At 39.5% G+C, this 144,179-nt stretch overlaps 2 protein-coding genes and 7 pseudogenes across 2 annotated transcripts; 5 read left to right on the plus strand and 4 right to left on the minus strand.

Annotated features, from left to right (window-relative positions):
* Positions 1–25,605: 25,605 nt before the first annotated feature.
* LOC110544359 (olfactory receptor 4A5-like) lies at positions 25,606–26,546 on the minus strand (annotated as a pseudogene).
* Positions 26,547–43,067: 16,521 nt separating this feature from the next.
* Positions 43,068–44,046, minus strand: LOC110544740 (olfactory receptor 4A5-like; annotated as a pseudogene).
* Positions 44,047–52,243: 8,197 nt separating this feature from the next.
* LOC110542762 (sorting nexin-18-like) lies at positions 52,244–54,080 on the plus strand (annotated as a pseudogene).
* Positions 54,081–54,742: 662 nt separating this feature from the next.
* Positions 54,743–78,621, plus strand: LOC132649078 (olfactory receptor 4A47-like; annotated as a pseudogene).
* Positions 78,622–85,284: 6,663 nt separating this feature from the next.
* Positions 85,285–86,880, plus strand: LOC110544760 (uncharacterized). Its single transcript, XM_021630609.2, has one exon. It carries the CDS (start codon positions 85,285–85,287, stop codon positions 86,878–86,880), a length of 1,596 nt encoding a protein of 531 aa, XP_021486284.2.
* Positions 86,881–86,926: 46 nt separating this feature from the next.
* LOC132649079 (uncharacterized) lies at positions 86,927–92,445 on the plus strand. Its single transcript, XM_060372149.1, is given in 5 exon segments — positions 86,927–86,936; positions 87,020–89,236; positions 89,330–89,695; positions 89,698–92,097; positions 92,100–92,445. Coding segments are annotated over 5 exon segments (5,313 nt in total). The 3' UTR covers positions 92,420–92,445.
* A 5,430-nt stretch (positions 92,446–97,875) lies between these two features.
* LOC110541999 (olfactory receptor 4A15-like) lies at positions 97,876–98,811 on the minus strand (annotated as a pseudogene).
* Positions 98,812–105,649: 6,838 nt separating this feature from the next.
* On the minus strand, positions 105,650–106,363 carry LOC110541997 (AP-5 complex subunit zeta-1-like; annotated as a pseudogene).
* A 35,493-nt stretch (positions 106,364–141,856) lies between these two features.
* Positions 141,857–142,790, plus strand: LOC110541998 (olfactory receptor 4C3D-like; annotated as a pseudogene).
* The last annotated feature ends 1,389 nt before the right edge of the window (positions 142,791–144,179 follow it).

Consider the following 144,179-nt stretch of genomic DNA (forward strand, 5'->3'; position numbering starts at 1 on the left):
CATTAACTATCTTTATTTTTAAAGGCAGTTATTTTGGTAGATTTCATGTAGAAATCACACTTACAATTTGAAAACCATATTCCGTGAAAACAATATTATAATTTCTTTTTTCTGAGTTATATTCCCATGGTATTATTAGTCTTCTGAGGCTGCAATATGAAAGCATCAAATACTGGCTTAAACAACAAGAAGTTATTCTCTCACAGTTTCAAAATATAGAAGTAGAAACCACAACGTAGGAAGGTTATGGTACGTTAGATGGCACTAAGTAAAAGTCCTCCCTTGAATTATGGTTTCTGTAAAGCCCCTGAAATTCTTGACTTGTGAATGTATCTCTATGTCTCTCCACTCCATGGCTCCATCTTTACTGCTTGTCCTTTCTGTTTCTGTGTGCTCTCCCTTTTGCCTTTAAGGGCTGTTCTAACACAGAATGACTGTTAATTAAAGACTTTTTGTTTTTTCTTTACAAGAAAAATCATCTTTAGTTCCTGGGTGGTGTGAATTGAAAAATTCAATGTTAAAATATTATACCTAGCACACAGAAACACAAATATTTTGATTAAACATCTGAGGTTTGAGGACTTCATTAAGCTCGTGTACTACATACCAGCATTGTCATGTTATCCAATTCTACACAAGCAAGTTTGTGCATACACCCATTAATTTTTTTCTATTGTGAACTCCAATTTTATTTTATTTTATTTTATTATTTATTATACTTTATTCAGTTTGTATCCTTCTCCCCTCCCAATCCCACCTCCCTCCCATTTCTTCACACATGCCCTTCCCCAAGTCCACTGATAGGGGAGGTCCTCTTCTCCTTCCTTCTGATCTTAGTCTATCAGATCCCATCAGGAGTGACTGCATTGTCATCTTCTGTGGCCTGGTAAGGCTGCTCTCCCCTCAAGGGGAGGTGATCAAAGAGCAGGCCAATCAGACTATGTCAGAGGCAGTCCCTGTTCCCATTACTATGTAACCCACTTGGACACTGAACTGTCATGTGCTACATCTGTGCAGGGGTTCTAGGTTATCTCCATGAATAGTCCTTGGGTGGAGTATGAGTCTCTGGGAAGTTCCCTGTGTTCAAGTTTTCTGGTTCTGTTGCTCTGCTTGTGTGGTTCCCATTCTCTCCAGCTCTTAGTATTTCCCACTTCTTACATAAGATTCCATGCACTCTGCCCAACAGTTGGGCATTAGTCTCAGCTTCTGATTTGATTGTCTGCAGGGCAGAGGCTTTCAGAGGCCCTCTGTGGCATGTTCCTAGGTTGTTTCCTGATTTCTTCATCTTCTGATGTCCAGCCTCTTTGCCTTTCATGATGGGGATTGAGCATTTTAGTCATGGTCCTCTCTCTTGATTAGTTTCTTTAGATGTACAGTTTTTAGTAGGTGTATACTATGTTATGTCTATATGAGTGAGTATATACCGTGTGTGTCTTTCTGCTTCTGGGACGGATCACTCATGATGCTCCTTTCTAGGTCCCACCATTTCCCTGCAAATTTCATGATTTCCTTATTTTTCATTGCTGAGTAATACTCCATTGTGTAGATGTACCCACAATTTCTGCATCTATTCTTCAGTAGAGGGGCATCTGGGCTGTTTCCAGCTTCTGGATATTACAAATAAGGCTGCTACAAACATGGTTGAGCAAATGTCCTTATTGTGTACTTGAGCCTCTTTTGGATATATGCCTAGGAGTGGTATGGCTGGATCTTGAGGAAGCGCTATTCCTAGTTGTCTGAGAAAGTGCCAGATTGATTTCCAGAGTGGTTGTACAAGTTTACATTCCCACCAGCAGTGGAGGGTTCCCCTTTCTCCACAACCTCTCCAGCATGTGTTGTCACCTGAGTTTTTCATCTTGGCCATTCTGATAGGTGTAAGGTGAAATCTCAAGGTTGTTTTGATTTGCATTTCCCTAATTGCTAATGAGGTTGAGCATTTCTTTAAGTGTTTCTCTGCCATTCGATATTCCTCTACAGAGAGTTCTCTGTTTAGCTCTGTTCCCCATTTTTTAATTGGATTACTTGGTTTGCTGTTTTTCAGCTTCTTTAGTTCTTTATATATACTGATATTAGTCCTCTATCAGATAAAGGGCTGGTGAAGATCCTTTCCCAATCTGTAGGCAGTCGTTTTGTTTTGATGACAGTGTCCTTTGATTTACAGAAGCTTTTCAGTTTCATGAGGTCCCATTTATTGATTGTTGCTCTTAGAATCTGTGCTGTTGGTGTTCTGTTCAGGAAGTTGTCTCCTGTGCCAATGAGTTCAAGGGTATTCCCCACTTTTTTTTATAACTGATTTAATGTGTCTGGTTTTATGTTGAGGTCTTTGATCCACTTGGACTTTAGTTTTCTGCAGAGTGATAAGTATGGATCTATTTGCATTTTTCTACATGTAGACATCCAGGTAGACCAGCACTATTTGTTAAAGATGCTATCTTTTCTCCATTGTATGGTTTTGGCATCTTTGTCAAAGATCAGGTGTCCATAGGTGTGTGCGTTTATTTCTGAGTCCTCTATTCAGTTCCATTGATCCACCATTCTGTTTCTATGCCAGTACCATGCAGTTTTTAAAACTGTTGCTCTATAGTACAGCTTAAGATCAGGGATGGAGATACCTTCAGAAGATCTTTTATTGTAGAGAACTGTTTTAGCAATTCTGGGTTTCTTGTTATTCCATATGAAGTTGAGAATTTTTTTTTCCAGGCCTGTAAAGAATTGTGTTGGTAATTTGATGGGAATTGCATTGAATCTGTAGATTGCTTTTGGTAAAATGGCCATTTTTACTATGTTAATCCTGCCAAGCCATGAGCATGCGAGATCTTTCCATCTTCTCATATCTTCTTCTAATTCTTTCTTCAGAGACTTGAAATTTTTTTTCATACAAGTCTTTGACTTGCTTGGTTAGGTTCACACCAAGGTACCTTATGTCATTTGTGGCTATTGTGAAGGGTGTTGTTTCCCCAATTTCTTTCTCAGTCCCTTTGTCTTTTGTATACAGGAGGGCTACTGATTTTTTTGAGTTAATTTTGTATCCAGTCACTTTGCTGAAGGTGTTTATCAGCTGTAGGAGTTCCCTGGTAGAGTTTTTGGCATCACTCAGGTATACTCTCATATCGTCTGCAAATAGTGATACTTTGACTTCTTTCTTTCCAATTTGAATCCCTTTGATCCCCTTCAATTGACTTATTGCTCTAGCAAGGACTTCCAGAACTATGGTGAAGAGATATGGAGAAAGTGGGTAGCCTTGTCTTTAAATTTCTTTATTATTATCATTTATTAAAATTTTATTTCTATCCTGGCTGTGGCCCCCTCCCTCTTCTTCTCCCAATCCCACCCTCCATCCCTCTTCTCTCCCTATTTCCCTCCCCTTGTACACCAATAATGGAGGTCTTTCTCTCCTATTTGACCCTAGCCTATCAGGTCTCATCAGGACTGGTTGCATTGTCTTCCTCTGTGGTCTGCTAAGGATGCACCCCCCCAGGAGGAGCTTATCAGAGAGACTGCCACTGAGTTCATTCCAGAGAATGTACCTGCTCCTCTTATTATAAACCCCACTTGGAGTCTGGGTCTATGAGCTACACCTGAGCAGGGTTTTAGGTCCTCTTCATACATTGCCCTTGGTTGAGGTATCATTCTCTTCAGGGGCCCCAGGGCTCAGGATGGTTTTTGGCTTGGTTGGTTTCCTTTTGGAGCTCCTGAGCCCTCCAGGTATTTCAATCTCCCCTTTCATAAGATTCCCTGCACTCTGCCCAAAGTCTGACTATGAGTGTCATCATATGCTTCAATACCTCAATCATTAGAGTCTTTCAGAGGCTCTCTGTGGTAAGCTCCTGTCCTGTTCACTGTTTTCTGCTTCTAATGTCTATTGGGTTTGTCCTTCTGAGTGAGCGTTGGGCATCTTCACTAGGGTCTTCCTTGTTGCTTAGCTTCTTTAGGAGTATAGATTTTAGTATGTTTATCCTATATTATAGGTCTAGTATCTACTTATGAGTGAGTATATAGCATGTGTGTCTTTCTGTTTCTGAAATACCTCACTCAAGATGATCTTTTCTAGTTCTCACCATTTGCCTACAAATTTCATAATTTCTTTGTTTTTAATAGCAAAGTTGTATTCCATTGTGTAAATGTACCACAATTTCTATATCTATTCCTCCATTGAGGCACATCTAGGTTGTTTCCAGCTTCTGGCTATTACAAACATAGTTGAGCAAATGACCTTGTTGTATACTTGAGCATATTTTGGATATAGGCCTATGAGTGGTATAGCTAGATCTTGAGGTAGCATTATTCCTAATTTTCTGAGATAGCACCAGATTGATTTCCAAAATGGTTGCACAAGTTTCCATTCCACCAACAATGGAGGAGAGTTCCCTTTTCTCCACATCCTCTCCAGCATGTGCTGTCACTTGAGTTTTTGATCTTAGCAATTCTGATGTGTGTAAGGTGAAATCTCAGGGTTGTTTCGATTTCCATTTCTCTGAAATAAAAATGCTGAACATTTTTTTCAGTGTTTCTCTGTCATTCAATATTCCTCTACCAAGATTTCTCTGTTATAGTCACCATTAGTAACCAAAGTCAAATTAAGAATTCTACAGGCTCTTAGAAATTATTTTTTTATTGTAAGTTTATTCTGAAGAATAAGTGATATAACTTAAGTATGGTTGATTACAACATTTCAAATATTTCAAAATGTTTCAAGTAGTTCTATAAGGATACACAGTATGCCTATAGTATCAAATCAAAGTATGAAAAAATACCAGATAATTTATTGGGTATAAATATTATTTACAAACATTTTGTACCTTAAATTTATCTTGGTCTGCTCTTTGATCACCTACCCCTGAGGGAGAAGCAGCCATACCAGGCCACAGAAGAAGACAATGCAGTCACTCCTGATGAGACCTGATAGACTAGGATCAGAGGGAAAGGGAAGAGGACTTCTCTTATCAGTAGAGTGGGAGAGGGACAGAGGTGGGGAAGGAGGGGTGGAATTGGGAGCAGAAGAGGGAGGGAGGTACAGGGGGGATACAAAGTGAATAAAATGTAATTAATAAAAATAATTATTGAAAAAATTCTCTCTTTATGTGCTGGGATTATTGTAGACATCATTTGAGTTTCACACAAGGAAAGTCATGTGAAACCTCTAAAACATTAATATATTTGATTTATTATACTCTGGTGAACTTACCATATGAAATTTAAAATTTTCCATATAAATATGCTTATAATAATATCATTTACTATTACTGGTCATGTAAAATATTCCACTCATAAAACAAACAACAAATCCAGTGAGTTTTATTGTCACCCATGTTATTTTCAATGTGAAAATTTAACAGTAATCAGATTATAAAATTAAACTAATAAAGATGATGGCACTTTCAGGAATCATTTCTATAATTCATTACTAAAGAAGTTTCTCTGACCTGGTAAAGTAATAAGAAGCTAGAAGAAAAATGGAACAATGCATTCCAAGTTGACCTAAATATTATAGCTAGCAAAAGTATCTGCTATGATTTAAGAACAAAAATTTTTCCTTGATAGGGTCAGACAGAAGGGGAAGAGGTCCTCCCCTGTCAGGGAACTAGGAAAAGGGCGTAGGGGGAGAAGAGGGAGGATGGGTGGGAATGGGAGGAGATGAGGAAGGGGGCTGCAGCAGGCATACAAAGTGAATAGATTGTAATATATATATATATGTATTTATAAATGTGGGTGTCCTAGTAAGGGGAACAGGGACTGTCTCTGACATGAACTCAGTGGCAGGCTCCCCCCACTGAGGGGGAGCAGCCTTGCCAGGCCACAGAGGAGGAAAATGTAGCCAATCCTGATGAGAACTGATAAGTGAGGGTCAAATGGAAGGGGAGGAGGACCTCCCCTATTAGTCGACTTTGAGAGGGGCATGAGAGAAGATGATGGAGGGAGGGAGAGATTGAAAGGGAATGAGGGAGGGGCTACATCTAGGATACAAAGTGAATAAACTGTAATTAATATAAAAATGAAAATTTAAAAAAGACTATCTGTAAAGGAAGAGATTTTGTCTAGAAACAACAACAAAAATAAAGATGATGCTGTTTGAATGGATTTCATAATGAAGGGGCATATAAAGTTTTCTTGAGAAGCCAGACCTGATGCTGCATTAGTGTCTATCATTTTCATTACAGCAAACATCTCATTCGGATCTAGATTTGTAGAAGCAAGAAGCAAAAAGCAGTTCTGCTGTAAAGTGACATAAGACTGTGTCCCATACTCACCCTTGCGTATCATTCTTCCTGTTAGGTTTTGAGCCTTTACTTTCATTAACTACCTGTGCTGAAATCCCCTGGGTCAAATCTCCTATCTCCAGTTTAATAATTACCACAATACAATCAAAACTTATTCCTTAAATTTTATAGTAAAATTTTTAAATGTTGGTGTTAAAAAACTGTAGAATAATATGCTTTTATTTTAAACATTCACCATTAAATTTTTTCTAAAAATAATTTAATACATTGTTAAGAACACTGTAGAACCTTAACAGAATAATATGAATCTAGGTGATAGTTTATGAGTGAAAATCTGACCACAAGTCTTGATGTGTGTATATACTAACACATTGTCTGGTATCATTTTAAGATGTTTGGTTTTTTAAATTTTTTTTAGTAATTACACTTTGTTTACTTTGTATCCCCCCACTAGTTCCCTATCTCCTCCCCTCCCAATCTCTTCCTTCCTCCTTCTTCTCCATGCATGCCCCTCCCCAAGTCCACTGGTAGGGGAGGTCTTCTTTTCCTTCCCTCTGATCTTAGTTTGTTAGGTTTCAGCAGGAGTGGCTGTACTGTCTTCCTCTGTGGCCTCTTAAGGCTGCTCCCTCCCTCAGAGGGAGGTGATCAAAGAGCAGGCCAATCAGTTCATGTCAGAGACAGTCCCTGTTCCCATTACTATGGAACCCACTAGAAGACTGCATTATCATGGGCTATATCTGTGCAGGGATTCTGGGTTATCTCCATGCATGCTACTTGGTTGGAGTATCAGTCTCAGGGAAGACCCCTGTGTCCAGATTTTTGGTTCTGTTGCTCTCCTTGTGGGGCTTCTGTCCTCTCCAGATCTTACTATTTCCCGCTTCTTTCATAAGCTTCCTTGCAATCTGTCCGAAGGTTGGCCATAAGTCTCAGCATCTGCTTTGATAGTCTGCAGGGCTGAGAGTTTTAGAGGCCCTCTGTGGCAGGCTCCTAACTTGTTCCCTGTTTTCTCCTTCTTTTGATGTCCATCCTCTCTTGTAAGTGGTAATTAATATTTACTAATAATTATCTTTTAGTAATGCTGCTGTCAGTCTTAAAAAGCTGTATACCCAAATCACCACACAGAGACTGGGTTTATTTAGTTAACCTAGAACACAATTCTGGGCAATAGTTACTCCATCCTAAACCTCCAAGCCCTCATAGTTTCCTAACATTTAGATTTCCCACATTATACTTGCTTTTTGTGAAATCTTAGGTCTGGTTCATGCTCCATGTCCTCCATGACCTCTCTTCCATCTCTGCCTCTAAACTCTCCTCTCACCCCTCCTCCTCCCACTCATTTTCTGCCCTTTAGCTCCTCCCCTCTTTCTTGTCCTTTGGCTCCTCCCAGCTCAACATTGTGCCTAGTTGCTTTATTTGGAAGTTTACACCAAGTTGAGACAGGATGCTTAGAATAAGTATCACAATGCAATATCCGGATTGAAACCGGGGGGGGGGGGATCAGCATTTGAATGAATAAGGGTAAGGTATTTCAAAAGAACATTATACCAACATTTCCCCCTTTCAGTCCAATAAAAGGCTCCTTTTTTTCAATACAATAATAATTATGAAAATTGTTAGGTAAAATCTACATGTGCAATGCCCTGTCCATGTGTATTTAGCAACTTAGGAGAAAGTATCTGATTATCCTATCTATCTTGACAAGTTAAAAGTTCTATACCTAAATCAACTTTTATCCTTATTGGTATTACCTATATGAAAAGATTTCTTCATTTCTAAACAACTTCAAGGTTAATTCTTTCACTATAACTATTTGGTCTTCAACCCATCAGAGACTTGAGAAGGAATAAAATTAGTTATTGGAGTAAATAGGAAGTGCATGTTAGCAGCTTCCAAAAATAAAAAAATTGACAAAGATAGTTTGCTGCCTGAACAGTCACCCATAACTCTCTATAATGTTGGAGCATCATCTTCAGCCTTCTGGCTCAGAATATTTCACAGACATATATGTGGAGCAGAAACTATTTAGTACTTGCTTACCCTGTCTTGGCAGAGTTCAGCAGTCGACTTGTCCTGCATTTAAGTTTGCCCATTTTTGGCAAAAGTTGTCTTTCATGAAGTGAGGGTATTTTCTTTACCTGAATGGCTTGTTTCCCACATTTGAAGCCATCTCCATATGGATGTTCTTTGATGCTCATTTTTTTCTTTCATGTAGGTGGCGTGCTGCCAGGAAGTGACTTGTCTCATTGTCAAAGAATCTTTAAAATAATAAAAACATTTTAAATGCCATATTCTGTAGATCTCTGAAGTGTTTGAAGACTACCTATCTTCATGTAATCAGTCTGTATACAAAATCGTATCTATCTGTTAAACCTAGGATGTATACTCCTGTGATAAATTAGACTAGTGTCTGACATGACTGTAAGTTCAATAACTAGCAAATAAATTGCATTACCTAATACCTTAACCTGTTTTTAATAGCTGTTTAAAAGTATTGGAATTAACCTTGATTTTCTATCAATATACTAAAGCTTATACCAATGTATTAAAAATGCTTATTTTTGCATCAATATGCAAAATCCTATGCCAGAGTTAAAATTAACCTTATTTGGCAATAACAAATAAAATCCTAAGTTGAGTAGATTCAATAATCTACCATTTTTTCTATTCCTATAAGATATCCCTGTATATTCCTTATTTCACTTTGAATAAGACCATTAATAATAAACATCTCCCAATGTCAATAAAATTTCGTAGCCATAGCAAACAACCAAAAATATACCCAACCCCCTTTAAGGAAAATTGGACGCCGTTCTCTTGGATTTCTTCTAGCTGACATTTTGGGACATGTAGAAATACTGTAGGGAGCCCAAATAAAAATGGTTAATTAAGCAAGCAATAACATTTGTGGTCCAGTCTTTGAGTGTTGAGAAATTTCAGGCTTAATAAAAGTCCTCTTTGAAACAGTCTAAAATCCTGGACCAATTAAGATTAGTAGCTTTCTTCAAAGTTCTTTTGGGAGCAGGCTTTGAAGAGAAAACAGCAATTGAAGCAGTAGAGGCAGGAACAAGCAGAATGCCAGAACATGCAAGATGCTGGAACAGATGTGTCAATGTCTCAGTATGCTGAAGAATGATTCTGTTAGATTTGATCCAGCATCTCTGTTGTCTAGTTCTTTTGTTCTGCAAACATATAACTTCTCACAAGCATTATACAGTTCTAAAATCATAAATGTATGAGATGTGCAGGATTGAGGAAACTGCTTATGAATTATCTCCAACGGTTGTTGTACAAAATATTGGCACAAAGTAGGACTGTTTAACATCCCCTGTGGTAAGACCCTCCAGTGATAGCTCTTTATTGGACAGCTTCTAGTCAAAGTGGGTACTGAGAAAGCAAACCTTTCCCTATCATGCTCATGTAAAGGAATTGTAAAAAAGCAATCCTTTAAATCAATCACTATAATAGGCCATTCTTTAGGTAACAAGGAAGGCAATGGGATTCTGGATTGTAACGATCCCATTGGCTGAATAATTTTGTTAATTGCTCTTAGATCTGTTAACATCCTCCATTTGTCAGATTTCTTTTTGATGATAAATACTGGAGAATTCCAAGGGCTGTTGGACTGCTCTGTATGTTGAGCCTCCAGCTGTTCCAGGACAAGCTGTTCTAGTGCCAGTAATTTTTCTTTACTCATAGACCATTGTTCAATCCAAATAGGTTGGTCAGCCAACCACCTTAGTGGTAAGACTGTGGGGATTTTATTAGCAGTGGCTTCCCAACATGAAGTTGAAAAGACGGACTCTGCTGTATTTTATTTATGGACAGCCTGGACAGTCTGAAACTGTTTTTGATGACATTTTAAAATAATTTTAGCTTCTTTATCAGGAGTATTACCTGTTTTTTGGCTTGTCTCGGAACTTGGGGGGATGTTAATGTGGGTCTTCCATTGATGTAACAGATCTCTTCCCCATAAATTTATGGCTATCGTAGCCACGGATGGCCTTAGTTTTCTAATTTGACCTTCTGGTCCTGTACATTTAAGCCATCTAACACTTTGTTTCACTTTAGATAAAGTTCCAACTCTTTGGAATTGAATATCCACCTCTTGAAGTGGCCAATTTGGGGGCCAGGATTTAGAAGTAATAATTGTGACATCAGCCTCAGTATCTACCATGCCTTCAATTTCAATAGTGTTTAAAATTATCTTTAACTTTGGTCTTTGATCATTTATAGAGGTTTGCGAATATATTTGTTTTTGTTCTCTTCCTGGTTTTTTGATTTATCTATAGAATCTGCTTTGGCCTTGCTGTCCAAGATTTTAATGTTTATTCCCAGAGCAGTGGTGTTTAGCCTTCTTGTGGAGGAGTGTCCCTCCTGTTTTGGGGCCTGCAAGAGGCCCCTTGGGCGTTTCTTGATAAAGGATTACCCCATCTATCTGTGACTGCTCTACATTCACTAATCCAATGTTGACCCTTACCACATCTTCCACAAATTCTAGGAAGCATATGTTCCCTTCTTATTTTGGTTTTCCTGGTAATTTCTTTTGTAGTAATCTCGCCCATCACAATTACATTTCCCAAGGTATTTTGAGATAGCTTCTCCTATCAAGGTCAAATTGGGTGAATGAGGTCTGATTTCAATTGTATTTCTAATCCATTCGTCTATTGAAGCAGATCTTGCTCTTAATGGCCTTATTGCCTCTTTGCATTCAGTATTAGCATTTTCAAAAGCTAAAGATTCTATTAGTGCTTTTCTAGCTAGTGGATCTGATATACTTTTATCCACAGCTGAAGTCTATCTTTGCAAAAAGTTAGTAAATGTTTCACTTGGACCTTGTATGACCTGGGCGAATGGCTCAAGCCTTTTCCCTGATTCCTCAACCTTGTCCCAAGCATTTAAGGCTGCTAGGAGACATAATGCTAAGGTTTCTTCATTATATACAGCTTGTATCTCTGTGTCAGCATACTGGCCATCACCAAGCAGCTGATCCTTAGAAACACCGACACCTCTGGCTCTATTTTTTTGTGCTATCTCTCTAGCTTCTTCTCTCCACCATGAAAGCCATTGTAAATATGGCCCAGGTTCTAATATTGCCTTTGCCATATCCTCCCAGTCCTTGGGGATTACTCTACTTTTGACTGACGAGGAAGTCAGCGTTTGTTTTACAAATGATGAATGCATTCCAAAATTAGTGACACTTTCCTTAAATTTCCTCAGATCTAGCACTTCTACAGGGCACCATTCAGGTTCATGATAATTCAGTGGATAATCATCATCTGCTGTATACTGACTGGATAAGCCAACGTTTGTTTTCTAACCACCCTTGGTTGGTTTCCTTTATTTTTGTCTTTTGCCTCTACCTGAGTATTTTCTTTACTTAGTATTCTAAACTCTTCTCTTAAGGTCTGCACCCATATTTCATACCTATCTCCTTGTTGTTTGTTTTGTTCAATAATCTCTTGAATCTCTTGTTTTATGCCTCTCTTCCAACTTTTAATTTTTTCTTTATATTGTTCTAGTTGTTCTTTGTGCTGTTCCAGTATCTTTTCTAAAACTCTGCCCTATCTTCCTGTTGTTTATTCTGTTCTGTAAGGTTTTGTATCTCTTGTTTTATGTCCTGTTTCCAACCTTCATTTTTTTCTTTTATAATTTTCTAGTATCTTTTCTAAAGCCTTTGCCTCGAAGAAGACATAAAAGGCTAATGCAATGATTAAAGGACTATGAATGTAAGCATAGTCACAATTTCTAGACCTTCCTTTATTTCAGTCTTAAAACCATAGAATAGATTATCAGCCAAGCTCCAAGAAGTCTGTTTTATTGTTTCTTCCATCAAGTTAGACTGTAGTGGCAGCCAGTTTTGTTATGTTAAATCTGAGGTCTGCCCACAGTAGGCTGCCTTTTGCTCCAGGGCCTGTTTAAGAGTCTCTCTTAAAGAGACAGTAATTGACCTGGGAGTTTTTAGATTTTAAGTTTGGGTTGTATCACTGAGAGCTTATTCCCCTCTCCAAATTATATTTAAGTATGATTTAAAGGGTGTGGCACCATTTGACTTAAGTGGTAATTAGTATTTACTAATAATTATCTTTTAGTAATGCAGCTGTTAGTCCTAAACAGCTGTATACCCAAATCACCACACAGAGACTGGGTTTATTTAGTTAACCTAGAACACAATGCTGGGCAATAGTTACTCCATCCTAAACCTCCAAGCCCTCATAGTTTCCTAACATTTAGATTCCCCACATTATACTTACTTTTTGTGAAATATTAGGTCAGGTTCATGCCCCATGTCCTCCATGACCTCTCCTCCAGCTCTGCCTCTAAACTCTCCTCTCACCCCTTCTCCTCCCACTCATTTCCTGCCCTCTAGCTCCTCCCACTCATTTCTTGCCCTCTAGCTCCTCCCCTCTTTCCAGTCCTTTGTCTCCTCCCAGCTCAACATTGTGCCTAGTTGCTTTATTTGGAAGTTTACACCAAGTTGAGACAAGATGCTTAGAACGAGTATCACAATATAATATCCGGATTGAAACCAGAGAGTGGGAGGCAGAAATCAGCATTTGAATAAACAAGGGTAAGGTATATACATTTCAAAAAAACATTATACAAACAATCCTCTTTGCTTTTCAGGATGGGGATTGAGCATTTTAGCCAGAGTCCTCCCTCTTGATTAGCTTCTTTTTTTTAATAATAATTTTTATTTTTATATTAATCACAGGTTATTTACTTTGTATCCCAGATGTAGCCCCTTCCCTCATTGCTTCCCAATTCCACCCTCCCTCCCTCATCTCCTCCCTGCCTCTTTCCAAGTCCACTGATAAGGGACGACCTCCTCCCCTTCCATTTGACCCTAGCTTATCAGGTCTCTTCAGGACTGGCTGCAATGTCTTCTTCTGTGGCCTAGCAAGGCTGTTCCTCCCTTGGGGAAGGGTATTCTAAACTCTTCCTTGTAGTCAGAGGGAGGGGGTCAAAGACCTAGCCATTGAGTTCATGTCAGAAATAGTCCCTTTTCCCCTTACTAGAGAACCCACTTGGATACTGAGCTATCATGGGCTATATCTAAGCAAGGGTTCTAGGTTATATACATAATGGTCCTTAGTTGGAGAAACAGTTTCATGAAAGACCCCTGTGCCCTGATATATTTGGTCCTTGTGGCGCTCCTGTCCTCTCCAGGTCTTACTAACTCCTCTTTCTTTCATATAATTCCCTGCATTCTGCCAAAGGTTTGGTTATGAGTCTTAATATATGCTTTGATACACTGCTATGTAGAGTCTTTCAGAGGCCCTCTGTGGTAGGCTCCTATCCAAATAGAAGACCCAGAAATAAACCCACACATCTATGGAAACTTGATTTTTGATAAAGAAGCCAAAACCATTCAATGGAAAAAAGACAGTATCTTCAACAAATGGTGCTAGTGTTAGGCCCAGCAAAAGCCTAAATATAAGAAGGTATGAAGAGAACTCAGGAAACTAATCATCCATCGATGCAAAAACGCAAGAGACTCTTTTTAACCATTGTACAATGGGGTCACCCCTGCTGGTCGGCTAGTGGCACCAGGAGACAAAGAGCTTAGGTTTTTAAAAGACTCAAGGCGGGAATCTCCTGGGGTTTACTTCTTGGCAAGCTAGGATTGGATGAAGTGTCTGACTTTTAAAATAATTGGTTGGTTCTGGGCACCCTTAGGTCTGGTCAGCCCTGTCGTAAATATCTGATCTTCAAGTCAGTTTGGAATTTCCTGCCATCCACAGTTAAATGTGGGGGGTGATTAACTCATCCCATGTCTGTTCTGACGAGTGGGGGTTACAGGCTTTGGATCAAAGGTCAGGAGAAGGATTTGGGCCATTTGGCCCAGTTTCCAAACAAAGCCCATCTCACCGGTGCTAGCCGGTGATTTTTTTCTCCATTTAGTAGAGATCTCTGCTTGTTCTCTTCCTTATCTCTGCCCTCACAGATGGCTAATGTCAGGAACTTTTACATTCCTCGGTTCTCTGGCGAAGCACTAAGAGGCTTTAATTAACATGGGCCTAAAACTTGCAAATATAAGTTATAAGGCAATTAAAAGAAACATAGGTTACAAAGTTAGTCTGATTCTTTCACTAGTCCAACTGGATGTCTATATGCAGAAAGATGAAAATAGATCCATATTTATCACCCTGCACAAAACTAAAGTCCAAGTGCATCAAAGACAACAACATAAAACCTGACAAACTAAATCAGTTAGAAGAAAAAGTGGGGAAGACCCTAGAACTCATTGGCACAGGAGACAACTTTCTGAACAGAACACCAACAGCACAGGCTCTAAGAGCAACAATCAATAAATGGGACCTCATGAAACTGAAAATCTTCTGTAAAGCAAAGGACACTGTCATCAAAACAAAATGACTGCCTACAAATTGGGGAAGAATCTTCACCAACCCTATATCTGACAGAGGGATAATATCCAGTATATATAAAAAACTGAAGAAGTTAAAAAGCAACAAATCAAGTAATCCAATTAAAAAATGGGGTACAGAGTTAAACACAGAACTTTCTGTTGATTAGTTTCTTTAGGTGTACAGATTTTAGTAGGTTTATCCTATAATATATGTCTATGTGAGTGAGTATATACCATGTGTGTCTTTCTGCTTCTGGGATACCTCACTCAGGATGATCTTTTCCAGATCCTACCATTTACCTGAAAATTTCATGGTTTCCTTTTTTTTTTATTGCTGAGTAATATTCCATTGTATAGATGTACCACAATTTCTGTATCCATTCTTGAGTAGCATCTGGGTTGTTTCCAGCATCCAGCTAATACAAATAAAGCTGCTACAAACATGGTTGAGCAAATACTTAAAAAAAAAATAAATATGGATAAATCTCTCCTGGATAGATTTTTTCCAGATAATAAAGGCTCAGATATTGCAAAGAAAGAAAGTACTTAAATGCCAAGAGACATGAAAAGCTAATAATGTGAAAGAAAAAAAACTGGATTATGATATACTTAGGTAATGCAAGTAAGTGTAAATCACTCTAAAGAAGAAACCTAATCCACTCTCCTTCCCATGCTGCAACTTTCAGAGGATGGTCTTACTCTGACAGTGAAAGAGACTCTATGCAAGAAGCACTGAGGCTCTGAGGAAGAGAAATTTGAATTTCAGTAGCTGTTATAGCTGTCATCATAATTTTTGAAAAGATAGCCAATCACAGGTCTGTAATTTAGAAGTAGAGTTGTTTAAATTCTGAATCTCTATGAGATGAAGCCATTATGATTTTATTTCATTCATAAATTCTTTCATTTAAAGCCATTATTAATCAAATAACTATTTCTATATGAAATAAATTGTTACTTTTCAAGCGAGAACAACTTCTAGGTTTATAGTGTTATCCTTGTGGCTGCACTTTTCATCAGATCCAGTGAACAAATCTCATCACATGTTTATTTACAAAGCAGATCTTCTGGGTCACTAGGGCCTAAAATTGTCCATTTTCAACTTAGCTTGCAATTGGATAAATGCAGCCTCCTTTAATATAACATATATCTCTAATTGCTACTTTCTTATTAGTAAGTATAAAAAGACATAGAGATGTGTATATTTATTGTGAACTAACATCTGATGTGATATTTCTGAGGGTCCATTTATCACTGAAAGGTGAAGAATGATTCATTTTTTTGAACCATTCTCTTTATCTTTCCATCCTATTCAGGGAGCTTTTGGTCTTAACCTATGATAATGAAGTTACAGACATCAGAATATGTTACAGAACTCAAAATCTGTATTTGCTCCAATAAAAAAAATACATCCAGATGGTTTCTCAGAACTTTTGAATTTTTTTTACCCAGGCATTTTTTATCTATTCCCTTTGATTACCCACCATGAAATCTTCACTTACCTTAGGTTACCAGGAGACCCAGAGTTCTGCTAGCTGCCTTCTGAGATTCTCCATTCAATTTATACAACCTTCTAACTCAGGACCAGGCTATGCTAGCAGAATAAACTTATTCCAAGCTCTTAAAATGAGCTGTTGAACATACCAAGACTAGAACTGACAAACAGAAGACCTGGGATAAAGGCTGTCATCCAAAATACCATACAAATTGAAATTGGAGTCCCAACCTTGCTATTACTTACACTATTTTTGAACATTGTAAAAACCTCCTATAATAAAACAGTGTTTTTAGAACATTAAAAGGAAGAATGGGGGGACGGCATGCTAAAAAAAGACACTAGAACACCTGCCATACCAACCTGAAGCAGCCAAAAGAAAGACACCCAACCACCTGCCACTGGTCACTACAATGAACAATGTGTCATGGAGAGATGGGAAATATGAAGTACACAGTTGAGAGATGGAAGAGAAAGCAAAGGTGAGGGGTTTGTACACTGTGGAGAAAGGTAGAACTGGAGATTCAAGAGAGGTGAGGAACAGGCAGATATGAGGAAGGCATGGTGAGTTCCTAGCCTGGGCTACCACCAGGAGCCATGTCTGGGTCCATGATCCTGCTGCAGCTGAGATCTGTGTCTATGTCTGTGGCCTGAGTTACCACCAAAGGCTAAGCAGATGATTAAATGGTTCAAAGAAGGAAGAAACTAATAGTTGAATGAAATAAGGCAGTCAATCTAAGAGATGAAATCTGAGTTCAAACTGTTGAATTAAATGTAAAATAAAACGATGCTAGAAATAAAATTAGAAACTCAGTAAGCCAACTTAACATGTCAATGGAAAACCTCAATAACAGAATAGATCATGTTGAAAAGTAGGGGATGAAAGAGAAAAATGTATTATTCAATGAAGGTCAATAGGAAAATATAAAAACTATGAACAGAGTATATAAGAGTTTGGAGACACCTTCTAAAGACCTAATCTCTGAACTGTTGCTATAGAAGGAAAAGAGCATAATGAAGTTGTATAAAGAACATCTCCAGCAAAATCATAGAAGAAAAGTACTGAAACCTAAAAAAAGGATGCCAATTAAAGTGCACTAAAAAGGTAAAGGCAGAAAATAAATTCTCCACAGCATATTTTTCAAGTATTTATTTATGTACTTATTTATTTATTTAATCTATTTATTCACTTTATATCCTAATTGTAGACCCCTCCCTCCTTTTCCATCCTCCCTTTTACCCTATTTTCCTACCCTATTCCTCAGATAAAAGAAGCCCCCTACCACTAACCCACCCCAACATATCAAGTCACATCAAGACTGAGCTCATCCTCTTTCCCTGTGAGGCAGCCCTGCTTGGAAGAAATGATAAAAAAGCAGGCGAAAGAGTCCATGTCAGAGACAGACCCTTATCCTATTTCTAGGTGATCTACTTTTGACTAGATATGCATAGTGGGCCTTGGTCCAGTCTATGCATAGTCTTTGGTTGGTGCTTCAGTATCCACAAGACCCTCTGGGCCCTGGTTATTTGGTTCTGTAGGTCTTCTTGTGGAGCTTCTGTCCCGTCCATGTCCTTCTATCTTTCTACTCATATTTCCACAAGACTCCGTACACTTCACCCAATGTTTGGCTGTGAGTCTCTGTTTTGATCCACTGTTGGTTGGAGCCCCTCAAAAGACAGCTATGTAGGCTCCCATCTACAACATATTATTAAACATTACAAACATGGAGAAATGCATTGAGAATATCTGTAGAGAAATTTTAATCCAGCAACATGGCTGCTCTAACAAAGGATCACATTCTTCTAGGTCTGTTTGTCTTGGCTGGAATACAGACATGCCCTTTAGTACACACTTTTAATCCCAAACAATAAAGGTCAGGTTAGTTTCTAGAAGGCAACATCCATGTTTGAAATTGATATCTAAGTGAGAGACAAACAAGATGCTTGGAGAGAAAGACTTTTTACCAAGGTTTGATTACCAGGACAGTTTTACAGAGACAAATTACAGGGAGAATAAGCTAGACACAGGTGAAGAAAAAATGAGCCAGAAGATTAAAACATATGGCCAGAATTAGTTTGAGACCAGAAAGAGCAATTCAGTCAGAAACCAAGCAAATCAAAATAACATTTACAAATATCAACGGATCTATATTTTCAGAAACTTCCTATGTGCTTGATAATTCCATAACGTATTTCTCAATTACTAATAAAGAAAATATTTTTGGTTTAATGGTGTTGAAAAAAGAGGGGATTTGTGTTGTTGTCTTCTGGGACTAGGGAAGGGCATAGCAGGAGAAAAGGGAAGGTGGAAGGGGCTGAGAAGAGACAAAGGAGGGGACTGCAGCTCGGATACAAAATAATATATGTATTATATATATAATATATTATATTATATAATTAATAAATAAAATTAAATTTAAAAAATAAAAATATTTTAATTTTATTTTTTATATTAAATACAGTTTATTCACTTTGCATCCCAGCTGTAGCCCCCTCTCTCATTCGTTCCCAATCCCATCCTACCTCCCTCATCTCCTCCTATGCCCCTCTCCAAGTCCTCTGATAGGGGAGTTCCTCCTCCCCTTCTGTCTGACCTTAGCTTATCAGGTCTCATCAAGACTGGCTGCATTGTCTTCCTCCATGGCCTGGTAAGGCTGCTCCCTGATTAGGGGTTGGTGATCAAAGAGGCAGCCACATGTCAGAGATAGTCCCTGTTCCCCTTGCTAGGGAACCCACTTGGACACTGAGCTTCCATGAGCTACATCTGTACAGGGGTTCTTGGTTATCTCCATGCATGGTCCTTGGTTTCATTCTTTTATATATAGATATAAGTTTTCCCCTGAACTACTTATTGAAAGTACTATCTTTCAGTAATATATTTGTGTGTTGCTTTGTTATTAGTGAGTTGTTTAAGGGGAAACTGATCTCTGGGTTCCTGTTCTGGTCCACTAGCCTGTACACATATTTTGATGCCAGTGCTAATCTATTTTGGTTTCTATAGCTTTATACTATCTTTTTAAAGTTAGAAATTGTAATGCCTCTTGCTTTGTTCTATTTGCTCAAAATTGCATTAGCTATTTGGTATTTTTTTTTCTGTTTTCTATGACTCTTCTGATTAGTTTTATTATGTGCAAAATTTAATTGCTCTTTCATTAGGGACTGTACCCAATATCTGTTGCTTAGGATTTATGAGCACTTCAATATAATTAATAAGAGATCTTTCTAATAGTGAACAAGGTAATTTTTCACTTGTCCATTCTCTTCAAAAGCTTTACCAGTGTTTTCTTGTTTGCACTGCAGAAATAATGTATTACTTTTATAACGTTTATTATTCAGTAGTTTTCTGTTGCTATTGTTGTTGTTTGTAGTTCTTATGAAATAGTTTCCTTGTCAGATAATTCGGCATTGTTGCACAGCAATGGCACTGATTTTTATATATTAATATTATGTTCTTCATTATCATTTTAAAAAGTTTTTTGTTATAATCCTTAAGGTTTACTGCACATAACATCATGTCTTATGCTGACGAGGATAGTTTGACTCCTTTCATGAGAAATTATGTGTCCTTTATCTCTTCCTGTTGCCTTATTGTTCTTTGTTGGATCTCACAGTGGTACAGTGAATGAGACTGATGAGAGTTGGAAACCTTGTGTTGCTCTACGTCTTAGAGTTTAACTCTTTCAGGTTTTTCTCATTAAGCAGGTTAGCTGTGATTTCTCATGTTTTCTTTTTTCTTTTCTTTTCTTTTATTATTATTTTATTTATTTTTTATCAGTTACATTTTATTAACTCTGTATCCCAGCCGTGTCCCGATACCTCATTCCCTCCCAGTCCCTCCCTCCCTCCCTCATCTCCACCGTGCCCCTTTCCAAGTCCACTGATGGGGGCGGACCTCCTCCCCATTCATCTGATCCTGTTTTATGAGGTATCTTCAGGACTGGCTGCAAAGCCCTCCTCTGTGGCCTAACAGGACTGCTCCTCCCTTCAGGGGTGGGGAGACCAAAGAGCCAGTCATTGAGTTCCTGTTAGAAATAGTCCTTGTTCCCCTCACTTTGGGAAACCAATTGGTTACTGAGCTACCACAGGCTACATCTGAGTGGAGGTTCTAGGTTATATCCATACATGGTCCTTGGTTGAATGTCAGTCTCAGAAAAGACCCTGTGCCCAGATATATTTGGTCCTTGTGGAGCTCCTATCCTTTCCCCATCAGACTAACTCCCCTTCTTTCTTATGATTCCCTGTACTCTGCCAAAGGTTTGGTCATGAGTCTTTGCTTTGAAAACACTGCTAGTTAGAGTCTTTCAGATGTGCTCAGTAGACTCCTGTCATACGTTCAATGCACATCCCATCTGTCTTTCTAAATGAGGATTGATCATCTTACCCCATGTCCGCTCAATTGATTATCTTTTTTAGGTGTATAGATTTCATTATGTTTATCATATCTTATAGGTCTATATAAGTGAGTATATCCCATGTTTGTCTTTCTCCTTCTGGGATATTTCACTCAGAATGATCTTTTCTAGATCCCACCATTTGCCTGCAAATTTCATGATTTCCTCCTTTTTGATTGCTGAGTAGTATTCCATTGTGTAAAAATACCACAATTTCTGTACCCATTCCTCCATTGATGGACATCTTGGTTGTTTCCAGGTTCTGGCTATTACAAATAAAGCTGCTATAAACATGGTTGAGCAAGTCTCCCTTTTGTGTACTTGAATGAACTTTGGGTATATACCTAGCAGTGGTATAGCTGAGTCTTGAGGAAGCACTATTCCTAATTGTCTTAGAAAGCGCCAGACAGCTTTCCAGAGTGGTTGTACCAGTTTACATTCCCACCAGCAGTGGAGGAGGGTTCCCCTTTCTCCACAACCTCTCCAGCATGTGTTGTCGCTTGAGTTTTTCATCTTGGCCATTCTGATGGGTGTAAGGTGATATCTCAGGGTCGTTTTCATTTGCATTTCCCTGATGGCTAATGAGAATGAGCATTTCTTTAATTGTTTTTCTGCCATTCGATATTCCTCTGTCGAGAATTCTCTGTTTAGCTCTGTTCCCCACTTTTTAATTGGATTACTTGGTTTGCTGCTTTTCAGCTTCTTTAGTTCTTTGTATATACTGGATATTAGTCCTCTGTCAGATAAAGGGTTAGTGAAGATTCTTTCCCAATCTGTAGGCAGTCATTTTGTTTTGATGACGGTGTCCTTTGCTTTACAGAAGATTTTCAGTTTCATGAGGTCCCATTTATTGATTGTTGCTCTTAGAGCCTGTGCTGTTGGTGTTCTGTTCAGGAAGTTGTCTCCTGTGCCAATGAGTTCTAGGCTGTTCCCCACTTTTTTTTCCAGTTGATTTAGGGTATCTGGTTTTATGTTGAGGTCCTTGATCCACTTTGACTTTAGTTTTGTGCAGGGTGATAAATATGGATCTATTTTCATGTTTTCTTAGTTATGTTGAGGTCATTTGAATTTTCACCCAATTTTTTAAAGATTTTAGTTAGCATGAATGGATTGTCAAATTTGTTAAATACTTTGGCTATATCTGTTGAGAGCATAGTTATTTCCTCCTTTTTTCAATTGACTGATGTGTTGTATTTATTGATTTGTAATTTCTCTTTATTTTGTATCCTGCTACATTAATAAAATTCTTGTTCAGATCTAAGTGTTTTATGATGGAGTCTTGAGAATTGTTAAAATACAGAATCATTCCAGCTATGGGTAAATATAATTTACTCCTTAACTTAAAAAGAGATTTAAAAATATAAATTTTCCTTACTATAGCTTATTTCACATGCAATTTCTCTCAACATCATCAATTTATTAAACCTTTCTAGGTGCACTAATGTATGATATATCATAAAACATTATTAGCAGGAAACTGTGGTTGATATGACTAAAATATAGATCGTGCTTTGATTATAATTATAACTGCTTTTAGGAAGGCAAATAGATTTATGGGACTCTTAATTGAAAAGACATGTGTCCAATAGTCTGACCCTAGCCTATCAGGTCTTATCAAGACTGGCTATCTTAAGTCTCTTCTTATAGAGACTGGCTCACTTTTGTGCTCTGAGGTTTTTTTAATAGTGTGTTTTTATAACCTTTCTATTCACTGATATCTTCATAGTGTAGATTAAAGCTTTCAACACAGGGTTTATGGCTGTAGAAAACACACTCAATGACTTGTTAATGGGAAAAGTTGTATATAGTTTTTAATTGCTCTTTAGAAAATGTGTATACTGTTGTCACATCACTGGCATACAGGTTGTCATGATTTTTAATAAATACTTTCTTATAGAGAAATACTATGAATATTGTTAAGGAAATTCTTTTAGTCTTGGTTTCTAACTTTAATTAGTACACTAATGTGATAACATAATTTATGTCTAAATATTATGAAGAAATTATTTGTTTAAAAGATTTATTTCAGATAATATTATTTACAATGATTCAAAAGTTAATGAAAATCTAACAGGTTGAATAAGTGACATCAGTAACATATCTAAAGTCATGTTTTACTTTCCTCAAAGACTAGACACAAGCATTTGGAAAATATAATGTGAATGACTTTAATTTAATTAATACCCTTTTGATTAAAAGATATTAAATATAGAAAATAGAAAACTTGATATGATGAAAAGAAAAGAAGAAAAAGAATTACTGAAGAATCAAAAGATAAACCCAAAGGATTTTTTATATTGTATCAAAATAGTGACTTAATGTTCTTAATATCTAAATTTCAATGTGGCATATACATTCAATGTAATTACAGTCAAAAAACCATTATGCATGTTAATAAAACTGATACCTTATTGTCACCTTCTGAAACTATTTCAATATTAGAAAATATTGTGTAAATAAAAATTAGAATGAAAAACTTTTATTATTCCATTTCAAAAACTAATTTGATGGCAAATAATAATAAATGATTTAATTAAACATCATCATTTAACCTAATTGAAATAGCGTAGATAGCAATATATAAGTACTTAGACATAAAATACAATAAAGATGTGATATCATCAAACTAGGAGAATAGCTACATTTTTTAAGTTTTAGTGTTTATTATTAAACATTATTTTGGCAACCAAAGAATTAAATAAACTTTACTATTCAATAAAACTTATAAACTTCAAAATAACACATGGCTTTTAATAGCTGAGTAAAAATGTATCACAATTTCTGTATCCATTCCTCCATTGAGGGACATCTAGCTTGTTTCCAGATTCTGGCTATTATGAATAGAGCTGCTACAAACATGGCTGAGCAAATGTCCTTGTTGTATAGTTGAGCATACTTTGGATATATACCTAGGGGTGGTATAGCTGGATCTTGAGGAAGCATTATTCCTATTTTCTGTGAAAGTGCCAGCTTGATTTCCAAAGTGGTTGTTTAGTTTAAAAGTTTAGTTTACTTTCCCATCAGCAATGGAGGAGGGTTCCCCTTTCTCCACATCCTCTCCAGCATGTGTTGTCACTTGAGTTTTTGACAAAGAAATCATGAAATTTGCAGGCAAGTGGTGGGAACTAGAAAAGACCATCTTGAATGAGGTAACCCAGAAGCAGGAAGATACATGGTATATACTCACTAATAAATTAATATTAACCATATAATGTAGGATAAAAATAGCAAAATCTATAGTCCTAAGGAAGGTAAACAACAAAGAAGACCCTAGGGAAGATGCTCAATCCTCTTTCAGAAGGAAAAATGCAGCAGACTTTGGAAGCAGAAGAAGTCAGAGAACAGGGCAGGCACCAACCATAGAGAGCCTCTGAAAGACTCCACTGGTCAAGGTATCAAAGCAGAGGCTAAGCCTCATAGCCAAACTTTGGGCAGAGGGCATGGACTTTTATGAAATAAGAGGGATATAGAAAGACCTGGAGGGGATAGGAACTCCAAAAGGAGACCAACAAAGCCAAAAGAAAAAAGAAAAATAAAAACTATGCCCTGGGAGCCCTGCAGAGACTGATACCCCAAATAAAGGACAATGCATGGAGAGGACCTAAAACCCCTGGCTCAAAGGTAGCCCATAGACTCAGTATCTTAGTGGGTTCTCTAGTAAGGGGTACAGGGTCTTTCTCTGTCATGAACTCAGTGACAAGCTCTCTGATCACCTCTACCTGGGAGATGCAGCCTTAAGCTACAGAGGAAGACGAAGGAACCAGTCCTGATGAGACCTGATAGGGTAGGGTCAAATAGAAGGAGAGGAAAACCTCAATCATCCATGGACTAGGGGAGGAGCATGGGAGGAGACGAGGGAAGGAGGGTGGGATTGGAAGGAGATTAGGGAGGGTGCCATAGCCAGGATACAAAATTTTATAAATTGTAATAAATGATAATAATAAAAAAATAACACATGGTTATGTCAAAACCATATGATTTTCTTGATAAATTTGTAAAGATATTTAATAAAAATTTGTTTATAAAAATAAGTTAGAAGATTAATTAATAACAAATGGGATGTGCATTGTACATATGACAGGATTCTACCACAGAAGACATCTGAAAGACTCTACCTAGCAGTGTTTCAAAACAGATACTAAGACTCATAACCAAACCTTCAGCAGAAAGGGATTTAGTATGATGTGGAAAGGCTAAGAGCCCCACGAGGACCAAATATATCTGGGCACAGGGGTCTTTTCTGAGACTGACACTCCACCAAGGACCATGTATGGATAAAACCTAGAATCTCTGCTCGGATGAAGCCCTTGGTAGCTCAGTAACCAATTGTTTACCCATAGTAAGGGGAACAGGGACTATTTCTGACAGAAACTCAGTGGCAGGCTCTTTGACCTCCCCACCCTCCAAGGGAGGAGCAGTCCTGCTAGGCCACAGAGGATGACTTTGCAGCCAGTCCTGAAGATACCTGATAAAACAGGGTTAGATAAAAGGGGAGGAGGTCCTCCCCAATCAGTGGACTTGGAAAGGGGCAGGGAGGAGATGAAGGAGAAAGGGTGGGATTGAGAGGGAATAAGGGAGCAGGATACAGCTGGGATACAGAGTTAATAAAATGTAACTAATAATAAAAAATAAAATTTAATTAAAAAATAACACATGATTATGTCAAAACCATATGATTTTCTTGACAAATTTGTAAAGATATTTAATGAAAATTTGTTTAAAATAAATACGTTTGAAAATTTATTAATATTTATCAAAATTAATGATAATAGCATAATAAAACACAACTAGAAAATACTGTGGTACACATGAACATAAATAACTAGTAATTGGACTAATAAAAAACTCCACAAATCTGATTATATTGGAAAATAATATATTGGAAAAATGAAAAAAAAACATGAATATGTTGTTCATAGAAAATGGTAAAGTGTGATGCCAACTTTGCACATATGACAATATGCTCAACTTCAGCGCCACAAGGAGAAAAAGAAAAACAGTTAATATCAGTATTTTACCATTATCTTTACAACAGTATAAAGCATCTCACAATTTCAAGTGTTTTACCAATTTAGAACTTGGAACACACACTAAAAATTTATATTTATTATTGTTTCTTTCTGATTAGTAATACAATCAGCAAGAAAAACAACTTACTCTATCTATATTTAACATTTTACACCAGATATTTTCCATAGAATTTTTAATCTCTGAATTTCTCAATGTATATATTAAAGGATTCAACATGGGAGTGATAGCTGTATAAAAAACAGAAATAGATTTATCAATAGGGAAGTTAGAAACAGGCCTAACATACATGAAAATGCAGGGAACAAAGAAGAGGACAACCACCATGATATGAGAGCTGCAAGTAGACAGGGCTTTTCGCCGCCCTTCCTGACTGTGAGTCTTAAGTGAGCTTAAGATAATTCCATAGGAGAGTAGAAGAAGAACAAAGCCTACCATACACATGACTCCATTTTTGGCAACTACAGTGAGACCAATAAAGTAAGTGTCAGTGCATGCAAGTGCCAATAAAGGGTATATGTCACAGCCAAAGTGGTCATTGACATTAGGTCCACAGAAAGGAAGTTTATATAGAGAATTTGAACCAGAGCATGTACAAATGCTCCAGCCCAAGCTACCACCAAAAGTGAGACACAAATCTGTTGATTCATGATGGTTAAATAGTGCAGTGGTTTACAGATGGCCACATAGCAATCATAGGCCATCACCACCAGAAGGAAGACTTCAGCACCACCAAATAAGTGTTCTACAAAGAGCTGAAGAAGACAAGCTGTGAAAGAGATGGTCTTTTTATCACAAACTAAGTCTTTAAGCAATTTGGGCAAGATGGCAGTGGAATAAACAGCATCCATGAGTGACAGAAAGGCAAGAAAGAAGTACATCGGGGAACCCAAGGAAGGGCTGGCAATAACTGTAACCACAATGAGTAGGTTGCCCATGATTGTCACAATGTACATGAGCAAAAACATGACAAACAATGCTTTTTGCCCAGTAGGATCCTGCGTGAGCCCCAGAAGGACAAATTCTGTGACATTGTTACTCTGTCCCATTTATTAATCTGTCTGTCTTGTTAAAAACACTTCAGCACAGAACCTGCTATTAATCCTGAAGAGGGCCATGAATCCATTCAGTCAGGAAGCACATTTTCAATATTACTGTACCCAATGATGAACCTGCCAAAAGCATGGAACAAGCATCTTCTTGCAAAGAGCTCCATAATTTCGGTTACTAAATCTCTAAGTGTAAATTTCTATCTTTATATGTATATATTATACCTTTCCCTGGCAAGGCTATGGGATATTTTCAGAAGAGTGGATGGAAAGATTGTAAGAATCAGAGAGATGGCTAACTTCAAGGGAACAGTATTTTCCAGACAAAACTGGAATTGCATGTAGGAACTCACAGCAATTGTGACAATATGCACAAGGCCTGCTCAAGATCAGTCCAGACAAAATCCAGCATGAAGAAGAGAAGGTGACCAAGAAATCCTACCACTTGTTGAGAAGCTACTGGCATTTGATATCTTCCAGAAGAGAATCAGTGTTCTTTGATTCTATGACCCCTAGTAGGTCTGCTACACAATAGCACAGGCCCCACTCCAAAAGTATCTGAGTAACACAAATTATAATCAATGGGTTAACAAAACATTTTGAGAGAAAATGAAATACAATGTTAAGTGGGTAGGGAGGTGAAAAGGGGTTGGAGAAAGATATTGTTAAATCATGGTGTATAAAATTTTCAAAAAAATAATAAAATGTTACGTTTTAATCTGCAAAAAAGTGGTAGCACTACAGCTAATTGTGACAACTTACTTAGAGCCAATTTTGAGCTGGTGTTATGAGAAGATATTTTACAATATATTCTGTGTATTTCCTAACATCCCTGTGTAACTTGTGTAGTATTGTGATAGTGCACTATTAGAAATAGGTACATTGGAAGCAGGAGAAGACAGAGAACAGGACAGGAGCCTACTACAGAGGACCTCTGAAAGAATCTACCCAGCAGGATATCGAAGCAGATGCTGAGACTCATAGCCAAACTTTAGGAAGAGTGCAGGGAATCTTATGGAGGAAGGGGGAGATAGAAAGACCAGGAGGGGACAAGAGCTCTACAAGGAGACCAATAGAGCCAAAAATACCTGGGCCTAGGGTGGCCTGCAGAGACTGATACTCCAATCAAGGACCATGCATGGAGAGGACCTGTACACCCTGCTCAGATGTAGTTCATAGACAGGTCAATCTCCAAGTGGGTTCCCTAGTAAAGAGAGCAAGGATTGTCTCTGACATGGACTCACTGGCCAGTTCTTTGACCACTTCTCCCTGGGAGGCACCTTGCCAGGCCACAGAGGAGGACAATGCAGCCAGTTCTGATAGACTAGGGGAGGATAGAAGGGAGAAGGACCTTCCCTATCAGTGGAATAGGGGAGAGGCATAGGGGGAGAAGAAGGAGGGAGAGTGAGATTGGGAGGAGATAAGGAAGGGGGCCACAACTTGGATACAAAGTAAATAAATTATAAATAGTAATAATAATAACAAATAATACATAATAATAGAAATAGGCTCTACTAATCTCAAAACACTTTTACTCTTTAAATATATCCTATTTATCTCAAGAAAGAATTTAAACTGTATCAAGTATCCCCAATGTTATGTAACACATTGCTGCCTATAACAATTTTCTCAGTCTATCTGTTTTCCTAGAATTATAATTCTGTCATTTCATCATTGCCAGTATCAGTTGTTTTTCACAATACTTTTTTTTTTTTAAACCGGACTTGAACTAACCTGTGAGTTCTTAGACATAGGCTAAAATTATATCTCGAGATTATCTGTCTCATTCTGTAGAAGTACTACCAACATTTACCTGTAAATAAATTTATTTTCCCTTGATTTAAGCAAGTAAATTCCACTTACATGGACGTAGTGATGGTGGACATGTGCGGAGTCTGAGCTTTCTTAGAAGTAGTTGTGATGTTTCTTCCGCATGCTTCCTCTGGGTCAGATATATAGAAGTCCTTCGGGCCGCAGGCTGAAAAGGGCTGGCCTGTTGTAAACACAAAGATATAACATAAAAAATTTATGTCATTTTGCCTCATTCATTTCTTGTTTTCTTTGAGTTTTAATACCTTTCAATATTTATTAATAATATTGATATGTTTTCAATAATATTGAGTTTCACTAGGACGAAACTAGGACAAAATGCCAGTGTAAAATTATTTCTATAATAGAGTGAAAATAGATTATTTTATGATAGTGTAAACTGCATTATTAATTAGCAAAGATTTCATTCCATTAAACTGAAGAATAATATGACTACTTTCAGCTTAAGCATTCCTTAATATTATTCTAAAAACTAATGGTTTAATATAGTTATTAAAAACATATGTTTAAAAATATTCTTATAATTCCAAAAAGATCCTGTGTGACAATGAAGTTATTTACAGTCATAGAGAAGAATAATATTAAATTTTTCAGTAATGTAGATATAACCTGAAATAATCATATTAAATAAGTAAATTAACTTAATGAAGACAAATATCACATTTTTATTTCATTTTGTGTTTTAGGTGTAATATAGATAAAAAAACATATAAGTACAGAAGATCTAAAATAAAAAGTGGAATTTTCTAGTGAAACTGAGGAACTTTGAAAGGAGAAGGGAAAGAAAACAGGGAGAACAGAAAGAAATGTGGTAGGTTTTAATCCTCAAAAATGCATACATATTCATATGAAAGTTTTCATATATAATCTAGTATGATCAAAATTAAAGTGTGTTATAAAATATTCTATAAAAGACTATACAATAACAAAATTAGTATCTACATAGAGTATGTAATCCTCTATTAGTTTTTCTATGTAGACACACTAACAATTTTTCAGGGAAGATTTTAAGAAACACACAAAAGCTTACGTATAGATACTGGAACTTGATTGAATTTTGCTATCATGTATATTAATACTTGATATGCTTAGTAATTGTGAACATTCAAATTGAAATATAGCCAAATGTAATCATATATTTTTAATACTATCATATGAATTGTAATGTCTCATAAAATAAAATAAAAATAACCAAATCAGTGGCTTTTTCCTACATGAAAAATGTTCCATTGTTACTTGGAAAAATGAAGGCCTCTGAAAGACTCTACTAGGTATGGAAGGAAGGGCTGAGACTCATAGCCAAACTTTGGGCAGAGTGCAGGGAATCTTATGGAAGAATAAAGAGATAGAAAGACCTGGAGGGGACAGGTAGCAGGACAAGAGCCTTTCACAGAGGACCTCTGAAAGACTCTTCCCACCAGGGTATTAAAGCAGATGCTGAGACTCATGGTCAGACTTTGGGCAGAGTGCAGGGAATCTCATGGAAGAAGGGGGAGATAGAAAGATCTGGAGGACACAGGAGCTCCACAAGGAGACCAACAGAGCCAAAAAAATCTGGGGCCAGAGAGGCCTGCTGAGACTGATGAATCAACCAAGGACAATGCATGGAGAGGACCTAGACCTCCTGCTCAGATGTAGTCCGTGGGCAGCTCAGTCTCCATGGGGGTACTTTAGTAAGGGGAGCAGGGGTAGTCACTGGTATAAACTTGGATGCCTGTCCTTTGATCACCTCCCCTTGGTGAAGTGGCCTTACTTGGCCACAGAGAAAGAGGATCCCGAGAGTCTTGATGAGACCTGATAAGCTAGTATTAGATAGGAGAGGAAGACCTCCCCTATCAGTGGACTAGGGTAGGAGAATAGGGAGAGTAAGAAGAATAGAGGATGGGAGCAGGCTGAGATACAGCCAAGATACAAAGTGAATAAATAATAACAATGATGAAAAATAAAAAAGAAAAAAAAACAGAGTTGCAAGTCTTCTAGGTGCTCATCTGTTCTTCTTCATTTTTTGCTGGTTTGGTTTGGTTTGTTTTTATTTTTTTTTTGCTTTACAGAAATCTTTCCTTAATCCTTCACTTTTATTGTTCCTTTTTCCAAAATTATGCCTGGGCTTATATTCCAGGCTCCTTTTCACCACCACCTGAAAGCTGAGGTATTCTATGTTATCTACTAGCATATTTTTACCTCTCCTTCTTCAGTCTGCTTAGGCGAAAGTCTCTTCCGCTGAGCTTTTTGAGCCTCCACAGTTACTTTTTCTGTTTCCCACCACCTAATTTCTCTCTATCATTATACTATTAATAATTAGCTTTACTGCATTTTCTTCTCTCTTTTTTCTCCATTTATATCCATAATAATTAATTTGTTAATATATAAACAAAATCAACTTCCATTCAATCTAAATACTGCAGAAGAAATATTTTCTAACAGCTCGTGAAACATTCTTTAAAATGTAGCATATATTAGGCAACAAAGCAAATATTTTAAAAATTTAGAAAATCTGAAATATTTTATTATATTCTATATAATCACAATAAAATGAAGCTCACAAACTTATGTAGAGTGTATAACACATAACAGAGTGATAAATGGGTCACTATAGCAATCAAGGGGGAAATCAAATGAGTCTTAGAAGGAAATGAAAATACAAGACACAAAAACTTGTGTATTGCAATGAAAGCAATCTGAAATACCAACATCAAAATATCAGAAAGAACTCAAGTAAATAACTTAATTTTCAATATAAGGGCATTAGCAAAACAAGAGCAAGATAAACCTAAACACAGTGGACATAGCGAATTCATTAAGATTATGGCACTAACTAATAAAAATGCAAAGAATTAATGAGAAAAGGAATTTTCCACAAAAGAATATCTGGGTGTTCTAAAGAAGTCATTACTTTTAAATTATTTACATATAATTTTTTCTTAGTTTATAAACTTATAACATTCATGCAGACTTTGAAATTACTGTAATACTGGAATATGTTTTAATAAAAGTAATAAATGAGAAGCCTTTTACTGTATGTTAAAATCTACTTCACTGACACATAATAACATTCTGAATTATAGTCAACTAAATAAACACAGTTGAGACAGATAGACTGAGACTTGCACATAAATTATATCAACTAGAGGAAAAGATTATTTTCATAATGTGTTGAAAATATTTTTACTATCACAATAGTAAGAAAGCAAACATTCCAATTAAAAATTACTTTAACAGGGTCAGATGAAAGGAGAAGAGGTCCTCCCCAATCTGTGGACTTGGAAAGGGGCAGAGAGGAGTTGAGGGGGGGGGAGGGAGGAGTTGGGAGGAAATGAGGGAACCGGATACAGCTGGGATACAGAGTTAATAAAATGTAACCAATTCACTTTACATCTTTGTTGTAACCCCATCCCTCTTCCCCTCTGAGACCTACCCTCCCACTCCTCTCACTTCTCAACACTCCCCCTTTCCTCAGAAAACTACTTCATTTGGCTTTTTTAATAAACCACCTGCCCAGACATGGTCATGCTCATGGTAGCCTGGGATGTCCAACAATACACATTTCTGAAAAAAGATATGCACATTGTAAATATAAATTATATTCTTGGTAACAATACTTCTTATTAAACAAAGTTCAATTATATTACAAGTTTGTGCTCATCAAAATAAAAGGCAAAATGACACAAGACTCACAAACAAAAAATGTTGTGATATATAAAATATAAATAGTTTAAAATATAGCCAAAACACTACATCAATAAAATTATATTAGAAGTACAATTTACTTGGAAATTGGACAAAACAACAGAAATATCATAGAGGATTTTTTAAAAGTGGGATGCCTAATAAACATGAAGATATGATCAATTTCAGTAGCAATAGAGAATCTAGCATAGTAGCGAACACCAGTCTTGTCTCTGCTGAATTCACAAAAATACCAAACTTCTCACAATGTCAAGTGTTGATACAACTGTAGAATACTGAAGTCGTACTGTCGAAATTTATTACTAAATATTGCTTAACCAAGAGTGTATGTTCAGTGAGGAGAAATTATTATTTTGTAGTGAACATTTTACTCCACAGCTTTTCCATATAATTTTTTAAAGTCTCTAATATATATATATAATATATATATTTATATATATATTATATATAGAGAGAGATCATATACAGCTTTTTGAAAATAATTATTTGGAAGAAAACAAAATACAATGCAGTTTGGGAATCACAAAAGAAGCTGCTTAACTCCACCCCTTCAATCCCAGAGGGGTATTTAACTTTGTGGTTAAATTTAACACAGATTAAAAAGATGAAGTATTTGGCAAAGGGGCTGTAGAATCAGAAGTAGTTCAGCTCATCATGTTTTTCTGTATTGGTCTGGTAGGAAGACAAGGTCAAAGGCTTGTTTTCATGAGGGAGGGCTTTGAATACCCTCAGATGCACCTATTTATCATCATCACATCAACCTTGATAAAGATGTTGAGGCCAGCTGCTAGCTGTTTCTTGAAGGAGAGATCAGGGATACAAGGCACATATCTAAACATAGTAAAGGCAATATACAGCAAGCCTATAGCCAACATAAACTCAATGGAGAAAAACTTAAATCAATCCCACTGAAATCAGGGACAAGACAAGGCTGCCCACTCTCTCCATATCTCTTCAACATAGTACTTGAAGTCCTAGCCAGAGCAATAAGACAACTAAGGGAGATCAAAGGGATACAAATTGGAAAGGAAGAGGTCAAAGTGTCACTATTTGCAGATGATATGATAGTATACATGAGTGACCCCAAAAATTCAACCAGAGAACTCCTTCAGCTGATAAACACTTTCAGCAAAGTGGGAGGATACAAAATCAACTAAAAAAAAAAAAATCAGAAGCCCTCCTGTATACCAAAGACAAAGGGCCTGAGAAAGAAATTAGGGAAACAACACCCTTCACAATAGCCACTAATAACATAAAGTACCTTGGGGTGACACTAACCAAGCAAGTGAAAGACCTGTTTGAGAAATACTTCAAGTCTCTGAAGAAAGAAATTGAAGAAGATTATCAAAAGATGGAAAGATGTCCTGTGCTCATGGATTGGTAGGATTAACATTGTGAAACTGGCCATCCTGCCCAAAGCAATCTACAGATTCAACACAATTCCCATCAAAATACCAACTCAGTTCTTTTCAGACCTTGAAAAAAAGATTCTCAGCTTCATATGGAATATCAAGAAACCCAGATTTGCGAAAACAATCCTCTACAATAAAAGATCTTCTGGAGGTATCTCCATCCCCAATCTCAAGCTGTACTATAAAGCAATATTAAAAACTGTGTGTTTCTGGCATAGAAACCTACTGGTGGATCAATGGAATAGAATAGAAGACCCTGAAATAAACCCACACACTTATGGACACCTGATCTTTGACAAAGATTCCAAAATCATACAATGGAAAAAAGATAGCATCTTCAACAAATGGTGCTGGGCTAACTGGATGTCTACATGTAGAAAAAAATGCAAATAGATCCATGCTGATCTCCCTGCACAAAAGTAAAGTTCAAGTGGATCAAAGACCTCAATATAAAACCAGACACACTAAACCTGTTAGTAGAAAATGTGAGGAAGAGCCTAGAACTCATTGGCACAGGAGACAACTTTCTGAACAGAAGACCAACAGCCGAGGCTCTAAGAGCAACAATCAATAAATGGGACCTCATGAAACTGAAAAGCTTCTGTAAAGCAAAGGACACAGTCATCAAAACAAAACGACTGCCTACAGATTGGGAAAGAATCTTCACCAACCCTTTATCTGACAGAGGGCTAATACCCTCTTTATATAAAAGAACTAAAGAAGTTGAAAAGCAGCAAACCAAGTAATCCAATTAAAAAATGGTGAACAGAGCTTAAAAAAGAATTCTCGGCAGAGTAATATCGAATGGCAGTGAAACACTTCAATAAATGCTCAACCTCATTAGCCATCAGGGAAAATGCAAATCAAAACGACCCTGATATTTCACGTTACACTCATCAGAATGGCCAAGATGAAAAACTCAGGTGACAACACATGCTGGAGAAAATGTGGAGAAAGGTGAACCCTCCTCCACTGCTGGTGGCAATGTAAACTGGTACAACCACTCTGGAAGTCTGTCTGGCGCTTTCTCAGACAATTAGGAATAGTGCTTCCTCAAGACCCAGCTATACCACTGCTAGGTATACACCCAAAATTTGCTCAAGTACACAACAAGGACATTTGCTCAACCATGTTTATAGCAGCTTTATTTGTAATAGCCAGAACCTGGAAACAACCCAGATGTCCATCAACGGAGGAATGGATACAGAAATTGTGGTATTTTTACACAATGGAATACTACTCAGCAATCAAAAAGGAGGAAATCATGAAATTTGCAGGCAAATGGTGGGATCTAGAAAAGATCATTCTGAGTGAAGTATCCCCGAAGGAGAAAGACAAACATGGGATATACTCGCTTATATAAACCTATAAGATATGATAAACATAATGAAATCTATACACCTAAAAAAGATAATTAAGAAAGCAGACATTGGGTAAGATGATCAATCCTCATTTAGAAAGACAAATGGGATTTGCATTGAACATATGACAGGAGTCTACCACAGAAGGCATCTGAAAGACTCTACCTAGCAGTGTTTCAAAGCAGATTCTAAGATTCATAACCAAACCTTCGACAGAGTACAGGGAATCAGATGAAAGAAGGGGAGTTAGTATGAAGCGGAAAGGATAGGAGCTCCACAAGGACCAAATATATCTGGGCACAGGGTCTTTTTTGAGACTGACACTCAACCAAGGACCATGTATGGATATAACCTAGAACTTCCACTCAGATGTAGCCTGTGGTAGCTCAGTAACCAATTGGTTTCCCAAAGTGAGGGGAACAAGGACTATTTCTAACAGGAACTCAATGGTTGGCTCTTTGACCTCCCCACCCCCCAAGGGAGGAGCAGTCCTGTTTGGCCACAGAGGAGGACTTTGCAGCCAGTCCTGAAGATACCTGATAAAACAGGGTCAGATGAAAGGGGAGGAGGTCCTCCCCTATCAGTAGACTTGGAAAGGGTCAGGGAGGAGATGAGGGAGGACGGCGGGTGGGATTGTGAGAGAATGAGGGAGCGGGATACAGAGTTAATGAAATGTAACTAATAAGAAAAATAAAAAAAAAACATAATAAAAAATAAAAAATAAATAAAAAAGAGAAAATAGCTTTCATAGATAAGATTTTCTGGTGGAGTCCTTAGTATAGGTTAAGTAAAGGATTATATAATATACAAAAAAGGATACTTTAAAATTCCAATATAGAAAAGAAAACTAACTTTACTTCTATATGAGTACAAAAAAATTATTCAATAATTCTTTCCATGTAATTTTAAGATCCATATTATTCAAGTATTTATAAACAAAGTGTCATAGAGCTTATAGTAGCAAAACTATACTGTTACTGATAATATAAATGTGAGTTCATATTTCAGTTGTACTTATATAAATATGTTGAATAAAGTGAAACATAGCATTACATTTGTTCAAAATCATGTAATAACATCTAAATCCCTCTATATCAAAGGTAAATGAGTTGTATGTACCCTAGTATCACTTTTCTCCAATAAAGCTTCTCCGGAACACTGGCCATTACTGAGGTTCTCAGAGTATAAATTAGTAGACCTCACAATGGGGTTATGGTCATTTAAAATATATTCAAACCCTTGTTAGTGGAGGAAGCTTTATAAATCATTTTGACTGCCTCCATGAAAAAAAAACTAAGACTAATTTAAGTAGTATCTTCCAAATGATGATAGTTATTTTTCAGTTTTAACTAATACATCAGCCCAATGACAAGATATGTTACAAATATTAGATAGACATTGTTGGAACCATAAACACTTTTTCCAGATGGTACCATTTTTGTTGTTTTATTTTATTTTTTACAATTTATTCATTATATAGCCAAATAGAAGCTGCCCCTCAGTCTCACCATTCCTTCTTCTTCCCCCTATCCCTTTGCCCTAGTCCACTGAAAGGGGGAGTTCTCTAACATTGTCATCTGCCCATAGCTTGTCAAGTTTCATCAGGACTGCCTATAATCTCTTCCTCCATGGCCTGGCAAGGCCGCATCATCAGGAGTGAGTGATCAAAGAGCAGGCAAACAAGTTCATGATAGAGGCATTCCCCTGCTTTACACACTCAATAATCTAAGTGGAGACTGTGCTGCCAATTGACCTAAAACCAGACACACTAAATCTGTTGGAAGAAAAAGTGGGGAATAGCCTCTAACTCATTGGCACAGGAGACAACTTCCTGAATCGAACAACAACAGCTCAGGCTCTAAGATCAACATTCAATAAATGGGACCTCATGAAACTGAAAAGCTTCTGTAAAGCAAAGGACACTGTCAACAGAACAAAACCACAGCCTAGAGATGGGTAAAAGTTCTTCACCAACCCTACATCTGATAAATACTAATATCTAGAATATGTAAAGAACTCAAGGAATTATACACCAACAAACCAAATAATCCAATTAAAAATGAAGTACAGAGGTAAGCAAAGAATTTTCAACAGAGTAATATCAAATTGAAGAGAAACAATTAAAGGAATACTCAACATCGTTAGTCATCAGGGAAATGCAGATGGTATCATTTTTTTTAATCTAGAAAATCCAAAGAACTAACAAAAATTTCATCACATTATATAAAGATTCTTGATAAAGCATCAGAATTCATATTTGTCACAATCACTAGCAAATGCAGAATAGAAAGGAGACATTTAATTAAAATGACACAAATTAAAAAAAAAACTGAAAAGAAAAATACTAGAGACCAGTTCCAGCACACAGGGTGAACCAAGGTGGGTCGCAGTGTCAGAGATGACCAGCTTGTGCCTGGTGTTTATAACTCTTAAAGTCTCAGGCTGGTAGCCTTGCTACTCTTTATATACACTTTAACTTTTAAATTTCCACTTTGGTAGCCTTGATATTTGGGGCTCTCTATACATACATTTTAATTCTGTATGTACAGTTTAACTCTATATACAGTTTAACTCCCAGGAGCAGCTAACTCCCATGAGAGCCTCTAAAAGAAAAGACAGCAAAGGGTCTTAATCAGGTAAACAGGTGGCTTCTTTAATTCAGAGTACAAGCAGTGGCAGAACAAACCCTGACAGTTTCTTTCTGTAAATAAAAGGGGTTGTAAAAAAGAAAAACCTAATTCAATTGATTTAATGGCTCAGGAATGAACAGTGGCTTGCTGGAAGGTATAGTCAAGGGCCATGCATGGAGATAACCTAGAACCCCTGCACAAGTGTAGCACAAGGCAGCTCAGTCTCCAAGTGGGTTTCCCGGTAAGGGGAACAGGGGCTGTCTCTGACATGAACTCAGTGGCTTCCTCTTTGATCTCCTCCCCATGAATGGGGAGTAGCCTGAGAAGCCTTGCCAGGCTACAGAGGAAGACAATGCATTCAGTCCTGATGAGACCTGATAGGCTAGGGTCAGATGGAAAGGAAGGAGGACTTCCCCTATCAGTGGACTTGGAGAGGGGCATGGGAGGAGAAGAGGAAGTAGAATGGGATTGGGAGGAGATAAGACAGGGGGTCTACAGCTGGGATACAAAGTAATACATTTTAAAAAGAAACACTTTTTCTATGAAAACAAACAAATAAAAGCCATTTATGTTTCTAAGTAAGGATTGATCATCTCACTCAGATCCTCCTTCATGTTTAGCTTCTTTAGGTATACAGATTTTAGTATGTTTATCCTATTTTATAGGTCTAGTATCCACTTATAAGTGAGTATACACCATACATGTCTTTCTGCTTCTAGGACACCTCACTCAGGATGATCTTTTATAGTTCTCACCATTTGCCTACAAATTTCATGATTTCCTTGTTTTTAATTGCTGAGTAGTATTCCATCGTTTAAATGTACCACAATTTCTGTAACCATTCCTCTGCTGAGGGACATCTGTGTTGTTTTCTAGGTTCTGGCTATTACAAATAAAGCTGCTACAAACATGGTTAAGCAAATGTCTTTTCTTTGTTGTGTACTTGAGCATATTTTTTATTTATGCCTAGGAGAGCCTACCACAGAGGGCCTCTGAAAGACTCTACCTATCAATGTATCAAAGCAAGTGCTGAGACTCATAACCAAACTTTGGACAGAGTACAGGGAATCATATGAAAGAAGGGGGAGTAAGTAAGACCTGGAGGTGACAGGAGCTCCACAAGGAAAGCAACAAAACCAAAATATCAGAGCACATGGGTCTTTTCTGAGACTGATACTCCAACCAAGGACCATTCATGGATATAACATAGAACCCCTGCTTGGGTGTAGCCCATGGCAGCTCAGTATCCACGTGGGTTCCCTAGTAAGGGGAACTGTTTTTGACATCAACTCAGTGACTGGCTATTTGACCACCATGACCCCGAGGGAGGAGCAGCCTTTCCAAACCACCGAGAAGGATATTGCAGCCAGCCCTGATGAGACCTGACAAGTTAGAGTCAGATGGAAGGGGAGGAGGACTTCCCCTATCAGTGGACTTAGAGAGAGGCATGGAAGAAGATGAGGGAGGGAGGGTGGGATTGGGAGGTAATGAGGGAGGGGGCTACAGCTGGGATACAAAGCAAATAGAATGTATTTAATGTAAAAAAAGAATTTAAATTTAATTAATAAAGAAGGCTGAAAAACACTCCAGACTCCTTACTAAACTTACTAAATTCAGAAACATGCAAAAATGTACACATTTGACAGACAAAACAGGCAGATATTTACAAATCTCCCACACACATGCACACATACAATCAATAGACAACACAAGGAAGCTCCCAAAGACACCATTCATCCACATATATGTAAACATACAGATATAAATATACATATATAAAATATATACAGACAATTAGACAGAAAGACATATTTTTGGATGAAGTGGATGGCCTCAACACATATTTAATTCTGTCTTGGATTTTCATACTCTAATAAGAAGGTTCTCTATATATGAATATATATATCTGTATATATAATTCAAAAATAGATACATAAAAGGGGTTTTACAGTAGGACTACTGATCCTAGTGTCTAACTAGATACTTTGTTTATTATAAGTCTAAAGCAATGGCTTTATCTAAATATTATGAGTTCAAAACAGTTTTGTCTTATTTCAATGAACTTTATATGTTCAAAGCAAGTATTTTATATCAAGGTTTTTCTAAGAAACAGATGTCTTTGATTGCATGCGGGTTGATGCCCCAGGTCCCGCCTCTGAGAAAAAGGTATCGGACGGGTCTGATGCTCTTTGGGTGGATGACACCCAAATGAACATCGGTACAAAGTCCCAATTTATTTCTAATATCAGAGATCAGACCTCTACTCTTTACTGATGCGTCTAAAACAAAAAGGGGGAACTGTAGAGAGCTGCGGAATGCTATGCCTTAAAGATGGAGCTGGTTTCCGCCTTCCACCTTCCCGATGGTGAGTGCTCTCTGTCACGAACAACTCCACATTCGGGTAAGGCTGAGGATCTGGCTTGCTTCCATGTATGTGGACCTATCTGCATTGCCCACGTGGCACGCCTAGGTTGGCTACCCAGAGGCTATTTAAGCTGTGGGCTGGCTTTCCCCAGGGTCCGAGGATTGTTCAAGGTTCCTGAATAAACTGCATTGAAAAAAAAAAAAAAAGAAACATGTCTTATCTTGTATAGCTAACCATTTATTCTTTGATTCTCTATTCATATGTCTTTCTTATCGTGTTGTATACCTGGGCCTTATCCTTGGATTAAACCTAGAATGAATGTATTTCTTTGATTACTAATTTGTTTCAATCTTGTTTTCCCTCTTGGTGTAAATCAAGTACTTGACCTGTGGAGGTTCATAGAGCTCCTAGCAGTTTTTGTTACACTGCAAGAGGGTTTTGAAATTACTTAAGTCAATTCAGAAATTCTTTAAAATCATCATCAGGGGTTATGAAATCATCAACTTGTTGAAACAGCACTATGAAGATACATCTTCAAAATAATCTGCAGGAAATCTGCCCAACATAGTGAAACAATAAGTAATGAGGGTCTCTGCCATGCCAGATATATGAAACAAACATGGAAAGGCAGTATAGCAACAGTAGGAAGTCTTGAGGCAAAATCCTACACCAGGTATAAACCCATTTGTCAGTCGTGCAAAAATGAGTGGGCTGCCTCCAGGAAGCCCACTTGCTTGCTTCTGCCAATTCAGCACACAATTGCTTTGAGCAGAAAAAAAATGTGATGATTCTAAATAATGAAAACAAACTAAGAATAAAACTAATGAAGTACCTGCAGAAACATAATTTTCATGTTCTTCAAAAGAAAGATGTAATGAGATCAAGACAGCAGCTCTTCTCTAAACTACTTATATGTTAAACACACCATCAAACAAAGCAATTCTTATTTTGCAAAAGTTGTTTAAATACTATTTAAAGGAAAATATTTTATTGCTTTTCAAAGCCTGCTTTATTGGCATCCAATAATAAAGTATTAAATTAGGAAAAAGGTTAATTCACCAAATTAGGTAGTTTAAAAAGAGACTCATATGAACAAGAACATAAAACATAAACAACATGCTATGTCATCAAACAAGGAAATACTTCTTTTAGGAAAATGAAAAAGGACAACATTAAGAAAAAAATACTCCAATTTACAAGGCATAAAAAATAGATCATGGATTTCTCATTACATACAGATGATAGCAGAGATAACAAAATGAAAGTAAGTCAGTTTGCCACTATATAATGCTTACACATTTCAAAACAACATAGATACATCACAAATTATAAGTATTTCAATAAATTTATTTTTAAAAAGATGCCCAGGTCCCGCCTCTGAGAAAAAGGTATCGGACGGGTCTGATGCTCTTTAGGTGGATGACACCTAAATGAACATCAGTACAAAGTCCCAATTTATTTCTAATATCAGAGATCAGACCTCTACTCTTGACTGATGCGTCTAAAACAAAAAGGGGGAACTGTAGAGAGCTGCGGAATGCTGTGCCTTAAAGATGGAGCTGGTTTCCGCCTTCCACCTTCCCGATGGTGAGTGCTCTCTGTCAGGAACAATTCCACATTTGGCTAAGGCTGAGGATCTGGCTTGCTACCATGTATGTGGACCTATCTGCATTGCCCACATGGCACGCTGGGGTTGGCTACCCAGAGGCTATTTAAACTGTGGGCTGGCTTTCCCCAGGGTCAGATGATTGTTCAAGGTTCCTGAATAAACTGCATTGAAAAAAAAAACATTTAAAGAGGTATTTTAAGGTAGAGTTTAATTAAATTAGGATTTTTATTATCAAAATAAATAAAATTAGTACAGAAATAACTATAAATGGAAGAGATTTTATAATCCATATGAAAATACAGAATTAGTTCCTAAAAAACCTAAAGAAGTCCACCAAATCAATTATATTAAGAAAACCATTTAAGACTAAGTACATCACATTTCTCCTAAATGAAATATCTTCATCTAATCCCTCCCTTCAAGGCTCAGAGACCTATGCAGAAGAAGTGGAAAGACTATAAAAGCTAAAGGTTGTGGATGACTTCAAGCAAAGTTTTCCAGACACTGAAGCATGTATCAATTCACAGAGTCTGTGACAGCATGCACACAACCTTTACAGATTAAAGCAAGACAAAATCTCAGTACTGAACAGACAATATAAACACAGTTTCATGCCTAAGCAGAACCTATCTGTAATTGATACCAGCCGGGAGAGGGGAAAGCGGTATTTTCCAATGGAGTGTCATTGGGTTTATCAACCAAACTCCAGGATGGGTCTCATGCCCAAGACTCGTTTGACCAAGAGAAAATGAAATCCATGGGTTTTGTTTGATTTGGTTTGTTGGAGGACAGGGAGCTTTTTGTTTCATTTTGTTCAGTTTGGTATTTTTTTTGTCTTCTTGAGTTTTTCGTTTGTTCATTTCTTTGTTTTCATGTTTGAGGTTTTTTTGTTTGTTTGGTTGGTTGGTTTCAAGAGGGTTAAGAGGGAAAGGAGAGAGAGAGAAAGAGGGAAAGAGAACATGAAGTTGGATGAGAAGGTAAGGGAAGAAAAGGAGCTTGGAAGATTTGGGAAGAAAACTGTGATCAAAATATGTGAAAAAATTAATTTATTTATTGAAAATGTGAAGCAATATATAATATGCAATCATCAAAAATGGTTAAAAGAAGTAGCTAATAAATGAAAGATTATACATAACTACACTAATTATAAAAAATTCACAACGGATACTAATATCTATCAATTACATTCACAATACAAGTAATTTCACAATATCAACTCCTAGTGTTAATGTTCAAGGTGAAACTTATACTATAAAATTTTATTTGTAAATAAACTGTAATTAATATAAAAAATAATAAAAATTTAATTAAAAAGAATTTTTTTTAAATTTTTCATCAATTACACTTTATTCATTCTGCATCCCCCCATAAGCCCCTCCCTCCTCCCCTCCCAATCCCACCTTCCCTCCTCCCTCTGCTTGCACGCCACTCCCCAAGTCCACTAATAGGGGAGGTTCTCCTCTCCTTTCTGATCTTAGTCTGTCAGTTCACATCAAAAGTGGCTGCATTGTCCTCTACTATGGCCTGGTAAGGCTGCTCCCCCCCCAGAGGGAGGTGATCAAAGAGCAGGCCACTCAGATTATGTCAGAGGCAGTCCCTCTTCCCATTACTATGTAACCCAATTTATTTATGATTGTTTTCTATAGTAATATGAGCAGCAAGAAGAAATTCTTCTTCTGTTGGGACTTAACACTTTTTGCAGAAGCTTTTCCATACAAATTTTCATCTCTGAATTTCTCAATGTATATATTAAAGGATTCAACATTGGAGTGACAACAGTATAAAATACAGTGATGGATTTATCAACAGGAAAACTAGAAACAGGTCTAACATACATGAAAATACAAGGAACAAAAAAAAAAAAAAAGGAAAATGACAGTGATATGGGAGCTGCAGGCAGACAGAGCTTTGCGCCTCCCTTCCTGACTGTAATTCTTGAGAGACCGTATGATTATTCCATAGGAGAGTAGTAGTAGGAGGAATATCACTATACACATGGCTCCATTATTGCCAATGACAGAGAGGCCAATGAAGTAAGTATCTGTGCATGCAAGTAGCAATAGTGGGTATATGTCACAGCCAAAGTCGTCAATGACATTGGGACCGCAGAAAGGAAGTTTATACACAGCGAGAACTTGAAATAAAGCATGTGTGAAACCTCCCACCCAGGCCATAACCAAGAAGAGGGTACACATCCGTGGATTCATGATAGTTAAATAATGAAGTGGCTTCTAGATAGCCACATAGCAATCATAGCCATTGCCACCAGAATGACAATATCAACACCACCAAACAAGTTTTTTATAAAGAGCTGGCTTATGCAAGCTGTGAAGGAGGTGGTCTTTTTTATCATGGAGCAAGTCTACAATCAACTTGGGTGAGATAGCAGTGGAATAAACAGCATCCATAAGTGACAGAGAGGCAAGGAAGAAGTACATTGGGGATCCCAAAGAAGGGCTAGCAATCACTCTCCCCACAAAGAGCAGGTTGACCACCATCGTCACAATGTACATGAGTAAAAATGTAACAAATAATGCTCTTTGCCTTGCAGGATCCTGAGTGAAGCCCAGAAGAACAAATTCTGTGACATTGTTGCTCTGGCCCATTTATTCTTCTATCAGGCTTTTTTCAGAGAAAGAGCTCAGGAGAATGGGACCTGCCATGAACTGAACAAGACCATGAATGCATTCTGTCATGATGCATATACTGTCTTCTACAGTAGGAAACCAATAGTAGGCATTTAGTGAATATCTACTGATCTTCACCTTGTGACAAGCTCCATTCACTTTCTTTTAATAAATCGCTAACTACAAGGTTTATCAAAATAACAGTGGATCTTCAGACAGAAATTCAAACAGAAATATATGTCACTCAAACATATAAAAGTATGGATCTAGAGAGGTGTCTGTCACCCACAAAAGTAGTTATGTAAAACATATTACATCTTAGCAGTAAATGATAACAGCAAAGATTTCTCTTTTAAGAAACTTGAAAAATGGTTGTGGCATTACCTAAGTATATCACCTAAAAAACAGGAAGATTCTGAGCTAGTAATATCTGTGCAAAATATTTTAAAATATAAACTTGGGTGGTGTCCCCAAAAGCACTGATCCTCAAGGATTCTTGTCAGTGCTATTATATTGCACTATTTGACATAGACACTGCACTTCACGAGATAATTATAGTCATATATATCTCACTTAATGTAAAAACTGAAGGAAATTTTGAACTGCATAAAATAGCTCCAATATTTTTGAGACAACATTGCTAATAGTAATTGCTTCATCTGAGTCTGCCATATTTTGCTTACCAACACAGAAACATCCACCAGTAAGATTTTAAAAAATATTTTTACTTTACCTGAATTAACCCATGGCTCTTATCAAGTGTTGCATTAGCAGACAGTATTTTTTTCCAGAATTCTTAGGAATCGTTAGGCAAAGAGACAGAGGAAAAATAAAAGAGAAAGTTAATAGTGAAGGCATATGGTTTTTAATCTGAAAATTAAGATTAAATTTAATATTAATAAATTTAAGCATCTAGGATAAGGATGCCGAGATCCTCACAAAAGAATTTGTTGTATACATCCCCAAATGCAGAACATGCAAAGAAAGTGTATAACCAATATACAAAGATATGGGTTAAGTTCATTTTCTAAACATAATTACAAATATATCTCTATTTGTATCCTGGAAAACAATTAGACAATATTTCAAAATATTTCCCAGTCTCATAGTCTCTAATGGTCTCTAGCACCATTACTTCCCTTTCTCTTCTGATGTCATTTCATTGTTTCTCACATTTGTAGTAAGAAAAAATCTGAGAAATACTTGGACAGAAAAAATGGCAGTGATGAACACTGTGGACCCTGAAGCCACACACATAAGGTTCATTCAGTAAATATCATTCTGATATTGGCCATCTTAGTAAATCGCCCCTGCCTGTGTTTCACCATTTGTACCACAGGAACTTCCATGATATCCATCTCCTGAATGGTCTGTTGGTGTTCTTACTTTCATATGAAGTGTCTAAAACACTGCTTATAACTTCAGACATTTTGGTGGTGGCTGTGCTTAGTATTTTTGGATGTTCTACTGTGAGCATCAGCTGAGAATATGTCATGAAAATTTCTGTCCATTTAGCAAGAATGAAGATGTAATGCATATATACACCTCATGAACCACTTTCTGAATTTAGATTGAAATGATACACTAGAAATTATATTTTTATTATACATAATAATTTGCATATATATTTAATACTCACCTGTGAAGTAAGTATTCCATTTGTATGAACTTGGTATCAGAGAAGAATATGTACTGAGTCGGAGCTGCACGTGAAAGAGTTGGGATGCAACTTATAGATGTCTCGTTTAGATCTCTGCTTTGACCTTAATCAGAACATCATCATTATCATTTTAAAGTTCCTAACTGGTATATGCATGTCTGTCACAGAACATAGGGATAGCACATAGCATGCCAATTATGTCTTCTACATTTTACCTTCTCACAGTTTAGTGTTTTTCAGTATTGATCAGCATTGATTTCTAAGAAGCCAAACTTTCTCATATCAAGTGTAATTATTTATACAATAGAGAAAAAACAGGGTACATAAGCTGTACTGTACTAGACTTATGTATAATGTACATTATCAAAGGTTTGACTTTATAAATACTGAAGGCTAACATGCCTACTTTCATCTTAAACTACTGCTAACACACTTCTAGAAAAATAATAGTTTATTTCTGTTAATAATTATTATGCCTGCTATTATTTTATTATTATTATCCTGTTATTAATTAACATTCCTTTTGTAAAACATTCTTTAATTTTAAAAAGTGCTTTGCCTAGCAATGAACTTCTATCAGTTTTAAAGAGCAGTGAAGTTTATCACTTTCCAAAACACAGATGCAACTGGAAATAAACCTCTTAGTCAATTTAACACATTAATAGAGGGACAATATTACATTTTCTCTCATTTGTGAGTTTTAAACTTTCAGTAGATACATAAAATCATATATTCACAGAATAAATGAGAATGGAGAGGAAACTGTCCAGGGAAGCAAATGGGATTGGAAGGGGGATAAAAAAGTGCAATAAAGAGAGGGTGTTTGCTCTGATTATAACATATGCATTCATGAAAATATATTTACATAATCCAATAAAATAAAGGTTTTAAAATACCCTACACAGTACTACACAATAACAAACTAGCAAACATTTGTGGTATAGGGTAATGTATTCCCATGTCAGTTTCTCTGTTTACATAAAATAACAAATTCATTGGACAGTTTCAATATACACACATAAAAGACATCAAGCAAGTGAAATATGATAAAGATTTGTTCTTGTACACCTAAAGCACTTGTGATAATACATTTTTATTTTCCAATTTAAATATATTTAAAGTGATTATGCATCCTTGTTAGTGAAGCACATAAAACACAATGTTCCATAAAATAAAAATCATAAATAATTGTCATTTGTAATGTGTCAAATGTTTCACTTGCTTCTTGGCCAAATGGAACATAGTCCTCTCCCAGTCCTCTGAAGGAAAAAAAAAAGTCTATTACACTCATATAAAATGTACTTGTAGTTTATGATTAATTTATTTGTGTTACCTTTTAATTTTCCCAATGTAGATGGTTCCTGTGAAAATACATGACTTAAATGACCATCTGTATTTAAGTGTACAACAGGAATGTTTAGGTAACATTCTTGTTTGTAGTCCAATAAGCTCACAACATGGTTGTTAATTTTGTTTGAGGGGTCTTTTGCTGATATACTTTAAATTATTTTATGTATCTATTTGCCTTCACAGAGCAGATGACGGCCTACGACTGTTCAATAGATGAGGAAAGGCCATCAAGATATTGCATAAAATACATTTCCATAAAACTTCAAAGTATCTCAGTCTTTCAAAGAAATGTAAGAGCATCCAAGTTAAAACTTAAAATTAAAATATTTAAATTTACTTTTAAAGTGTACTGGAAAAAGTATGTGGATTTTGTCACCTAATTTTTTTTCATAAAAATACAAAGACTTGTTATTTGTATATGTATAAAATCCACCTATTAGAAATTGTCAGCCCTGTTGACATGGTCAGATTTAAATAAAAATTCACAACACTAAAATTAATTATATAATTTTTCTCTTTTGAGTCAATTGTATTAAAGGCATCAAAAAGCCTTGACTTTAATAAAGTACAGCAGCATCCATGTGACTCACAATAAGTCAGGTACTCAGTGGTTTAAATTACTGAAGAATTCCAGAAGCCTTCAGGCTCTATCACTCAGATGGAGTCTCTGTAAAATCCTCTTCTTTATTTTTAAAAAACATGTCCCTGTAAAACACTGAAGAAAGCTGAAACCTTGCAAAAAGTGTCATAAATGTGAAAGAAAAAAGACAAGATACATCAAGGGTTAAATACCAGAGACTTCTTGGGCCATTTGATCAGGACAATATTTCTTCCATTTATATTCACAATTCTGCCTATGACTTTTTTTTGGCACTATCAACATTTAAATAGATAAGCTTGTTAAAATATTTGGAACAAACTCAAATGAGATCATCTCTTTTGAATGGACTTCTTTTCAATAATCCCTAAAGGTAAACACCTTGAATGTTGCCAAGAATGAGAATCTAACAATTGTTTATTTGAAATATGTATCATAAGAAAATAAATTTCCAAGTATATTAATCAAGAAACTAAGAGATAAAGTTGAAGTATGAAATATTTAAGTAAGGTGGGTAATATTGAAAACACCCAATTCCCAACATCAGCCCAGCAAAACATAGCCCTGCACTGAGAGAATCTGCACAACTGCTTTGAGCTGCAGGGTTTGAACTGAAGTCTGTGAAGTCTGCGAAGGTTCAGACTTATAGTCTACCCGTGGAGGAGACAATGATTCTGCCATTTAGTAGGTATAGACACTTTTGATGGGGCCTTAATTAAATTGAGATAGGACTACAATGACCTTCATTATGATTGTTCAATTCGTTAATTACTATATGATTTTAATTAAATAATTCTGAGTTATTTTTTGACAAAAATTACATATTGTACTTTATTTGTACCCAATAACTGATTGCAACTGTCAGTCATTTATAAAATACTCTTTTTTAATTAAATTTTTATTTTTATATTAATTACAGTTTATTTACTTTGTATCCCTCCTTCATTCTCTCCAAATCTCACCTTCTCTCCCTTATCTCCTCCCTGCCCCTCTCAAAGTCCACTGATAGGGGAGGTCCTCCTCCCCTTCCACCTGACCCTAGCTTATCAGGTCTCTTCAGGACTGGCTGCAATGTCCTCCTCTGTGGCCTAGCAAAGCTGCTATTCCCTCATGGAGGGGGGGGGTGTCAAAGAGCCAGCCATTGAGTTCATGTCAGAGACAGTCCCTGTTCCCCTTACTAGGTTACTGCACTGCTATGGGCTACACCCAAGCAGGGGTTCTAAGTTGTATCCATGTATGGTCCTTGGTTAGAGAAACCATCTCAGAGAAGACCCCTGTGCCCAGATATATTTGGTCCTTGTGGAGCTCCTGTCCTTTCCAGGTCTTACTAACTCCCCCTTCTTTTATATGATTCCCTATACTCTGCCCAAGGTTTGGTCATGAGTCTCAGCATCTGCTTTGATACACTGCTAGTTAGTCTTTCAGAGGCCCTCTATGGTAGGCTCCTGTCCTGTTACTTGTTTCCTCCTACTTCCAATCTCCATCCCATTTGTCTTTCTAAATGAGGATTGATCATCTTGCCCAGGGTCCTCCTTATTGTTTAGCTTCTTTAGGTATACAGATTTTAGTATGTTTATCCTATCTTATATAACACTCTTGTTGTTTACAAAAAGCCATAAATATAAACATAGAGAATTAAGCAATAAATGCAGTGGTGGCTGCCCCAAGAAGGAGCCTCCATGCTCCTTGACTAAGGCAGCAGAGGCAGCTGCCCCAAAATACAGGTCTCCCAACCCAGCGGCCAAACAGACAACAATGCTGAGCTGACAGATCTCCTGCACTTTCATTTGCCCAAATCTGAGAACAGAGAACAAGGGTAATCCCTGTGCTTTCCAAATAGGCCTGCTAGCTAGTGCTTGAGTGCACCTTCAAGTGAGTGCATACAGAGCCTCAGATCCAGGTTTCCTCTACTCTAGCAGCCAGACATAGGATCCCTCCCACCCTCACCCCCACTGTGGGCAACATAGGAAAAATTATGAGAGAATTCTCAACATTGAAGATCCTATTCTAAGGTTCTCCCAGTGAAGTCCAAGCAAAAAATTTCTAGAGCCAAGATGGTGCAACCCAGACAAATCTGAATACCTAGAGGAGAGAATGGCAGCCTGTGGGCCACTGAGGCATTCAGGGCACCTGCACATGCACATTATGCCTGCAAAAAGTGCCAGCAGCCCCTCCTGTGCTTACGCTCCACCCCTCCAGGCACATACACTGCTCTAGCACCCTGTCCTTCCAGGCATACTTCCAAGCATATTCCCACCCTGTGCACATATGCCTGTGACCTTCCTCCCTTAGTTACAGCTGAAACACCAAAATACACTCTCAAACCAGTGGACCTCTTTTATCTTCCTGAGGAATACTCCAGACAGACAGACCCAGTCTGAAGTACAGACTCCAGGAACAAACAGTGAAGGTTACATTAAAGCAGATGGCTAGAGGTCAGTGTAAGAACACACCCAACAAAAACCAGGATATCATGGCTTCACCAGCAATCACCAAAATCAAAGGATATTTTGATTCATTGGAAACACCGGAAAATGATCTCAAATCTATGCTTATCCAGTTATTAGAAGCACATAAAGAGGAAACCAACAAAATTCTCAAAGAAATATAGGCAAACATAGTCAAAGAAAACAAAATAAAACAAAAAACCTACAGGCACGGGTAGAGACACAAGTATAAGCATAGAGAGAGGAAATGAACAAAAAATTAGGGGCCATTATGGAAAGACAGGAATCCACATTCAAACTTATGAAGAAAATAGTGCAAGATATGAAAACAGAATTAGAATCAATAAAGAAAACACAAACAGAGAAAATCCTTGAACTGCAGAACTTAGAGAAAAGATCAGGAACCATAAAGGTAATCATCACCAACAGAATACAAGAGATGGAAGAGAGAATCTCAGGCACAGAAGATAAAATTGTAGAAATTGATACATCTCTCAAATAAAAAATAAAATCAGAAAAGCTCTAAACAAAAAACATCCAAGAAATCAAGGATGCCATGAAAAGATGAAATCTAAAAATAATTAAAATAGACGAAAAAGAAGGTTCCAGGTTCCAAGTTCCAGGAAATATTTTCAAGAAAATCTTAGAAGAAAATTTTCCTAACTTTAAGAAAGAGATGTCCATAAACAAACAAGAGGCCTACAGAATACCAAACAGGCTTGACCAACAGAAAATATGAAGGCCAGAAGAGCCTGGGCATATCATACAGATACTAAGAAACCACAGATGCCAACCCCGACTACTATACCCAGCAAAGCTTTCAATCAACATAAATGGAGAAAACAAAATATTCCACAAAAAAACTAAACTTAAACAATATCTACATAGCACCCAGTATTACAGAAGATACTAGAAGGAAAACTCCAATCTAATGAAATCAGCTACACCCAAGAAAACACAGGATATACATAATGTGACAGCAAAAATATTTAAAGAAAACAAGCATAGAAATACAGTAACACCACCAACTCCACAATAAAACAAACTAACATTCATTGCTCACTATTATGTATCAATATCAATGGAATCAACTCTCCAATAAAAAGACACAGACTAACAGAATGGTTGCAGAAAAAGGATACAACATTGTGCTGCATCCAAGAAATACATCTCTGCAACAAAGATAAACACTGCCTCAGAGTAAAGAGCTGGAAAAGAGGGTTTTCAAGCAAACGGAGCCAGAAAACAAGCTGCTGTGGTAAGCTATCCTAATATCTAATAAAAGACTTTCAATCAAAATTAATCAAAAAAGATGAGGAGAAACATTTGATTCTCATCAAAAGAAAAATCTACCAGGAGGACATCACAATTCTGAACATATATGCCCCAAATACAAGAGCACCTGCATTTGTAAATGAAACGTTATTATAGCTGAACTCATATATCGATAAACACATCTTAATAGTAGGAGACTTCAACACTCCACTCTTAGCAAGGAACAGATCATTTAGACAAACACTAAATAAGGAAATAATGGCACTTACAGAGGTCCTAAATCAAATGGACTTAATAGATGTCTACAGAACTTTTCACCCAAACTCAAAAGAATATACTTTCTTTTTCTGCACCTCACAGAACCTTCTCAAAAATTGACCATATAGTTGGGCACAAAGCAAGCCTCAACAGATACAGGAAGATTGAAATAATCGTACCCCATCAGACTACCATGGCCTAAAACTAGGCCTCAACAAAAACAGAAATAACAAAAAGCCTACATACACATGGAAACGAAACAACTCTCTACTCAATGATATCTTGGTTAGGGAAGAAATTAAAAAATAAATTAGAGACTTTCTAAAATTCAATGAAACTGAAGGCACAACTTACCCAAACTTATGAGACACAATAAAAGCAATGCTAAGAGGAAAGTTCATAGAAGTGCCTCCAGAAAGAAGTTTGAAATAGACATGGGAGGCCTGGGCCCGCCTCGGCCTGTGGCCCCCGGGAGCAGCAATCCCGGCTGTGAGCTGAGCGGGTGTGCACAGAGGGCCCTAGCAGAGCTAGGTGGACCGGGCTGCCCTCAGAGCTCCCCTTTGGCACACGGGGCCGCGGGCGCTGGCCATGGGGCCTCCGGGCTGGCCCGGGGTGGGGTGCCGGATTCGGCGGGTGCTCCAGGACTTCAGGTCGGAGAACCCCGGCGAGATCTCTCTGCGGGTGCATGAGGTGCTGAGCTTGTGCAGCGGCAGGACATCAAGGCTGGCTCGAAGGGGTCAAGGGCCACGACGACCGCGGCCTCTTCCCGGCCTCTTCCGTGCAGGTGCTCCGGCGCCCGAGCCCGGCCCTCTGGCCGACAGCAGCCCGGGAGCCCCGGCCGCTGCGCCGACGTGCCGCCAGGCGGCCTGGAGCCTCTGCCGCCCGCCCGCCCGCCCGCCCGCCCGCCCGCCGCCTCCCAGCCGCTGCTGCAGCCGCGGGCGCCGCCGGTTTCCTTCCCGCCGCCGGCTCCGGTTTCCCGTACGGCAGTGGCGGCCTGCAGCCGTGGCCGCAGCCCTGTACGGCGGCCACCAGGCCAGCCAGGGCAGCGACGATGACTGGGCCGACAGCCCCACGGTGGCCGACGAGCCGGGCTCGCTGGGCAGCCGCGCGGACCCCGACCTCGACGGCTCGGCGGCGGCCGCTGCCGCCTGTCCACACGCTCCGCTCGGACCTGGCGATGGGTTCGCGCGGCGGCTCGGCGCCCTCTCCGCGTCAGGCTTCTGGAGCCAAGAGCTCTGCCACGGTGAGCCGCAACCTCAATCGCTTCTCCGCCTTTGCTAAGTCGGGCGGGGAGGCGCCACCTTCGCTAAATCATGAAGGATGGGGACAAGCTGTGTGTGGTGCTGGGTCCCTACGGCCCCGAGTGTCAGGAGAGCCCCTACCCTTTCCAGTGCACCATCGACGACCCCACCAAGCAGACCAAGTTCAAGGGCATGAAGAGCTACATCTCTTACAAGCTGGTGCCCACTCATACCCAGGTGCCCGTGCACAGGCGCTATAAGCCCTTCGACTGGCTGTAAGCGCGCCTGGCCGAGAAGTTCCCGGTCATCTCGGTGCCCCACCTGCCTGAGAAGCAGGCCACGGGGCGCTTCGAGGAGGACTTCATCTCCAAGCGCAGGAAGGGCCTGATCTGGTGCATGAACCACATGGCCAGCCACCCTGTGCTGGCGCAGCGCAACGTCTTCCAGCATTTCCTGACCTGCCCCAGCAGCACGGATGAGAAGGCATGGAAACAGGGTAAGCGGAAGGCTGAGAAGATGAGATGGTGGGTGCCAACTTCTTCCTCACTCTGAGCACACCCCCTGCTGCCGGAGGTGGGGGGCAAGATTGATGGCTTCAAGTGCTTCACCAAGAAAATGGATGACAGCACGCTGCAGCTCAACCACACTGCCAACGAGTTTGCCCGCAAGCAGGTGACTGGCTTCAAGAAGGAGTATCAGAAGATGGGCCAGTCCTTCGGGAACCTCGGCCAGGCCTTTGAGCTCTACCAGCAGGCCTTCTCAGTGGGTCTGAACCAGGCCATCGCTTTCACCAGAGATGCCTACGATGCCATAGGTGAACTCTTCGCTGAACAGCTCAGGCAGGACCTGGACCCAGTCAAGGACCTGTTAGCACTGTATCAGGGGCACCTGGCCAACTTCCCGGACATCATCCATGTTCAGAAAGGAGCTCTTACCAAAGTAAAGGAGAGTAGGCGGCATGTGGAAGAAGGGAAGATGGAGATTCAAAAAGCAGACAGCATTCAAGACCTCTGTAACACGACTTCTTTTGCCATGTTGGCCGAGATTCATCACTTCCATCAAATCAGAGTGAGAGATTTTAAATCCCAGATGCAACATTTTTTACAACAGCAAATAATATTTTTCCAAAAAATGACCCAGAAGTTGGAAGAAGCTCTTCACAAATATTACAGTGTTTAATGACTGCACCCGGAAATGCGCACTTTTTTTCAGTTCAAGGATAATTTCTACAACAGGATAAAAACTGCTTTCAAAGAGCTATTGCCAACTGTAGGTGTGGTACAAGGATGGTCCTGTGTTCAGCTGAAACCCGGCTGGATGTATAATTATGTAGGAAAGAAGCAGTTAATACGGTTACGTAGCAGAAATGGTACCACACTTTGTAACTAAATTATACTATGTATGCCTACAGTACCATTGTAACTTTTGGATAATGATTATATTATTTGCCTTATTGATTTTTGAAGCATGGGTATATTAGTGTATATTTTTAGACCTCAAAACCCATGAGGATTCTCAAAGAAGCTGGCTGGATAAAAGCCTGCTGTGGATGCCTTTTTAGTCTCATAGATCGAGATCACCTAAATTCAACCTGTTCTCTGTTTACAGACTCCAACTAGAGCAGCTATGCGACTTTGTGCCTTTAGACTGGTTGTTTTCGTTTCTGTCCCACCTCTGTTTAAGCCCCAACTTTTCTGATGGAAAGAGCGACAGGCCGGTGCATTGGTGGCAGACTGGTGAGAGCCTCACACCTCTGGGGGCAGGTGGGAGAACTGGTGGCCATCACTTTGCACAGGAAGCGTCCTTGTCCGCTGAGATGCTTGCAGTTGCAGAGGAGTGAGACGGGATGCCGCCTTCGGAGGCAGAGTCTCATGGGGAAAGGCAGTGCACCATAGTTCCACATACCCAGAGTACACGGCCTCCCGAGCAGCCTGAGGATTTCAGCAACGCCCTTAGCACATGGGAGGGAGGAATCCGAGCGCGGAGAAGCCATAGAAACCGAGAGGGGCAATACACTCCGTCTTAGTTTTGGGGAGGGTCTCCTGTCATCTTTTTTTTAAGCCTGAAATTTTCTTTTAATATTCAGCTTTTTGTTTTGATCTTAAATGGATCTAAACTGTTAATTGAATGATATTCCACTGTGATTCGCTCATTTACTTAATCAAAAAAATTTCAGGGATGTCTGTAAATTTCGGTGTTATATGCGATGAGAAGTGGTGTCGGTTTATTTAAGGAGGGACCAGAAATAATTTCTCCTATACTGTATTTTTAAAACCTAGGTATTGATAAAGCCCCTTTCAGAACGTTTAACCTTAAAAATTATTTTAAATATAGCCTTTTATTATTAGAAGGGAACTACAGATGACTGATAAATACCAAAAAGATTCACAAGCAACTTCATTTATAAAGCACAAAAAGGTTCTGGTGTGAAATGCCCAAACCTCAATGTTTTTTTGTAGTTGCTGAGCTAAATAATGTGATTGAGTTTATAGATGTAAAAGCTGTCACTGAAGGCTGAAGGACCTGTATCTGCTGTCCCTGGGAACTACATTTACACCACCCCAGAAATTTTGGTACTGGCACGGTAACATGGGAGTACAGAGGCCAAATTCAAAGGGGGTGAGCCACAGTTACTCAAAAGGCTTGCAGAAAGGCCAGAGTCAGAAAGGCTAGTGGGACAATTACTCAACAGTGTATTTACTCTCTATGAAGTAATCACATATGGGTTGAATTTCTAAGAACAAATTATGATAATGTCGACATCTGATCAAATCCTTGTACCTTAGAACTTAGAAGCAGAGCTGGTCTCATATGGCGCTGTCTCCACAGGCATGTGGGACTGTCGCCAGAAGCTGTGTTCTCTGAAAAAGCAACTTCCTCTTGTTGATTGTAAAGTACAGTTAGATAAAGAAAGCCCATATTTAAAAATTAATTTTATTGCAGAAGTTTGGAGGTTATAATTATAGCTTTTAATTTAAGTTTGAATTGGTATTGAACAAACAAGTTCTCTGCTTTTCAAATAATTTGAAAGTCACATTTATTTGCCTTTTTGTTGTGATGGTGGTTTGATTTTTTTTCTTTTTTAAGCAAAATTAGTAAACTTGTGCAATAGCATCAAGGAAATTACCTGAGGTGTCTTATATGAGTAGGCTCTAGCCAGGGTGGACACAGCTTAAATTATAAAAACTAAAGATTAAAATACAAAGAAGTAAAAGTTCATGCTGACTCCTTCTAAGAGAACTTTTGTTCATCTAACCACAGAGCATAATGCCACTGATTCATGGGACTTTAAATGAATCCTGTGGGAGAAAGCACCAAACTTACTAGCGTTCATTTTCATCAAAGATCCTTATTCTCTAATGTTCTTGGTCCTATTGAAACATTTCAGTATCTGAAAATACTGCAATGTTCCTACCCAAGAGAAAAGCCATTATGTGTATGCTGGTCACGATGATCAGTGTGGTACTGTTTCATTTTCCTGTTGTTGTTTTGTTTTGTTGTTTTCGTTTTTTAAATAAACTATCAAGCCCTTTGGGGGAGGGGGAAGAAGTTTGAAATATAAGTTAAAAGCAACGTTATGGCAGATCTAAAAGCCCTAGTGGGGGAAAAAAAGAAACAGACACACCCAAAAGGAGTAGATTGGAAATAATCAAACTCAGAGCTGGAAACAATGAAAAAGAAAAACAAAAACAATTCCAAGAATTAATGAAACTAAGAGCTGGTTCTTTGAGAAAATTAACAAGGAAAAAAATCTTAATGAAACTAGCTAAAAGGCAGAGGAAAACTATTAAAAAATCAGAAAGAAAAAGGGCGACATCACAATAGACACTGAGGAAATTTAAAAAATCATTAGGACGTACTATAAAAGCCTATATGCCACAAAATTTGAAAATCTAAATGAAACAGACAATTTTCCTGATAAATTCCATTTACCAAATTTAAATCAAGATCAGGTAAATAGAAAGTCCTGTATCCCTCAAGGAAATTGAAAATAGAAGCAGACATCAAAAGTCTCCCTTAAAAAAAAAAGAAAAAAAAGAAAAGAAAAGAAAGCCCAGGGCCAGACTATTTTAGTGCAGAATTCTACCAGACTTTTAAAGAGCTATCTCCAATTCTCTTCACACTATTCCACAAAATAGAAACAGAAGGAACATTACCAAACTCATTCTATGAAGCCACAGTCACCTTGATACCTAAACCACAGAAAGACCAGACAAAAAAAGAGAACTTCAAACCTATCTTTCTTCTGAACATTGATAAAAAAGTATTCAATAAAGTACTTGAAATGGAATCCAAGAAGACATAAAAGATATCATCCACCATGACCAAATAGACTTCATCCCAGGCATGCAAGGAAATCCATCAATGTAATCCACCATACAAACAAACTGAAGGAGAAAAACAACATGACCATCTCCTTAGATGCTGAAAAGGCATTTGACAAAATCCAACACCCACTCATGTTTAAAGTCTTAGAGAGATCAGGGGTGCAAGGCACATACCTAAACAGAGTAAAAACTACACAGCAAGCCTATGGCCAACAGCATATTGAGAGAAACTTAAATCAATCCCACTGATATCAGAGAGAAGGCAATGCTACCCACTCTCTCCATATCTCTTCAACATAGTAGTTGAAGTCCTAGCTAGAGTAATAAAACAAGTAAAGGAGATAAAGGGGATACAAATCGCAAGGAAGATGTCAAAGTATCACTATTTGCAGGTAATATGATAGTTTAGATGAGTGACCCCAAAAATTCAACCAGAGAACTCCCTCAGCTGGAAAAAAAATAAGCAAAGTGACGGAGGAACACAGAATAACTAAAAATAAATAAATAAATGATTAAAAATAATAAAAAAAACAGTAGCCCTCCTGTATACAAAAGACAAAAGGGCTGAGAAAGAAATTAAAGAAACTACACCCTTCACAATAGCCATTAGTAACATAAAGTACCTTAGTGTGATTCAAACCAAACAAGTGAAAGACTTGTTTGAAAAAACAAGTTTTTTTAAAAAAAAATTCCAGCCTCTAAAGAAAGAAAATTGAAGAAGATATAATAAGATAGAAAGATCTCCTATGCTCATGAAACAGTAGGAATAACTGCCAAAAGCAATCTACAGATTCAATACAATTCCAATCAAATTACCAACATAATTCTTTATGGACCTTGAAAGAACAATTCTCAATTTCGTATGGTTAAACAAAAATCTCAGAATTGCTAAAACAATCCTGTAAAACAGATTGTCTGGAGGTATCTCCATCCCTGATCTCAAGCTGTACTACAGAGCAATGGTAATAAAAACTGCATGGTACTGGCATGGAAGCAGAATGGTGGATCAATGGAATCAAATAGAAGACCCAGAAATAAACCCCCACACTTATGGTACTTGATTTTTGACACAGAAACCAAAACCATACTGTCGAAAAAAAAAAAGACAGACTCTCCAAACAAAGGTACTGGTCTAACTGGATGTCTTTATGTAGAAAAATGCAAATAGATCCATACTTATCACCCTGCACAAAACTAAAGTCCAAGTGGATCAAAAAATCTCAATATAAAACCAGACACACTAAATCAGTTAGAAGAAAAAATGGGGAAGAGCCTTGAACTCATTGGCACAGGAGACAACTTTCTGAACAGAACACCAACAGCACAGGCTCTAAGAGCAACAATCAATAAATGGGATCTCACGAAACTGAAAAGCTTCTATAAAGCAAAAGACACTGTCATCAGAACAAAATGATAGCCTCAGACTGAGAAAGGAACTTCACCAACTCTATATCTGACAGAGGGCTAATATCCAGAATTTATAAAGAACTCGAGAAGTTAAAATGCAACAAATTAAGTAATCCAATTTAAAAATGGGGTACAGAGCTAAACATTGAATTCCTTATAGAGGAATATCAAATGGCAGAGAAACAATTAAAGAAATGCTCAAGGTCCTTAGTCATCATGGAGATGTAAGTCAAAACAACCTTGAGATTTTTCACCTTACACCCATCAGAATGGCCAAGATAAAAAATTCAATTGACAATATTTGCTGGAGAGGAAGTGGAGAAAGGGAAACCCTCCTCCATTGCTGGTGGGAATTTAAACTTGTACGACCACTTTGGAAATCAATCTAGCGCTTTCTCAGAAAATTAAGAATATTGTTACCTCAAGATTCCGCTATACCACCCCTAGGTAAATATAAAAAATAGGCTCAAGTATACAACGAGGACATTTGTTTAACCATGTCCACAGCAGCTTTATTTATAATAGCCAGAATCTGGAAACAACCCTAATATCCCTCAACTGAGGAATGGATACAGGAATTGTGGTACATTTATACAATGTAATACTACTCAGCAATTAAAAACAAGAAAATCATGATGGGAACTAGAAAAGAACATTCTGAGTGAAGTATCCCAGAGACAGAAAGATAAACGTGTTATATACTCACTTTTAAGAAGATACTAGACCTATAATATAGGATAAACATACTAAAATCTGTACATCTAAAGAAGCTAAGCAAGAAGGAGGACCCTGGATAAGATGATCAATCCTCATTCAGAAAGGCAAATGGGATAGACATCAGAAGAGGGAGAAAACAGGGAACAGGACAGAAGCCAACCACAGAGGGCCTCTAAAACACTCTACCCAGTAGGGTATTAATGGAGATGCTGAGACTCATAACCAAACTTTGGGCAGAGTGCATGAAATCTTATGAAAGAAGGGGGAGATAGAAAGACCTGAACGGGACAGGAGCTCCACAAGGAGAGCAACAGAATCAAAACATCTGGGCACAGGGGTCTTTTCTGAGACTGATACTCTAACCAAGGACCATGTATGCAGATAATGTAGAACCTCTGCACAGATGTAGCCCATGGCAGCTCAGTCCAAGTTTCCTTAGTAAGGGGAAAAGAGACTGTCTCTGACTTGAACTCAGTGGCTGGCTCTTTGATCACGTTCCCTTGAGGGGGGAGCAGCCTTACCATGCCACAGAGGAAGACAATGCAGCCAGTTCTGATGAGACCTGATAGGCTAAAGTCAGATAGAAAGGGAAGAGGACCTCCCCTATCAGTGGACTTGGAAAAGGGTGTGGGAGGAGATGAGGGAGGGAGGGTGTGATTGGGAGGGAATGTGGAAGGGGGCTACAGCTGGGATACAATATGTATAAACTGTAGTTAATATTAAAATAATTTTTAAAAACATCAGAAAAAGACTGGCTTTCAACTCCAATATTATTTTGCACAGTACCATCTATAGTAAATATTTTATGTAATTCTGCTTGTCATGGTTCTCAGGAGCTACAATTATGTCCATTCCATCTATCACTGTCTCTCACAGTTATTAAACACATTTGAAAGTACCACAATTGTCCCATGTCCTTTTACCTGAATTGAACTGAGACAACCACAGCTATTACTGACTACTGCTCCAGTAGTGAGGCTTTTGTTTTTCAGAACTCTTGTTGATGATGATGGGACTGGAGAAATGGAAACTGAAACAGTGATTTTGATGCTTCTTAGGTCTAAGGTGCTAAAATAGAAATTCAGTGTCCCAATCTCCAAACCCAGAATACTCAAAGAAAACTTTATAACTAGTGTGGGAAGGCATGGATATGGATCATTTACTAAACACATTATGAACATAACTCAGTTTGCACATTGTAAGGTAAAGAGATGAGACAACATGATTTACAAGTTTTTCTAGCTTCATAGTCTGTAGCATGATTAATTCAAACCTACCTGTATATCTTGATTTATGGAAAGATAATGTGTTTAGATGAAAGGGGGCCGCGGATGCAATGGTCTTAGTTAGAATCAGTGGGAGCAAATGGATATCCGTAACTGGAAATCCAGTAGTCATATAAGCATATCATTCAAAAATGTGGGAGAAAATACTAAATAGACAAGCAGTCCAGGGACAGTGACTGAAAACAAGAATATAGAGGATGGTATATGTGTGTGTATGTATACAAACATACATCTATGAATACATAGACACACACACATATATATATGACTGAAAACTCATAGAGTTATACTGTTAAGTTGTAGGCCTGTGTATTGGAATATACTCATAACATCAAAATTAAGTGTTTGTATATTGTCTAATGGAATAAAGAGTTTCATCTAGTTAATAAAAGTAAAGGGAAACGTGCTGAAAAGAAAAAAAAAATCCACAAACCAAGCCCAAGAACACATCAATGATATGGTCCACCATGACCAACAAGGGTTCATCCCAGGCATGCAGGGGTGGTTCAATATACAGAAATCCATCAGTATAATCCACCATGTAAAAAACTGAAGGAGAAAAACCACACGATCACCTCCTTAGATGCTGAAAAAGCATTTGACAAAATCCAACACCCATTCATGTTTAAATTCTTAGAGAGAGCAGGGATACAAGGCACATAGCTAAAAATAGTAAAGACAATATACAGCAAGTGTATAGCCAGCATCAAACAAAACAGAGAGAAACTTAAATCAATCCCACTGAAATCAGGAACAAGGCAAGGCTGTCCACTATCTACATATCTCTTCAAGATATTATTTGAAGTCCTAGCTAGAACAGTAAGACAACTAAAGGAGATCAAGGGGATACAAATCAGAAAGGAAGAAATCAATGTATTACTGTTCACAGATGAAATGATAGTTTACATGAGTGACCCCCAAAACTCCTACAGCTGATAAACACCTTAAGCAAAGTGGATACAAAATTAACTCAAAAAATCAGTAGCATTACTGTATATAAAAGACAAATGGGCCTAGAAAGAAATTAGGAAAACAACACCCTTCACAATAGCCACAAACAACATAAAGTACCTTGGTGTAACTCAAACCAAGCAAGTGAAAGACTTGTATGACAAAAAGATGAATTCAAGTCTCTGAAGAAAGAAACCGAAAAAGATTTCAGACGATGGAAAGATCTCCCATGCTCATAGGTCAGTAGAATTAACATAGTAAAAATGGCCATCCTACCAAAAGTAATCTTCAGATCTACAGATTCAACAAAAAAAAAAAAAAAATAGCTAAAGTAACCCTTTATAATAACAGATTTTCTGGAGGTTATCTCCATCACTGATCTCAAGCTGCACTGTAGAGCAACAATAATAAAAATGGCATGGTGGCATAGAAACAGACTGGTGGTCAAAATATTAGAAGATGGAAAGATCTCCGGAGCTAATGGAGCAGAAGGGTTAACATAGTGAAAATGGCCATCCTGCCAAAAGCAATCTACAGATTCAATGCAATTTCCATCAAAATACCAACACAATTTTTTATAGAACTTAGAAGAAAAATTTTCGGGGGTGGGACAAGATGGCGGCGCCAGGAGAGCACTGCGTCTGAGGAGCAGGACATTTTCCAACAGCGACCAAGAGACTGAACTCTGGGCCCTAAAACAACAGCAATCGTTTTTTCCCAGGTGAGAGGAAACTCCCACGGTGTGGAAATCAGTCGGGTCCACTCTCAGGTCACCCAGCCAGAACCCAGAAGAGATCCCGGGTCCTGCAAGCACTAGGTCCCCAGACCAGAGCCACATGCGTATGTGTCCTACCACCTTCCCAGGCTGATCGGTGGACACAAAAAACACAAGAGACTGGGAGTCCCAGTGGTGAGAAAACCCCACAGGGAAGGAAGGAAACAGTACTGACTTGGATCACCCAGTCTTTCCCTGGAAAAAGTCTCGCAGACCAGCGGTTTCAAGCCGCCATCACTGAACTAGGCTCCAGCCACAAGCACAGATAGTTGCTGAGAGCCCAGCTCACTGGCACAGACAGAGCTGTGTGCCCCAGGGCACCAGAGACTGGGAGTCACTGTCGGGAGAAATCCTCACAGGGAACGAAGCAAAGCGCCACCCAGTATATCCCTGGAAAAGGCCCAGAAGACCAGCCCAACCCAGGGACCTGCTGTGCACCAGCTAGCCTGCTGTTACCAGGAGAGCAGTATCCACCCACCACAGATTACCACTTGGGTACTGGGGCACAGAGCCCCAACCTCAGACCTACAAAAGCCTGGAATCCTTGAGATCACCCCCCAGATACTACTCCAACAGGCTACCAGTTATCCCTAACAAAACTGACCAAACCAATTTACAGCAAGAAACCCAGAAGCAGGGTAGCTGTCTTCAGGACTTCTCCTGGTGAGAGGAGAGCCCTCTTGACTAAGAAGGACCACAGTTACCACTCAGGTCTCTATGCCTGAGGTGAGCAGTGGCCACACCTGAAAAATACCAGCCATTCAGTGACCATACCCAAAAAGCTGAGAAGGCTTCCTTCAGGAAAAACCATCTTCCTGCCAAGGAGATTCTCTCCACCACAGGATTCTAGAAACTAACACCCAACAACTAAGATAGCCCAATGGGTAGAGGCCAGCATAAAAGCTCAACCAACAAAAGACAGAGCAATATGGCATCTCAAGAACCCAGTTACCCAGGGGCAAGTAACCCTGAACACCACAGCATAATTGAAATTCAAGAAGATGACCTAACATCTATGCTCATTAAGAGGATAACAGAGAAAACAAATAAAATGCATAAAAACCTAGGGGAAGATAAACTCAAACAGATTATGGCCATCTGTAAAGAAATACAGGAAGTTGCAGCCAAACAGTTTGTGGCCTTTAGGGAGGAAATGCTTAAATCACTGAATGAAATAAAAGAAACAGAAAATTGTTCAAACAGCTGAAGGAATTGATGGAAAAACAGAAAAATACAGTCAGACAGATGAAAGAAATCAACAAAACAGCTCAAGATATGAAGATAGAATTGGAAAAATTAAAGAAAACACAAATGGAGGAAATTGTGGAGAGAAAGAACTTAGGGAAGAAAACAGAAACTACAGAGGTAAGCACAACCAATGGAAGAAAGAATGGAGATGGAAGATTTTCAGGTGTGGAAGAAATCAATGTATTCATCAAAGAAAACCTTAAATCTAAAAAATTCCTGACACAGACCTAAAAAATTCCTGACACAGACCATCCAAGAAATTCAATACAATATGAAAAGACAAAAACCTAAGAATAAACAACAACAGCAACAACAACAACAACACCTAAGAATAATAGGAATAGAAGAAAAAGAAGATTCTCTCCTTCAAGGCCCAGAAAATATTTTCAACAGAATCATTGAAAAAATTTCCCCATCTTAAAGGAGAGGCCAATAAGAATAAAAGAGGCCTACAGAACACTCAATAAGTTAGATCAGAAAAAAAATCCTCACACCACATAATAATCAAAACAGTAAGTATACAGAATAAAGAAAAAATACTAAAAGCTGCAAGGGAAAAAGGCCAAGTAACATATAATGGCAAACCCATCAGAATAACACCTGACTTCTCAACAGAGACTATGAAAGCCAGAAGGGCCTAGACAGATATCATGCAGACCGTAAGAGAACACAGATGTCAGCCCAGGCTACTGTACCCAGCAAAACTCTCAGTCCTCATAGACGGAGAAAACAGATATTCAACAACAAAAAGAAATTTTAACAATATCTACACACAAATCCAGCATTACAAAAGACACTAGAAGGAAATGTACAACCCAAGAAAACTAGCTACTTTCAAGAAAACACAGGAAATAATTAACCTCACTACAGTAAAACAAAAAGTACCCAAGCACACAAACATACTACCATAGCCAACATCAAAATCAAAGGATCTAACAGCCACCCACTGGTCATTAATCTCTCTCAACATCAATGGACTCAATTTTCCAATAAAAAGACACAGACTAACAGAATGGATGCATAAGCAAGACCCAGCAATTTTTGTATACAAGAAACACACCTAAGTCACAAAGATAGACATTACCTGAGGGTAAAGGGCTCGAAGACAGTTTTCTAAGCATATGAACACAAGAAGGAAGCAGGAGTAGCCATTCTAATATCTGATAAAATAGACTCTCAACCAAAATTAATAAAAAGAGATGGGGAAGGACACTTCATAGTCACCAAGGAAAAATTCCACCAGGAAGACATCATAATCCTGAACATCTATGCCCCAAATAAAAGGGCACCCCGATTTGTAAGAAAAAAAATTGATGAAAATTAAACTACGCATAGATCCCCACATTAATAGTGAGAGGCTTCAACACCCCACTCTCAACAAAGGACAGGTCAACAAAACAAAAATTAATCAAAGAAACAATTTCTTCAACAAATGCCATGAATCGAATGGACCTAACAGACATTTATAGAACCTTACACCCAAACACAAAAGAATTTGCCTTCTCAGCACTTCATGAAACCTTCTCCAAAATAGAGCAGATAGTTGGTCACAAAGCGAGCCTCAACAAATACAAGAAGATTGAAATTATCCCTTGTATCCTATCTGAGCACCATGGACTAAAGCTGGACCTCAACAACAACAAAAATAGCAAAAAGCGTACACACACATGGAAACTGAACAACTCTCTACTCAATGACAGCTGGGTCAGGGAAGAAAAAAAGAAAGAAAGTCTTCCTAGAATTCAATGAAAATGAAGACACAACATACCCAAACTTATGGGACACAATGAAAGCAGTGCTAAGAGGAAAGTTCATAGCACTAAGTGCCTTCAAGAAGAAATTTGAGACATCTCATTCAAGCTACTTAATGGCTCACCTAAAAGCCCTAGGGAAAAAAAAAAAGAAGCAGACACACCAAAGAGGAGTAGACGACTAGAAATAATCAAACTCTGGGCTGAAATCAATAAATTAGAAACAAATAAAATAATTAAAACAATCAATGAAACCAAGAGCTGGTTCTTTGAGAAAATCAACAAGATAGACAAACCCTTAGCCAAGATAACTAAAAGGCAGAGAGACAACATCCAAATCAACAAAAACAGAAATGAAAAAGGGGGCATAACTACAGACACTGAGGAGATCCAAACAATCATTAGGACTTACTTCAAAAGTCTATATGCCACAAAATTTGAAAATCTAAATGAAATGGACAATTTTCTTTATCGATTTGACTTACCAAAGCTGAATTAGGACCAGGTAAATCAATTAAATAGTCCTATATCCCCCAAGGAAATAAAAGTGGTCATTGAAAGTCTTCCATCCAAAAAAAGCCCAGGACCAGATGGTTTCAGTGCAGAATTCTAGTAGACCTTCAAAGAAGAGCTAATGCCAATTCTCTTCAAGCTATTCCACAAAATAGAAACAAAAGAAATACTACCAAACTCATTCTATGAAGGCAGTCACCTTGGCATCTAAACCTCACAAAGACCCAACAAAGAAAGAGAATTTCAGGCCAAAAATACTCAACAAAATACTTGCAAACCAAATATAAGAACTCATCAAAGATATCATCCAATATGACCAAGTAGGATTCATCCCAGGTATTCAGGGTTGGTTCAATATACCAAAATCCATCAATGTGATCCACCATATTAACAAACTGAAAGGAAAAAAAAACACATGATAATCTCCTTAGATGCTGAAAAGGTATCTGACAAAATCCAACATCCATTCATGTTTAGAGTATTGGAGAGATCAGTTATACAAGGCACATACCTAAACATATTAAAAGCAATATTCAGCAAGCCTGTAGCCAACATCAGACTAAATGGAGAGAAACTTAAATCAATCCCACTGAAATCAGGGACAAGGCAAGGCTGTCCACTCTCTCCATATCTCTTCAACATAGTACTTGAAGTCCTAGCTAAAGCAATAAGACAACTAAAGGAGATCAAGGGGATACAAATTGGAAAGGAAGAGGTGAAAGTGTCACTATTTGCAGATGATAAGATAGTATACCTGAGTGACCCCAAAAATTCTACCAGCAACCTCCTACAGCTGATAAACACCTTCAGCAAAGTGGCTGGATACAAAATTAACTAAAAAAAAAATCAGTAGCCCTCCTGTATACAAAAGACAAAAGGGCTGAGAAAGAAATTAGGGAAACAACACCCTTCACTATAGCCACAAAGGACATAAAGTACCTTGGGGTGAACCTAACCAAGCAAATCAAAGACTTGTATGAAAAAAAATTTCCAGTCTCTGAGGAAAGAATTAGAAGAAGATAATAAGAAGATGGAAAGATCTCCCATGTTTATGGCTTGGCAGGATTAACACAGTAAAAATGCTATCTTACCAAAAGCAATCTACAGATTCAATGCAATTCCCATAAAATTACCAACACAATTCTTTACAGATCTTGAAAGAAAAATTCTCAACTTTATATGGAATAACAAATTGCTAAAACAATCCTCTACAATAAAAGATCTTCTGGACGTGTCCCAGAAGCAGAAAGACACACACGGTATGTACTCACTCATATAGACATATAACAGGATAAACCTACTAAAATATATACATCTAAAGAAACTAATTAAGAGAGAGGACTCTGACTAAAATGCTCAATCCCCATCCTGAAAGGGAAAGAGGATGAACATCAGAAGAAGAAGAAAACAGGAAACAATCTAGGAACCTGTGACAGAAGGCCTCCGTAAGGCTCTGCCCTGCAGATTATCAAAGCAGATGCTGAGACTTATGGCCAACTGTTAGGCAGAGTGCATGGAATCTTATGTAAGAAGTGGGAAATAGTCAGAGCTGGAGAGGATGGGAACCCCACAATGAGAGCAACAGAACCAGAAAATTTAAACACAGGGAACTTCCCAGAGACTCATAATCCAACCAAGTACCATGCATGGAGATAACCCAAGACCCCTGCACAGATGTAACCCATGGCAGTTTAGTGTCCAAATGAATTACATAATGTGAAATGACAGACTGCTTTTGACATAATTTGATTGGCCTGCTCTTTGTTCACCTCCCCCTGATGGGGGAGCAGCCTTACCAGGTCATAGAAGATGACAATGCAGCCACTCCTGATGGGATCTGATAGACTAAGATCAGAAGAAAGGAGAAGAGGACCTCCCCTATCAGTGGACTTGGGGAGGGGCATGCGTGAAGAAGGGGTTGAGAGGGTGGGATTGGGAGGGGAGGAAGGTGGGGCTTATGGGGGGCTTTATTCACAAAGTGAATAAAGTGTAATTAATAAAAAATAAATAATAAAAATAAATAATAAAAATAATAAAGTAAAACAAGTAAGAAAAAAATTTTTAAAATATAAGTAAAGCCATACTTCATTTCAGAAGCAAACAACAATGTAAAATATGCATGAGAAATTCTTTGCCAGGATAGGTAAATATTTTGAAAACAAGTTGAGATATAGAACACAGTGAGTAACTTTTGTTTGCTTAAGAAAGTACAAAATTGCATGGTACTGGCATAGAAACAGAATGGTGGATCAATGGAACCGAACAGAAGACCCAGAAATAAACCCACACACTCATAGACACCTGATTTTTGACAAAGATGCCAAAACCATACAATGGAAAAAAGATAGCATCTTCAACAAATGGTGCTGGTCCAACTGGATGTCTACATGTAGAAAAATGAAAATAGATCCATACTTATCACCCTGCACAAAACTGAAGTCCAAGTGGATCAAAGACCTCAACATAAAACCAGACACATTAAATCGGCTAGAAAAAAAAGTGGGGAATATCCTAGAACTCATTGGTACAGGAGAAAACTTCCTGAACAGAACACCAACAGTACAGGCTCTAAGAGCAACAATCAATAAATGGGACCTCATGAAATTGAAAAGTTTCTGTAAAGGAAAGGACACAGTCATCAAAACAAAGCGACTGCCTACAGATTGGGAAAGAATCATCACCAACCCTTTATCTGATAGAGGACTCATATCCAGTATATATAAAGAACTAAAGAAGATGAAAAGCAGCAAACCAAGTAATCCACTTAAAAAATGGGGAACAGCTAAACACAGAATTCTCTGTAGAGGAATATCGAAGGGCAGAGAAGCACTTAAAGAAAAGCTCAACCTCATTAGCCATTAGGGAAATGCAAATCAAAACAACCCTGAGATTTCACCTTACACCCATCAGAATGGCCAAGATCAAAAACTCAAGTGACATCACAAGCTGGAGAGGTTGTGGAGAAAGGGGAACCCTTCTCCAGTGCTGGTAGGAATGTAAACTTGTACAACTACTCTGGAAATCAATCTGGTGCTTTCTCAAACAACTAGGAATAGCGCTTCCTCAAGATCCAGCCATACCACTCCTAGGCATATACCCAAAAGAGGCTCAACTACACAAAAAGGACATTTGCTCAACCATGTTTGTAGCAGCTTTATTTGTAATAGCCAGAAGCTGGAAACAGCCCAGATGCCCCTCAACTGAAGAATGGATGCAGAAACTGTGGTACATCTGTACAATGGAGTATTACTCAGCAATGAAAAATAAGGAAATCATGAAATTTGCAGGTAAATGGTGGGACCTGGAAAGGATCATCCTTAGTGAGTTGTCCCAGAAGCCAAAAGACACACACAGTATATACTCACTCATATAAACATACAACATAGAATAAACCCACTAAAATCTGTACATCTAAACACACTAAGCAAAAGAGAGGACCCTAACTAAAATGCTCAATCCCCATCCTGAAAGGCAAAGAGGATGGACATCAGAAGAAAAAGAAAACAGGAAACAACCTAGGAACCTGCTACAGAGGGCCTCTGAAAGCCAGAAGAAGAAAACAGGAAACAACCCCAGAAACCTGCCACAGAGGGCCTCTGAAAGCCTCTGCCGTGCAGACTGTCAAAGCAAATGCTGAGCCTGATGGCCAACTGATGGGCAGAGTGAATGGAATTTTAGGTAAGAAGTTGGAAATAGCAAGAGCTGGAAAGGACAGGAATTCCACAAGGAGAGCAACAGAACAAGAAAATTTGAACACAGGGAACTTCCCAGAGACTCATACTCCAACCAAGAACTATTCATGGAGATAACCTAGAACCCTGACAATGCAGCCACTTTTGATGAGAACTGATAGACTAAGATCAGAAAGAAGGAGAGGAGAACCTCCCCTATCAGTGGACTTGGGGATGGGCATGCATGCAGAAATGGGGGGGGTGGGACCGGGAGGGGAGGACGGAAGGGCTTATGGGGAGATACAAAATGAATAAAGTGTAATTAATAAAAGTTAAAAAAAAAGAAAGTACAAAATTGCTGTGGTTTTTATTTTTTATTTTTTCTTGGGCTTTTATTTTTTCTGAGGAAAAAAACACAGCTCTTAATGTCAAATAAAATAGTTTTTAAAGTCAATGGCCTGAGATAGAAAAACCAATTCAGTTTGTTTTTCCAGATGGAAATATCCTCCACATGAAATTTAAATGCAAGTAATGTCTCTAGGGAAAGATCTCCACAGGCCAACCTCTTTTAAGGGCTTCTGAGAGTACAAATGTGAGCTCTGAACAAAGACTAAGATGGGCCGTAGTTCCAGAATAACATAGAAGACAATAAATGTGCTAGGACATGGGCAGAGGAGAGAGAATGAGTGTGCAGATGCTGGCTGCTCTTTATCCTCTACAAAGAAATGTCACTTCAGTTAATTTGGGGGCAAATACAGCCATAAAGCTTTGATTTCATTAGATAACTCATAACTTCAATTTTCATTCTGCTTTGAACATTGTGTTTTGAGAAACAACTCAAAAATAAAACTCATGAAAACAAAGAAAATGTGCATGCATTTACATCATCATATTTTTAATATTAGCACCAAGATAAATGTACAATTTTTTCTAGAAAGATAGATAGATGATAGATAGATGGATGGATGGATGGATGGATGGATGGATGGATCAGTAGATGGATATCCATACATATACATAGCTGAAAGATACATATAAATAGATGAAAGATGATAGATAGATAGATAGATAGACAGACAGACAGATAGATAGATGACAGATGGACCAACCCACTCCCATCTTTCCATCACAGAATATCCTAAGAATCACTTTTGAGTTTGTTATCATGTAGAGGTTTGCTGGGATACACGGCTAACCTGATCTCTGATAGATATTCAGTTCCTACAGAATAGAGTGAAGGAAACGTCTCTAAAACAAAACTCAGATGCTGGAAAGTCATTTTTCCAAACTCTTGTTTTGCCTTGGACTTCAAAGGACACCTATATGAAATAAGTGTGGTGGTATATGTGAGGAAGCAAGGGCTCTGGCCGAGAGAACAGAAGGTTGGGATCAAAGCACAGTGCTGTGAAGAAGCCTGCCGATTACACCTGCTCTCTAAGGTCACCTGTGCACTTTGAAGAAAAACAAATTCATCCAGACTTGTTGATTGAGTGATGAAGCAGGTAAAGATGAGGTTTCACAGAGGTAGTGATTGTCCCAATGGCACTATTTAGCTGAATTAAGTGTGAAGTTATATGTTTTTGGATCATTCAAAGCCAAGGTAAATTTAATAGATTATTTTTATAAAACCATTTTTCATCGCTAGCTTTTAATGTGAGATCAATAATTAAAGTATGCATGAAGCAAAAAAATCAATGTTATATTTGTTTAGACTTTTAAAAGTAAATCAGTATTGTGTGTATAAATGTGTTCAATATATCTAAAATATAGCTTACTCTACAGTGCTATATCTTTATTATTCTAAAGTTTTTACTACCATTCAAAGTAGTTATAAATTTTTATATGGAAATTTGCAGCCCCTGAAGAAATTTATTCCCCAGACTTTCTTCTTAATGAATGGATTTTGTACTGCTATAAAATAGAATTTTACTTGTGTGAAATATTTAAAAAGTAATTAATGCAAGCTATATCATTTGCAATTTCTCTATCACATTAAGCTTTGAATATCATTCCAGAATATCATGACTATTTGTCATGCCCACATAGTATTTTGCAAAATGGTACCATTCTATATAGCCTTTATTTTACTTAACATATGTCATATGTGTTATGTGTATTATGTAATGCAAAATATATGTAATTTATACATAGAATCATATTTAATACAACCATATTTTAAAGCCCCTCAGTGAAAATGAATGTCCTTTATTTAACTGTATGCTAAGTGCAATGGTTAATGTCATATTGTTTATGGATTGTGAACACAAATTATTCAATACTGATTTTCAAAGTTTCTGAGACGTCTTCCATTTTTGGGGATGAGGGAGATCTAGATCTAACAAAGTCAGTGCTGATTCTTAAATTCAGGACACTTCAGAGTGTGTATACATAATTCAAACATGGAATCTAAAAAAAAATCACTGGACTTTTTATTTGGTGAAATCCTATGTTCCAGATAATCCAGATGCCACAATGTTATGGTAACTAATCCCTTCAATAGATGTCTCTCGTGCTGGATTTTTAGGTGGTTCCAGTTTTGTTGATTTATATCAGTAGTTCTGTGATAAACATTTTCAGATACTAACTTCAGTACTTCTCTCAAAATAAAATTTAAAAACTAAAATAAATAAATAAATAAAAACTGCATGGTACTGGCATAGAAACAGAATGGTGGATCAATCAAATCAAATAGAAGACCCTTAAAGAAATGCTCAATGTCATTAGTCATCAGGGAAATACAAATCAAAATGACTCTGAGATTTCACCTGACACCCAGCAGAATGGCCAAGATCAAACCTCAAGTGGCAACACACACTGGAGAGGTTGTGGAGAAAGGGGAATCCTCCATTGTTGGTGAGAATGTAATCTTGTACAACCACTCTGGAAATCAATCTGGCGCTTTCTCAGACAAATAGGAATAGCGCTTCCTCAAGATCCAGCTATACTACTCCTAGGCATATATCCAAAAGAGGCTCAATTACACAATAAGGACATTTGCTCAACCATGTTTGTAGCAGATTTATTTGTAATAGCCAGAAGCTGGAAACAACCCAGATGCCCCTCAACTGATGAATGGATACAGTAATTGTGGTACATCTACACAATGGAATATTACTCAGCAATAATAATTAAAAAACAAAAACAAAAAACAAGGAAATCATGAAATTTGTAGGTAAATGGTGGGAACTGGAAAAGATCATCTTGAGTGAGCTATCCTAGAAGCAGAAAGACACACACAGTATATACTCACTCATATAGACATATAACATAGGATAAACCTACTAAACTATGTACACCTAAAGAAACTAATCAAAAGGGAGGACTCTGGCGAAAATGCTCATCCTAATCCCAAAAGGCAAAGAGGATGGACATCAGAAGAAGGAGAAAACAGGAAACAAGTTAGGAGCCTGCCACAGAGGGTCTCTGAAAGTCTCTGCCCTGCAGACTATCGAAACAGATGCTAAAACTTACGGCCAACTGTTCGGCAGAGTGCAATGGAATCTTATGAAAGAAGGGAGAAATAGTAAGAGCTGGAGAGGACAGGAATTCCACAAGGAGAGCAACAGAACCAGAAATTTGAATACAGAGGTCTTCCCTGAGACTCATATTCCAACCAAGTACCATGCATGGAGATAACCTAGAACCCCTGCACAGATGTAGCCCATGGCAGTTCAATGTCCAAGTGAGTTCCATTAAAATGGGAACAGGGACTGCCTCTGACATGAATTCATTGGCCTGATCTTTGATCACCTTATCTTGATGGGGGAGCAGCCTTACCAGGCCACAGAGGAAGACAGTGAAGCCACTCCTGATGAAATCTGATAGACTAGTATCAGAAGGAAGGAGAGGAAGTCCTCCCCTATCAGTGGACTCGGGGAGGGTATGCGTGGAGAAGGAGAAGGGAAGGTGGGATTTGGAGGGGAGGAGAGAGGGGTTTATGGGGGGATACAAAGTGAATAAAGTGTAATTAATATAAAAATAATAAAAACTAAAATTAAAATTTTTATCTATTTTTTATGTATTGATTTATTAGAATTTATTCACTTTGTATTCTCCCTCCCTTGTTTCCTTCTAGTCCCACTGACCCTCCCTCTTCTCTCCGTATGCCCTGTCCGTAGTCCCTTGATAGGGGAGGTCCTCCTCCTCTTCTATCTGATCTTAGCTTATCAGGCCTCATCAAGGCTGGCAGCATCATTTTCCTCTATGGCTTGGCATGGATGCACCCCCATGGGGAGATGATCAAAGTGCTGGCCACTGAATTCATGTCAGAGACAGCCCTTGTATCCTTTACTAGGAAACCCACTTGGAAACTGAGTGACCAATGAGCTTCCTTGGAACAGAAGGTCTAGATCTTCTCCACCTGTGGTCCTTAGACCACAGAGTGTAGAGTATCTGTCTCTATTGGCACCCCTGGGACCAGGCTTTTTGCTCTGTTTTTCTTCTTGTGGCGTTCTTGTCCCTTCCATGTATTTCTGTCTCCCTCTTCTTCCATAAGGTTTCTGGGACTCTGTCCAAGGTTTGGCTATGAGTCTCAGTACTTCCTTTGATACTCTTGGTGGGTAGAGTCATTCGGAGGTCCTCTGTGGAAGGTTCCTGTCCTATTCCTTGTCTTCTACTTCTGATGTCTATCCTGTTTGCCCTTCTGAATGACTATTAAGCATCTTTTCTAGGGTCCTCCTTGTTTTTTAGCTTATTTTTTATTTCTTTATTTTCTTATTTTTATTTTAAATTTTTATTTATTACAATTTATTTACTTTCTATCCTAGCTGTAGCTCCTTCCCCCTCCCCTCCCAATCCCACCCTTCCTCTCTCTTCTCCTCCATGCCCTTTCCCCAGTCCACTGATATCAGAGGTCCTCCTCCTCTTCCATCTGATCCTAGCCCATTAGGTCTCATCAGACTGGCTGCATTGTTCTCTTCTTTAAGGCTTTTGAGTTTTGTATGTTTATCCTATATTATATGGCTAATGTCCACTTATAAGTGAGTATATATCGTCCTGGGTTACCTCACTAAGGATGATATTTTCTAGTTCCCACCATTTGCCTGCAAATTCATGATTTCCCTATTTTTACTTGCTGAGTAGTATTCCATTGTGTAAAGGTACCACACTTTCTCTATCCATTCCTCCATTGAGGGACATCTAGGTTGTTTCCAGATTCTGTCTATTATGAATAGTGCTGCTACGAACATGGTTGAGCAAATGTTGTTACTGAATCATGGGACATATTTTGGGTATATGCCTAGGAGTGGAATAGCTGAATCTTTTTTAAAATTTTTATTTTCTTTATTAATTACAGTTTATTCATTTTGTATCCCAGCTGTAGCCCCTTCTCTCATTCCCTCTCAATTCCACCCTTCCTTCCTCATCTCCTCCCATGCCCCTCCCCCATTCCACTGATAGTGGTCTTCCCCTTCCATCTGACCATAGCCTATTAGGTCTCATCAGGACTGGCTGCATTGACTTGCTCTGTGGCCTGGTAAGGCTGCTCCTCCCCTCAGGGGGAGGTGATCAAAGAGTCAGTCACTGAGTTCATGTCAGAATCAGTCCCTGTTCCCCTTCCTAGGGAATCTTCTTGGACACTGAGCTTCTATGAACTACATCTGTGCAAGGGTTCTAGGTTATCTCCAGACATGGTTCTTGGTTGGAGTATCAGTCTCAGAAAAGACCCCTGTACCCAGATATTTTGGTTCTGTTGCTCTCCTAGTGGAGTTCCTTGTCCTCCCAGGTCTTTCTATCTCTCCTTTCTTTTATAAGTTTCCCTTCATTCTGCCCAAAGTTTGGCTATGAGTTTCAGCATCTGCTTTAATATCCTGCTGGGTAGAGTCTTTCAGAGGCCTTCTGTGGTAGGCTCCTGTCCTGTTCCCTCTTTTCTTCCTCTTCCAATGTCCATCTCATTTGTCTTTCTGAATGAGAATTGATTATCTTACCCAGGGTCCTCCTTTTTGTTTAGCTTCTTTAGGTATTCAGATTTTAGTATGTTTATCTTATATTATATTTCTAATATCCACTTATAAGTGAGTATATACCGTGTGTGTCTTTCTGCTTCTAGGATACCCCACTCAGATTGATCTTTTCTAGTTCCCATCATTTGCTTCCTGGAGAGGATATGGAGAAAGTGGAACCCGCCTCCATTGCTGGTGGGAATGTAAACTTGTTCAACAACTTTGGAAATCAATCTGGTGCTTTCTCAGAAAATTAGGAATAGTTTTACCTCAAGATCCAGATATACCATTCCTATGCATATATCCAAACTATGCTCAAGTAGACAACAAGGACTTCTGCTCAACCAAGTTCTTAGCAGCTTTAATCCTAATAGCCAGAATCTGGAAATAACCCAGGTGTCCCTCAAAGGAGGAATGAATGCAGAAGTTGTGGTACATTTACGTAATGGAATACTACTCAGCAATTAGAAACAAGGAAATCATGAAAAGCTGGATCTTGAAGTAACCATAGGTGTGTAGGTTTATTTCTGAATCTTCAATTTGAGTTTTTTGATCTCCCATTTTTTTCTATTTCAGTACCATGTGGTTTTTATTACTGATGCCCTGTAGTACAGCTTGCAATCTGTGATGAGAATACCTCCAGAAGATCTGGTGTTGTACAAGATTTTTTTGGCCATTCTGTTGTTCTTTTTTTTTCATATGAAATTGAGAATTGTTCTTTCAATGTATGTAAAACATTGTGTTGGTATTTTGATGGGAATTGCTTTGAATCTGTAGCTTGCTTTTGGTAGGATAGCCATTTCACTATGTTAATCTTACTGATCCATGTTGTTTGTAATTTTTAATTAATTTTCATATTAAGCTTACATTTTATTTATTTAAAATATTATTAAATTTAACCTTCAGATATATTTATTTACTCTATACCATTTCTTTATTAATTGTTTGTATGCTTTTGTTCCTTTTATAATCAACTTACTTTAATTTTACATTATATATTTAATACATCTTTTTTCTGTTTTTGCTTATTGTACTAGTCTTATGTCTGATTTTCATTACCTACCAGGTAATTGTAAAAGCTAGTTGTGACAGTTAATTTATTTCACAATCTGCCTTTTTCCTATAGTTCTTTAATTTACTTCCCTTTCAATTCGCCTGTAATACCACTGAATCTGGAGACTCGTATTTGTGTTATCTGTAAGTTCTTGAATAAAATCAGCCATGATCTTTATTTTTTTATTTCTAGGATGAATAAACACTATTTTAAAATTTCATGAAGTCACCATTCTCATTTCAAATACTTTGTTTTACTATTGACATAAAAATATACAGGATACATGAAATAACCTAAAAAAATAACTGTGACTAATTTGTTCTCTTGGGCTTCATTCACAGTCCAAATATTATTTGTTGTGTTCATGGTCATCTGTGTTGTGACACTGGCCAGAAATCTACTCATTGTTGTGACTGTTGTGGTCATCTCAAGTTTAGATGCCCCCATTTACTTATTTGTTGGCTACTTATCATTTGTGGATACTGCTTATACAACCACAGTTACACCAAATATGATTATATATTTATGGTAGGAGAAGAAAATTATTCCTTTCAAACTTGCATGACCCAGTTTTTCTTTCTTTCTTTTTTTTCTTATTAGTTACATTTTGTTAACTCTGTATCACAGCTGTATCCTGCTCCCTCATTCTCTCCCCAATCCCACCCTCCCTCCCTCATTTCCTCCCTGACCCTTTCCAAGTCCATTGATTGGGGAGGACCTCCTCCTCTTTCATCTGACCCTGTTTTATCAGGTATCTTCAGGACTGACTGCAAAGTCCTCCTCTGTGGCCTAACAGTACTGCTCCTCCCTTGGGGGGGTGGGGAGGTCAAAGAGCCTGCCATTGAGTTCCTGTTAGAAATAGTCCTTGTTCCCCTTACTATGGGAAACCAATTGGTTACTGAGCTACCATGGGCCACATCTGAGCAGAGGTTCTAGGTTGTATCCATTCATGGTCTTTGGTGGAGTGCCAGTCTCAGAAAAGACCCTGTGTCCAGATATATTTGGTCCTTGTGGAGCTCCTATCCTTTCCACATCATACTAACTCTCCTTCTTTCCCATGATTCTCTGTACTCTGCCGAAGGTTTGGTTATGAATGACCCAGCTTTTCATAAAACATTTGTATGATGGTGCTATATCTAACTTTTGGTTGTTATGGTCTATGAACAGTGGCCATTTGCAAACCCTTGCATTATCTGACCATCATGAACCAATGTGTGTGTATATCTGCTACTGTAGTTGGCCTGGGTTGGGGGTTTTCATGTATATGGTAGTTCAGCTTTTGTTTGTTTATAACCTTCTTTTCTATGGTCCTAACATCACTGAGCACTTCATCATGTACCACTTATTAAAGTTGGCTTGAACAGACACCTATGTTACTGGTCTCACAGTTGTTCCCAATGATGGGTCAATCTCTGTGGTCATCTTTATACTGTTGCTAACTTCTTATGGGGACATTCTTCACTCCCTGAAGAATCTCAGTCAGGAAGGGAGGTGCAAAGCCTTATCCACCTGCAGCTTCCACATCATTATGGTAGTCCTCTTTTTGTTCCCTGTGTTTTAACTTTATTTTTATTAATTATAGTTTATTCACTTTGCATCTAAGCTGTAGCCCCTTCCACCAGCCTCTCCCAATCCCACCCTCCCTCCTTCTTCTTCTCCAATGACCCTCCCCCAGTCCAATGATAGGGGAAGTCCTCCTCCCCTTTCATCTCACCCTAGTTTATCAGGTCTCATCAGGACTGGCTTCATTGCCTTCCTGTGTGGATTGGTAAGGCTGCTCCCTCATCAGGTGGAATTGATCAAAGAGCCAGCCCATGAGTTCGTGTCAGAGACAGCCCCTGTTCCTATTACTGGGGAACCCTCTTGGACACTGAGCTGCCATTAAAAAAAATGTGTACACACACACACACACATATATATATATATGTATGTGAGACCTCCTCCTTCTATTTACCCATTTAGAAGTCATTGACTGTATTTTACACTGTTATTACCCCAGTGTTAAATGCCCTCATATATACTCTGAGAAATGCAAAGATGAAAAATGCCATGAGGAAACTTTGGACAAGTAAAAGGAAATGAAGTGAAAGAGAAATAGGCCAGGAAATGGTGGCTGTTTGGAAAGGAAGTTAATCTTCTGTACGGAGTGTCACCCTGACAGAATATTATTTTATCACACTAAGTTTCTCAATGTTAATAACCAAGCACAATGAAAACAATTAGTATGTGAAATCTTCCAATGAACAACATGTATTTTTAAGATTTTCAGAATTTGTAGAAAAATATGCATTAAATCTGGGTGACAGAATTCTTTTTATACAGACTAAAGATTTATGTGCCATACTTAGTATTGCAAATTTATTTTACTTAATGACATTTTTTGTTTTTAAAATAAATTTAATTGTTTTTGAGAGCTGAGAAAGTTTATTATCAAGAATAAAGAAATACTATGTAGTGACTTGACTCTTTATCTCACACATTATTAATAAGATGCTAATATTTAAAATATACATCTTATTTTGCATTTGAAAGAGACCTTTTTATATAATTATGTTAAAATTTCTTAGCATATTAATATTAAATAGAGCAGGCCACTGAGTTCATGTCAGAGACTGTCCTTGTTCCCATTACTAAGAAACCCACTTGGCACTGAGCTGTCATGGGTTACATTTGTGGTGGGGTTCTAGGTTATATCCACAAATGGTCTTTGTTTGGAGTATCAGCCTCAGAAAAGACTCCTCCCCCTAAGGGAGGTGCAGCTTCACCAGGCCACAGAGCAAGACAATGCAGCCAGTATTGATGAGACCAGATAGATTAGGGTCAGACAGAAGGGGAGGAGAACCTTTGCTATCAGGAATTGGGGAGGGGCATGAGAGGAAAAGAAGAAGGGAGGGCTGGATTGGAAAGGGAAGAGTGTTGTAAGAGTTATTGATATTTACTATTGTTTTATCTTCTTGTAACGCTGCTGTTAATCCTCAGCAGCTGTATAACCAAATCACCACACAGAGACTGGGTTTTTAGTTAACCTAGAACACAATGCTGGGCAATATTTACTCCCTCCTAAACCTCCAAGCCCTCAGTTTCCTAACATTTAGATTTCCCACATTATACTTGCTTTTTGTGAAATCTTAGGTCTGGTTCATGCTCCAAGTCCTCCAAGCTCTCTCCTCCCGCTCTGCTCACCTCGTGTTCCTCTCCTCGAGCTCCTACTCCTTCTCACCCCTTCCTGTTCTCTAGCTCCTCCCCTCTTTCCTGTCCTCTGGCTCCTCCCATTGCACAACATTGTATCTAGCTGCTTTATTTGTGTCCTGTTTACACAAGGGTTGAGACAGGATGCTTATAGTGAGTATCACAATGCAGTATCCAGATTGAAACCAGAGAGTTGGGGGTGGGGAAATCAGCATTTGAATTAACAAGGGTAAGGCATATACATTTTAAAAGAACATTATACCAACAGAAGAGGGAGGGGACTACAGCTTAGATACAAAGTGAAAAAAGTATAATTAATAAAAATATTTTTATTAAAATATTAGAGATAATATTGAAGTTTTAGTATATATAAGTTTTAGTATATATATATGATAAATAAGCATATACAAAGGCTTGTACAAAAAATCCAAATGAACAATGTAGATACATAAAAAAATAATCAAATCTGGTTTTCACAATTGGAAAATCATTATGAACTCATCTGGGAGCGACTATCTTTGCTTCTGTATTTTCATAGTAATGAAAACAACTCATTGGGGGATCCAAGATGGTGGTGAACAACGTGCAACATATCTGAGGGACAGAGGAGCTGAAACTCCGAAATTGGTGAGTGGAGGGGCAGTGGAACCCAAAGTAATGGCACAGAGGCTTCCAGGGTGAAGGGAGACAAACCCTGAACTGAGACCAATAAGATACAGGTCAACAGTGGACATCTCCGTGGATTCCTCCTGGGGGCTCAATTCCCAGGCACTTTCCTATAATGATCAGAGGCAGCAGCAGAGATACTGCAGCCAGCAGAGGAGGCAGAGGAGGCAGAGGAGGCAGAGGAGGCAGAGGAGGTGGGCCACATTGCATGCAGCTCTGTGCAAAGAGTACAGTTCTGGCTGCTCCAAGCACAGATCTCCCTGCTTGAGATTTGAGAGGGAGAACACTCAAACCCCCGGCATTTTCCCCACAACAGGCCTCCATCATCCCTCTTTGGCAGAGGCAGAGGCAGAGGCAGCAGAGGAAACCCACAACACTTTCCAACTCAAAGAGCAGAGCCTAGCCTGCTGTGTCCACAACTTCTAACACAGAGCACAATGCCAGACTCACAGAACGCAAAACAGTGTACAGGTCCTGCCCGCAGCATCAGCCACAGAGCTCAGAGTCCAGCCCACAGAGACCCCCTCAGACTGTAGACCACTGGGTATTCAAGAAATCTGCACAGGCACATTGAGCCCAAAATCTGTGCTTGTAAACAGTGTGAGTATCCACATCTGCTCCTGCGCTTGCTCCCATCCTCCATATCCCAAGCACGTACACTCTCTAGCACTCTCTCCTTCAAGACACACTTCCACGCGCACACACACACACACACACACACACACAGAGATGCTTGCTCCCCCACAATAAGGATTCTAGGCCACCAGCTTTTCCTCCCTCAGGTATAGCTGAAGCACCAACTCACACTCTCAAACCAGTGGACCTCTCTCATCTTCCTGAAGAATACTCCAGACACCAGAGAAAAATAGTTCCAGTTGGAAGTACTGACCCCAGGAACAAACTGTGAAGGCTACAGATAAGCAAATGGCCAGAGGTTAGCGTAAGAACATACCCAACAAAAATCAGGACATCATGGCTCCACCAGCAACCCCGAAAATCAATAGATATTTTAATTCAGTGGAAACACAGGAAAATGACTTTAAAGTTATGCCTATGCAGTTATTAGAGGAACAAAAAGAAGAAATGAACAAATCTCTCAGAATAATAATCTCACAAGTGGAGGCTAATAAAGAAGAAATAAACAAAGCTCTCAAAGAAACACAGAAAAGTATAGCCACCCAAGTAGAGGCACAATTATTGGACTCTAGAGAGGAAACAAACAAAAAAATAGGGGCCATTATAGAAAGACAAGAATCCACATTCAAACAGATAAAGGAAATGGTGCAGAGCAGGAAAACAGAATTAGAATCTATAAAGAAAACACAAATTGAGAAAACCCTGGAGTTGGAGAACTTAGAGAAAAGATCGGGAATCACAAAGGTATGCATCACCAACAGAATACAAGAGGTGGAAGAGCGAATCTCTGCTGCTGAAGAGACACTTGCTGAAATTGATACTTCTCTCAAAGAAAAAGTAAAGTCACTAAAGTCCCAAACACAAAACAACCAAGAAATCAAGGACACCATGAAAAGAGAAAACCTAAGAATAATAGGAATAGATGAAAAAGAAGATTCCAGGCTCAAATGTCCAGAAAATATTTTTAAGAAAATCATAGAAGAAAATTTTCCCAACTCAAATAAAGTGATGTCCATAAACATACAAGAAGCCTACAAAACACCAAATAGACTAGACCAGAAAAGAAACTTTTCACGTCCCATCATAGTCAAAACACTAAACCTACAGAACAAAGAAAAAGTATTAAAAGCAGCAAGGGAAAAGGGCCAAGTAACCTATGAAGGAAGACTATCAGAATCAAACCAGACTCCTCATCAGAAACTGTGAAAGCCAGAAAGGCCTGGGCAGATGTCATGCAGACTTTAAGGGACCACAGATGCCAGCCCAGTGAAGCTTTCATTCAACATAGATGGAGAAAACAAAATATTCCATGACCAAACTAATTTTAGGCAATATCTACACAGCAATCCAGCCCTACAGAAGATACTAGGAGGAAAACGCCAATCCAATGAAAACAGCTTCACCTAAGAAAACATAGGATACAGATAAATTCCCAACAAAAATTAAAAGAAAACAAGCAATGAATCACAGTAAGGCCACCAACTCCACAATAAAAGGAACTAACACTCATTGGTCACTATTATCTATCAACATCAATGGACTCAACTCTCCAATAAAAAGGCACAGACTAACAGAATGGGTGTGGAGAAAAGATCCAACATTCTACTGCATCCAAGAAATACAGCTCTGCAACAAAGATAAACACTACCTGAGAGTAAGGGCTGGAAAAATGTTTTTCAAGCAAATGGACCCAGAAAACAAGCTGGAGTAGCTACCCTAATATCTAATAAAATAGACTTTCAACCAAAATTAATCACAAAAGATGAGGGGAACTTGCTTTTTATGAAAGATGAAAGAATAATTCCAACAGAAGGACATCACAATTTTGAATAACTATGCCACAAATATAAGACTACCTACATTTATAAATGAAACATTATTAAAGCTGAAGTCACACATTGACCCAGCACCTTAATAGTGGGAGACTTCAACACTCCACTCTCAACAAGGGACAGATCATCCAGTCAGACGCAAAACTATATCAAATAGACCTAATAGATGTCTACAGAACTTTTCACCCAAATTCAAAAGAGCAAACCTTCTTTTCAGCACCTCATGGGAGTTTCTCCAAAATAGACCATATAGTTGGTCAAAAAGCAAGCCTCCATAGGTAAAAGATTAAAATAATCCCTTGTATCCTATCTGATCACCATGGACTAAAGCTGGACCTCAACAACAACAGAAATAACAAAAGCCTACACATACATGGAAACTGAACAACTCGCTACTCAGTGACAGTTAGGTCAAGGAAGAGATAAAGAAAGACATTAAAGACATTCTTCCTAGAATTCAATTAAAATTGGATACCCAAACTTATGGGACACAATGAAAGCAGTGCTAAGAGGAAAGTTCATAGCACTAAGTGCCTTCAAGAAGAAATTTGAGACATCTCTTTAAAGCAACTTAAAAGCCCTAGGGAAAAAAAAGAAGCAGACACACTAAAGAGGAGTATACCGCTGGAAATAATCAAACTCGGGGCAGAAATCAATAAATTATAAACAAATAAAACAATTCAAAGAATCAATGAAACCAAGAGCTAGTTCTTTGAGAAAATCAACATGATAGACACTCACTTAACCAAACTAACTAAAAGGTAGGGAGAAACTATCCAAATCAGCAAAATCAGAAGTGAAATACAGACACTGAGGAAATCCCAACAATCATTAGGTCTTACTCCAAAAACACTTAAAAGATATCCATCATGACCAAATAGGCTTCATCTCAGGCACACATGGTTGGTTCAATATATGGAAATCCATCAATGTAATCCACCATATAAACAAACTGAAGGAGAAAAACCACATGGTCATCTCTTTAGATGCTGAAAAAACATTAGACAAAATCCAACACCCATTCATGTTTAATGTCTTGGAGAGATCAGGGATACAAGGCACATACCTAAGCATAGTAAAGGCAATATACAGCAAGCCTATAGCCAACATAAAACTCAATAGAGAGAAACTCAAACCAATCCCACTGAAATAAGGGACAAGAAAAGGCTACCCATTCTCTCCATATCTCTTGAACATAGTACTTGAAATCCTAGCTAAAGCAATAAGAAAACTAATGGAGATCAAGTGGATACAAATGGGAAAATAGGTCAGTGTTTCACTATTCGCAGATGATATGATAGTATACATGAGCGACCCCAAAAATTCAACCAGAGAACTCCTTCAGTTGATAAACACCTTAAGAAAAGTGGCTGAAAACAAAATGAACTCAAAACAATCAGAAGCCCTCCTGTATATCAAAGACAAAAGGGCCGAGAAAGAAATCAGGGAAACTGAAAGAATAAAGTCCTAGCATAATGCTGACTCGGCTCACCATCTGCCTTCCCGCCTTCCCGGTTCCGGGTACGTGACTCTGCTCACAATCTGCCTTCCCGCCTTCCCGGTTCCGGGTACGTGACTCTGCTCACAATCTGCCTTCCGGCCTTCCCTGTTCTGGGTACGTGACTTAACTACAGCTTTGTTCAAACCACCCAATCAGACCCCTGTAACTATGCTTCTCGCTTCTGTAACCGTGCTTCCTGCTCCCGAGCCCTATAAAAACCTGTCACCCCAACCGAGAGGCGCGCAAGTCTTCCGAGAGACTTTGTCGCCCCGGGTACCCGTGTACTCAATAAAGCCTCTTGCTGGTTGCATCCGAACAACTGGACTCGTTGATCTTTGGGTACGGGGTATCCCTGATGGAAGACAACCTTCGGGGGGTCTTGCATTTGGGGGCTCGTCCAGGATTTGAGACCCCTGCCCAGGGACCACCGACCCAGCCTCGGGAGGTAAGACTGCCGGCTTCCTATTCTGTGAGTCTTGTGTATCGTTGTGTTAAACGGTCTGTCTTTGTGAGTTCGTTTCCAGGGGGTTCGAGTCCCCCTGTGGTCTGGGCTTGGCCAGGTCATCTGTATCAGACGGAAACTAGAAGGAGCCGATGGGCTTGGACTTCTTTTCCGTGCCTCCTGGGAGACGTCTCAGGAGTGCCTGGTAGGGGAATCATTTGCTTCCCCATCTGAAAGGTAACCCTTCTTGGGTTCTCTCCTGTCTGGAAACACGAGCCAAGTGGGATTCTTTGAGGCGACGCCCCAGAGAAGGCTACGTGCTTCATCTGGGAGACGGAGGAACCGGACCTCCGACACGGTCTCCATCTGAATTTTTACTTTCGCTTTGGCACCGATCTCGTACCGTGCGGTTTGTGTTGTCTTCTGTCTGCCTGATTTTTGTCATAAGTGTAGTGAGTGTTGTTTGTCTGTCTACCAACATGGGACAAACTATCACCACCCCCAAAAGTTTAACTTTGCAGCACTTCAAGGAAGTCCGTGACATCGCCCACAATCTCTCGGTGGAAGTGCGGAAAGGAAAGTGGGACATCTTCTGCTCATCTGAATGGCCCACCTTTGACGTGGGCTGGCCACGAGATGGCACCTTTAACCTAGATATTATTTTGCAGGTGAAGGCCAAAGTCATGAATCCTGGGCCCCATGGGCATCCAGACCAAGTCCCTTATATCATCACGTGGGAATCTCTGGTCAAGGACCCCCCACCGTGGGTGAAGCCCTTCTTGCCTCCCCCTTGCCCAAAACCCACTCCTTCTGCCCCCTCTCTCCCGCCTCCATTAGTTCCTACCCCAGTTAACTCCACCCTTTACCCAGTCTTTATGAAACCTACTCCAGAAAAGGACCCTAGCCACAAGAAGACACCCCTGGTCCTGCCGGCGGATGATGACCCTCTACTGGACCTGATGACCGAACAACCCCCTCCTTACCGGGGCCCAAACCCAGCACAGGAACCAGAGGAGGCAACCACCAGAGGGGGACCCCAGGGAGAGCCTCCCTCGTCCCCGGTGGCGGGACGCTTAAGGGGAAGACGGGAAGTCACTCCCGACTCCACATCCCAGGCCCTACCGCTACGGATGGGGCCTGATCGCCAGCTCCAATATTGGCCCTTTTCTGCGTCTGATTTATATAATTGGAAAAATAATAACCCTGCTTTTTCGAAGGATCCCTCTAGGCTCACTGCATTGATCGAGTCTATTTTAGTGACTCACCAGCCCACCTGGGATGATTGCCAACAGCTGCTCCAGACGCTGTTGACCACTGAGGAAAAGCAGCGGGTTGTCATAGAGGCGCGTAAAAATGTTCCAGGAGACGATGGACAACCCACCCAGCTGCCACACAGAATAGATGCGGCTTTTCCCTTGGAGCGACCGGATTGGGACTTCTCCACTGAGCGCGGTAGGGAATGCCTACGTCAATATCGCCAGTTGCTCATGGCGGGTCTCCGTGGGGCCGCAAAGCGCCCAACTAATTTGGCCCAGGTTAAATTAGTGACTCAAAAGTCTGAAGAATCTCCTTCTGCCTTCCTAAAACGCCTCAAGGAGGCATACCGTGTGTATACTCCCTACGATCCAGATAGTCCGGATCAGGCAACTAACTTAGCCATGTCTTTCATTTGGCAGTCAGCCCCAGATATTAGACGGAAGTTAGAAAGACTTGACAATTTAAGAGAAAATACAGTGCAGGATTTGCTGAAGGAGGCAGAGCGGATTCATAACAAGAGAGAGACACAGGAAGAAAGGGACGAAAGGCTGAAGAGAGAGGCAGAAGAAAGGGAGAATGTCAGGGAGCGGAAGAGAAATAAAGAGTTTAGCAGGTTGTTGGCCACTGTAGTGACAGAACAAAGGCAGAGTAGACAGGACCTGGGAGGCCGTAGGGGTCCCCGACTGGACAAGGATCAATGCGCCTACTGCAAGGAAAGAGGGCATTGGGCCCGAGACTGTCCCAAGAAGCCAAAGGGCCACCAAAAGGGACCTCAAAGACCCAAGCCTCAGACCAATTTGCTCAATCTGGAAGACTAGGGGTGTCGGGGTCAGGAGCTTCCCCCTGAGCCCAGGAAAACTCTTAATGTGGGGGGGCAACCTGTCACCTTCCCGGTGGACACCGGAGCCCAACATTCGGTACTCACCACCTCACCGGGACCCCTAACTGACAAATCAGCATGGGTTCAAGGAGCAACCGGAGGAAAGAGGTACCGTTGGACTACCGAGAGGAAGGTACAACTCGCCACCGGTAAGGTAACTCACTCCTTTTTGCACGTCCCTGATTGTCCCTACCCCCTGCTGGGGAGAGACCTACTTATGAAACTTAGGGCACAAATCCACTTTGAGGGGACTAAAGCCCATATTACCGGGCCGCAGGGACAGCCCTTGCATGTGCTAACCATACACTTAGAAGATGAGTACCGGCTCCACGAGCCTGAGAAACCTGAGTCGCAGGATGTGACTAGTTGGCTAGAGAAATTTCCCCTGGCTTGGGCGGAGACCGGAGGAATGGGTCTCGCCATTCACCAACCGCCCTTGGTGATTGCTCTAAAGGCATCTGCGACTCCTGTCTTTATCAAACAATATCCAATGTCACATGAGGCCTACCAGGGAATTAGACCCCACATTCAGAGACTTTTAGATCAGGGCATATTGGTACCGTGCCAATCTCCTTGGAATACGCCTCTCCTTCCAGTCAAAAAGCCAGGAACAGGAGATTATCACCCAGTACAGGACTTAAGGGAAGTCAACAAAGGAATGGAGGACATACACTCCACAGTCCCCAACCCATACAATCTGTTGACTGGGCTTCCCCCGAGATATGTTTGGTATACAGTCCTGGACCTCAAGGATGCTTTCTTCTGTTTGAGGCTCCACCCAAAGAGCCAATCTATTTTTGCCTTTGAGTGGAAGGATCCAGAGCTGGGACTATCGGGCCAGCTTACTTGGATAAGATTACCACAGGGGTTCAAAAATAGCCCCACCCTTTTCGATGAAGCTCTACACCAGGACTTGGCTGACTTCAGGGTCCATCACCCTACCCTAATTTTACTCCAGTATGTGGATGACCTCCTCCTGGCTGCAGAAACTGAGAAAGAATGTAAGGAGGGAACAGAGGCCCTCTTGAGAACTTTAGAAATTCTAGGATACCGGGCCTCAGCCAAAAAGGCCCAGATTTGCCAAAGACAAGTTACTTATTTGGGATACCAGATCAAAAATGGGCAAAGGTGGCTGACCGAGGCATGGAAACAGACAATTTTGGGAATTCCAGAACCCAAAAATCCGAGGCAGTTAAGAGAGTTCCTAGGTACGGCGGGGTTTTGCCGCCTCTGGATCCCGGGGTTTGCAGAGATGGCCGCACCACTCTACCCCCTTACCAAACAAGGGACTCTCTTCACTTAGGGGGATGAACAACAGAGGGCCTACGCATAAATAAAAGAGGCCCTGCTAACTTCCCCTGCATTAGGATTGCCGGATTTAAACAAGCCCTTTGAGTTTTTCGTGGACGAGAGACAAGGGTATGCTAGAGGAGTCCTAACTCAAAAACTTGGACCTTGGAGGTGTCCGGTTGCCTACCTGTCTAAGAAACTCGACCCAGTGGCCTCAGGTTGGCCCCCTTGCCTACGGATGGTGGCTGCGATCGCCCTCTTGCTCAAGGACTCTGGCAAACTGACTATGGGGCAGCCGGTAACTATCCTGGCTCCACATGTGGTTGAGGCCCTGGTAAAACAACCTCCGGGCCGATGGCTCTCTAATGCCCGCATGACTCATTACCAGGCTCTGTTACTAGACACTGATAGAGTGCAATTTGGTCCTGTGGTAGCCCTCAACCCAGCAACGCTGCTTCCCCTACCAGAAGGTCCAGAAGTTCATGATTGTCTCCAGATACTTACAGAGGTACATGGCACCCGACCTGACCTAACTGACCAACCCCTTTCGGAGGCCGACTTCACCTGGTTCACCGACGGGAGCAGTTTCCTGGACAACGGAGAGCGGAGAGCAGGGGCTGCGGTCACCACCGAAACTGAGGCAATTTGGGCCAAGGCCCTACCACCTGGAACGCAACAGGCTGAACTCATCACCCTGACCCAAGCCCTCCGAATGGCGGAAGGTAAGAAGCTAAATGTCTATACAGACAGCCGTTATGCCTTTGCTACTGCTCATATCCATGGAGAAATATATCGAAGAAGGGGACTGCTTACCTCCAAAGGGAAAGAGATTAAAAATAAGACGGAGATATTGGCCTTGTTAGAGGCTTTGTTCTTACCCTTGAGGCTGAGCATTATTCATTGCCCAGGTCACCAAAAGGAAGCCAGCTTGGAAGCCAGGGGCAACCGCTTGGCGGACATGACAGCCAGGGAAGTAGCGATGCAAGGAAATTCAGAGGCTCCCCGCCTCATGGCCATAGATCTGGCCATGGCAGAGGCCTACTCCGTCCAAAAACCCTCCTTCCATTATACTGAGGAGGACCAAAACCTCCTCAAAGGAATGGGGGCCACATACAACCCCACAACAAGACTCTGGACTTTCAACGAGCGACCTGTGTGGCCCCTACAACAGACCCGGGACCTGATCAAGTATCTCCATCAACTGACCCATCTTAGCTCCAAAAAGATGAAAACCTTCCTGGACAGAGAGGAAAACGCCCACTATCTGCTAGGTAAAGATAAAATCCTACAACAAGTAGCTGAAGAGTGCACGGCATGTGCCCGAGTCAATGCAAGCCGTAACAAGATCGGTTCGGGGGTCAGGGTCCGAGGACACCGCCCTGGCACTCATTGGGAGATAGACTTCACTGAGGTGAAACCTGGACTCTATGGGTACCGGTACTTACTGGTATTTATAGACACTTTTCTGGGTGGGCAAAAGCCTACCCTACTAAACATGAGACTGCCAGAGTTGTCACCAAGAAACTTTTAGAAGAAATCTTCCCTAGGTATGGAATGCCGCGAGTACTGGGCTCTGACAACGGGCCTGCCTTCGTCTCCCAGGTAAGTCAGTCAGTGGCCACATTGTTGGGGATTGATTGGAAATTACATTGTGCATACCGCCCCCAGAGCTCAGGGCAGGTAGAACGTATGAATAGAACTATTAAGGAGACTTTAACCAAATTAACGCTTGCAACTGGCGCTAAGGACTGGGTATCCCTCCTTCCCCTAGCGTTGTATAGGGCTCGAAACACTCCGGGCCCCCATGGGCTCACTCCTTTTGAGATCTTGTATGGCGCCCCGCCACCAGCTGCCCATTTCTTTGACTCTGGAATAGCCTCCTTTGCTGATACCCCCTCTCTTCAAGCTCAATTGCAGGCTCTACAGCTTGTGCAACGGGAGGTTTGGAAGCCTCTGGCGGCCGCGTATCGAGAGCAGCTAAGTCAACCTGCAGTCCCGCACCAATTCCAGATTGGAGACGTGGTTTGGGTACGGCGACACCAGACAAGGAACCTGGAACCACGCTGGAAAGGACCTTACACTGTTCTGCTGATGACACCCACAGCTCTGAAAGTAGACGGCATCGCAGCCTGGGTCCACGCCTCCCACGTCAAGGCCGCCACCCCTGAGCAGCCGCCTGACGCCTCGGACTCGGGAACCCAATGGAAACTCCACCGCACTCAAAATCCTCTCAAGATAAGACTGACTCGGGGGGGGGGAACCCTAATAGTCTTGCTTCTTACCCTGAGTATTACAACAACCCAGGCCTCTTCCCCGCACCAAATTTTTAACTATACCTGGATTATCGAAAATCAAGCTGGGGATATTGTTAACACCAGTTCCCAGGTTGGAGCCCAACCCCACTGGCCCAGTCTGGAGGTAGATCTCTGTGCCCTTGCTCTAGGGGCCAGCCCCGACTGGGGAACCCCCGAGGTCGTGTACACTCCGGGGTCAAGCGCCCCCCAGCTAGAGGGCCGTCGCCCCATAGTTCCGGGCTGTCGCAACGGGATTGAGAGAGCAGACCTACATGGTCAGGCAGGGATCTATGTCTGTCCAGGAAGTCATAGGAACAAAAACCTCAACTATAAATGTGGGTGGGCAAATGACTACTTTTGTGCCTCTTGGTCCTGTGAAACTACGGGAGACACCTACTGGGCTCCCTCCTCCAATTGGGATTATATAACTGTTAAGAGAAAAGATCTCCACCCAGGGGCGACCCCCAATCATATCCCAGATCAATTAAAGACAAAATGTGCCACCAGTAGCACTACAAAGGGGTGGTGTAATCCCCTGCTCATTCAGTTCACTGAGCAGGGAAAGAAAGCGCCCTGGACAACTAGCACCAGGGGTTTTGAATGGGGCATCAGGCTTTATATGCACGGATGGGAGATGGGCCTTACCTTTAAACTCAAACTTAAAAAGACCTCACCCACAACTGCCTCTGTGGGTCCCAACCCAGTCTTACAGAAGCCCTCTCTACCACGACCTCCACCCCGGCCAACATCACCCCCAAGTACTTCTGTTTCTTCCCCCAGCTCTGCTCGGTTAATTACAGGCCCCACGATGCAACCTCAGCGACCTGGGTCAGGAGGTAGGCTTCTAGATTTAATAGCAGGAGCCTACCAGGTGCTAAACCGCTCCGATCCCCACCTGACTCAAGAATGTTGGTTATGCCTGGTTTCTACCCCACCCTATTATGAGGGATTAGCTATAATGGGCAATTTCTCTAATCATACCACACTGCCAGCAACTTGCTATCCCTCCGTTCAGCATAAGCTAACCCTGTCAGAGGTATCCGGGCAAGGACTTTGTGTAGGGACCATACCCGCTGCCAATCAGCCACTTTGTAATTCCACTGCCCCTCTTACCTCAGGAAGTTATTACCTGGCTGCCCCCAATAATACCTTGTGGGCCTGCAACACTGGCCTGACCCCTTGTATATCAGCCCAAGGCTGAAATGATAGTTCTGAATTTTGTATTTTAATCGAACTATGGCCTAAAATAGTTTACCATGAACCAGAAGAAGTTTATAGGCACTTTGAAAAAGGGACTCGATACCCTAGAGAACCTTTGTCTCTAACCCTGGCAATAATGCTGGGGGGACTAACGGTTGGGGGCATAGCCGCAGGGATTGGGACTGGGGCCACCGCCCTATCAGCGACCCATCAGTTCCTACAACTTCAACAAGCTATGCATGCCGATCTACAGGCGTTAGAAGAATCAGTAAGTGCCTTGGAGAAATCCTTGACCTCACTGTCTGAGGTAGTTCTACAGAACCGTAGAGGGCTAGATATCCTCTTTTTGCAAGAGGGAGGACTATGTGCGGCTCTTTCTATGCCGATCACACCGGACTAGTCAGAGACAATATGGCCAAACTTAGAGAGAGACTTAATCAGAGAGAAAAGCTCTTCAATGAGAGACAAAGTTGGTATGAAAGCTGGTTCAATAAGGCCCCCTGGTTCACCACTCTTGTTTCCTCTCTCATGGGCCCCTTAATTATAATTCTTTTAATTCTACTTTTCGGGCCTTGCATTCTAAATAGGTTAGTTCAGTTTATAAAGGACCGGCTCTCCGTCATACAGACGTTAGTGCTAACCCAGCAGTATCATCAACTCAAGCAGCTGGAGACGGAGATTGACTCTCCCTAGACCCGCAGAATGAAGGATTCCATTCTAAGCTAGAAGAAAAATGGGGGAATGAAAGAATAAAGTCCTAGCATAATGCTGACTCTGCTCACAATCTGCCTTCCTGCCTTCCCGGTTCCGGGTACATGACTCTGCTCACAATCTGCCTTCCGGCCTTCCCTGTTCTGGGTACGTGACTTAACTACGGCTTTGTTCAAACCACCCAATCAGACCCCTGTAACTATGCTTCTCGCTTCTGTAACCGCGCTTCCTGCTCCCGAGCCCTATAAAAACCTGTCACCCCAACCGAGAGGCGCGCAAGTCTTCCGAGAGACTTTGTCGCCCCGGGTACCCGTGTACTCAATAAAACCTCTTGCTGGTTGCATCCGAACAACTGGACTCGTTGATCTTTGGGTACGGGGTCTCCCTGACGGAAGACAACCTTCGGGGGGTCTTGCAGAAACAACACCCTTCATAAAAGACACTAATAACATAAAGTACCTTGGTGTGACTCTAAACAAGCAAGTGAAAGACCTGTTTGAAAAAAACTTCGTCTCTGAAGAAAAAATTTGAAGGAGATATCAGAAAATAGAAAGATCTCCCATGCTCATGGATCGGTAGGATTAACACAATGAAAATGGGCATTCTACCAAAAACAATCTACAGACTCAATTCAATTCCCGTCAAAATACCAAAACAATTCTTTACAGACCTTGAAAGGAAGATTCTCAGCTTCATATGGAGAAACAAAAAGCCCAGAATTTCCAAAAAGATCCTGTACAACAACATAACATCTGGAGGTATCTCCATCCCTGACCTCAAGCTGTACTACAGAGAAATAGTAATAAAAATTACATGGTATTGGCCTAGAAAGAGAAAGGAGAATCAATGGAATTGAATAGAAGACCCAGAAATCAACCCAAATATCTATGAATACTTGATTTTTGACAAAGAAGCCCAAACCACTCAATGTAAAAAAGACAGCATCTTCAACAAATGGTGCTGGTCCAACTGGATGTCTACATGCAGAAAAATGAAAATAGATCCATATTTATCACCCTGCAATAAAGTCCAAGTGGCTCAAAGACCTCAACATAAAACCAGATACTCTAAATCAGTTAGAAGAAAATTGGGGAAGAGCCTAGAACTTATTGTCACAGGAAACAACTTCCTGAACAGAACACCAACAACACAGGCTCTAAGAACAACAATCAATAAATGGGACCTCATGAAACTGAAAAGCTTCTGTAAAGCAAAAAGACACTGTTTTTAGAACAAAATGAAAGCCTACAGACTAGGAAAGGATCTTCACCAACACTATATCTGACAGAGAGCTGATATCCAGAATATATAAAGAACTAAAGAAGTTAAAAAGCAGCAAATCAAGCAGTCCAATTAAAAAACTGGGGTATGGAGCTAAACAGAGAATTCTCTTTAGACAAATATAGAATGGGAGAGAAACACTTAAAGAGATGTTCAACGTCCTTAGCCATCTGAGAGATGCAAATCAAAATGACTCTTAGATTTCACCTCACACCCATCAAAATGGCTAAAATAAAAAATTGAAATGACAACACATGCTGGAGAGGTTGTGCAGAAAGGGGACCCGTTCTCCACTGATGGTGGGAATGTAAACTGGCACAACTACTTTGGAAATCAATCTGGGGCTTTCTTAGACAATTAGGGATATTGCTTCCTCAAGATCCAGCTATATCACTCCTTGGCATATATCCAAAATTTGCTCAAGTAAGGACATTTGCTCAACCATGTTTGTAGCAGCTTTATTTGTAATAGCCAGAACCTGGAAACAACCACGATGTCCATCAATGGAGGAATGGATACAGAAACTGTGGTATTTCTACAGAATGGAATACTACTCAGCAATCAAAAATGGGGAAATCATGAAATTTGCAGGCAAATGGTGGGATTTGGAAAAAATCATTCTGAATGAGGTGTCCCAGAAGGAGAAAGACACACACGGTACACATAATGAAATCTATACACCTAAAGAAGATAAACAAGAAGGAAGACCCAGGGTAATATGATCAATCCTCACTTAGAAATACAAATGAGATGGGCATTGTATGTAGGAGAAAACAAGTAACGGGACAGGAGCCTACCACAAAGGACCTCTGAAAGACTCTGTCTAGCAGTGTACCAAAGCAGATACTGAGACTCATAACCAAACCTTTAGCAGAGTTCAGGCAATCATATGAAAGAAAGGGGAGTTAATATGTCCTAGAGAGAATAGGAGCTCCACAAGGACCAAATATATCTGGGCACAGGGGTCTTATACGAGACTGTTTCTCCAATCAAGGACCATGTATGGATATAACCTAGAACCTCTGCTCAGATGTAGCCCAAGGTAGCTCAGTATCCAAGTTGGTCCCTAGTAAGGGGAACAGGAACTATTTCTGACATGAACTCAATGTTGGTCTCTTTGACCTCCCCAACCTCCATGGGAGGAGCAGCCCTGCTGGGCCACAGAGGAGGACTTTGCAGCCAGTCCTGAACATACCTGATGATACAGGGTCAGATGAAAGAGGAGGAGGTCCTCCCTCCTTATTAGTGGACTTTGAACTGGGCAAGGAGAAGATGAGGGAGTGAGGGTGGGATTGGGAGGGAATGAGGGAGCAGGATACAGCTGGAATTCAGATTTAATAAAATGTAACTAATAATAAAAATAAATAAATAGAAAGAATTCATCTAATAAAATAATAAGGTCTATCCAGCATTTCAGATCACTAAATGTTGAGTAAATCTAATACAGCCCAGGAGTATCTGACACTGTGCAGTAATTCAGAGTCTGAGTACAATGAATGTTGTAAAGATGTTTTGAATGAACAAGGACATTTGCTCAACCATGTTTTTGGTGGCTTTATTTGTAATAGCCAGAAACTGGAAACTACCCAGATGTCCATCAATGGAAGAATGGATACAGAAATTGTGGTACTTTTACACAATGGAATACTACTCAAAAACAATACTACTTAAAAACAAGGCAATCATCAAATTTGCAGGCAAACGGTGGGATCTAGAAAAGATCATCCTGAGTGAGATATCCCAGGAGCAGAAAGACACACATGGCATATACTCACTTATATAGTCCTATAAGATAGGATAAATATCCTAAAATATGTGCACCTAAAAATATAAACAAGAAAGAGGACCGGAGTGAGATGATCAATCCTCACTTAGAAAGCCAAATGGGATGGACATGGGAAATAGGAGAAGACAAAAAACAGGACAGGAGCCTACCACAGAGGGCCTCTGAAAGACTCTACCTAACAGCTTATCAAAGCAGATGCTGAGACTCATAACCAAACCTTCAGTAGAGTGCAAGGAATTATATGATAAAAGGGGAGGTTAGTATGACCTAGAGAGGACAGGAGCTCTGCAAGGACCACATATATCTGGACACAGAGGTCATTTATGAGACTGTTTCTCTAACCAAGGACCATGTATGGATATAACCTAGAATCCCTGATTGGATGTAGCCCATGGTAGCTCAGTATGCAAGTGGGTAACCTAGTAAGGGGAACAGGGACTATTTCTGACAGGAACTCAATTCCTGGCTCCTTTACCTCCTTTCCACTCCCCGAGGGAGAAACAGCCTTGCTAGGCCACAGAGGAGGACAATGCAGCCAGTCCTGAAGAAACCTGATAAGCTAGGGTCAGATGGAAGGGGATGAGGACCTCTCCAAGCAGTGGACTTGGATAGGGACAGGAAGGAGATGAGGGAAGGAGGGTGGGATTAGGAGGAAATAAGGGAGGCTGCTACAGCTGGGATAAAAAGTAAATAACCTGTGATTAATATTTAAAAATTAATATATAAAAATAGATGTTGTGAATGGATGGTTTACAGCATAGTCATTTGATACATGGACTTGAGAAAAATCACTATTATGGTGAGAAATCAAGCTGTACTTTCATCTCTCAGAGTAACTAAAAGGTAACACTTGGTGTCAGAATTACAGAATGTAATTTGGAACACACACATTTAAACTTTTTATATTGTTTCTACATACAAGTTGATAAATAGAAATAGAAAATTTTCTTCAGGAATTTAGCTTCTCTATCTCTGTGACAGCATTAATGAAGAAACTCTGATTCCTGGCATATTCATAATATTATGCAGATGCTAGCTAGACTCTCTGATTCTAATATTTATGAACTTAATTGTCTATGTTTGACTCCTATCTCAGGAATCAATTATCTATATTACTTCTATTTTCTCCACCATTGAGTGAACATTTCATGGACAGATTATAGTTAATATCTGTTTAATTTCTGATGAAGGTGCTTATGATTCACACATGTCGATGAATACCTAGAAGTATTAATATTGCCAACTGCACTGAGAAAATCATTTATAAATTCAAAAAGGATGAGTGAGAAAATAATGCTTATATGTTAAAATATATTTGAAACTCCAAATTAAGGAAATAAAATTGAACGGTATTGAAATAAATATTAAGGTAGGGTGACTATTGTATTCTCTAGAGAACAAAGATTATCTACTTAAATGTTAATTTAAATGCCTGCTTTTGAATAAGAGCCTAAAGTAGCAAAAGAGAACAATAATGAAACTCTTTTTTTCATTTTTATTTATTTTTTGTTACAATTTATTCACTTTGTATACTGGCTGTAGCCCCCTCCTTTATCTCCTCTCAATCCCACCTTCTTTCCCTCTTATCCTTCTATACCCCTCCCCTAGCCCACTGATATTGAAGGTCCTCTTCCCCTATTGTCAAACCCTATCTTGTCAGGTCTCATCAGGACTGACTACATCATCTTTCTCTGTGGACTGGCAAGGCTGCACCCCCCAGGGGGGAAGTGGTCAAAGAGCCAGCCACAGAGTCTATGTCAGAGACAGCCTCTGCTCTCTTTACTGGGGAACCCACATGGAGACTGAGCTGCCTATGGGCTACATCTGAGCAGGTGGACTAGGTCCTCTACATGCATGGTCCTTGGTTGGAACATCAGTCTCTGCAGTGCCCCCCGCCTCTGGGCCCAGAACTTTTGGCCTTGTTGTTCTCCTTGTGGAGCTCTTGTCCCCTCCAGGTATTTCTATCTCCCTCTTCTTCCATAAGATTCCCTGCACTCTGCCCAAAGTTTGACTATGAGTCTCATGATTTGCTTCAATACCGTAATTGGAAAAAGATAGCATCTTCAACAAATGGTGCTGGTCTAACTGAATCTACATGTAGAAAAATGCTGATAGATCCATATTTATCACCCTGCACAAAACTAAAGTACAAGTAGGTCAATGATTTCAACATAAAACCAGATATATTAAACCTATTAGAAGAAAAAATGGAGAAGACCCTTGAACTCATTGGCACAGGAGACAACTTCCTGAACAAAACACCAACAGCACAGGTCCCATCAATAAATGAGACCTAATGAAATGGAAAAGCTTCTGTAATGCAATAAAATTTTTTTCTCTGTTAAATAATAAAAATCCCTGCTTTCTCTTTTCAAGAGTTATATAGACCTCTCAAAACTGAGATTGATTTTTTTGCTCCAAAGTCTTGTCATGGCATTTTTCATTTCTGCATTTCTTAGTGTGTAGATCAAGGGGTTCAGCATTGGAGTTATAAAACTTACAACCACAGTCACAGACTTATCAATGGGAAATGTGGAAGTAGGCCTTGCATATAGGAAGACGCAGGGAACAAGGAATAAAACAACCACAGTGATGTGGGATGCACATGTGTACAAAGCTTTGCGCTTCCCTTCCAGACTATGTGCTTTAAGGGAATGAAAAATGACAGCATAGGAAACTAGAAGAATTATAAAGGTGATAGTGCAAATTGCCCCCTCCATTAGCGATCATACAAAGCCCAATGAGATAAGTATTGGTGCAAACTAGCTTTAGCAAAGGATACATATCACACACAAAGCTGTCAATGATGTTTGGGCCACAGAAAGGGAGCTGATAAGTGAAGATGAACTGAATTAGTGAGTGAAGAAATCCTCCAATCTAGGCCCCCAACAGCATGAGAACACAAATCCGTTGATTCATGATTGTCAAATAATAAAAAGGTTTACAGATGGCTACATAATGATCATAGGCCATCACCACCAGAAGAATGACCTCAGCCCCAGCAAATAGATGATCTATAAAAACTTGAGTCATGCAAGCCTGGAAGGAAATGGTCTTTGTTTCATAGAGCAGGTCAATGATAATTTTAGGAGCAATGGCAGTAGAATAGACAGTATCTATAAATGACAAATAAGCCAGAAAAAAGTACATAGGGGAACACAGGGATTGGCTGGCCATGATGGTCACCATGATGAGCAGATTGCCCATCACTGTCACAATGTAGGTGAGCAAACAGAACCTTTTGGCCCTCTGGGTTCTGGGTGAGGCCCAGGAGGATAAACTCAGTCACATTGTTCCTCCTTTCCATATGTTATTCAGAGGTTGTTGAATTCACTCAGATGTCAGAGGTTGCAGACAAGAGCAGGTGAATTTTAAAATGATACTTTTGAAATGGATTTGAAACGATAAGTTCTATGTTACAATGTAGCCATTTTCTCATCAATTCTCCATCTTGGTTACATAGTTAGTTTTAATTTCTTACTGCATTGCTCCACTCATTTTCAAAAACTCCTTTCTACAACCATGGTAGTAAATCTTCAGGGATCTGGCAGATACTTGGGTGATTTATCTGTGAAAAGAGCTAGGAAAAATACAATCACATGAAGACTATATGTCTGTATTTATATGAAATCATATCTAGAACATACATCATAAAATTTTGTGACAAAGTTTAAAGACAGCCTTTCTGATTACACAGTAAGAGTTCCTAGCATCTGTAAATAACAGCAATTGCCCCAGACACTCAAATTATTATTTCAATATCAAACCCATTGGAGATGTAAATGAGCAAAAAATAAACCTTAAATTTTATTCTATCCATGGAAATACAGAAAAACAATTAAAAATTATCTGCATACTCACAAAATCAGTGATGGTTGCTTGACAGTGTATGTTGTATATTTTACCAAAATCAGAAATAATGAGCACTTGGACATTTTAAAATAATACATTAAAGTGACAGTTTATTAACAGTTATATTCTCCAAATGAAATTCAATATATACTTTATATATTATGAAATAGCACTGTAAAATATATAAGTTATGGTACTTGTTATGCTTTACCATAGCTTTTCTCCATCTTACAACACATTCCAATACATGAAACAATATTTGAAGATATTATTTTAATTGTGTTTTTTTTCTAACAATAATCTATAAAATTAAATGCATGCATATGCATTCTTATTCTTGGCCACGGCGTAAAAATTTTCTGATATAACTGAAGGCATAATTAAGGGAGGTACAACTTGTTCAAAATAAGCAGATTTCCCATATGTTAGCTTGGTTTGCTTTTCCTTTTGGCCACTTGTTTAAAATGTAGATGTCTACGACTTTGTTTTTGAACCCTGAAAATCATAACTTAGTTTGATGAAGATAAGATAATATTATGACCATATCAATCCATGTATAACGGCAAGAACAGGATGAAAACACACATACTTACTGAGACTTTAAATCTTAGTCACATAAATATTGTGCTCCTTTAGCTTGCACTGAATATCTGTATTCTTTCCATTTTAAATGCATTTTAGTTTAAATTATGGATTTACCTACATTTGACTTCGAAAATGAGGCTGAGTACTTGATGTGTCATCTCATGTGAAAATTCTTGTTGAGAATATGTCAAGGGCAAGCAACTCTAAAGCTTTACTCATTTACTTAAAAATAAAAATTTTATAATACATTTAGTGAGATATGTGTAGTGCTGAATAACTTGTTTTTCATTACTGTGCATTTATATATCTGCATCAATGTGGTTCATGTCTAGTAAGAAATGGCTTTTATTTTACACCTTGAGGCAACATTAATTCCCAAAGGGAATGCTTCAAACACTCCCCAAAGTGCTTGCTTCAAATTAAGTTAACCAAGGATTCATGCCCAAGATATCGTCTACATACTCCTTCCAATGAAGTTTGTATGTTCAGCTTTGTACCTGGACAGTCAAATCAGCATAATCAAGTAGAATAAAACAGAAAACTAACAGTAAATATCAAATTATCTACCAAAAGCAAAAATATTGTATAAAACATTGTATAAGAGTTAATTTCCAATCAACATGGATTTTAAAATTTAAATCCAGAAGGCACTGACATGAAAGAAAAGCTCAATGCTTCATATAGGACAGATATGCAAAAAATAATATATATCATAATCATTGTTTATTAATGTACTAAAAGTTTTGATACAATTTAGATGAGATAATCCTCACATGTCCAATCCAACGTTACTGAAAATGATGTCATAAAATAAATTCAGCTCAGCAATTAAAAAAAAGGAAATCGTGAAATTTGCAGGCAAATGGTGGGATCTAGAAAAGATCATCCTGAGTGAGGTATCCCAGAAGCAGAAAGACACACATGGTATATACTCACTTGTAAGTGGGTACTTAGACCTATAAGATAAGATAAACAGACTAAAATCTGTACGCCTCAAGAAGATAAACAAGAAAGAGGACCTGGGGTAAGATGATCAACCCTCACTTAGAAAGACAAATAAGATGGACATTGGAAGTAGGAGAAAACAATAACAGGACAGGAGCCTACCACAGAGGGCCTCTGAAATACTCTTCCTAGCAGTGTATCAAAACAGATACTGAAACTCATAATCAAACCTTCAGCAGAGTTCAGGAAATCATATGGAAGAAGGAGGAATTAGTATGACCTAGAGAGTCCAGGAGCTCCACAAGGACCAAATATATCTGGGCACAAAGGTCTTTTATGAGACTGTTTCTCTAACCAAGGACCATGTATGGATATAACCTAGAACCTCTGCTCAGATGTAGCCCGTGGTAGCTCAGTATCCAAGTGGGTACCCTAGTAAGGGGAACAAGGATTATTTCTGACATGAACTCAATGGCTGGCTTTTTGACCTCCCCCCCAAGGGAGGAGCAGCCCTGCTAGGCCACAGAGGAGGACTTTGCAGCCAGTCCTGAAGAAACCTGATAAGCTAGGGTCAGATGGAAGGGAAGGAGGACCTTGGAAAGGGGCAGGGAGGAGATGAGGAAGGGAGGATGTGATTGGGAGGGAATAAGGGAATGGACTAGAGGTGAGATACAAGGTTAAGAAACTAACTAATATTAAAAAATAAAAATTTAATTAAAATATAAATTCAGAAGTAATTAGTCTTCAGATACCATTTAAATTACATGGAAGCTCCGTAATCTAAACATGTCTCTATATACACTAAAACTTATACAATATAAGAAATCAAGTTTATAATCAACCTAAAATACATTCTATACATTAAAGACAATAAGGTTATTGGCAAAATTCTAACTACTTGCAGAAAAAAAAGAAAGCATCACCTAGAAAAGAAAGTTGTGGAAGCTAAAAGAAGCCATAAAAGAAATGAGTCAAAATCCAAGGGGAGATGGAGTATTGCCAGAAACACCTACAAAAGCATAGTCATGCTAATTTTAATCACCAAAGATGGAGATCTGAGATTCCTATTTTTTAAACTTAATTTATTCTTTGTAAATTTCATGTATCTGTACAATGTGTAGTTATAATATCCATCCAACCACATGATAAAATCTCTTTCTACTTAATGCCTTCCCATTAAAATAATTTCTTTATCCTGTAGAGTCCAATTAGTGCTAGTTATATGTGTATGGTGTAAGGACATTCACTGGAGCACAGATTAGCTTCCAGTGGCAAAATTACAAATTTGAGCGACTTTCTCTCCCTCAGAAGCCACCTACAAACAACTCTTCAGCTAGGATAGAATAGTGACTCTATACCTGCTCTTTTGTTGAAATTACTTAATATTTCATGATTTCCTTGTTTTTTATCGCTGAGTAATATTCCATTGTGTAGATGTACCACAATTTCTGTATCCATTCCTCAACTGAGGGGCATCTGGGCTGTTTCCAGCTTCTGGCTATTACAAATAAAGCTGCTACAAACATGGTTGAGCAGATGTTCTTGTTATATACTTGAGTGTCTTTTGGATATATGCCTAGCAGTGGTATAGCTGGATCTTGAAGAAGCACTATTCCTAATTGTCTGAGAAAGGGCAGTGATAAAAACACAAGAAAATCTTGAAATTTGCAGGTAAATGGTGGGAACTGGAAAAGATCATCCTGAGTGAGGTATCCCAGAAGCAGAGAGACACACAGGGTATATACTCACTCATAAGTGGATATTAGATATATAATATAGGATAAACATACTAAAATCTGTACACCTAAGGAAGATAATCAGAAAGGAAGACTCTGGCTAAGATGCTCAACCCCCATTCAGAAAGGCAAAGAGGATGGACATCAGAGGAGGGAGAAAACAGGGAACAGTCAGGAGCCTACCACAGAGGGCCTCTGAAAAGCTCTATCCTCCATGATATCGAAGCAGATGTTGAGACTCATAGCCAAACTTTGGGCAGAGTGCAGGGAATCTTATGAAAGAAATGGGAGATAGTAAGACCTGGAGAGGACAGGAGCTCCACAAGGACAGTGACAGATCCTAAAAGTCTGGGCACAGGGGTCTTTTCTGAAACTGATACTGCAGCCAAGGACCACTCATGGAGATGGCTTAGAACCCCTGCACAGAGGTAGCCTATGGTAGTTCAGTATCCAAGTGGCCTCTATAGTAATGGGAACAGGGACTGTCTCTGACATGAACTGATTGGCCTGCTCTTTGATCACCTTCCTCTGAAGTGGGAGCAGCCTTACCAGGCCCCAGAAGAAAACAATGCAGCCATACCTCATGAGACCTGATAGACTACGGTCAGAGGGAAGGGGAGGAGGACCTCCCTTTTCAGTGGCCTGGGAGAGGGACACGGGTGGGGAAGAGAGAGGATAGGACTGGGAAGGGAGGAGGGAAGGAAGTACGGAGGGGATCCAAAGTGAATAAACTATAATTAATAAAAATAAAAATAATTAAAAAAGAAATTACTTAATAATATCTAATAATTTTCTGGTAGAGTCTTCAGGGTCTAACGTATATATCACGTTATCTGCCAAAAAAAAAAAAAAAAAAAACTAAAAGAAAAAAGAAAGAAAGAAAAATATTCTGCTTCCTTTCCTATTTGTATGGCTTTATTTCATTCCTTTGACTTGCTTCAAGAACCAAGGAACCAGAATGTCTGCTTTAAGACAGTGTCTTCTATTTAAGATAGAGGGCTACACTCATACTCATGAAACATTAACCATGCGGCCACCTTAACAAGATCTAGACAGCAGCATTAGTTGACATTCCAATGTAAATGGAAAAAAATCTTAAAAGATCCTACTCATGCATGAAGAGAACAGCCAACAAATACCTCTCCTTTTAATACTGGGATTTTGTCATTGGTCTAATCTTTGAACACTTTCTAAAAGTAGCCATAGCTTCTTTGGATTCATATGTTCATTAATTTAATGTGGTATGGCTATGTTACAGCACTCTTCTTTATCTTCAGGGTCTTACATTCTTTCTGTGCAATTTTCCATGATGTGTTTTGATTCTTGGTGATGTTGATATAGATAATCCATTTTCTAATGAGCACTCACTGTAACTTATTCTCAGTACATTGACCAGTTATTATTATTCTTTGCAGTAACAACCACCCAAAATAATAGGAAGCTTCTCTGACCAAGGCTGGAAGTAGCACTAATCAATGGACATGAACATAAATATTAGAAGGCAGTTTGACAACATTCTGTCTTAAGGTTAATATTGCTCTAAAGAAACATCATGACCAAAGTTACTTGGGCAAGAAAGTGTTTATTTCAACTTACATTTCCACATAATATTTTATCTCTGTGGGAAATCAGGACAGTAACTCAAACAGGACAGGAACCTGGAGGCAGGAGCTGATGGCAAGGCCATGGAGGTTACAGGCAGGTTACTGGCTTAGTCTCCATGGCTTACCATGCTTGCTTTCTCATTATGAAATCAATGATTACAAGCCCAGGGATGTCACTATCCACAAGAACTGGACCCTCTCCCATAAGTTACTAATTAAGAAAATGCCTTTACAGACTTGCCAATAGACAATTTTACAAAGGCATTTTCTTTTTGTTTTTATAGCATGCATCTCTTTATTGTTTTAATTTTTAAATTTATTTTTATTATTAATTACATTTTATTAACTCTATATCCCAGATGTATCCTTCTCCCTCATTCTCTCCCAACCCCCCTTGCCTCCCTCATCTCCTCCCTGCCCCTTTCCAAGTCCACTGCTTGAAGAGGTCCTCCTCCCCTTTCATCTGACCCTGGTTTATCAGGAATCCTCAGGACTGGCTGCAAAGTTCTCCTCTGTGGCCTAGCAAGGCTGTTCCTCTCTTGGGGGGTGGGGAGGTCAAAGTTCATGTCAGAAATAGCCCCTGGATACCCACTTGGATACTGAACTATCATGGGCTACATCTGAGCAGAGGTTCTAGGTTATATCCATACATGGTTCTTGGTTGGAGAAACAGTCTCATATAAGACCCCTGTGCCCAGATATATTTGGTCCTTGTGGAACTCCTATCATCTCCAGGACATATTAACTCCCCTTTCTTTCATAAGATTCCCTTCACTCTGCTGAAGGTTTGGTTATGAGTCTCAGTATCTGCTTTGATACACTGCTAGGTAGAGTCTTTCAGAGGCCCTCTGTGGTAAGCTCCTGTCCTGTTTCTTTTTTTCTCCTACATCCAATGCCCATCCCACTTGTCTTTCTAAGTGAGGATTGATTGTCTTACCCTGGGTCCTCTTTCTTGTTTATTTTCTTTAGGTGCACATATTTTAGTATGTTTATCTTATCTTATAGGTCTAAATAAGTGAGTATATATCATGTGTGTCTTTCTGCTCTGGGGATACCTCACCTCAGGATGATCTTTTCCAGATCCCACCATTTGCCTGCAAATTTCATGATTTCCTTGTTTTTAATTGCTGAGTAGTATTCCATTGTGTAAAAATATCACAATTTCTGTATCCATTCCTCAACTGCTCCCCTTACTAAGTAACTCACATGAAGCCAGAACTGCCCATTGGCTACATCTGTGTAGGGAGCCTAGGTCCTAGCGTATGCATGGTCTTTGGTTGGTGCTTCAATCTCTGCAAGTCCTGTCATCCACACACCACTGCCCCAGCACTGTTTAGTTGGCTGTGTTGGTCTTCTTGTGTCCCGCCTGTCCTCTCCCTTCTCTACGTCCTCTGATCCTTTCACAAGTCTCTTTGCACTCTGATCAGTGTTTGGCTGTGAGTCTCAGCATCAGTTTCATCAGGCAAGCTTTTTGTAGGTGAGCACCCCACTTCCTCAATGCTCTCCAGTTATTCTGCTCCAATAGGTGCTGGAAGTACTTGAAGGCCATCTCCCTCAGTTGCTTCTGAGAAAGAAGCAGTTGGTTGGGCGTGGAAGAAGCAGAGAGCATAGACAGGGTGGAATCCTCCAGCTCTGACTTGTCATCTGCATCTGGACTGCTTGGATCCTCGGGGTCACTGTGAAACAGCCGTTTTCATAGTATGGAGAAGGCCTGTATGTTCAGCCACTGGTCCTCTGTGAAGTGCTGGCTGGTGGAAAGTACTGTGAAGAGGTCAGAAGCCATTGCTCCATCCACCTCAATAATGGGATCTGGCTGCTTCGTCTTGAGAGTAGAGAACACACCCGAGTTCTGAAGCCCTGGATGGATACTGGCATAGTACAGCCAGACTACCTACCTTTTGCTGAGCAGGTTGTTTTGGTTTTCCATGAGGGTACCTGGGACCAGGCCAATGACCTTGGGCAGGACAGGGAGGTGTCTATCACTGGACCCCTTAGGCTGCTGGTTCTTGAGGATCTGTTCTCTCCTTTTCTGTCTCACTTCAAAGCAGGACAGGATGCTGGGGCAAGAACACAGAGGCCACAAGGCTCTCCACAAAGGTAAGGTCCTATTATTGAAGACAATTCTTACATATCTCATTGCACACTGAGCTGTAGAGCTGGTACCTAACTAGAGGCTTTACCACTATTGACTACTGTTCACGGTACTAGAAGATACCCTGTATGCTACCAGAGGAGAAAGATAGCCAGCAAATTAGCTGCAACCTCTAAATATAATCTATAGCAGTGACCTACCAATATGATATGCTGCTACAATCTTAGCACAAATGTTGTTTGATTAACTGTCTGATTTGATTTATAACTCACTCCACAAGTAACCTACTCCTGAAAGTTCACTCTCAGTAGTATTCAGTTAGAAAAACTGATGTTTGCTATCTGGTTATAACAATGTAAAGTACATGATTGTTGGGGATGGGTGGCTTTTTTCATTCACTGCTGCATTCCAACTACTTTGAATTCTTCCTATTACACAAAAAATAGGACTGGACTTCCTATTAGTGAGCTGTGAAGATGTCCATGGCAGTATTTAGCAGTCCATTACTTGGGACAGGAGGATTAGGCTACAGTTCTGTGGGAACAGTATCCACAGGGATACAGTATCTACAGAGCCTGAGAGTATAGCATGGTACTGGGAAGAATCTGAACAAATCCACCACTTTATTTCTCTAGACTCTATTTTCCTAACAGATTTCCTATTTTCTAAAACTCCTACTGTTAAGACTCTGAACTATATTACTATATCAAATGGACTATGGATTATGTTATTTTTATATAAGGAAGGCAGAAACTGTTCTTTTTCAATGGGCCATGGGCTCCTAATGAGACAGACATTGAAAATACTTTGGAATCAGACTTCTAAGCTAATAATGTTATGGGTTGTTTTATTTAATTAAATTTTTATTTTTTTAAATATTAATCACAGATTATTTACTTTTTATCACAGCTGTAGCCCACTCCCTCATTTTCTCCCAGTCCCACCCTCCCTCCCTCATCTCCTCCCTGCCCCTTTCCAAGTCCACTGATAGGGGAGGTCCTACTCCCCTTCCATCTGATTCTAGCTTATGAGGTTTCTTCATGACTGGCAGCAATGTCCTCCTCTGTGGCCTAGCAAGGCTGTTCCTCTCTCGGGGAATGTGGGAGGTCAAAGAGCTAACCATTGAGTTCATGTCAGAAATAGTCCCTGTTCCCCTTACTAGGTTACCCACTTGGATACTGAGCTACCCTGGGCTACATCCGAGCAGGGGTTCTAGGTTTATCCATACCATATGTGGTACTTTGTTGGAGAAACAGTCTCATATAAGACCCCTGTGCCCAGATATATTTGGTCCTTGTGGAGCTCCTGTCCTCTCCTGGTCGTACTAACTCCCCCTTCTTTCATATAATTCCCTGCACTCTGCCCAAAGCTTGGCCGTGTGTTTCATCATCTGCTTTGCTACACTGCTAGATGGAGTCTTTCAGAGGCCCTCTATGGTAGGCTCCTGTCCTGCTTCTTCTTTTCTCTGACTTCCAATGTCCATCCCATTTGTCTAAGTAAGGATTAATCATTTTACCCTGGGTCCTCCTTCTTGTTTAGCTTCTTTAGCATGTTTATCCTATCTTATAGGTCTAATATCCACTTAAAAGTGAATATACACCATGTGGGTCTTTCTGCTTCTGGGATACCTCACTCAGGATGATCTTTCCCAGTTGCCACTATTCACCTGTAAATTTCATGATTTCTTTGTTTTTAATTGCTGAGTAGTATTCCATTGTGTAAATGTACCACACTTTCTGTATCCATTCCTCAGTTGAGGGGCATCTGGGTTGTTTCCAGGTTCTGGCTATTGTGAATAAAGTTGCTACAAACATGGTTGAAAAAAAACAAACAAACATGATTGTTCTTGTTGTATACTTAAGCATCATTTGGATATATGGCTAGGAGTGGTGTAGCGGGATCTAGAGGAAAAACTATTCCTAATTGTCTGAGAAAGCTCCAGATTGATTTCCAAAGTGGTTGTACAAGTTTACATTCCCACCAGCAATGGAGTAGCATTCCCCTTTCTTCACAAGCTCTCCAGCATGTGATGTCACTTGAATTTTTTTAACTTAGCCATTCTGATGGGTGTCAGGTGAAATCTCAGGGTCATTTTGATTTGCATCTCCCTGATGGCTAAGGACTTTGAGCATTTCTTTAATTGATTCTCTGCCATTCGATATTCCTCTACAGAGAATTCTCTGTTTAGCTCTGTACCCCATTTTTTTTTAAATGGGATTACTTGATTTGTTCCTTTTTAACTTCTTTAGTTCTTTATATATTCTGGATATTAGGTCTGTCAGATATAGGGTTGGTGAAGATCTTTTCCCAATCTCTAGGCTGTCGTTTTGTTCAAACAACAGTGTCTTTTGCTTTACAGAAGCCTTTCAGTTTCCTGAGGTTCCATTTATTGATTGTTGATCTTAGAGCCTGTGCTGTTGGTGTTCTGTTCAGGAAGTTGTCTCCTGTGACAATAAGTTCTAGGCGCTTCCCCAATTTTCTTCTAACTGATTTAGAGTATCTGGTTTTATGTTGAGGTCTTTGAGCCACTCGGACTTTAATTTAGTGCAGGGTGATAAATATGGATCTATTTTCATTTTTTCTGCACGTAGACATCCAGTTGGACCAGCACCATTTGTTGAACATGCTGTCTTTTTTCTATTGAATGGTTTTGGCTTCTTTGTCAAAAATCAATTATTCATAGATATTTGGGTTTATTTCTGGTTCTTCTATTCAGTTCCATTGATCCTCCTTTCTGTTTCTAGGCCAATACTATGCAGTTTTTATTAGTATTTCTCTTTAGTGCAGCTTGAGGTCAGGGATGGAGATACCTCCAGAAGACCTTTTATTGTAGAGGATTGTTTTAGCAATTCTGGGTTTCTTGTTATTCCATATGAAGTTTAGACTTTTTCTTTCAAACACTGTAAAGAATTGTGTGGGTACTTTGATGGGAATTGCACTGAATCTGTACATTGCTTTTGGTAGGATGGCCATTTTCACTGTTAATCCTACAAATCAGATATATTTGGTCCTTGTGGACTTCCTATCCTCTCCATGTCACACTAACTCCCCCTTCCTTCACATGATTCCCTGCACTCTGCTGAAAGTTTGGTCATGATTCCCAGTATCTGCTTTGATACACTGCTAGGTAGAGTCTTTCAGAGGCCCTCTGTGGTAGGCTCCCATCCTGTTACTTGTTCTTTCCCACGTCCAATGTACATTCCATTTGTCTTTCTAAGTGAGGATTGATCATCTTACCCGGGGTCCTCTTTCTTGCTTATCTTCTTTAGGTGTATAGATTTCATTATGTTTATCATATCTTATAGGGCTATATGAGTGAGGATATACCATATGTGTCTTCCTCCTTCTGGGATAGCTCACTCAGAAAAATCTTTTCTAGATCTGACCATTTGCCTGCAAATTTCATGACAAGGGTCTTTTCTGAGAATGACACTCTACCAAGGACCATGTATGGATATAACCTAGTATCTCTGCTCGGATGTAGCCCGTGGTAGCTCAGTAACCAATTGTTTTCCCATAGTAAGGGGTACAGGAACTATTTCTGATAGGAACTCAATGGCAGGCTCTTTGACCTCCCCACCCCTCAAGGGACTTTGCAGCCAGTCCTGAATACCTGATAAAAGAGAGTCAGATGAAAGGAGAGGAGGACCTCTTAGAGCAGTGGACTTGGAAAGGGGCAGGGAGGAGGAAGTGAGGGAGGGAATGAAGGAGCAGGATGCAGCTGGGATACAGAGTTCTTAAAATGTAACTAATAATAATAACAAATACTATTGATCCATGAGCATGGGAGATCTTTCTACCTTCTAATATCTTCTTTGATTTCTTTCTTCAGAGATGTGAAGTTTTTTCAAACAGGTCTTTCACTTGTTTGTTTAGAGTCACCCCAAGGTACTATATTTCTTTTTTGGCTATTGTGAAGGGTGTTGTTTCCCTGATTGCTTTCTTGGCCCTTTTGTCTTTGGTATACAGGAGGGTTTCTGATTTTTTTTTTGAGTTGATTTTGTATCCAGCCACTTTCCTGAAGGTGTTTATCAGTTGAAGAAGTTCTCTGGTAGAATTTTTTGGGGTCGCTCATATATACTATCATATCATGTGTGAATGGTGAAACTTTGACCTTTTCCTTTCTGATTTGTACCCCCTTGATCAACTTTAGTTGTCTTATTGCTTTAGCTAGGATTTAAAGTACTATGTTGAAGAGATATGGAGAGAGTGGGCAGCCTTGTCTTGTTCCTGATTTCAGTGGGATTGCTTTAAGTTTCTCTTCATTGAGTTTGATGTTAGCTATAGGCTTGCTGTATATTGTCTTTACTATGTTTAGGTATGTGCCTTGTATCCCTGATCTCTCCAAGACTTTAAACATGAATATGTGTTGGATTTTGTCAAATGCTTTTTCTGGGTCATGTGTTTTTTTTTTGTTTGTTTGTTTTTTGTTTGTTTGTTTGTTTTTTCCTTCATGTTGTTTATATGCTGGATTATATTGATGGATTTCCGTATGTTGAAACACCCTTGCATGCCTCGGATGAAGCCTACTTGGTCATGGTGGATGATATCTTTGATGTATTCTTGGATTCAGTGTGCAAGTATTTTATTGAGTATTTTTGCATCAATGTTCCTAAGAGGTAGGTCTGAAGTTCTCTTTTTTGTTGGGTCTTTGTGTGATTTAGGTATCAAGGTGACTTCATTGAATGAGTTTAGAAATGTTCTTTCTGTTTCTTTTTGTGGAATAATTTGAACAGAATTGGAGATAGCACTTCTTTGAAGGTCTGGTAGAATTCTGCACTGAATTCATCTGGCCCAGGGCTTTTTTTTTGGAAGAGAGACTGTTGATGACTGCTTCTATTTCCTTAGAGGATATAAATCTACTCTATCTTTCTACCTGATCTTGACTTAATTTTGGTAAATAAAATCTATCAAGAAAATTGTCCATTTCTTTTAGATTTTCAAATTTTGTGGCATATAAGCTTTTTAGTACTACCTAATCATTGTTTTGATTTCTTCGGTGTCTGTAGTTATGTCCCTCTTTTCATTTCTGATTTTGCTGATTTGGGCAGTTTCTCTCTGGCTTTTAGTTAGTTTGGCTAAAGGTTTTTGTATCTTGTTTGTTTTCTCAAAGAACTAGCTTTTGGTTTCATGGATTCTTTGAATAGTTTTGTTTGTAATTGATTGATTTCAGCCCTGAGTTTGATTATTTCCAGCCATCTACTCTTCTTGGGTGCATTTGCTTCTTTTTTTCTAAGTATTTCAGTTGCACCATTAAGTTGCTTTTATGAGATGTCAAATATCTCTTCTTGAAGGCACTTAGTGCTATGAATTTTTCTCTGAGCACTGATTTCATTGTGTTCCATAAGTTTGGTTATGTTGTATCTTCATTTTCTAGGAAGTCTTTAATTTCTTTCTTTATTTCTTCCTTAACCCAGCTATCATTGAGCAGCAAGTTGTTCTGTTTCCATGAGCTTGTAGGCTTTTTGCTAATTTCATTGCTTTAGTCCATGGTGGTCAGATAAAATATGGAAGATTATTTTAATCTTCTTGTATCTACTGAGGCTTGCTTTGTGACCAACTATATGGTCTATTTTGTAGAAAGTTCCATGAGGTGCTGAAAAGAAGGTATACTCTTTTGAGTTTGGGTGAAAAGTATTATAGACGTCTGTTAAGTCCATTTGAATTAGGACCTCTGTAAGTGCCTTTATTTCCCTATTTGGCTTCTGTCTAGATGATCTGTCCCTTGGTGAAGGTGGGGTGTTGAAGTCTCCTACTATTAAGGTGTTGCGATTGGTGTGTGATTTAAGTTTTAATAATGTCTCATTTATGAATGTAGGAGTTATTGTATTTGGGACATAGGTGTTTAGAACTGTGATGGCCTCTTGGTGGATTTTTCCTTTGATGGGAATGTAGTGTCCCTCCTCATCTTTTTTGATTAATTGTGGTTGAAAGTCCATTTTATTAGATATTAGGATAGCTACCCCAGCTTGTTTTCTGGTTCCATTTGCTTGAAAAACATTTTCCCAGCCCTTTACTCTGAGGTAGTTTTTATCTTTGTTGCAGATGTGCATTTCTTGGATACAGCAAGATGTTGGATCGTGTTTCCTCACCCATTCTGTTAGTCTGTGTCTTTTTATTGGAGAGCTGAGTCCATTGATGTCAATAGATAACAGTGAGCAATGAACATTAGTTCCTTTTATTGTGGAGTTGGTGGTCTTAACTGTGATTCATTGCTTGTTTTCTTTTAATTTTTATTGAGATATTATCTGTGTGCTATGTTTTCTTGGGTGGAGCTGTTTTCATTAGATTGGTGTTTTTCTCCTAGTATCTTCTGTAGGGCTGATTTGCTGTGTAGATATTGCTTATATTTAGTTTTCTCATGGAATATTTTGTTTTCTCCATCTTTATAGATTGAAAGCTTTGCACGGTATAGTATTCTGGGTTGACATCTGTGGTCTCTTAAAGTCTGCATGACACCTGGCCAGGCCCTTTTGGCTTTCATAGTTTCTGAAGGGAAGTCTGTTGTGATTTTGATAGGCCAATCTTTATTAGTTACTTGGCCTTTTTCCCTTGCTGCTTTTAATATCTTTTCTTTGTTCTGTAGAATTATTGTTTTGACTATGATGTGACGTGATGTGTTTCTTTTCGGGTAGTCTATTTGGTGTTATGTAGGCCTCTTGTATATTTATGGACATCTCTTTCTTTTCTTTTTTTCCCTTCCTTTATTATCATTATTATTATTAATTACACTTTATTCATTTTATATCCCCATATAAGCTCATCCCTCCTCCCCTCCTGATCCCCCCTTCCTCCCCTTTCTGCATGCATGCCCCTCCCCAAGTCCACTGACTGGGGGGCGTCCTCTCCTTCTTTCTGATCTTAGACTATCAGTTCTCATCAGAAGTGGCTGCATTGTCATCTTCTGTGGCCTGGTAAGGCTGCTCCCTGCTCAGGGGGAGGTGATCAAAGAGCAGGTCAATCAGATTATGTCAGAGGCAGTCCCTCTTTCCATTATTATGGAACCCACTTGGACACTGAACTGCCATGGGCTCCATCTGTGAAGGAGACTAGGTTATCTCCATGCATGGTACTTGGTTGGAATGTGAGTCTCAGGGAAGACCCCTGTATTCAAATTGTATGGTTTTGTTGCTCTCCTTGTGGAGTTCCTGTCCTCTCCAGATCTTACTATTTCTCCCTTCTTTCATAAGATTCCATTGCGCTCTGCCCAACAGTTGGCCGTAAGTTTTAGCATCTCCTTTGATAGTCTGCAGGGCAGAGACTTTCAGAGACCATCTGTGGCAGGCTCCTAACTTGTTTCCTGTTTTCTTCTTCTTCTGATGTCCACCCTTTTTGCCTTTCAGGATGGGTATTAAGCAATTTAGTCAGGGTCCTCCCTCTTGATGAGTTTCTTTAGATGTACAGATTTTAGTAGGTTTATCCTATATTACATATCTATATGAGTGAGTATATACCATGTGTGTCTTTCTGCTTTTGGGACAGCTCACTTATGATGACCCTTTCCAGGTCCCTGCAAATTTCATGATTTCCTTATTTTTCATTGCTGAGTAATATTTCATTGCATAGATGTACTACTATTTTTGTATCCATTTTTCAGTGGAGGAGCAACTAGGTTTTTTTCCCATCTTCTGGCTATTACAAATAAAGCTGCTACAAACTTGGTTGAGCAAATGTCCTTATTGTGTAATTGAGCCTCTTTTGGATATATGCCTAGGAGTCGTCTGGCTGGATCTTGAGGAAGCACTATTCCTAGTTGTCTGAGAAAGTGCCAGATTGCTTTCCAGAGTGGTTGTACAAGTTTCCATTCCCACCAGCAGTGGAGGAGGGTTTCCCTTTCTCCAAACCCTCTCCAGCATGTGTTATCAGTTGAGTTTTTGATCTTGGCCATTCTGATGGGTGTAAGGTGAAACCTCAGGGTTGTTTTGATTTGCATTTCCCTGATGGCTAATGAATGTGAGCATTTCTTTAAGTGTTTCTCTGCCATTTGATATTCCCCTATAGAGAATTCTCTGTTTAGCTGTGTTCCCCATTTTTTAATTGGATTACTTGGTTTGTTGCTTTTCAGCTTCGTTTGTTCTTTATATATAGTAGATATTAGCCTTCTGTCAGATAAAGCGTTGGTGAAGATTCTTTCCCAACCTGTAGGCATTCATTTTGTTTTGATGACTGTGTCCTTTTTATGCAGGGGTGGTTCAATATATGGAAATCCATCAATGTGATCCACCAAATTAACAAACTGAAAGAAAAAAATAAACATATGATAATATCCTTAGTTGCTGAAAAAGCATTTGACAAAATACAACATCTGTTCATGTTTAAAGTATTGGCGAGATCAGGGATACAAGGCACATATCTAAACATAGTAAAGGCAATATACAGCAAGCCTATAGCCAACATCAAACTAAACGGAGAGAAACTTAAAGCAATCCCCTGAAATTAGGGACAAGGCAAGGCTGTCCAATCTCTCCACATTTATTTAACATAGGTCTGGAAGTCCCTACTAGAATGATAATACAGTTGAAGGAGATCAAGGTGATACAAATTGGAAAGGAAGAAAACAAATTATCACTATTTGCAGATGATATGATAGTATATGTGATTGACCCCAAAAATTCTACAAGGGAACTCCTACAGCTGATAAACACCTTCAGCAAAGTGGCCAGATATAACATTAACTCAAAAAAAATCAGTAACCCTCCTGTATACAAAAGAAAAAGCGCTGAGAAAGAAATTAGGAAAACAACACCCTTCACAATAGCTATCAATGACATAAAGTATGTTGTTGTAACCCTAACCAAACAAGTCAAAGACTTGTATGAAAAAAATTTCAAGTCTCTGAAGAAAGAATTAGAAGAAGATATGAGAAGATGGAAAGATCTCCCATGCTCATGGCTTAGTAGGATTAACATAGTAAAAATTGCCATCTTACCAAAAGCAATCTACAGATTCAATGCAAATCCCATCAAATTACTAACACAATTCTTTATAGAGCTTGAAAGAAAAAGTCTCAACTTCATATGGAATAACAAGGAACCCAGAATTGCTAAAACAATCCTCTACAAGAAAAGGTCTTCTGCAGGTATCTCCATCCCTGATCTTAAGCTGTACTATAGAACAACAGTAATAAAAAACTGCATGATACCTGCATAGAAACAGAATGGTGGATCAATGGAACCGAACAGAAGACCCAGAAATAAACCCACACACTTATGGTCACCTGATCTTTGACAACGATGCTAAAACTATACAATGGAAAAAAGATAGCATCTTCAACAAATGGTGCTGGTCCAACTGGATATCTACATGTAGAAAAATGCAAATAGATCCATATGTATCACCCTGCACAAAACTGAAGTCCAAGTGGATCAAAGACCTCAGCATAAAACCAGATACATTAAATCAGTTAGAAGAAAAAGTGGGGAAGATCCTAGAACTCATTGCTACAGGAGACAACTTCCTGAACAGAACACAAACAGCAGAGGCTCTAAGATCAACAATCAATCATTGGGACTTCATGAAACTGAAAAGCTTCAGTAAAGCAGAGGACACCATCATTTACTCTTTCTTTGCCTCCACTTGATTGGCCAAATCTTTGATAGATTTGTTCATTTCCTCTTTAACTGTCTGAATTTGTATGCTATTGCTCTGAGAGATTTGTTTGTTTCCTCTTTATTTTCCTCAAAGAATTGGGTAAGCATAGTTTTGAAGTCAATTTCCTCTGATACTGGTTTATCAGCTATCTTCAGCACTGGCTGCAAAGTCCTCCTCTGTTGCCTAGCAAGGCTGATCCTCCCAGGGGAGGGGAGGTAAAAGAGCCTGCTATTGATTTCATGTAAGAAATAGTCCCTGTTCCCCTTACTGGGTACCCACTTGGATACTGAGCTATCACGGGCTACATCTGAGCAGAGGTTCTAGGTTATATCCATACATGGTCCTTGGTTGGAGAAACAGTCTCATAAAAGACCCCTATGCTCAGATATATTTGGTCCTTGTAGAGCTCCTGTCCTCTCCAGGTCATACTAACTTCCCCTTCTTTCATATGATTCCATGCACTCTGCTGAAGGTTTGAGTATTATGAGTATTATAAGTCTTAATATCTGCTTTGATACACTGTTAGGTAGCGCCTTTAGCGGTCCTCTGTGGTAGGTTCCTGAAATGTTACTTGTTTGCTCCTATATCCAATGTCCATTCCATTTGTCTTTCTAAGGGAGGATTGATCATTTTCCCCAGGGTCCTCTTTCTTGTTTATCTTCTTTAGGTGCTTATATTTCAGTATGTTCATCCTTTCTTATAGGTCTATATAAGTGAGTATATACCATGTGTGTCTTTCTGCTTTTGGGATAGCTCATTCAGGATGATCTTTTCTAGGTCCCACCATTTGCCTGCAAATTTCATGATTTCCTTGTTTTTAATTTCTGAGTAGTATTCCATTGTGTAAATGTACCACAATTTCTGTATCGATTCCTCAACTGAGGGACATTTGGGTTGTTTCCAGGTTCTAGATATTACAAACAAAGCTGCTATAAACATGGTTGACCAAATGTCCTTGTTGTGTACTGGAACATCTTTTGGATATATGCCAAGGTGTGGTATACCTGCATCTTGAAGAATCACTATTCCTAATTGTCTGAGAAAGTGCCAGATTAATTTCCAAAGTGGTTGTACATGTTTGCAATCCCACCAAGAATGGAGGAGGGTTTCTCTTTCCTTTCTTCTGATGAATTTGAGTGTCCATCAGTGTTGGGGGTTGCTGGTGAAGCCATGATGTCCTGATTTATGTTGGATGTGTTCTTTTGCTGATTCCTGGCCATTGGCTTAACCTTCCCTTTTTTTCCCTTGATTCTGCAGTTCAGACTGGTTCTCTCTCTCTCTCTCTCTCTGGTGTCTGGAGAATTCTTTGGGAAGATGAGAGAGGTCCCATGGCTTCAGATTGTATATTGGTGCTTTAGCTGTACCTGTGGGAGAAAATTCCACAGGCACAGAAGGGCAAATGCAGGCAAGTGTGTGTGTGTGTGTGTGTGTGTGTGTGTGTGTGTGTGTGTGTAAATGTTCATTGAATTGTGCCTCGAGGGATAGAGTGATAGGGAATGTTGAACCCTTGAGTGTATGGGAGGTGCAAGGCAGCAGGCATCTGAGGAGTTACTTGTGCATGTGCTTTAGAAGTAGCAGGCACTGGTGATAGTGGCAGTGCAATTTCCTTATGCAGGCTCTCTGAATACCTCAGTGATCTATAGGGCCCTAGTAGTCGGCTCTGTCTGAGCTCCTGGCATTATCCACCTTAACTCCACAGTTGGACCTGCAGAACAGTGGCTTCGATGTCCCAAGAGTCCCTCTGTTTCCCACAGTGTGTGTGTGGGTGGGAAGGGTCTGATACCTGGCTTCTAGTTTAGAAGGACCCTGGATCGGGGGCTCTGTAGACACTCAAGGGCCCACTAATTCTCAAACAGGTCACATCGGCAAGGATGTGGGTATCTGGGCTCTCTACTCTCTGGTTTGGCCCTGCTTAGTCATATGCAGGAGGACTGATGCACTCTGCCAGCTCAGTGATGCTGCAGCCAACAGGTTAGGAAGTCCAGCTACAGCTGGAGACTGGGATGCTGGTCCAGATGCCTTCTGGGAAGTTCTGGGGGCCCTCCACTGTGCTATCCAGGTCTGGGAGGCCCGGTGCCTGGTGTGCTTAGTTTGTTTGGCGGGTCTGCTGGACTTTGGTGGCTATATACCCTATTGTCTGTCACCAAGGGTTTGGGTGGGCTGTACAGTCAGTGTCTGAGAAACTCTGGGGAGTCAGTATGGCCAGGACTGTGGGAGGATGGCACTGTGGATCATGGACTCCAATGTAGTATGACTGGCAGTTGAGGCTGAGGGGCCAGGAGCTCTGCCTTTGCCACCATTGTTCCCAGGCAGTGAGCTCTGAGCTGAGAATCTCGGTGAGCCAGCTGTGCCGAGGAGGAGGGAGGACCGAAAAAGGGGAGTGCCAAGAGATCAAAGGATCGTTTCTCTCATTCCCCAAACAAGTCCACGGGTGACCTGAGATCAAAGTTCTCACATCATGCAATGCTCCCTCTCGTTTAGAAAGTGTCACCATAGCTTCCTTGGCTTCAGTAGTCCTTCCACTCACCAACTCAGGTGGTTCAGCTCCTCTGTAACTCAGAAACTGTTCGCACTCATCGCCATCTTGGATCCACCCCTTGTTAGATGAATTATGTGGGTCAGGAATTTGTGAATAACTCACCTGGGCACTTCTGTCACAGGCTCTCATTTCATGAGGCTGAATCATAATTTGCTGGCTTTCAGATCATCTATAAGTTTTCTCACACACATGTACAGTATACCTTGAGAAGTGTGGCTAAAATAGATGGTTCTCCTTGGACACCAACTCTTCACATAATGTTGTTTTTCCAAATGTTCTATCAAACATATGAGCTTCAGAATAATAGAGGTTTTATATGTTGTCTCAGAGCTTGAAAATACTCTAGAAATTAAAGCCAACTCTCCTGTAGGCTTACACCAAACCTTATACATTACCACATTTTTAAATTTGGGTTCTTTTGTTTATTGGTGTCTGATTTTTTGAGTTTATTACATATTTTGGATATTAGCCTTTTTCCAGATGTAGGATAAGTGAAGATCTTGTCCTAATATGTAAATTGTCATTTCGTCCTATTGTCTATTTTGTTCTTTGTTTTATAGAAGGTTTTCAGTTTCAAGAGGTCCCATTTATTAATTGTTGATCTTAGAGCCAAAGCTGTTGGTGTTCTATTCAGGAAGTTGTCTCCTGTGCCAATGAATTCGAGGCTCTTCTCCACTTTCCAACAGCATCTGGATAGACTGAGAGCAAGAGGACAGAAAGCCTATAGAGGAAAGAGAAACTGGTGCGGGGATATTTCTGTGACAAGCTGGAGACCTAACTCATGGTAGGCTCCTGGGAGGACATGAGGTGGAACCAAGCAAAGATTTAGTAGCAGAGCCCATAGAGACTGAAGAGAATATCCACTAACTAGAGTAGTCTCCTAACAGAGGGAGCGGAATACCAACCCACCCAAAATCTACCCTACAAGATGTGCAGGGATAAAGACAGAGCAGACAGAGCAGAGACTGAGGGAATGCCTAAACAATGCCTGGCCCTGCCAAAGACCAACTTTACAGAAGTTCCCAATGCCAGAAGCTATGAATGGTACTCTGCTAAACTTGCAGACAGGAGCCTGATAGAATTGTCCTCTAAGAGGTGCTACCCAGCAGCACCTCAAAACAGATGCCAAGACTCACAGTCAAACAGTGGGTTATGTTTAAGGAGTCTCATGGAAAAGTGGGAGGAAAGAGATAAGGACCTGAAGGTGACAGGAAGTCTACAGGACCAACAGAGCCAACTAACTAGGACTCAGAGGGGCTTGCTGAGACTGAAGCATCAACCAAGGGCCCTGTAGGTCCCCTACAAAGATGTAGTAGATCAGCACCTTAGGCTTCAGGCGTGTCCTCTAGTAAGGGAAGTGGGGACTGCATTGGACAGGGACTCACTAGCTTTTACATCACTTCTCCCTCACTGGACTACCTTGCCAGGCCACAGCAGAAAAGGATGTGCTCAGTTCTGATGAAAATTGATGATCTAGGCTGGATGGGAAAGGGAGCTCCCCTTTTCTGAGAGGGAGAGAAAAGGTGGGTGGGACTAGGAGCAGAGGAAGGATGGGGCTGAATAAGGATATTTGGTGAATAAAAAATTTAAAAAAAATTACCATGATAAAACAACAACATAAAAACAAACAAAAAACAAACCCTGGGCGTTTACATAGAGTCACTTCTGCCATATCTCATTAGTTAGGACACTAATGAAGTACACTGAGTGTTCAAGTAGACAGACCCTTGATCTTGATAAGAGAATAGTAACTATGTAGAATCCCCCTAATTAAAATGTACTTTTTTCAGGGACAGGAATTTTTAATTCTTATAGTCTTCTCTCTCTTCTGAAACCTATCCTCTCAAATGTACCTCTCAAATATGGGCCCAGGGGTCTTTTCTGAAACTGATATTCCAACAAAGGAGCATGAATGGAGATAACCTAGAACCCCTGCACAGATGTAGTCCATGGCAGCTCATTGATCACCTCCTCTTGATGGGGGAGCAGCCTTACCAGGCCACAGATGAAGACAGTGCAACCAGTCCTGATGAGACCTGATAGGCTAGGGTCAGAGGGAAGGGGAGGATGAACTCCCCTATCAGTGGACTTGGGGAGGGGCATGGGAGGAGATGAGGGAGGGAAAGTGGGATTGGGAGGGGATGTGAGAGGTGACTACAGGTAGGATACAAATAGAATAAACTGTAATTAATAAAAAAATAAATAAATTTCTTTAAAAATAAAAAAAAACCAAACCCATCAAGTTCAGATGCAAGGTCCAGGAATTCATCTAATTTTAGAAGTTCTGTGGTTGAGGCTTCTATTTTTCCTTGGGTACTGTTCCTTGACTGTTACACCACTGAACTGGAATGCTTGTGATCTGAAGAGAAAGTAAGAATGTAAAGTAAGAATATACTGCTCCTCAATAGTGTTTAAACCTACTTAAGTGAATGTGTTAGTTAATCCTAATTCATGATTGTACTTTGAAATGCCAAGGAGAGTAGTGAGTCACATTTGTGGGTATGTTAAGAAAATACTATCAGAGTTATTTGTCATGTAGGAAAGTACCTTAGAAGGGAATTTTACCCTGAGTTTAGGAAGCACCATCTAGAAGGCCAGAACTTGGATGTAACAAAAGCAGGTTTAACAGGAGACTTTTATTTTGAGTCTAATATTGCTCTCAGGATATCTTTGCTTTATATAGTCATGATTACCTTAAGTACCCCTGCAACAATGAATCATAACTGACCCACTTTTATTTAAAATTATTTCTCTTAATTTTTTTATGACAATGAAGTGCCGAGTAGCATAGTCTATATTGTTTCAGTTTTGTTATTTGCCCTGAAGTCATACTTCCATTGCTTTTCCCTCCATACTTGGGTTTCCCTTTGTCTTTTGAAATCTCTACTATTTTTCATAAGAGATAAAAACATTTGCATAGCTTTCTTAATCTCTTTCTTATAAATGTTTTGAGGCACAAAATTCTGCTTGCAATTTATTTTCAACTTTCAGTTAAAGAATTAAATGGAAGGGAAAGAGATCTCCATCTCTACAGGTATTGGCAGAGAAATGTCAGGCACAGTAAACAGGATCAGACATAATCAGCAGCTGAATAAAGGTTTTTATTGAGAGTGAGGAAACCATGCCACTAAAAAGACTCCAAGGTAAGGAAGGATTCAAGAAGCTCAAGCCTAGCTTTTTCTTGAGGGCTAGAAGGTTTTAAATGTCTCTAAAGTTTCTTCTCTCCCTAGTTTAGTTTGGGTCAGTTTAAAGAAAGACAGTATGCCTATTTGGCCTATAGCATGTTAACCTGTCCTGATCTGGCCTTGAACTTGTTGAACCTGTCCATTGACATGCATTCTATGACTTTTGTTTTAAGCTGACAGGATTTTGTCTTGGATTAAGAAGGTGAGAAATAAGCCAGTCAGGGGACTGAAAATAAATAACTGTTAAATGTTTGTTTCTCAAAGCAGTCATCTGGGAAGTTCACCAGATAGCCTTTCTATCTGTCTGCTTTTTAGGAAGTCTGTCTAACTTCCAGTCTCTCAACATAAACAGTTATAAGGCTCTTCATTATCCACTATCCATAGCAATAAGAATCTTCTCTAAGCAACTTTGAGATGTGCACAAATTATAAATACAATTATTTAGAAGGAAGTGTAATTATATAGCCACTTATTTAAACAATGCCAGTAGATATAACCCCAACCCACATAACTCAGAGACTATGCTTCTTTAGCCATGGACAGTTGTTCCTGTTGCACTGCCAGACATGTAACACCTTCTATGGAGCAGATCTCCAAATCAATAAAAAAGTGGTTAGTTTTGTCATTATGTACACTCTATGTTACAATACCAACATGCTAGGAAAGATATGTCCACTGGTACTACAGTGGCATTGCTGTTATAGGGGTAATACAGTGTGTTCTGATTAGGTCTGATACCAAGTTCCAAAAGGCAATGTTTTATGGCTGTTAACAAGGTCAAAGATGCATAGGTTGGGAGGTAATAGGTCTTAGGAGTAAGCCATTGCTTCTCTTTTGATAAATGGTCATGTTGCCAAACTGTTTCCTAAATATTTATAACAGTAAACTTCAGCCTTCAGCCTTCAGCCTTGATCTGCTTTTTTGTATTAGGAACATGACTTAATGCAAAGACATGATTATGGCTTGTCAAGGGACTGAAAATAAGCAACTGTTAAATGTTTGTCCCTCAAAGCAAGTTCCATATTTTCTGCTACAAGGCTCAAGGAATATTACAGAAGAAGAGGAGAAAAATTTAAGAACCAGAAAATGGAATCAAAGCTATGAAAAATTATCTTTTAGGAATGTCATGTGGTTTCCTTCACAAAGTCTTCCTGAGACTGAACCCATTAACATACAGTTATGAATGGAAGAGGTACTACTTACGGAACTCACTCCTTCCTGGAAAGCTAGTGCTAGCTGATTATTTCTGGGAGAGAGAGGTCATTGTCTTCATTAGTATAGTGTGGTGAAATAACTACTGGTGCTCCAGGGGAATAGCCCCACATCCATGCCCTTGTAAGTGACTTGGTTAAAAACAATAGGTCACAAAACATAGGTCAAAACTAATCAAAAAGAAAAATAATAGTAGGAGGGAGATTTGGGATGCAGTTGGATGAGCTTGTTGAATAACACCCAGAATGTACTATGTACATGTATGAAATTCCAAAATAAATGTATGAAACTGTTAAATTAATTTTAACAAAAAAGAGAAAATAGAATTTAAAGCAATGCTTCCCCATTGTATTTTTTTACTTAATTTACTTGTTTATCTTTAAAATAAGAATAGACAGGCTTAATCTGGGACTTAAAGCACATTATTTTGTTAATCATTATTATTTGGGTATGTCTTTGTGGATAAAATCTTAAGAGTTGAAGGATTTCCTTCATTGTGTTTACTCAACATTTTTATTTCCCAAAAGGAAGATTTCACCTAGAAAACAATGGAGCTAATTGAGGCAAAAATATAATTCTTTTAGGCAACCAAAGCATTTATTTATTTATTTGATTTACTCTAGTTAGTGAGCATATCAGCTATTCCATATGGGAAATAGATATAAATACCAGACCCAGAAAACCTCCGTTCATGTTCTTAAGTTGCCCCTAACATTTATTCTTTATTTAAGATCATGTTAGGAATATTACCTTTGGAAACAAAAGCATAATTGACATATCTATCATCATAAATATTTATCATTTCTTTTGGTTTAGAAATATTTCTGTGGATTATAGCCATTCTACAGTTGTACAGGAAATCTGAATTTATTTTTTCTATCTTACTCATTGTTTTTATTCCTAATCACCAACTGTTCTATATTCTGTGTCTCCTCTATAAACAACTAAAGCCAAAAGATACGGTTTGTTTCCCTCCTTTCCCTATACTTTTGCTTGAATTAGCGCAAGTGTTTTCCATGTGACACTTATCTCTTGGGAAATGAAAACATTAAATATCATAGTGAAACATATTCCTTTGAGTCTCAACATCTGCCTCAATACCCTGCAGGGTAGCTCCTTTCAGAGGCCTGCTGGTGGGCTCCTGTCCTGTTTCCTGTTTTCTCACTCCTCCAATGTCCATTCTCTTTGTCTTTCTGAATAGGGATTGAGCATCTTAGCCAGAGTCCTCCTTCCTGATTAGCTTCCTTAGGAATCCATATTTTAGTATGTTTATCCTATATTATATGTCTAGTATCCACTTATGAGTCAGTATGTACCCTGTGTGTCCTTCTGCTCCTGAGATACCTCACTCAGGGTGATCTTTAACAGTTCCCACCATTTACCTACAAAATTCATGATTTTCTTATTTTTTTTTATCACTGAGTAATATTCCATTGTGTAGATATACCACAATTTCTGTATCCCTTCCTCAACTGAGGGGCATCTGGGTTGTTTCCAGCTTATGACTATTACAAATAAAGCTGCTACAAACAGCTTTGTTGTATACTTGAGCATCTTTTGGATATATGCCTAGGAGTGGTATAGCTGGATCTTGAGGAAGCTCTATTCCTAATTGTCTGAGAAAGTGCCATATTGATGTCCAAAGCAGTTGTATAGTTTACATTCCCACCAGCAGTGGAGGAAGGTTCCCCTTTCTCCACATCCTCTCCAGCATGTGTTGTCACTTGAGTTATTCATCTTAGTCATTCTGATGGGTGTAAAGTGAAATCTCAGGGTCATGTTGATTTGCATTTTCCTGATGACTAAGGACGTTGAACATTGAGACTCATAGCCAACTTTGGTCAGAGTATAGGGAATCTTATGAAAGAAGTGAGAGATAGTAAGACCTGGAGAGGACAGGAGCTCCACAAGGACAGTGACAGATCCTAAAAATACGGGCACAGGGGTCTTTTCTGAAACTGATACTCCAGCCAAGGACTGCTCATGGAGATGGCCTGGAACCCCTGCACAGGGGTAGCCTATGGCAGTTCAGTATCCAAGTGGCCTCTATAGTAATGGGAACAGGGACTGTTACTGACATGAACTGAGTGGCTTGCTCTTTGATCAACTCCCACCCAAGGTGGGGAGCAGCCTTACCAGGCCACAGAAGAAGACAATGCAGCCACTCCTGATGAGACCTGATAGACGAGGATTAGAGGGAAGGGGAGGAGGACCTTCCTTTTCAGTGGACTGGGAGAGGGACATGGGTGGGGAAGAGGGAAGATGGAATTGTGAAGGAAGGAGGGAGGGAGGTACATGCAGGATACAAAGTGAATAAACTGTAATTAATAAAAATAAAAATAAATTAAAAATAAAAAATATTCCTTTATTATTATTGCTGTTATTTTTTAATTAGGTATTGTAGATCTAATGTACATTACAGAAGGCAACACTTCTCTAGCTTTAGATACATGTAGCTCATCAATCAAGGGCACAGCAGCTGTAATAGATAAAACAGGAAATTCTGGAGGTATAGGGAAACCAACAGCTCTTTCTTTAAAATGGTTAACTGACAAACCCATGTGAATGGAGGATATTGACTGATCTAAGGGCTATAAGTAAATTGATCTAACTTATGGGCCTTTCGGTAATACATATTATTACCGAAAGGATGGCTTATAATAATAATTGATTTTAAAGACTGCTTTTTTTAGTATTTCCCTACAAGAGCAAGATAGAGGAAAATTTCCTTTTATAGTACCTACTAGTGGAGATTTCTTACTCAAGAAATGTTAAATATTCTAACTCTATGTCAATATTTTATACAACAGCTGCTAGAAATAATTCATAAACAACTTCCTCAATCCATAATTTGTCATTATATGGATGATGTTGTATTGGCCGTTTCTGATGAAAATACATTAGGGAGAATGTTTAATGAATCAAAAGAGTATATCACCTAGTTGGAGTTACAGATTACTCCTAAAAATACAGAGAGGAGATTCTATCAGCTATCTAGGATTTAAATCAATTAAACAAAAGATTCAACCACAAAAGGTGCATATTTGAAAAGATCAGTTACAAACACTTAATGACTTTCAAAAACTATTGGAAAATATTAACTAGGTATGCCCTACTCTTGGCTTAATTATTCAAGAGTTGAGTATTTGCTTCAAACTTTACAAGGTTGTTCAAACTTAAACATCCCCAGATAATTACCCGCTAAAACAGAGAAAGAATTGACTCAGGGAGAGCAAAAATTGCAAGATGCACACCTAGATCCCAAACAACTACATTCTAGTTATAGTGACTTCTATTCATTCTCCTACTGGCCTCATGCAGAAAGGAAACAGTATGTTAGAATGGATCTTCTTAGCACATGAACAGAGTTTTAGAAAAGTTTATCCTCAAAGGTTTTCTGGTCTAATTGGAAAAAGAAAAATAAAATATGGCAATTATCAGGGACAGACTCAGCACAAATCATAGTACCTTAAAATGCTAAAATTACCTCTTTATGCATAATTAATGAAGAATGTCAAATAGACTGTAGCAATTATTTGGGAGACTTAATAACAAATATCCCAAAAGCAAATAAGTCCAATTAGTTCATAAAGAGAACTAATTGGATTATCTCTCAATATAGTAAAAAGGACACCAATTTCTGAAATGTCTACATTTTATACCACTGAAAATAAATCAGAAATGACAGATTATAAATCAGAAAATATGAATAAAGTGATTCCAAGCCCATATGCTTCAGTTAAAAAAATCAGAGGTATCTGCAATTTTTATGGTTTTATTAGATTTTTCTGAACCTACAATATAATTAATGAATCAGAATATGCAGAGAGCACCATATTACATATAGAAACTGCTGAGCTTATTTCTGATTATTAAGTATTAATATCATTATTTATACAACTGAAACAGAGAATTTGAAATAGAAATTATCTATTATACATCACTCATATTCAGTCTCTTACAAGGTTGGCTGGTCCATTGGAACAAAAAATGAAGAGACTGAGCAATTATTAATAGTAAATGTGCTGGAAATTTTGGAATTTTATAATAATCATCATGTTAACAGTAAAGCTTTAAAGAGAATTTTTCCATTTCTTGGCAACAAGCCAAAGAAATTATTTTTTTTAAAAGTTATATTTGTTCTTTGTATAATCAAATTCAATTGCCTGCAGGGAATAACCCTACGGAAAAACAAGACAATGGAATTTGGCAGGAATTTTGCAGAATTTGGGAAACTAAAATTTGTACATCATACAACTGATAAATATTTAGTAGTATTATTATTTACAATTTTTCACTTTGTATCCCAGTTGTAGCCCCTTCCCTCATCTCCTCCTGGTCCCACCGTCTGTCCCTCTTCTTCCCCAATCCTTCCACTATAGGGGAGGTTCTTCTCATCTACTGTCTGAACCTAGCCTATCAGGTCAAATCAGGACTGCCTGTGCCCTCTTCCTCTGTAGGCTGGCTAGGTTGCCCCACCAGAGAGAAGTGACCAAGAAGCGAGCAACATAGTTCATGTCAGAAACTCTCTCTTCTCCTCTTACTAGGGAGCCCACATGGAGACTGAGCTGTCTATGGTCTTTGATTGATGCATCAGTCTATGCACTCTCCTCCCTGAAGAGCCCTTTTTTTGTCTTTGTTGGTATCCTTGTGTGGCACCTGTCTCTGAATCTGCTTCAATCCCCTGATGGTTGGAGTCTTTTAGAGGACACCTGTGGTAAACTCCAGTCCTACTCCCTCTCAGCTTCCAGTGTCTCTCCTGCTTTCCTTTACAAATACGAATTAAGCATCTTCCCAAGGGTCTTCCTCGTTGTTTAGCTTCTTTAGGTCTGTACATTTTAGTATGTTAATTCTATATAATATGGCTAATATTCATTTACAAGTGAGTATATATAATGCATGTATCTCTGCTTCTGGAATACCTCACTCAAAATAATCTTTTCTAGTTCTATCCACTTGTCTGCAAATTTCTTGATTTCCTCCTTTTTAAGAGCTGAGTAGTATTCCATTGCATAAATGTAGCACAATATTTGTATTTATTCTTCAGTTGAGGGATATCTAGGTTTTTTATGACTATTACTAATAAAGGTGTTACGAACATAGCTGAGCAAATGTCCATCTACAAGATGGAATATTAATTACTCAGCAATAAAAAACCAAGAAAATCATGAAATTTGCTGGTAAATGGTGGGAACTGGAAAAGATCATCCTGAGTGAGCTATCCCAGAATCATAAAGACACACATGGTATATACTCACTTATAAGTGGATATTAGACATATAATATAGGATAAACCTACTAAAATATGTACACCTAAAGAAACTAATCAAGAAGAATGACTCTGGCTAAAATGCTCAATCCCCACTCAGAAAGGCAAAAAGGATGGACATCAGAAAAAGGAAAAAAAAAGGGAACAAGTCAGGAGCCTCCCACAGAAGGCATCTGAAAGGCTCTGCCCTGCAGGGTATCAAAGCAGATGCTGAAACTTATGGCTAACCTTTGGGTAGAGTGCAGGGAATCTTATGAAAGAAGTGGGAAATAGTAAGACCTCGAGAGGACAGGAGTTCCACAAAGAGAGCAACAGAACCAAAAAATCTGGGCACAGGGGTCTTTTCTGAGACTGATACTCCAACCAAGAACCATGCATTGAGATAACCTAGAACTCCTGCATAGATATAGCACATGACAGTTCAGTGTCCAAGTGAGTTCCATAGTAATGGGAATAGGGACTGTCTCTGACATGAACTGATTGGCCTGATCTTTTACCACCTCCCCCTGAGCAGGGAGCAGCCATACCAGGCCACAGAGGAAGACAATGCAGCCAGTCTTGATGAGATCTGATAGACTAGGATCAGAAGGAAGGAGTGGAGGACCTCACCTATCAGTGGACTTGGAGAGGGACATGCTTGGTGAAGGGGAATGGGTTAGGAGGGAAGGAAGAAGGGAGCTACAGGGGGGATACAAAGTGACTAAAGTGTAATTAATAAAAATTTAAAAAGAACCCTAAATAGGTTTGGTGAAAAAAAAAAAACATAAGAAAATCATGAAATTTGCAGACAAGTGGATGGAACCAGAAAATATCATCCCAAGTGGGGTAACCCAGACTCAGAAACACATGACATGTACTCATTTAAAAGTGGATTTAAGCCACTCAGATTTCAACTTACATATCCAAAGTAGATAAGTAACAAGGGCTCAAGGTAGGGTCCTTAATTCCCACTTAGAAGGAGAGAAAGAATAGTCAGTGGAGCCCCTCCCTCCAATGAATAAAGTGTAATTGATGAAAAATTTAAAAAAAAGGGAAAAAATAATTTAAGAACCTTAAATGACTTTCAAAAATGGAGGAAAACATGGAGTTAGTCAATTTACATGGAGCACGTCTCGCCCCTGGGGGCAATGGTCTTCTGAACCTACTCAGACCTCGGACACCACCACTGCTAGTTCTAGAACTGATGCAGGATGTTCCAACGAGGGGGTTAAGGCTTCTCATAATATTTCCTATAAACCCACACCTGTTTGTTTATATCCCCCATTTTTATTCATTATTAGCCAGATAGAGCCAAGTAATTGTGGTAATGATACTTGCTTTTTTGCCCAATGCTGGAATGCTAGTAAATTTAGGTATGCCCTGGTTATTCGCATGCCTCGCTGGGTGTCTGTGCCCATTGATGCTCCTCACGCTATGACTCTCTTCAGACAGAAAAGGGATCTTGGAACTACAGCCACCATTGTTACTGCCATCTCATTGGCAGCTGTTGGAGCTACCACCGGGGCATTAGCCATGAGTCATACTGGGCAGATTGCTCAGACCCTGAATAATCATTTAGCCAATGTAGCTCATGCCTTAGATGTACAAAAAGGAATTAATGCTCAACTAAAAGGAGGCTTGATGGTGTTCAATCAGAGGATTGACCTCGTGCAGGAGCAAATTGGTACCCTACGGCAAATTGCTCAACTTGGCTGTCAATGAAAGTATGCTGGACTTTGAGTCACTAGCATATAACATGAGAATTTTTCCTGTGCTGCAAATCTGTCTAAACAATTGTCGAGCTATATTTTAGGTAATTGGACTGGAGAATTCGATACTACCATGGAGCAGCTGAGAGTGGCCATTGTCACAGTAAATTCTACCAGAGTGGACGCAGGACTAGCCACAGGATTATCATCATGGATTGCTGCAGCCATGAATCATCTGAAGGAATGGGCGGGCATGGGAGCGTTAGCAGGCCTTCTGGTATTGGTCTCCTTGGTTTGCCTGTGGTATATATGCAAGATTAGAGTCTCACAACAGCGTAATGCAGCCATGACCATTCAGGCCCTTACAGCCATTGAAGCAGGACAGTCTCCCCAAGCATGGTTGGCTACCATAAAAAGCTCAAATGTTATGCTCAGGATACGAGGCTAAGCACTGCACTCAGGGTCAGCCGCTTTGGACCCAGAGAAGAGCATGTCTGATTGCATGCGGGTTGATGCCCCAGGTCCCGCCTCTGAGAAAAAGGTATCGGACGGGTCTGATGCTCTTTGGGTGGATGACACCTAAATGAACATCAGTACAAAGTCCCAATTTATTTCTAATATCAGAGATCACACCTCTACTCTTGCCTGATGCGTCTAAAACAAAAACGGGGAACTGTAGAGAGCTGCGGAATGCTATGCCTTAAAGATGGATCTGGTTAGCTAGACAATTGTTTACACAGATTTGCAGCACAGGAAAAATTCTCATATTGTATGCTAGTGACACAAAGTCCAGCATACTTCCATTGACAGCCAAGTTGAGCGATTTGCCATAGGGTACCAATTTGCTCCTGCACGAGGTCAATCCTCTGATTGAACGCCATCAAGCCTCCTTTTAGTTGAGCATTAATTCCTTTTTGTACATCTAAGGCATGAGCTACATTGGCTAAAAGATTATTCAGGGTCTGAGCAGTCTGCACAGTGTGACTCATGGCTAATGCCGCGGTGGTAGCTCCAACAGCTGCCAATAAGATGGCAGTAACAATGGTGGCTGTAGTTCCAAGATCTCTTTTCTGTCTGAAGAGAGTCATAGCGTGAGGAGCATCAATGGACACAGGCACCCAGCAAGGCATGCGAGTAACTAGGGCATACCTAAATTCACTAGCATTCCAGCATTGGGCAAAAAAGCAAGTATCAATACCACAATTACTTGGTTCTATCTGGCTAACAATGAATAAAAATGGGGGATATAAACAAACAGGTGTGGGTTTATAGGAAATATTATGAGAAGCCTTAACCCCCTCGTTGGAACATCATGCATCAGTTCTAGAACTAGCAGTGGTGGAGTCCGAGGTCTGAGTAGGTTCAGAAGACCATTGCCCCCAGGGGTGAGACGTACTCCATGTAAATTGACTAACTCCATGTTTTCCTCCACTTTTGAAAGTCATTTAAGGTTCTTAAATTATTTTTTCCTTTTTTTTAAATTTTCCATCAATTACACTTTATTCATTCTGCATCCCCCCATAAGCCCCTCCCTCCTCCCCTCTCAATCCCACCCTCCCTCCTCCCTCTGCTTGCATGCCACTCCCCAAGTCCACTGATAGGGGAGGTTCTCCTCTCCTTTCTGATCTTAGTCTATCAGTTCACATCAAAAGTGGCTGCATTGTCCTCTACTATGGCCTGGTAAGGCTGCTCCCCTCCAGGGGGAGGTGATCAAAGAGCAGGCCAATCAGATTATGTCAGAGGCAGTCTCTCTTCACATTACTATGTAACCCAATTGGACTCTGAACTGCCCTGGGCTACATCTGTGGAGGGGTTCTGGGTTATCTCCATGAATAGTCCTTGGTTGGAGTATGAGTCTCTGGGAAGTTCCCTGTGTTCAAATTTTCTTGTTCTGTTGCTCTCCTTGTGGAGACCCTGTCCTTTCCAGCTCTTACTATTTCCCAGTTCTTACCTAAAATTCCATTCACTCTGCCCAACAGTTGCCCATCAGGCTCAGCATCTGCTTTGATAGTCTGTAGGGCAGAGGTTTTCAGAGGCCCTCTGTGGTAGGTTCCTAGGTTGTTTCCTGTTTTCTTCTTCTTCTGATGTCCATCCTCTTTGCCTTTCTGGATGGGGATTGGACATTTTAGTTAGGGTCCTCTCTCTTGCTTAGTTTCTTTAGATGCACAGGTTTTAGTGGGTTTGTCCTATGTTGTATGTCTATATGAGTGAGTATATACCATGTGTGTCTTTTTGCTTCTGGGACAACTCACTCAGGATGATCCTTTCCAGATCCCACCATTTACCTGCAAATTTCATTATTTCCTTATTTTTCATTGCTGAGTAATATTCCATTGTGTAGATGTACCACAATTTCTGCATCCATTCTTCAGTTGAGCGGCATCTGGGTTGTTTCCAGCTTCTGGCTATTACAAATAATCTGTCTAAACAATTGTCTAGCTATATTTTAGGTAATTGAACTGGAGAATTCGATACTACCATGGAGCAGCTGTGAGTGGCCATTGTCACAGTAAATTCTACCAGAGTGGACGCAGGACTAGCCACAGGATTATCATCATGGATTGCTGCACCCATGAATCATCTGAAGGAATGGGCGGGCATGGGAGCGTTAGCAGGCCTTCTGGTGTTGGTCTCCTTGGTTTGCCTGTGGTAAAAATGCAAGATTAGAGTCTCACAACAGAGTAATGCAGCCATGACCATTCAGGCCCTTACATCCATTGAAGCAGGACAGTCTCCCCAAGCATGGTTGGCTACCATAAAAAGCTCAAATGTTATGCTCAGGATGTGAGGCTAAGCACTGCACTCAGGGTCAGCCGCTTTGGACCCAGAGAAGAGCATGTCTGATTGCATGCGGGTTGATGCCCCAGGTCCCGCTTCTGAGAAAAAGGTATCGGACGGGTCTGATGCTCTTTGGGTGGATGACACCTAAATGAACATCGGTACAAAGTCCCAATTTATTTCTAATATCAGAGATCAGACCTCTACTCTTGCCTGATGCGTCTAAAACAAAAAGGGGGAACTGTAGAGAGCTGCGGAATGCCGTGCCTTAAAGATGGAGCTGGTTTCCGCCTTCCACCTTCCCGCTCTCTGTCTCGAACAATTCCACATTTGGCTAAGGCTGAGGATCTGGCTTGCTTTCATGTATGTGGACCTATCTGCATTGCCCACATGGCACGCTGGGGTTGGCTACCCAGAGGCTATTTAAGCTGTGGGCTGGCTTTCCCCAGGGTCCGATGATTGTTCAAGGTTCCTGAATAAACTGCATTGAAAAAAAAAAAAAGATGGAGCTGGTTTCTGCCTTCCACCTTCCTGATGGTGAGTGCTCTCTGTCACGAACAATTCCACATTTGGCTAAGGCTGAGGATCTGGCTTGCTTCCATGTATGTGGACCTATCTGCATTGCCCACATGGCATGCTGGGGTTGGCTACCCAGAGGCTATTTAAGCTGTGGGCTGGCTTTCCCCAAGGTCAGATGATTGTTCAAGGTTCCTGAATAAACTGCATTGAAAAAAAAATAATTCAGTGTAAAAAAGAAATAAATACTTGGATATACAAAAAAAAAAATAAGAATAGACAGTGGAAGTGGTTGAAGAGAGGGAACAAGGTAAAAGAGGGAGCATGGAGAGAAATGAGGGTCAATATCAGACCTGGGGAGAGAGGGGTGGGAAGACAGACAGCTTGCAGAGAGAAGAGAAACCTTGGGTGGAGACTTCTACATGACAAGCTGGAGACCTACGACAGGCTAAGTTCCTATGATTCTTGCTGAGACTACTAGTAACAGGAGTCATGGAGACTGAAGAGGCCACTCTCTAACTACTCATGACTCCTAGTGAAGGGAGGAGAGTACCAACCCACCCACAAAACTTTAAACCAACATTTCCTACAAGATGTTCAGGGACAAAAAAAGAGCAAAGATTGAAGGAATGTCCAATAACTGATGGGCCCAACCTGAGGCCCTTTCATCCCATGGATGACATCGAATTCCTGACATCATTAATGATACTGTGCTATGTTTACATATATGAGCCTAGCATAGCTTTCCTCTGAGTTGCTACACCCAGGGGATGATGGAAACAGATGTATAACACAACAACCAATCATTGGGTGCAGCCCTGTGAGCCTTGTGGAAGAGAGAGAGAGGAAATATAGCAGGATCCAGAGAGGATAGGAACTCTACAAGAAGACCAACAGAACCAATTAACCATGGTCCAGGAGGATCTGTGGAGACTGAAGCTCCAACCAAGGACCATGAATGAACTGGACCGAGGCATCCTATACAGATGCAGCCAATGGGCAACTCAGTCCTCATATGGGGAATGGGGGTTGACTCTGTTGCCTGCTTATTGATCACTTTCTCCTGGCAAAGCTGCCTTGCCAGGCTTCAGGGGAAGGTGTGCTCAGCCCTGATGCAACTTGACATACTGGTGTGGGTGGGTAGGGGGGCTCACTTCTGAGGAGTAAGGGAGAAGGTACAGGGCACACAGGGAGGGAGAATGGGACTGGAAGGAAAGAAAGGAGGGGGGTTATGAATGAGATGTAATATGAATAAATAAAAATTAAGATAGAAAAAGTAAACAAAATCTAACCACTCTCATCCCCCACTAAAAAGGATGCTCCACCATGCCACAGAAACTGGAAACAGCCTAGATGTCCCTAAACCAAAGAATAGATAAAGAAAATGTGCCACGTTTACAAAATGGAATATTAAAAACAATGACATTATGAAATCTGTAGTCAAATGTATGAAACTAGAAAAAACAATCCTGAGTGAGGTAACCCAACCCCCTTAATAAATACCATGCATGGTATATACTCACTTGTAAGTGATATTAGCCATGAAGTACAGGATAACCATACTACAATCGACAGACCCAAAGAAGCTAAGTAACAAGGAAGATTTAAGAAGGGACACTTGAATATCACTGAAAAGGAAAAATAGAATATTCACAGTGAGATGGATGGAGCAATGAGACTGGGTAAGGAAGGGGTGGGATGGGAACAGGAGGGTTCAAGTGGGGTGAAGATGGAAGGAGAATACTAAGACAACTAGAATCACAGGAGGGGAGCATCGCTGGGGAGAGCTAGCAACCTAGGGCAATGGAAACTCCCAAGAATCTGAGGGTGACCCAGGCTAAGAATCCAGCAAAGGGGTTTAAGGAACCTAACACAGCCATCTTCTGCAACCAGGACAGGCTTCCAATGGAAGGACTGGGACATTAACCAAGCCACAAAACCTTTGACCCACAAATTGTCCTGCATACAATATTTATGCACGGGTAAAGATAGCACAGAAACTGAGGGACTGGTCAACCAATGTGTGGCTCAGTTTGAGACCCACCATGAGAGAAAGATCAGTCCTGACATTATTTATAATACTCTGTTATACTTGCAGACAGGAAACTAACATAACTGCCATCTCAGAGGCTTCACCCAGCAAATAAGGAAACAGATGCAGAGACCCATAGCCAAACATTAGATGGCACTTGAGGAATCCTATGGAAGAGGGGGAGGAAGGATTGAAAGAAGCAGAGAGGTCAAAGACACCACAAAAAATCCTAAAGAATCAACTAGCCTGGGCCCATAGAAACTCACAAAGTCTAAATCGCCAACCAGAGAGAATGGATGGATTGGACCTAAGCTCTCTGCACATATGTAGCAGTTGTACAGCCTGGTCTTCATGTGGGACTCCTAACATCAGGACCAGGGGATGCCTTTGACTCCATTGCCTGCCTTTGGATCCCTTTCACCTAGCTAGGCTGCCTTTTCTAGCCTCCGTAGGAGGAGATGCCCTAGTCTTACTGCAACTTGATATGCCAAGGCAAGTTGATATTAATGGGAGCCCTCCCCTTTTCTAAGGAGAAAGGAAGGAGATGTGAGAGGGAGAAACTGGGAGGAGAGAAAAAAGGAAAGGCTGTAGTTGGGATGTAAAGTAAATAAATATATTAATTAATTTAAAAGAAACAAAAGTATACAGATTGCATAATACCAATGAAAGAGAATAAATTGGATTACAACTCTAACTTACTTTACACAATCCTGAGTAAGTGAAATAAACCTTAATAAAGCTGTAAATGCTATAATTATAATATGGCTTATTGTATAATTAATGTGAAAGTAGCTATAATTAAATCATGAATCAGTGTACATTTTTCTTAAATAGTATATTTAGGGCACACGAGAAATGGAAGAGGACCAATAGTATGTTGTTAATTAATTTAACAAAATAAATAAGCTTGTGCTTAATTCTCCTGATAATAGTAGTGAAATGTTCTCAGAGGAGTCTGAGAAGGTAACATATTTCAAATTCCCAAGTGCTCCTGAAATAATTTTCTTTTTCTGTTTCTTCCAACTCCACAATTCAGATTCAGAAACATTGTCCTTAAGGGCTTATTTGAAAGGTGGTGCTAAGAAAGGTTAACACTGTTTAGGTGAGTTGATATTTAGAAGCTTCTGCGGAGTCAATTTAAGAACAAGATATAGACTAAAGAGATTTGACTTTATGTCTTGAGATCTGCTCTTCAGTAAATGTTTGTGCTGGAGGGCAAGGCTGAATGACTCCAGGATGGATTTTTCTTATTGGTAAAAAGGAAACATTAACTTACTTTTACTTGCCTAAGTTTCAAGCCTGATTTTATAATTTACAAAATTATTGGCATTGGTTATAAAGGTACGTGTGCTAAATTTCTTTAGCTCTTAAATTTCCAAGAACATGCATTTTTGTAACCACACAAAAGAACAAAAGAGATGAGAAAGTTTTAATGGAGCATTCAGAAAGGCATAGTGATTTCTTCAAAAATGTCTGTCTTCAGTGGAACTAATATATTAAAAATATTAAAGAGGGCTAATAACTTAGTCATGTTTCTTCAGTATATTCATTTTCACAAATTTTCTATGTAAAATCTACATAATTAATTTTTTCTTCAAATATGTTTAATAACATAGCAATGAGCTTATATCTGTAAACTAAAAGATTTTGATTTTTAATTCCTGAAGGCAGAAAGGGATGACTTTCTCAAAAGTGGGTTTGATGACTTCGTGTTTGTACTATTAGGTGTTTATCATGGTCTCCATCCCTTTTTGACATATATAGAATTCATTTCTTATAGGGAGGGCTGTCTGTTGGAAAAGTGCTCAGGTGGTTCTATGCATGTAGCTGTGTGAGAGGTGAGTGAAAACATGATGATTGGTCAAAGCTGCAGCTTTCAGAATTATGTGTGAGAGGAGCCAAATTTGACTTTCTTTCTTGACAAAAGCCAGTACCTTAGTAAGTGATTCATATTTCTTTTTTTTATTTTTCTTTATTAATTACACATTACTCACTTTGTATCCCCCCTGTGGTTCCCTCCCTCCTTCTGTCCCAATCCCTCCCTTCCTCCACCCTCTGCATGCATGCTCCTCCCCAAGTCCACTGATGGGGGAGGACTTCTTTTCCTTCCTTCTAACCATAGTCAATTAGGTCTCATCAGGAGTGGCTGCCTTGTCCTCTTCTGTGGCCTGGTAATGCTGCTTCCCCCTCAGGGGGGAGATAATTAAAGAGCAGGCCAATCAGTTCATGTCAGAGACAGTCTCTGTTCCTATCACAATGGAACCCACTTGGATACTGAACTGCCATGGGCTATATCTGTGCAGGGATCTTAGGTTATCTCCATGCATAGTCCTTGGTTAGAATAGCAGTCTCAGGAAAGACCCCTGTGCTCAGATTTTTTTGGTTCTGTTGCTCTCCTTATGGAGTTCCTGTCCTTTCCAGATCTTACTGTCTCCCACTTCTTTCCTAGGACTCCCTGCACTCTGCCCAAACGTTGCCCATAAGTCTCAGTATCTACATTGATAGTCTGCAGGGCAGAGCTTTTCAGAGGTCTTCTGTGTCAGGCTCCTGACTTGTTCCCTCTTTTCTCCTTCTTCTGATGTCCAGCCTCTTTGCCTTTCTGGGTAGGAATTGAGCATTTTAGCAAGAGTCCTCCCTCTTGATTAGTTTCTTTAGGTGTACAGATTTTAGTAGGTTTATCCTATATTATATGTCTATATGAGTGAGTATATACTGTGTGCATCCCTCTGCTGCTGGGATAGATCACTCAGGATGATCTTTTCCAGATCCACCATTACCTGCAAATTTCATGATTTCCTTGTTTTTTATTGCTGAGAAATATTCCATTGTGTAGATACACCACAATTTGTGCATCCATTCCTCCACTGAGGGGCATCTGGGCCGTTTCCAGCTTCTGGCTATTATAAATAAGGCTGCTACAAACAAGGTTGAGCAAATGTCCTTATTGTGTACTTGAGAATCCTTTGGATATATGCCTAGGAGTGGTATACTGGTATAGTGGTATAGTGGTATATCTTGAGGAAGCGCTATTCCTAGTTGTCTGAGAAAGCGCCAGATTGCTTTCCAGAGTGGTTGTACAAGTTTACATTCCCATCAGCAGTGGAGGAGGGAAACTTAAATCATTCCCACTGAAATCAGGGACAAGGCCAGGTTGTCCACTCTCTCCATATCTTTTCAACATTGTTCCTGAAGTCCTAGCTAGAGCAATAAGACAATTGAAGGAGATCAAGGGGATACAAATTGGAAAGGAAGAAGTCAAAGTATCACTGTTTGCAGATATGATAGTATACCTGAGTGACCCCAAAAACTCTACCAGGGAACTCCTACAGCTGATTAACACCTTCAGCAAAGTGGCTGGATACAAAATTAACTAAAAAAAAATCAGTAGCCTTCCTGTATACAAAGGACAAAAAGGCAGAGAAAGAAATTAGGGAAACAAACCCTTCACAATAGCCACAAATGACATAAGGTACCTTGGTGTGAACCTAACCAAGCAAGTCAAAGACTTGTATGAAAAAAACTTCCAGTCTCTGAAGAAAGAATTAGAAGAAGATATCAGAAGATGGAAAGATCTCCCATGCTCATGGCTTGGCAGGATTAACATAGTAAAAATGGCCATCTTACAGATTCAATGCAATTCCCATCAAATTACCAACACCATTCTTTACCTTGAAAGAAAAATTCTCAACTTCATATGGAACAACAAGAAACGCAGAATTGCTAAAACAATTCTCTACAGTAAAAGATCTTCAGGAAGTATCTCCATCCCTGATCTCAAGCTGTACTATAGAGCAACAATACTAAAAACTGCATGGTACTGGCATAGAAACAGACTGGTGGATTAATGGAATCGAATAGAAGACCCTGACATAAATCCACACACTTATGGACACTTGATTTTTGACAAAGTGATTCATATTTCAACACAATGAAAAACTTAAGGTAAATCCTTCAAGACTGGGCAGTTACAGTACTATATCCTACTCAGACTCTCTCTAATGTAAAAATAACCTAGATGGATTAGATGAGGAAGGATGGAACAAACAAGTAGAGATTTTCTCTATGGATTTGGAGGAGAAAGTCTGCTGAGCAATAAAGTAGAACAAATATAATTTTAAAGAGAAGAGTAGCAGAGTAAAAACTCTTATAAATACACATTATTTCTGCTAGAAATTTGTATTTGAAATTGTGTTAAAATGTAATTATGTATGACAAACAATATCATTATTTTCATAAGTGATGACATGTTATTCTTTTTTATTTTTATTTTTTAATATTAGTTACAGTTTGTTAACTTTGTATCCCTGCTGTATCCCACTCTCTCTTTCCCTCCCAATCCCACCTTCCCATCCTCATCTCCCTGCCCCTTTCCAAGTCCACTGATAGGGAAGAACCTCCTCCCCTTACATCTGATACTGGTTTATCAGGTGTCTTCAGGACTGGCTGCAAAGTCCTCCTCTGTGGTTTAGCAGACTGCTCCTCCCTGCGGTGGGGGTGGGGTCAAAGAGCCCACCATCGAGTTCATGTCAGAAACAGTCCCTGTTACCCTTATTAGGGTACGCACTTGGATACTGAGCTACCAAGGGCTATATCTGAGCAGGGGCTCTATAGGATAAATATACTGAAATCTATCCACCTAAAGAAGATAAACAAGAAAGAGGACCCAGGGTACAATGATCTATCCTCACTTAGAAATACAAATGGGATGGACATTGGATTTAGGAGCAAACAAGTAACAGGACAGGAGCCTACCACAGAAGGCCTCTGAAAGCCTCTACTGCTAAGTGTATCAAATCAGATATTAAGACTCATAACCAAACCTCTGGAAGTATGCATGGAATAAAAAAAGGGGGGAGTTAATACGACCTGGAGAGGACAGGAGTTCCACAAGGACCAAATATATCTGGGCACAGAGGTCTCTTATGAGACTATTTCTCCAAACAAGGACCATGTATGGATGCAACCTAGAGCCCCTGCTCAGACATGTTATTCTTAAAATGTTGATATAAATTAAGTAATTGATGCTGGCATCTTTTTTACATATGTAACTATGTGATCACGAGAGCATCTTGGCCTTGCATCTTCACAGCTACTAAATCAGGTATCTTCAGTTTACAAAGTATATTTAAGAGCCTAAGAGATCAAATCCATTTTATTTACATTTCAGGGTAAAACTACGGTTATAGTCTTTTTCGTGACATTAAACAGATTTAAATTTCTTTACATTTTCTAAAGCACATTTATTTTACGTATTAAATGAGAATAATAGTATACAACTCACTGTTGATATAAGGCTATTGAGACTATCTCCTGATAAACCCTTGAGAAAATGCTACATGTCTTAGCTGTGGTCTGTACACATGAGATTTTTCTCACTAAATAGCAATGGATCCTTTCCTGATAGAGGTGATATGAATAAAAAACATTGGAGCACTTTTTATATTTTATATATTCTTTTTTCTTATATCTTATGCGAAACAACCATTTCTACTTGTACCACCCTGTCAATAGCATCATGACCTCATGACCTACACACCCTAACTAGTTTCTTGTTTCTTCCCTCATTCTTCTATAACTTATTCTTCATAGAGTGCTTAGAGCCATCTAAATAGAACAAAACCCAAGTCAGATCACATCATTTTTCTTTGAAAACTGTTCTAGAGGCCTAACCCATCATCTAAAATAAAATCACAATCTTGGATATGCTCTTAAAACGTGCAAGAGCCATGACGAACTTGTGTTGTTCACTGAACCTAGCCTCAAGTGCCTTTGGTTACTGATACAAGCTTTGTACTTTCTGTGGGGATTTCTCCTGCTGATATTTGTCTGGAGCTTTGTAGTCCATGTATTCTTAGCTTTTTCCTTACTCGCCTTTAATTTAGATATGTATTTCAACTCAGTGAAGACTTCTTTTATTTCCTGACAGGAAGCTAATGTTTTCCTAAGACTCCATAAAGAATTATTTGCTATGTTATTTTCACATCAGGTGCTGCATTGTAATAGTCTATGTAATTCTATTTTTCACTCATCACGTTCACTTGCTATGAGATATGAAAATAGACTTTATCTTTATGTTATGGACTGACATGCACATAATAGATGATTAATATTTTAAGTGAATTCTTAAACAAATCCTGTTAATAAGCACATCTTAAAACTATATTCTGCTTGCATAATACACACCACACACAAATACACACACTCACAAACACACAGAAAGAGAGACAGACAGACACTGGCTTACTTACACACACTGATATATTTATGCTCCATGGCTGCACTGATTTATTTGAAATTAGTTTTAAGGCCATTGATAGCTAGGCTTATAGTATTTAACTTTAGATAGGTCTGAAATTGACAGTTTCGTAGGATGTTTTTTTCATACCATATTGAACTGCTTGAGTTCAAATAAAAATAAATCCTCAGTATAGTGACAGAAAAACCCATGGTGAACACAGGAAAAAAACATGTGATTTGTGCAATATATTTTTCAAAAAAAAATTTACTGATCACATGTCAGAAGATTGCAACATCAATAAGATATTGAAATTTATTTTAGTTGCTTTTTATAAAAGAGATGAGATAGCCTGTTTCTTCTGAATACCATGAAACATAATAGTTTTTATTATTAAAATGACCTTTTCTTATCTAAAACCAAGAAAATAAGTTTCTCATCAAATTTTCAAATAAAGTTCTATTCTAACTTGGCAATTCTCACCAGCTTTCACATGAAAGAAAACAGAATAAATGTGACTGAATTCATCCTCATGGGACTGACACAGAACCCTCAGCTGCAGAGAATTCTACTTTTGATGTTGCTCATCACCTACATCCTCACTGTCCCTGGAAACCTGCTCATTGTGGGAACCATTGTCTGTAGCAAGACTTTGAACTCCCCAATGTACTTCTTCTTGGCTTTTTTTTTTTATCTCTTATAGATGCATCCTATTCATCTTCTATCATCCCTAAAATGCTGGCAGATTTGCTATCAGAGACAAAAAGCATCTCATTCAATGGCTGCATGATATAACTTTTTGTTGAACATTTCTTAGGAGCTTCAGAGATTGTTCTTCTTGTGGTCATGGCCTATGACCGCTATGTGGCCATCTGTAGACCTCTGCATTATGTGACAAGGATGAACCACCGCAATTGCTGTCTCTTAGTTGGGGTATGTTGGATAATGGGTTTTATTCACTCTTTTGGACAGATACTTGTTACTTTCTGGATCCCTTTCTGTGGCCCTAATGTCACAGACCATTTCTGTTGTGACATTTTCCCTCTGCTACAACTGGCCTGTGCTGACACTTTCCTTCTTGTTCTCCTGGTTGCTGCCAATGGTGGTGTAATCCCTGTGATCACGTTCACAATGCTGCTGATGTCCTATGCAGTCATTTTGCTCTCTTTGAGGACACATAGCTCTGCAGGGAGAAAAAAGGCCCTCTCTACCTGTAGCTCCATATTACAGTTGTTGTCTTGTTCTTTGTGCCCTGTATTTATACATATATGTGACCAGTAATCACTTTTCATATGGATAAAGCCATAGGAGTGTTTTACACCCTTGTCACTCCCATGTTAAATCCAATTATCTATACTGTAAGGAATGTGGAGGTTAAAAATGCCATTAGAATGTTACTTAGAAAAGAATTCAATATTGGACAGTAAATTATTATAATATCAATAGTTTATTTTTGTATTTCCTCACAATATTACCTCTTGGTGAATAGCCAGAAACTAGAAACAGCCCATATATCAGTCAACTGATGAACAGATAAAGAAACCTTGGTACGTTTACACAATGGAATATTATTCAGCTATTAAAAACAAGGAAATCATGAAATTTGCAGGCAAATGCATGGAACTAGAAAAGGTCATCCTGAATGAGGTAACCAAAGAAGCTAAGTAACAAAGAGCGCCTAAGGGAGGATTCATGAATCTCACTGACAAGGAGAAATATGTGGACAAGGAGAACAGATGTGCTTAACTAGAGGGAACAGGATAAGAGGAGTGCTGAGGCAAATGAGGGTGGGGATCCGATGTGGGGAGAATGACAGAGAGGGGAAGGAGGATGGAGGACATGCAGAGAGAAGAGAAACTGTGGCCTGGGGCAGCTCTGAGACAGGCTGGATACCTATGATAGCATAGGCTTCTGGGAGGATTTTGGGGTGATTCTAGTGGAGACCTCTACTAGAGTGGAACATGGAGACTAAGAGACAACTCTCTAATCATGTAACCACCAAGTAGAGGGAGGGCAACACCAATCCACCTACAAAAACTTCATCCCAAAAATATTTATTCTGTCTACACGATGTACAGGGATAAAGATAATGCAGAGATTGAGGGAATGAGCAACCAATGTCTGGCCACACCGTGGGAGAGAGCCAACCCTTAACTATATTCTGCTATGCTTGCATACAGTAGCCTAGCATAGCTGTCCTTTGAGAGACTCCACCTAGCAGTGGATCTAAACAGATGTTGAGACTCACATCCAAAAATTGGGCACAGTTCAGGGAGCCTTGTAAAAGAGTGGGAGGAAGGATAGAAGGACCTGGAAGGAACAAGGTCTCCACAAGGAGACCAACAGAGCCAACTAACCTGGACCCAGGAAGGCTTATGAAGACTGAAACACCAACCAAAGACCATATATGGACTGGATCTAGGCCCCCTACACATATATACACAATGGACAGCTTTATCTTTATGTGGGTATTAACAGATGAAACTCAGTAAGATACACATTCATTATAATTCTTTCGGTAATGTCTAAGCTTCCTTCAAACTTGTTTCAGTTCTCTCAAATAACTAGATGAGAGTAAAATATTCACATCTAATCAAATTAAGTTTAGTGATGATATCTCCATTTTGTTACCATTTTGTTTCTTTACCTTGCCACACATCACTCATATTTAACATATTTTTCTCAAGAAAATAATATTTTTAATTTTAGAAGATGTATTTAAATATAACAAAATTACATGTACTATATCCGAATATATCTGAATTCAATTTAAAAACAATTTCAAGGACCATGCAAGGAGATAACCTAGAACTTCT

The sequence above is a fragment of the Meriones unguiculatus genome, chromosome 18 (genome assembly GCF_030254825.1).
Source record: "Meriones unguiculatus strain TT.TT164.6M chromosome 18, Bangor_MerUng_6.1, whole genome shotgun sequence".
NCBI lineage: Eukaryota > Metazoa > Chordata > Mammalia > Rodentia > Muridae > Meriones > Meriones unguiculatus.

Coding starts and splice junctions, on each gene's coding strand:
- LOC110544760 (XM_021630609.2), top strand. CDS start 85,285: ATGGGACAAACTATCACCACCCCCAAAAGTTTAACTTTGCAGCACTTC.